This window comes from Cuculus canorus, chromosome Z (assembly GCF_017976375.1).
Source record: "Cuculus canorus isolate bCucCan1 chromosome Z, bCucCan1.pri, whole genome shotgun sequence".
Classification (NCBI taxonomy): Eukaryota; Metazoa; Chordata; class Aves; order Cuculiformes; family Cuculidae; genus Cuculus; species Cuculus canorus.
Genome location: NC_071441.1, coordinates 34149706 through 34293884, shown reverse-complemented (window position 1 = coordinate 34293884; position 144179 = coordinate 34149706). Strand labels below are relative to the sequence as shown.

General features: G+C 38.0%; 1 protein-coding gene across 1 annotated transcript; it reads right to left on the bottom strand.

The window, feature by feature from the left end:
* Positions 1–23820: 23820 nt before the first annotated feature.
* Positions 23821–136890, bottom strand: CHSY3 (chondroitin sulfate synthase 3). Its single transcript, XM_009568153.2, has 3 exons — positions 136181–136890; positions 134521–134804; positions 23821–27930 (listed from the first exon to the last, which is right to left on the bottom strand). Exons 1-3 carry the CDS (start codon positions 136815–136817, stop codon positions 26365–26367), a joined length of 2487 nt encoding a protein of 828 aa, XP_009566448.2. The 5' UTR covers positions 136818–136890; the 3' UTR covers positions 23821–26364.
* Positions 136891–144179: the final 7289 nt, after the last annotated feature.

Here is a 144179-nt window from a genome sequence, read left to right as displayed (position 1 = left end):
TGATAGCCAATGTCCAGTGAGGACCTCATCTGTCTGGTGTTCCTGATCCCGGATCCATGTGTTCCTGAATCCAGTTCCTGAGTCCAGCTCCCTCCTAGCCGCAGACCCATTCTATTGTGTCTGCTCTGCAGCATTTGTAGTGATGTATAGTCATTGAACGGTGGGGTGGGTGCACGATCTCATGTATTTGTACATATTTTTATTACTTTATTATTATTGTTGTTGTTATATTAAAGCTATAGTTTTTGTTTCCAACCCACAAGTCTTCTTCCTCTTGTTTTCCTTTCCTCTTTCCCTGGGGGTGAGGCGAAGGGAGTTGGGGGTCCAACTGCATGGTTTTAGCTGCCAAAGGTAGCTGGGTCAGGGCTAAACCATGATGGATGTAAAGAAGAATTCATACATTTCTACTCTGTTGCAATGTCAATGTAGGCTTCCACTGGGGTTATCAGGAAATTCATGACGATGTAGGTAAACGACATTAATAAATTAATTAGTGCCAGGACAACTGTATGGCTTCAGATGTGTTGTAGGGAAAGAAATTTCCCCTAAACCAAACCCCAAAACAACTGAAAAGAATTTAAGAAAGCAGCAGTCAGACCTGTAGATGGCTTACTTTAACCTCCGAGCAGACTTAAGATAAGAAGGCCACAGAGGAGAGAAATTTGGAGATAAAAAATCACTGAGAAGACTTCCTCCTGCAGTTTGAAACTGTTGAAAGCCCTAAACTATGAGAGGGATAGGGTATTTTATTCCTCTCTTGCTTTACATGTTTTCAGCCCAGACTTTCAGATGGCAAAGGACTCTCGCCCTGTGATAATGTCTGGTGAACATATGTAGAAGAATGTTCTAAGGAAATGTCAAAATGTGATTTATGTTTTTTTAATGCTTCCACTTCCTTGCTTGCCCTGACTTATAGTTTATCGTTATCAGCTTATCGTTATTTTCTCCCAGCTACATCAAATGTTCTCAGATGTAATTTCTGACACTCATTTGGGAAACCTCTGTTACCTATATGTCATGTAGAAGTAGGGACTACAGTGTGAAAGCTTAGATTTGTTTCTGAGGAACTTTATTTACAGCAAAATCGCAGTGTGATGTGAAGGAGAGGAAATGATTGGTTATAAAGAAAAACAAGGCAAAACAAAAGAATTGTTAGCCCAGCTCACTGTGTATTAGACAATTCAGTAGCATTTCTAAACAAACTTCTATTAGTAAACAAATAGAAATAAAAAAGGGTTTTGACATTTTGTACCTTATTTTAACTAAAATCAGACTGCATAGTTCTTTACACTTTGCATTAAAGGTGTGCCAGCTGGCCTCTCTTGTTTGATGAAAGACTGTATAAGCTGGCTGAGAGCAATTCAAGGGTGTTATTGTATTACTCTATGAATTAAATCTCACCACTGCTATTCCCAGAAAATCTGACAATGAAAGCAAGGGGAGCTGCACTGAATTTTCAGTGAAAGAGTGTGTCAAGTTTTGGAGCAGATATTTTCAGAACATTTCTTCAGAACAATTTTAACTCATTGTCAAATCACCAAAAAATAAACGCTGAAAACAAAGACAAGAAAGTTACGATGAAAGATAACAAAGAAACCCAAACCCAATATATTTTAAGACATAGTCCAAAGCAAACACGGTATGCTATGCAGGGTTCCTTTTCATGTTTTCAGACCTCTGCTGTAAACTTGTTGAAATGAGGTTGGAGAAATGAAACTAATTCATGTTTTAATTTACATATTCCAGAACAGTGCAAGGTGGTAAACCAAATAAAGCCATGCTGGAATCAAATATGCTGGTGTGCAGACCTTAAGGCAACTTTTATAGCTACAGTCGAGTCCCTAAGGTAGCTGGGCCACTCAGTGAAATTAAACACAATAAATTAAAGGCACATATAATTGGCTCTCTGTATTTATTTCTCTCTTCCTTTTCAGTGCAGAATTTCTCTATCCTCTTTCTTCTGCCTTCCTGTGAATAAGATATTAGTGATCATCAAAAAACAGATTACAACTAGTACTAAACGATTTATATATGCAAAATGGCTCTTGAGGGGCTCTCAGTTCCCTGTGTTATTTGTTTGCTTCTCTCCACAGGGCTCTTAGAAGATGATGAACTGATTTATATGATCTGAACTGAGTCTCTGTATTCCTTTGTATATGGTTGAGGCAATAACTTTTTCTGGTTTTGTTTGGTTTTTTTACTGCCTGAATAAAATTTGATAATGAAAACAAATATGTACAAATGAAGGCTATCTTTCTCATACTTTGACATTTCTTTGACTTTAATAACTTGCCAAGATCTCTCATCAGTGTCATAATTACAGTAGTAAGTTAGAAGCACATTAGAAGTGCTCCTCTTCCGTTTACCTCCATCTGACACATACGATACAGTGCAACCAGTGCTTCCAGGCAGCACCCAATTATCTCCAAAGTGGCAAGGTATATTTTAACAAATTGACTAAATGTTGGTGCAGCAAGAGCCCAGAAAAAATAAAATACCGTTTTTCACTCTTAGTGTGTTCACAATTGCAGATAATCAAGTGAGACTATGGCCAACCTGCCATCCCAGGAAGAGCTATGCTGTCATGCTCATCTCCTTCCACCATTTCTTGTCCAGCATCAACTCTTCAGCAGCAAACTCAGATGCAAACTAAAGTCCCCAAAATGATCAGCAAGTGTTAGCGTAGAGACACATTTTTCCAACACAAGGAGCTGTTCTGAACTGCAGTGGACACCATTTCACCAGCTGGTGTGCAGGGCGGTGGTGTGAATGCCTTCCCAGGAGCCTGGCTAGCTCCTCAATCCCTTGTTTGTAATTTATACAGAAAGAGAGAGTGAAAGCAAAGTAGTCAGGGCGAGGTTCCTGCATTCTCCTAGATTTCCACAGTTTCTGTGGCCAATCTTAAATCAATTAAAACACAAGAACTTGAAAACTGCTTTGTTGGTTCCGAGGCTGTATAGTAGTGGTGGTAAATGCCGCAGCTCCCCTGTGAGGAAGCATTTTTTAATCTCCAGAAAAGAAAATTCTGTGTCATATCTGCAAAATCACGCTAGTTTGTCATTTGTTGAATACAGCATGGTCAGATGGGATTATATCCTGGAATTTATCATCCAGCTTTATAAACCCAAGACAGGACACTGAACCTTTCACCATGTGAAAGTTCAAAGAATACAGCACCATAACTTCATCTCTGGACAGCTTTGGTTGTGAATAAGAAGAACAGAGCATTCTGTCTTTTACTAATTTCTAATGGGACTGATAAAATACATTGGTTATTCTATATTATCCTGCTTTACTCCCCAAAATCTGCTTCCTTTCCACTGCTTAGCATGCTATGTGGCCAGCTTTGAGTACAAAGTCTACCCTGGCCCTCCTTGCTAATGCCACTGAGCACCACACAAATTCTTTACATTTCAAGGAGAAAAGAAGATCTTTACATCGTTAACGTTGGGCTAATTACTCCAAGCAGCCTCACAAAGAAAGGGAGTTGTCCCATTAGCGAAACAGATAGATTGAGCTGATACCTAAGTGAATCAATCATCATGTAAAAAACATGCAGAAAATAAAAGCATGCATCTAAGGCATTTAAAAGCCTTTTTGTAAACAAGAAGGATCTTAATTATCTCTAACTGAACGGAATATCAAATGTTACCAAAACCACAGTGCTTCTAACAAATAGGTCTAAAGGATTTTTTTCTTTCCTTTCTTTTTTATATTTTTTTCTTAATATGTACTTTGATGTAATTAAAAAAACTGTCTTCTTCCCCACCTACTATAAGGTGGGGAAACCAGAGTAATATAGTTTGCTTCATATACAAAATGAACTGGAGATATGTCAGACATTTCTAAGAACCATAGTACACTGAACAAAACTGAAACTTTTACTAGAAAAGACAAAAAGAAGGGTAAAATAATAATAATAGTAAAAAGAAAATGGCAAGATTATAATTTTACGTATCACAGATTCTTCACTATATTAATCTTACTGCTACATTCCAGCGGCAGCGTTAAAATGCTTAGCTCATGTTTGGATTGAGTTTAACATAGATTTGTCTACCGTGTGCTCAAACTGAGCTGGTACTGTTCTATTTCAGTGCCTAAACCAGCTGATGCAAGGCAAATTAGGTGCTGAGACTCTCATTGAAATCCTATCTCACCCTAGCCACCATGAATTTGCCCATGGGAAATAAATGGCAATACAACATTGAATCTTCTGAGATTCAGAGTGCCCATCTCTCTATGTACTGGAATTGTAGACTTAGAAGTAAGTACTAAGTTTGCTTTTCATAACAAATGATCCCACCAAACATGGCATACAGGCTGCTAGAATGGGAAAAAGTAACTAATACTTTCATTCCAACTTTACAAATATTTTGTTTAGACTATCTAACTGTAGTAATTTACATATTTTTACCTCCTTCTATTTTTGCACATTCAGATTTCTCCTGCTACCATGCATTTTTTTTTAAGTACAAAATGTGGAAGAGGAGGCTTTAAAAATGACTGAAAGTGCATGAAAAGAATGCAGAAATGGCTTCAGTGCTAAAAAAAGTAGCATGTAAGCAAGTCAGGAAGACAGCACTTCAAAGTAGGCACTGTTGCTGAATCAATTACACTGCCAACTTTTATTTTCATAGTTCATAGTTTCCAAGAGATTTATTTAGTAGTCTTTCCAGTATTTTAAAACATAATGAATCGACATAATGAATCGAAGTTACATTTTCAAGTCTGATCTCAGGGCAGAATGCCTCCTGGGCATGCTGCAAAGCTGTGCCCCATCACATCTCTCTTCCAAGGAAAACCATGTACCTTCAGGCTCCTCAATACCTCGAGTTACCAACTAATTCTCCCTTTCTCTTCCTCTTCCTCCTTCTCATTTCTTCAAGAGCTGCTCAGTTAACCTGACAAGATATTTCTCTTATTCCTAGGGAAAAAGGTTCTGGTTTATTTTCATATGAATCTACCAGCCTCACTATTGTACAGGTAATTTGGTGCATTTTCTTCAAAGAAAGAAATTAAGCCAATTTAACTAACTCAGCACATTTTCCCAGAGGAGGACAACAAAGATGTAGAGGAAAAACTCTCTCCTTCACTGTCCTTCTCTGGAAGAAGGGTTTGCTGGAGACAGAGGAAGGCGATATGTAGGTTTAGGGCAGAGACTATAGCTGCATGAACACTTTTTCAACTCACTTGATCCTGGTCTGGGTTAAAGTGCTCAAGCCTTCGCTTCACAATAAAGGACCATATCCAGATTTGTAGAGGACAGTTCCAGTCTGCTAACAGATTAAAGTTGTTTCATAGCTACTGAATAAAGCCACCTCTCATAAAACAACTGTTACTACTTGTTGAAGTCAACACATTAAAAAGAGTGCTTTTTCATGTTGAGAATTGTTGAAAAGGCCAAAGGATGATTCTTTTCATCTGTACTGCAGCACTAAAACCCTCTGAGGTCTGTTTATCCAGTCAGACTTGACTTTCTGTGAATCAACAGTAAAAATGGCATTATTTTCAAGCAATACAAATAAGTTTGTGAAGTTGTATTGTTTTGTTAGATACTCTACTTATTGTCTACTTCTGAACTTTAGTGCTGAAACTAATTTAGGATCTCCTCAGCTCGTGATATAGGTTGTAGTTACAGGATGTTTTGATTGCATCTGATTTTTGCAATGAATTATTGTCTTTGCTTTTACTGTTTGTTCTAAATAATCTCCTTCAGTCTCTGTGAAGTACATCCATTTTCATGTACATGATTTAGTAGAAGTGATTATAATGAAACAGAGCAAGACAACATGAAGCCATAACATTTACTGTCCAAAAATTATAAGTTTTTCAGAATAAAGTGCGTTCTTAGGGAGACTTTCTGACCGGTTTCCCAACCAAAGAACTTCGAGCACTTCACCAAAACTAGTAATACTTTAGAGGTCTTCCCTTCCTTAATCTTTATAAGTAATTCTGCTTTGACAATTTAAGCAGTTCTAGCTAACTAAAAAACCTCACTAAATCCAGGAAGCATGAGGGTTTACAAAATTTTAGCAGTTTTCTAAGGAATGACATGGTACTGCAGATTTCCAGCATGCCTGCAAGATTATTCAACTATCTCAGCAGGGCTTGTCAATAATTATGTTATTGGGCTACATTACCTCTAGTTTATTTTTCTATCAACCATAATAGAGCAAGTGGGTGAATTGCTTGGCTTTTGGCTATGTATAATAAAAATAATAAGTCCTATTGATTTCAAGATCTATGATTTGAAGAAGTTATACATTCACTGGCTTTTTTCTTTAATCTGTTCTTATATGATATTCTTCTGTTAGATTTAGAAATTCAGCTTTTTCTAATGAATTTGTTGTCTTTATGGCCCAAACATGTGCATCCTCAGTTTACAGTCTGAGGCAGAAAAAAAAATGAGAGCTGGAGTACCCCGAAAATTCTAAGACTTCAAGTTGATCCCCTCTAATATCTATACAGCATCTTAGAACAAAGCCACTTTTTTAACACAGTCAAAGCAGAGAACACAATTAGGAAAACAGAAATATGAAAGCAAAATAAAGTGTTGCAAAGGCAACAGATGAAAAGGAAAGCAATGTTAGTCCTTCTACAGGAACTCTCTATTGCATAGCATGCAATAATTCCTGATAATTAAACAATGGGACATATTTTCAAATTATTTTGTAATGAGTTAAATTTTCTCAAATTTTCCTAACATGGTAAAAGTGAAATTAACATGCACAGTCTCTGCTTGCATAATACAAGTCAGACGTTTCTGTTTCTTAGTACTCAGAATTCAAGCCCACTGTAGCAAGCTCCTGCTGGCTTGATGATAAATTCTCCCTATTGCTTTTTTTTTTTTTTGAGCAGACAGAAACGTGACTTGGTTTCCTTTAACTCTCTCACATAACGATTCTCTCCAGGAAAAAGACATAAGGATTGTTGAACACTCAAAACCAGTGATCTCTCATCTATCTATCTTAATTTTCTTACTTGAACTCAATTCAGGGACTATAAGGGTTGTCGGGTTCTTTGATTTTTTTTTTTTTTTTGGTTAATGGAATTGCAAACAAATACAGGTTGTATTATGCTGATTTATCACATTTTTTACATCTGTTTACTAGTTCCTCCAGAATTACTTAAGCTGGCATTAAGTTTCAAGTGTTAAGAGAATGAATATCAATTTTGAATCACATTATTTAGTTCTTTTCCTGTCCTAAAAATGAACCGAGGATCACTCAATTCAGTGAGGCTATGCACTACATATAGGGCAGTGCCAGTCTTCTTTGTTATATTTCATCATCAGAAAATCTAGCACCCTGGCAGTTTAATTTAGTGAAAACCATGAAAACTAAGCTAGGAATATTACTCTAGTCAAAGATATGTGCTGATGAGTAAATGGAGGGCTAATCCTCTTCAAGTCATGTTACAATTAAGAAGGACTGTGGACTCTAAGAAGGGCATCACTGGAAGCACATGTTTCTCTTATTCTTTTTACTTCCCATTCCAAGCTACATGGTTTTTTCCTTCATATGGAAATACTACATTTTTCCCAGGCGTTCTGTTAAGTGGGAACTGCTCTATCACAAAACAATTCTATAGATTTCTTCGCAGCATTCCTGTCAAAGTAGAAGAGAGTGGGAATATATCAGTTTAGTTTAGTTTACAAATGAATACTCTTGACACACTTTCCTGTTTTTATTAACTGGAAAATTACATATTCGAAGTCTCCAATATAATTGCAATTAGATTTCTAAAATGAAAAAAGGTAACTTTAAATTTGTCAGACTGTAAGGATTTGTTGGGACATTCTAAATTTTAGAAAGGCAATTTTGTCTCTATTTTTTCCTTAGTTCTCATTGCAAGGAGCTCTGAACCCTTTCCTCAAGGAAGTCAATTGAGGTCCCATTCTGGAAATGCTACATGCCTGAATTGGTATGGTAACTCCTATTCACTTTGTGAGCAGTAGATGACACAGCATTATCACTTATGAATATACAATTGCACAAGCATAAATAAGTTCAGAATTAGCTACAAAGCAGTCACAGAAAAAGTATGCTGAAAGTATCCCCTCCACCCTTACACCTCGGAGGGCCTGGGTTGTCACTATACCAAGGAGTATCAGACACTGTTAGGCAACTGTCACTGAGATATCGTAACCATATTTCTTTTCAGGAGTCACTTCTTGCAAACAGAAGTTATCACATTGAAAGGGAATATGTGAACACTAAAAATGTTAGCACCGGTTACTATGACAACTCTAAAAATTCTGATGTTAAATTTAGACACTGCGGTTTACATTTCTGCTTTTCTCTGGAGGAAAAATCCAACTTAATAACACCTCATATGTCTTACTTATAATGAAAATAGTTAAACATATATACATTCTTTTTGTAAAAATTTTTAAATCCAAATAGGAATCCCAAACACATAGTGAGACAAATCTGAAAGCTGTGAAAGGGTGTAAATATGGGTGAAAATATTCCACAGATATGTTTACAGATAGATGGAATTGAGTTTGGAAAGTAGACAATAATTATCTTCAACTTATGCTTATCTTACTAATTCCTAAAATGATTTATTTGCAAAATAGAAAATAACACTCTGTGTGAAGAAGTAAAAACCTGTAAAATGTCATCCACTGAAACAAGTAGAGGAATGTCAGGGGTGCACTTAAGAGGTAAAGAACATGTTCTTTGACAGCCTAGAATTAAAAAAATGATTTTAAGAAAGATTTATCTGGGGAAGGGAGGATAAAAATTTAAAATCAAATGGAAGAATGTACATTGAGATTCTCACCTCCATATCAAGACTTAAGCTGAAGCCTTCCATGGCTTAAAATAAAACCCAGAGTTATTCTAATATCGAAGAGGGATGCCAAAATAATAGGATTAGAAAACCTTACAGATTTTAATTTCTAGCCACTTTTGCATAGCTTTTCCCACTGCTTTCTATGAATGCTGACATGAAGACTGATGAAGCATCGACTCCTGCAGGGCAGAGGAGAGGGCACTAGTGCTGCTGCCAGCTGTAACTGTTCTGTTCACAAAGTTGGTAAGGTGACCAGACGAAATAGCAGCCCTGCTCATTTTTTGCTTTCCTCACACACATCACAACTTGAGCTGGTCCCTGGAGGGACCCTCTCAGTTTGCCCCGTTGCTTCCCACACCCAGTGCTAGATGAAGGTGGAAGGAGAACCACTGTGGGTAAAAGTCTTCTTTGCATTGAATTCTGGGAAGGGTCTTGAATGTCCTTCCAGAGCTAGAAATGCTCCAAAGGCCCCCGAGTGCAAGTTGGGTCAGAATCAAACCTAAAATAAATATTGAAGACCACTAACTTCAATAGAAATTAACTTTGCTTCACCTGGTCTAGGTACCTGATTCAAGTCTCAATACTGTACAATTAGCTTTCAAAGATATTTCTCCCCTATGAACGTCTCTTAGTAGGGCCAAAGCGTACGCATATCTTGACAGAGAGTGACAATTTTTGACAAAAAAAGATGAACACAAGAGACAAGAAAAGAGCCCTCTCATTTTTAAGTAGTCACATACTGTTCAGTGAACAGTTACCTTTGGTGCTAAAATGGTGAGGAATTTTATGCTTTGTTCTCTCTAAACTAACCAGCAATCAAATGCAAATACATTTTTATTGTCTTCAAAAATCACGATAAGTGCTCTGTGAAAGCTTGGGAAGGTTACTATTTTTGGGAAGGTTATTATTTTTGTAATGAAAACCCATAAGATTTTTTTGGTTGCATACAGTAGCTGAGAACTACAATACAACAATGATATGCTACACTGCATTGTATACGTAGTTTCTTCACTGTACAAAGCATAGGAAATATGTGGGAGAGGAGACAAAGATGGGACTCCTGACAGAGCAGAGAGCTCTCCCTTCCCCCTTTCACTTTTTCACAGTTGTTAGCTCATCTCAAATTATGGAATTGCTTCTAATCCCCCTTTCTGCATTAGCTTGTCATTGGTTTTACGTTTTGTTCCTTCATCAGTGGTTCTTAATTACTGTAATTTTGTTCTACAGTCTTTGATAAACTCATGTAGTGTCCCTTTTTCTTGTTTTCATCCTATTGAATTGAAGGCAATGACTCCAGCTTTTGCAAATGGAGTTAACACAGGACTAAAATACCACACCACAAGCAAATAATTAGGTACTGACATCACGACTCCTACTTCCATGCAGTTATTTCAAGAGATAAGGCTTTGGCGTGTGTTAAAGAAAGGCCAATGTCTGGCATATGTGAAGGGGAAGGATAACAAAACAGACTTCTTTACGTTTTGTATGTTTGTGGCTTCAGTCCAGTTTCCCGAATGGTTCTGCGCTGCCAGCATCTGAGTAGACATCAGATGTCCCTGTCTGCTTGCCAGTGCCAGCACCTGGCAGGAACAGCTGTGTAACACTTACAGGGATAGACTAGGGGTGATACACTTTGCTCACTCCCAGCTAAAAAACCAAAATGCTGCACACAGTTACAAACACAAACGTTTTCTGAGAATGACTTGCAGCTGACAGTTTCAGAACAGGCATGTTGAAAAGTCAAGTGACCCTATTTAAAGCCAATCTTTATAAGACAACAACTGTAGTTTTGAGTTTGAGTTTGCGGTTTTTACACTGATGCTCGAAGACAAATTCCCTCTTACTGGAGATGTTCCTCTCCTTTTTTTCAGGCAAGAAACACCAAACGCAAAAATGTGTAAAGTTTTTTGTATGACTAAATTAATTGTACTCTTGAGCCTGATCATAGAAGTGCACTTCAAGTGGAAGATCTACAAAAGGGTAAAGCTAACCCTCTGTAAGCAGACACAGCCTGGAACATGCATTTTTTTGCTATAAACTTCTAAGCCTAGAATAATTCAACTGAACTTCGAGTTGTGAGGGTTCTTAGTTGCAGAACTCATTGATCACAATGTGAATTGCATGGCTAGAAATTATATGTTTCTTTGCAATGTATACGTACCTGTTCAGTCATGTTTTGTTATTTTGGTCTTTCCACTGACTGAAGCATTTCTATGTGAAGTAAAGCAGCCACAAGTTTCTATAACAGAAATCTCTGCAATGTTCATGTTCATATTGCTACAATTAGTGTTTCCATACCTTGGAAGAGATTGCATACTATCGTATTGTAGATAAAAACATTATTTCTGCAAAGCTGGCCTCGCAAGATTCTAAGTCAGTATAACATTTATTAAAGGGTAAAGCACAAATACAATAGAAGACAAAAATCACATGAGGCTTTTTTGTTACTGGGGTGCACTGAAGCCCACAAGTGGACATGGTGGCTTATTGTACACAGTACAAACACAAGCCTAGAAGCAGAATGGGCCCCAGAGGCCTACTGGCCATGTGTCAGGTAAGAGAGGAAGAGAGCAAAATCATGTATTAGTCAGCAATGGCAAGCAGAAACAACTTTGGACATTATGTGATATACTTAGATAACAATGGATTTTGGTTGTGGTATCTTATGTTTATGATGAAAGAGAGGTGGTGTGTATGAAGGTGAGTTTACCTCAAGAAGTGCAGAAAAGCAGTATTCGTTTTAGAGAATACAGAAGATGATTGGCCGGCATCATGCTGAGTTCCTTCGATGTTTAATGGAGGTACATAATGAAAAAAATACTGTTGCATACCCTGTTTTGAATTTGCCTGGGTTTCTAATATTTCTTATCCTAACTTTGATTTAAAGGACAATGCCAAATTTTTCCTCTCACAATAAATGCAATTGCCCTTATCAACAATGTACACTTCATGTGAGTTACAATCTTTTTAATAAAACTTCAGCAAACTGCGTTGTGCAAAATGGAGTTTACCAGTCAAATGTTACTTAAGCCCGACAGGTACCTCCACAAACCACTAATGTTAAATGAAACTAATAATGCTGAAACTGGGAGGATTTATAAAAGGCCAATGGTGATGGTGATGGTGATGTTTAATGGCATCCTATTTCTAGGAAATGCATTTTGATCTCATAGGTTTTAGCAGGTTGTCAAATTGTATTGCTCTGATTAAACTTTGAGATGCAAACTGATTGTTTCCATGATCAAAAATATAATAGTTAACAGAGTGAGTCACATTTGATTCCTTTGGCATTTGGTCAAGAACAACTCCCATGACTGGAGAAGTTTTCTACCAGTTTCTGACAGCAAGATCTTCTGAGCCATTTTCCTAGCAGCTCAGGAGGAAGCCATCCCTATGTTCCAGAAAAGGAGCCAGCGGGGGAAAAAGCCAGCTTGGTTGAGCAGGGAGATCTTGAGATGCATCAAAAAGAAGAAGAAGGTCTATGAACTTTGGAGGAAGGGGCAGGCGTCTTACTACAGGGAGGAAGTGAGATCGTGCAGGGAAAAAATCAGGAGGGCTAAGGCCCAACTAGAAATCAAATTGGCTAAGTCTGTGAAAGATAATAAAAAATCTTTCTATAAATACATCAACAAGAAAAGGAGGACTAGGGAGAATATTCAGTCCCTATTGGATGCAGAAGAAACAACAGTGACAGGGGATAAGGACAAGGCTGAGGTACTTAATGCCTTCTTTGCCTCAGTCTTTAATAGCAAGGAAAGTTGTTCCCTCTGTGTACAAACCCAGGAGTTAGAGGAGCAGAATGAGGCTCCCATGATCCAAGAGGACGTGGTTAGAGACTTGCTTGCCCAGCTAGACACCCAGAAGTCTATGGGGCTGGATGAGATCCACCCAAGAGTAATTAAAGGAGCTGGCGGGTGTCCTTTCCAAACCCCTTTCTATCATCTTCCAGCAGTCGTAGCTGACTGGGGAAGTTCCACTAGACTGGAGGCTGGCTGATGTTGTGCCCATCTACAAGAAGGGTTGCAGGGAGGATCCAGGGAACTACAGGCCTGTCAGTCTGACCTCAGTGCCGGGGAAAGTCATGGAACGGGTAATCTTGAGTGCTATCATGAAGCACATGCAAGAGAATTGGGTGATCAGGCCCAGTCAACATGGGTTTACAAAAGGCAGATCTTGCCAAACTAACCTGATCGCCTTCTATGACAAAATGACTCGACTGCTGGATGGGGGAAAGGCTGTGGATGTAGTCTTCTTGGACTTCAATAAAGCCTTTGACCCAGTTTCTCACAGCATTCTGCTGCAGAAACTGTCAGCCTCTGGCCTGGACAGGCGCACACTCTCCTGAGTTGAAAACTGGTTGGATGGCCGGGCCCAGAGAGTGGTGGTCAATGGAGTTAACTCCAGCTGGAGGCCAGTTACAAGTGGGGTTCCTCAGGGCTTGGTACTGCTTCCAGCCCTGTTGAATGTCTTTATCAATGACCTGGATGAAGGCATTGAGTGCACCCTCAGCAAGTTTGCAGATGACACTAAGCTCTGTGGAAGTGTGGATCTGCTGGAGGGTAGGGAGGCTCTGCAAAGGGATCTGAACAGGCTGGACTGCTGGGCTGAGGCCAATGAAATGAGGTTCAACAAGGCCAAATGCCAGGTCCTGCACTTGGGACACAACAACCCTGTGCAGTGTTACAGACTGGGGGAAGAGTGGCTGGAGAGCTGTACAGAGGAGAAGGACCTGGGGGTGCTGGTTGACAGCCGACCGAACATGAGCCAGCAGTGTGCCCAGGTGGCCAAGAAAGCCAATGGCATCTTGGCTTGTATCAGAAATGGTGTGACCAGCAGCTCCAGGGAGGTGATTCTCCCTCTATACTTGGCACTGGTGAGACTGCACCTTGAGTACTGTGTTCAGTTCTGGACCCCTCACCACAAGAAGGATGTTGAGGCTCTGGGGTGTGTCCAGAAAAGAGCAACGAAGCTGGTGAGGGGGCTGGAGAACAAGTCTTACGAGGAGCGTCTGAGAGAGCTGGGGTTGTTTAGCCTGGAGAAGAGGAGGCTGAGGGGAGACCTTATTACTCTCTACAACTACCTGAAAGGAGATTGTGGAGAGGAGGGAGCTGGCCTCTTCTCCCAAGTGACTGAGGACAGGACAAGGGGGAATGGCCTGATGCTCCACCAGGGGAGGTTCAGGTTGGATATCAGAAAAAAATTCTTCACAGAAAGAGTCATCAGGCACTGGAACAGGCTGCCCAGGGAGGTGGTTGAGTCACCTTCCCTGGAGGTGTTTAAGGAACGGGTTGATGAAGTGCTTAGGGACATGGTTTAAGGGAGTGTTAGGAATGGTTGGACTCGATGATCCAGTGGGTCATTTCCAACCTGGTGATTCAATGATTCTATGATTCTATGATTTCAGCTCTCATAGTACAGGATTTCTCAAACAGTTCCTTAGCTACAGAGATGTTTGCATCTCCACCTTTTCCCGTGAACAAGTTAACAACCTGTTTTCCAGGGTAAGCAGTAAATTTCTTTCTGACTTCTCAGTTTTATCTCTCTAAACATTGCATGCAGGGAGTCTGAACACAGACTCCCTGCAGAGGTAGGCACTGTGTGAACTCTATCCTTATGCTTCCCCAGCCACTGGGAATTTAATCTCAAAAATCACCTCATACATTTTCCACTCCCCTTTTTCTCTTGCACCTCCTGAGGTGTAAGCCTGAAAGCGTGACTATCCTGTCTTCACATAGCATTTGACCATATCAAATAATCCTTTTCTTCTCCAGGTAAAGGAAGACGTGGCCATACACCTCCACAGCAGTTATATCTCTCTGCAACCCTGTGTTTCCTCAAGATGTCCTGTATTTCTCTCCAGGCCTAGAAACTCTAGTTGCCTATTTGCAAAGGTAGTGCCCTAGTTGTCTGTGGGATGGCAACAAGTTGTGACTGTATGCTAATCTCATGTGACCCAACCAGTTCTGGCATAAACTACAGCTGGTATAGGGTTGCTGTAACATGTTCCCACCAGCTGTGTGACAAGCATATCAGCCCTTTGTCAGTGTCTTTTTAGGGTTTTGCTAACTCCGTCCCATTCACAAATACTCCCTGAAGATAGACCCTAATGTGCTCTCAAAGGCCCAGTGTGGGATGTTGGCAGCCATTGTTCCTGTTGTCTGGCTGTACAAACACATGCATCCTCACTTGTGTTTTCTCCTTCTCAAAACATTTAAAGTTCCAGCAATGAGGCTTACCTGAGTGGACATCTCCCAGTGTGTTTCTGCTGACAGCTACAGGAATCCTGCTGCCTCCAAACATGCTTAGTTCAATTAACCTCTCTCCCCTTTTCCTGAAGCCAGGTGCAGCCTTTTGTAGCCTCTTACCTGACCCTGGTGTTTTATTAAGAGTAATAGAGGTCATAAAAAAAATTTGTTTAAAATTATTTCAGCTTTCAGTATAATTTTGTCCAGTAACATCAATCCTATGCACTTGTCATTATCTGCTTTCTCCAAGATAATGTTTTGTTCTACCACTTGTTCAAAAGCTTATCTTGCCCTTACTGCAAGAGCAAAGATGCTGCAAATATTCTGAGACAATTTAGGAGTTTCAGTTGATGCCTGGTGTGGCTTTAATCAGCCATATAATGTCATCCAAATGACATTCATCTTTATTCCACTTCCCTGCAGAATTCCATTTTAATAAAAAAAACTCCTTGCAGAAAATATTTAAAATACTCCATTAAAGACTTCTGTAAAGTCTACACATTGTAAAGTCACCTACAAATGGCCCATGAAATAACAGAAATTCCTCCTGTCTTATTCCCAAGGTGAGGGCAGATGAAGAGGCAACTATGATTCAGTCATATGGCTGAATGAGAGTATTAGAGATTTCAAAAATCCTTTATAAAAGTCAATTTATTTTTAAAAGGTTATATTGCATCAAAAAATATAGTTTGTGTGGAATATGTCCTACCACAATCTTATCAGTCTGATTTATGAATCCTATCTGGCTGCAGAAAGCACTTTCTGAACCACTTCACTTTGATATAGTCCTTCTTTGATACAGAAGCTCACTTCTGTGTCAATATAGGATAAACATCTCCTACTCTAAAGGACTGCTTTCAGTTTCTCAGGAAGTGAAGGAGCTTTTAGAAAAGGCAAGTAGTTCAGATAGCTTGTGTCTCCCCGCCTTCCACCAACATCATCCTTTCGAGGTGAATGGGAAAGAACACCCAAACAGTGAGGCCCAAGTCCAGATCCAGGCCAGTCACTAGGTATACCTCAGGGGTTAATACCAGGATTGATACTGTTTAACATCTTCATTAATGACCTGGGCAATAGAATTGAGTGGACCCTCAGCAAGTTTACAGGTGATACAAAGCTAGGAGGAACAATCAATATGTCATTGCTACCATGAGAGATCTTGGCAGGCTGGAGATATGGACAAAAAAAACCCTCATGAAATTCAGCAAAGGTAAGTCCAAAGTTCAACTCATGGGAAGAGATAACCCCAGGCCACAGTAACCACTAGGAGCTGACCAACACTGAAATGCAACTTTGCAGAGAAGAACCTCGGGTCCCAGTGGAACGCACCATGGTCATAAGCCAGCAATGTGTCCATGCAGCAAAGAAGGCCAACAGCCTCCTGCACTGCATCTGCATGAGGAGGACCATTGGCAGTAGGAAGAGGGAAGTTCATTCCCCTCTGCTCAGCACTGATGAGACACCTCTCAGGTTCTGAGTCCAGTTCTCAGAACAGGGAGACATGGACACACTGGAGAGAGTCCACTGAAGGGTCAAAAAGATGGTTAAGGGAGTGAAGCATCTGTCATACAAGGGGTGGCTGAGAAAGTTGGGAGTCTAGAGGAAAGAAAGCTCAGGAGGGTCTTATCCACATGTATAAATATCTCGTCGGGGGGGAATGCAGAATACATGAACTAGTCTCTCCTCAGTAGTGCCTCTTAGGTGTGGCTAAACAGGCAGAGGTTTCCTTCTGAGGCTGTGAAATCTCCAATTGTGGAGATATTCAAAACCCAACAGGACACGGTTGTATGCAACCTGCACTAGATGATTCTACTTTGAGCAGGGGTTTGGACTAGATGATCTCTACTCACATCTTATCCATTCTGTGACTAAGTATGATTCTGTAAAATACGTGCAGCACACAGCATAAGAGCTTTTAGTAAGATGGTTATTAATCTTCAGGGAAAATAACCCCACTGTGGAAGTGGGTGTGCCTTCCACAGGCCTTGCTCTACAAGTACTAACAGAACCAGCCTTGCAGTAGAGATTTATGGGTGCATTCTTCCTCCTTCCTCTCTCAAATACTGCTCCTGACATTTTAATTTACTTCACAAATACTACTGTCAGACAAGACTTAGCAGTTAAGTCTGTAATAAAGCAACACAGTTGTCATGAGCATTTGGAGGCAAAGAGTATTACGAAAGTGTGACTTCACATATCAAAGTCTGATATGTTTCAGGAGCTCTTCAACATAGTCTCTTTGCCTTTTCAAGGGTTCGCTTTTCTGTATCACTGAGCCCTTTAACATTTGCTAAATCGATGAGTCTTCTGAGCTTCAGCCCTAATTTTAGAGATGCATTGTAAAGGCTGGAAAGGTTTTGTGTTCCTATTCCTGCCAAGAAACTCAAGATGTCAGGAGGAGAGACTAAGAGTAATGGTAATAAAGTTCAGGATAGTTTGAAGACAAGTAACAAGCAAATGGAAATGGTTTGCAATGGAGGTGGGAACTAATTAAAAAATGCTGTTCATCATTTTTGTACAGCAGTGATATCACTACAGTGTGTAAATTAATCATATGAATACTATACCTAGGTGTTGAAAAATAATTTTAATTTGAATATATAGTTTTCATTAAATGCATAAGCTTACAACAAAATGTGTGCCCAAAATTTTATTCCTTGCTACACCAATGCTAAAAAGGAGGTAGATTTCTGTAGCCCTCTAAGTTTGTCAGCAGTACCTAAGTACTGAGTACAGCAGAAGATAGAAATTAAGGGTGGAATAGAAATGGAAAGGAAGATGAGACGAGACTGCAGAAGCACCTTCCAAGTGCCGGCTTTTTGTAACTAGAGGACGTTATAATCAGAAAAATACCCCTAAGAAACACTAAACTTCAATTGTTGGTGCTAAAGACAGTTCTCTCATCTTATGTCCTCTCTTCAGAAAACAAAAATATCAGTAACACAGCATTGGACTAGATACTCACCACACCTAGAAGGTGCAAACTAACATGAAAACAAATACAGATATTTTGGGCTGTGATCAAAGCAAACAGAAGTAGGAACACCTTAATGTTAGTTTGGCATTTGCTCCTAAAGCCAGCCAAGTAAAGCAGTCGGACATAATGCTGCGGAAATGTTTCCATAACGTTTCCCATGTTTCTCAAAAAGCACTGCAAAGCATTCTAGGCTCAATGCTTAATGGCTACACCCATGCTAGTCCTTTACTTGTTTTGTTATTGAACCTTTCTAATCTCTTTTCTTTCTGCAGTTTCTTTCATTCTATTTCTTGTGCTATTTTTTCTCATCTACTTTAATGTTATATTTACAGAGTTAATCTGTTTTCTGCACTGCATCTGTATCTTCTCCTTCCTTTCAGATCAGTGTCCTCTGATTTCTCTCTCTCTCTCTCTTTATTGCTGGCTCTTGTCTGTACCATATCAAGATTTACCCACAGACTGAATTTCTATTTCACAAGTGAAAAAAAATCAATTTTTTTGGCTCCTTACCTGATTTCCCATGCACTCTCCTTCCCATTGCCCACCAGTATCTGCTCCTGTCACATTGTGATTGGGTGCATTCAACCCCTTGACTGGACTGGTAGTGATTTGATGCAGGCTCTGGAGGAGGTAAAGGCCTGAGCAGTAGTCAGGTCAAGAAATCCTCTAGTTTCAAGCCATTGTCCGGAAATCCACAAAGGAGTAGAGTGATACAGTGAGCATTGAGGCATATGAGGTTGGAACAGTGGTCATGTGATTAACACATGAATAGCAGGTGGCTTTTCCAAGACTTAATTATCAAAAAACAAAGTTGTGGATACAAGAAGTCTCATGCATATCTTTCCCATCAAATGCAATTCAACTACAAGTCAACAGTTTTATCCAGTACATATAACAGCCTAATCGAGGTCTCTTTGAGCTCTCCTTGCTAGGTGAGTGGCTGTATGGTGGTGATCTCCCCTTGAGCTAGGACACTTCTCAAGGTTGCTTCTTGAATCAGAGGAACCTTTAGCAATGGCAGATCTTTGGTAAGCAACTCATATTGTGCATAATCTTGTAGTATGAAAACTTTGGTTTGTGCCTTGGTAATTTTGATTGCATGTTGAATTGACACTAATGAAACATTAGTGTCCCATATAGCTACTAGTATGAAGCATTCTAAACCTTGCATACATAACCCTGGAGACACGAACTGTCCACTTAGTCTGGACCTAGCTGCTGCGAGACTCCTCTCTGACAAGAAGTTTAGAAAGCAAGAGGGTCCACTCTGAACCCTGTGATTCAAAGGGAGGATCTTCCTTACTGTTTTGTAACCCCAGTCTCCCTGTGTGAATCATTCTGACTGGAGTCTGACTGAGTTTTTTCTTCATCTGTTTCTTTCATGCAGTAATTAAGAGTGAACCTTGGCACTGAATTTTGTGAAGTCGCATTTTTTACAGCAATATATGAAACTCATTTTTGTTACTACCTTTCACAGAGTTTCTTTAAATGATCTAAATTACCCATTTACAACAAATTGGCATAATCAGCAGGATCCTAAATTGGGATTAATGACATACATACGGAGTGTTTACGCTTTCTTTCCACAAGGCTTAATGAATGGGCTTCCTCACGGGGTGCTGAGCTGAACCCAAGCAGATATGATAGCACCTTGCAGCGCACAGCAAGATGTCAAACATTAAGAATAATAAGAAGGGGAATCTTCATTTTGGTTTCTTGCATGCTTCATTCTTTGCCCAACCCCATGTTTCTGACAGATTGGGCTCTATTCTAAGGGTATTATAGGTAAAATCTTGATCTCTCTGGTCTCTTTCATACATAAGGCCAAGAGCTAGTGATTCACCCTCATGTCCTTTCCTTAAACACTCGTCGATCAGTTTCAACTTATATGCTTCTACAAACAACACAAATGTTCTGCTACCAGCAGAACAGTTCTGAAGCAGAAAACACAGCATTTCTCATTCACTTTTACCAGAGACATCTTCCTATAACTTCTTTTGTTAAAAGCACCTACAGTCTCTGGATACCCTCCAGTATCAGTACATGCCATACATAGTGCACAGCTCTACACTTAGTCCCCTTTATCTAAACGAATTTGCTCAGCTTTGTCAGCAAAAAATATTCAGTCATAACTCATTCATACTGGATTTCTCATCAAGCAAAACATTGTATCAATGAAGCAAAAATAGATTAATATAATTATTTCAACCACGTAGCTGTGGTTGTATGTTATACAAGCTGTATACTACTATCAACCAGAAGCTTTTGCTTAAAGAAACTGTCTCATTTAAATAGTGATGTGTCATGTAACAGTGCAATATATGAAGTTACAATGATAAAAATAGAGCATTTTAGGGACAAACAGAATAAAACTGTCAAAGATCTAACTCCCAGTTAAATAACAATACAGTGAATCATGTCTAAAAAGAGAACAGGAAAAAGTCATAATTGCCAGTTAAACTATCGCTTCAGTGAACGTGGGTTTGCTCGTCAGAACAAACCAGGTTTGATATGGCTCTAGATGGTTTCAGCATTTGTCACTGCATGTACAAGTGGACCGCAAAGCAGCACAAAAAGCTTTCAGGAGGAATGGAAAGTGAAGTTCTACTTTAAAACAAGTCTTGTGTTCCACTCACTTAACATAACAGAGACACACCCCCCCTCTCTTGATTTACATCATCTCTATCCATCCTGTCACCCCTGAAACACTTTTTACTGATTTCCTAACTTAACTGCATACCTCATTTTCACTTCAACTGCTGACTTGGACTTGGTGTAGTCCAAGTGTGATCCTCCCAGCAATCACAAACTAGAACCAGGGTGGATCTCTGGATACCATGATGCTTTGTACATACTAAGGCTTGTACTTCTCACGGCTGTCCAAGACAGCTAGGAGAATGTGAAGCAAGGGTGAGAACAAGTCATGAAGGCTTCCCAAATAATCTTTAATAAAAATCTTTATGACTTAGGCAAAAGCACATTTTCTTCATAATTCTTTTTATTATTTCTGTCCTTTTTCTGATGAAATAACCTGAAGGCAATTCACCTGCTATAAGTAAAAGTATTTGGCACTTATGTTAGCTAGGATGTATCTCTTTTAGGAGTACCTACACAGAGCCTCTTGCATTGCTAAGGACTAATTTTAAATGGATGCTTTCAGTGGCTGTGCATTGAAGTTGTGGCAGCAGGTGTATTTGATCTATGTACCTACAATCCAATTATGCCACACCAGAGTCCCTCTGAATGTACCAATCTCTCACATGTTTAGGTAAGCCCAGTAAGTCCCACCTGCTGTAATAAACTCAATGTTATGCCCATAGCTTTACAATCACTTAAAATCGTTGCTAGACATGGTTGATTTGTGAAGAACATTACAGCAATGCAGGCATCCTATGCAGAGCTGAGGAGATCTTCCCATCAGCATTACAAAAGAAACAAAGCTCAGCAGTCTATAGCATACAGCACACCTTTTGATCTCTGCTGGCTTGGTTAAGCTTTCCACTAATGCTAAATAAACACTAAATAAGCAAGGATGCTTTTAATTTATCTTCAAAGTTCCTATAAATGGTAAATATCTGGTGAATAATCAAGTGCCTGGAAAATAAAGATGCAAAATTACAATTTGCATCCTATAGTCTATTTATGTGCTATCTTACATCTTACTAATTATTATTTATTTTATTAAAATTATCGAACTGATGAATATGCTTCTACAATTCTAGATAAAAAAAAAGGCAAAAAAATCCTCAACAAGCAAACAACAGCAAAAAAAAACCAAACCCCCAACAAACAAACAAACCAAAAAACAGATCAAGAAAATCCCGAGATTCTCTTCATTTTCCAAGACCTAAGGATTGGAAAGGTTTTTTATTTCCTTTGCTTGGTGAATTTCTAGTATGAAGGAGACCAGAGGAAGGGATTAAATAATTATATTGAGAATACTTGTAACTTAGAGTGACCCAAAAATGGACAAGTTGAATCAGGACTGGAGACTCATTCAGCAAAATGCCCTAGTTCTGCAGATTTGTAAGGCAGTGATATCATAAAATCATAATAGAAATATGTTAGCTCATAAAGTTTCAAATACTGTCATAATATATACTGGAAATGAGAAGACCCAAGGAAAAGGAAAATAGGAAGAAGAGAGTGGATCATGAAAAGCCAGCTCATTAATGAAGTGAATAAGTGCTGACAGAAGAAAACATAATGCAAATTATTCTAAAAAATGAATGCATTAAAAATGGATTGATTTAACTTTATATGATACTTACAGACTTATGACAGATTATAACTTTCAGTTATTGTATATAATCAGATTTTGTGAAACATCTTATTGTGCTGCAGTTTAGGATCACTGCTACTCTCACATAATAGCTGATTTTTGTGTCCATCTGCTATGGGAATTTTTAGTTTTCTTCTCATGTGATCCTCTGTTAGAAACAGAGCAGAAACACCAAACTTTCCTCCAACCAGGGGCTAACCAATTCTTTGTATTTTTTTACAAAAATTTTAACTAATTTCAGGTTTTAGGAAAATCAGATGTAGACTCTATGTGTTTTTTTTGATTGCGTCTTAAATCTAGCAATGTTCTTTGGAGCAAAATAATCTCTGTGGCAAACTATGAACTAATCACTGCTTCTTAAGAAACCAAAAGAAGTTTAAAGTATTTGTTTGCTCTATTTAAAGAAAGTGGTTGTTAACTTATATTCCTTGGAAGTCTCTACAGTTCCTCAGGATCTACAATATACTCCTATGAGCCATTTAACCGGCATTATAATTTTTGCCAGGGTCTTGAGGCACTCCTAAGCATGCACTGGTATGAAAGCTCCAAAAGGCACTTCTGGTCTTCAGAGAGCGCACAAGGTGCATCTCTCTGTACTGCTTTTTTTTTTACTCTACATGTGCCATCATATGATAGGACTCCATGTGAGTGGTCCAGGCCCACTAGCCCCATTGATTGGAAGGACTGCTGGGTTTGCCCCTTCCTTCACAATGTCACTTGAGAGAAAACAGGGAAGAGATATGGACCAGACTTTCCATCCGTGGACAAGGAAACACAGGATCCGAACACAAAACCCCGCCACTGCAACCAAACAAAATCTTTGCTCAGCAACCTCCTTTCACTCCTCCTAAGCCCTGATTAACATGTCCCTTTTTCTTCCTAAAAGCAGCTGGTGGCAGCAAGCACAGCTCATCTCCTGTTGGCTTGTGCTGCCTGTTTACAGCTCCAAGGAGAGGCATCTGGCAGTGCTGGTTCCGAAAGGAGGTAACATTGGCAGAAGGCACCAGCTCCCATGGCTGACCCTCACACTACCCCTGGCCCTCTGCCTTTCTCCGGCTTCAGAACCACTGCCTTGACGCGGAGCATACTCTGCAAGTCTTAGGAAATGCAACATGATGTTTCTTCTTCGTTTGGAAGACACAAATACCCTCTTAAATTAAGCACCGAGAATGGGGAAAGGTGTCAGGATGAGGGTGGTGTAGGGATTGCTGAGTTTTTTTTAAGACAGGTAGTGTCTGAAAAAACAAAGTGTGAGCAGTTTGCAACTCGCTTCCCAGCAATGAAACCAGGGAATCTATTCCCAGGCTAAGGAGATTTTGGGAAACTATCTTCTATTGTGAATCCCTTAGTTACACATTTACAAAGGGACATCATACACATGGAGATTTCATTTTACAATCAAGATTATGATTCAGACTAGATAAAAGCATACAGCTGACTAGCATGGACATTCCCACCTTAAGGTATACATCCATAACATTACACTAACACTTTTGTGCTTTTTTTCTTTCCTTTTAATATGATGTCCTTAGAGGGCATATTACTCCTTAAACAAATTAACACAAGTTCTCAAGTTATCTCAGGGTGGTTATTTCAAAAGACAATGCAATATTTCATAATAAACATTTATAACCAGGTTTTTAACAAAGTAATTCATCATATAAACAAAGAAATCAGTCAGACACTAAATAAATATTTGTACTGGTAAATACTAGCATTTGTTTATATCATGTAGGACTTGATCCTGCAAGCCCTCTGTATACATTTTTATCCCCACTGAATGATTGATTGAATTCCTTTTTCTAGTCTAGTATGTTACTTTGAGTTGAGCAAATACTTTCTGGCCATTAAGTCAAGCAACTGAAATTAGCACTGGAATATATCCCAGCAGGCAATGATTTCCTTAGATGCTTCTGCAAATCTTTTTTTTTTTTTTTTTATGTTTATGAACATCACAAACATTTATCAACAGGCATTCAGTTTTTGATATTTACATTCTGACTTGCATCGATTAGTCGAGATTGACCAAGTAACTTCTACGTTCCTTGTTCTTGGCTCTTTTATTGAGCAAAGCATGACATTTGCACTCAATTTTAAAAGTGGTTCACAAGAATAATTTCATAGTTATACTAGACTTTACTTTCTCCAGACATTTGAACTAACAATACTGGGATAGGAAGGCAAAGCCTCCAGAAGAATAACAAGCTAGGACCTCTCCTTGGGGAGGGCAGATAAGCATGAATTACCTTTTATCTGTTCTCATTCACCACAATTACTAACTTCTCCAAGGCAAGGAGAATGGCTTTTTTGCAAACGTATAAAAAGCTATGGCCAGCCCTTTAATTCTGAGTTTATTCACTCTTTTTCAGGACTGCCTTTTTGCATGGTAAATCCAGAAGTGACAACCAGAGATAACGCTCGTTAACCGACATATGCACCCTCCTTGTGCCTTTGGACATTTATCAGGATGTCTTTTGCAAATAGATTTGTCAGTAAATTAAAGTCTCTTAGGTATGTTTTGAATGGAAACACTGAAGGAGTTAATTACAGATGAAGAACTTGTAGACTTAAATTACATAATTACTTTCTTTTTCTTACTGAGCTCTATTTGAAATACAGTTTGAAATCAAGGTTACTGAGGTTTTTAAATGTTTTCACTGTATTAAAAGTTTGGCTGATTTCTTATGGTTTCTTGGATGCCTTTGAGCTTTTACTACAGCATACCATGAAACGTTCCAAGAATGTGGCAACAACGATTGTTACAAATCGCTGCATGAAATGAAAAAGAACCATTTTGAAGTGACTCTATCTATACATAGAGATATATACACATGTACACATATACACATGCAAGCATATACGTATACACACACATATATATATCCCTATGTCAAGATACAGAAATAATATACATACAGAAATAGATTTTATTATCTCTTATGCTGGTATCATTTTAAATACTCAGTCTGTGAATCCACAATATGACAACTTCAGATTGTCCAGGAAAGAACTAAATCAGTTTTATAACCTCCACTAATATAAATATATTGGCAAAGAACTTGGACCAGCAATAGTAAATTTTGAAACTTAAATAATCACTCTACAATTATTTTAATTTTAACAAGAAATTGCTACATATTAATGGCAAATGTAAAAAAAGATACAGCTTTAACTTCTAAGATTTTGTATCAAGTGCAGCTTTATGAGAGGATTGTAAAAGAAAAGTATGCATTAGAGGCTCCTACTAATAAAAGAAACTGCAACTTATGCTAGGTGTTTCAAAAAACAAATATTGCATGCCTTCACTTTATCATAAATGTTAAGTCATAGTTTCTTCTTGCCTGCAAATGAAGAACGTTGATTCACAAATCTTCTAAAGTATACATAAGCATTTAATTAAATCCTGTTCATTGTGAAAATAAGGTTCATTTACACTTAAGAGTGAACAACAATGAGGATTTTGTTATTATAACAAGACATTTAAGGACGTTGGTAGCCAGTACCAGTAGTATTTGCAAGTAGCTCCTCAGCTTTTCTTTTTCTTAAAAAATAAAAGTACAGATAGTTATTAATTTACTTTAAAAATTCTAAAGATGAAGAAAAGTAGCATTTATACATATAAGTCCTCATATAAATTATAAAACTCAAGTTTATCTTATAGAGTTCCATCCCCAGAAGAAACATAAAGCACTTTTGTGGTACCTTCACCAGTAAATATTTTTATCACAACAAAGCTGAGAAATGCAACAAAAAACTGCATCCCAAAGCTAAAAGAGAACATTCTTCTGATGCAGTCTCTTGTGACGGATGTTCTCCATGGGATCATATGATTGCCATGACTTGACTGAATTTCAAATATAGGAAATACGAAGGAATTCACCTTACCAGTTCTATAGGTATAAGAAACGTCAGTGAACAGTGAACAGCAAACATCCCATTTAAGGTAAACAGTCTTTGGAAGACAATGAGGAGGGAGGGAGTTTAAAACCACAACAGCAAAATCAAATAATAATAACAATAATGAGGTAAACTCCCCTAAAAAGGCCAAATAGGCAGAGATGTCAGGACAGAGTTCGATTGTACCTGATACCCATATGTTTCTGTAGCCAGAGTTCAGCGAGATGCATGGTAGAGGCAAATGTACTTGCTTTGGACCCTAAGCACATTTTATATTGTTTTGGATCTAAACTGGGGTCACAATGAACTGGATGAAAAATATGGACAACTCCTACTTCTTGACTTCTAAAAGCCTTCAAGCCAGATGTTATCACTTTAGTAAAGAGGTCTACATCCTCAAGTCCCCAGCCTTGAATTGAGGTATCAAATCCACCAGCAGTAAGAAGATCACTTTTGTATATACAGGTAATTCCAAATCCATACTCCCTCCAAAATCCATTTCTTTTTGTGAAAACAAAACTACTGTCAGGTGGTGGGTTGTCTCCGTATATTACTTTTGGATCATATTGGCTAAAGATGATAGGGTAGTAAACCTGTTCTCCCTGAATAGTGTTATCCCTGCATCGCTGGAGGAAGTCTGATGTGAATAGCAAATCAACATCACAGAACAGCAGCAAAGTGCCATTGTCAAATTGAGATGAGGCAATTTGAAGACCTAAACCTCTAGAAAACTTTCTTGCCATTGGAATTAGAGTCATATCTGCTTTAGGATACTTAATGCTGTATTCTTTCAACAGCTCTATGTGTTTGCTGGAGTCTTGGCCTGACTCAGAACTAAAAAGAATTATTGCCAATTTTATATTCTGTCTGGGAATCAGACAAGTCTTCTCAAAGTTATCCATAAATCTTGAGAAAATGTCAAATCTTCCTGTTAGAGGGACAAGAATATGTATTTTCTTGTCACTGCGTCCCTCAATGTCTTTGGTACCTTGGAATGATGAGGAAAAAGTCTTTAAAGAATTTGAAAGAAAAGAGAAAGGTTGAGTGTCAGTGTTGGAATCTTCTAGTAGGCTTCTTACATCCAGCTCCTCTGCTTCTTTGAAGAAAGGCTTGCTAAACAATTGCTGAAGGTAAGCATGGCGTCTCACTGGAACTGTAACTTTCCGTCCTTTGTGCCTTTTGTACAAAAGCAGCAAATCCAGGATGTACTCCACTCCATGCAGCGGGTCCACCCTGCGGTAGCCATACTGTATTTCCTTGAAATCAATGAGCCTTCCTCTAGATCTAGAGTTCTCATTTATCATTTCCATTACTTGCATCACAGTGTCATCCAGCGCAGCCCGCAGGATGTTGCTCAGGCTCTGCCGGGGTGGCTGGTTCTCTACCATAGAGTAAAGAAATTTTCCTGTCAGGAACTCCCAGTCGATGACTTCATCCCTTTCACGTGGCTGGAAATGATTGAAAGACGGCATTATTCCGAGTTGCTGATCTTCCTTATTTACTTCACTGTTACTGAGCTTGCTCATCAGGGCACTTTCTCTATGGAGCTGAATGGTCTGATAGCGCAGTTGAGAAATTTTGCGACTCAGTATGTAATTATGCAGCCTATATTGATAGGCTGGTCTTTTGTTTGGATGAAGGGTTATGGCTGTGTGAATCTTGCTGTTGTGAAGATCTTGAATATAACCCTTGCGGTTGTGTTCATAGTTTTCATGGAACAACTGCTGCATCTGGAGAGAGAGAGGGACAGGGAAAAAAAAAAAAGTGAGACATATTAAGAGATATTAAGTGGAAGCATTTCTACCTACAAAAAGACCCACATAGGTACTATTGCTTATTACCTGTTCCTATACACCATAGCTATTTTTAGGCACAGAACTTTAAAGTATTCCTTAGCAATTATTTACAGTGTCTTGGTCTCAGTTTCACTATTGTCCACAGTAAGCAAATATGGTCCTCTAACTAAACAGAAGGGCAGATATCCTGCATTTAACTTTACATCATCTAACTGCAAACCCAAACAAAACACCTACCTCAAGGTCTCTGAGTTCCTAGATGCAGGCTGAATTCTGCTATGGGTGAAATACTATGTCTTCACCTACATCTAACCCCTTATTAGCAAAGACCCTTACTGAAAGGTTAGCAACACTGATGATGTTTTTTAAGAGGACCTTGATTTTATACCTACAGAGCACAAAGCTGCTTGTGTTTCCTACAGACACTTCCAAACAGGTAGTGCTACTTAACATTCAAAAACTGAATGGACTCTTCAGTCAAACTAATTTGTTTTCTATGCAGGTGAAGAATTCAATGACAGAATATTGAAATATGTGTGTTGGCAGGGATAAACATAACAGAGATTGTCAATTAAGCTATAGGTCATGCCAGTATAACTCACTTTGAGTAATTTCCAGTATATTTCTATGGCAAGTAAAAACATTCTGCTTCAGTCAAATCAGCAATTGTATTATTTCCAAAAGAGTGAAGAGATACGTGTTGTGGCTGAAGCACAGGACTAGGATTTACAATTTTGTCCTTTCTGTGCTAACAGCTAAACTATGATCAAATCATAAAACTTTCTCTGATTCAGTTTCCTTCCTAAAATAAAACTTAGCCCATTATTAATTTAATGTGATAAATATTTATTCTTAAATGGGAAGTCATATGGAGGAGTAAAATATTAACATCATAAATACATTGAAGACCCACCACTCTTTGCTATACTAATACATACTAACACCGGAGAAATAGAATTATCTCCTGTGAGTAGCAGATAAAGGAGAAGAGGCCGCTCTTTCTCATCTGCCAACAGACTGGTCTATAATTAATAAATAAGGAATATGGGCTAATTAGATAGAAAATGTTGTTCAAGGAGGTGTTGTAAGCTTGAGCTAAAATCAGATTTTTTAGTGAGTATGAAAAAACATACATAGTTACAGAATTACTCAAATAATCCTTATTCACAGAACTCCTACCTAAATCTGCCAAAGCATATTTGTTTTGTTCTGGGAAGTGAGTATTTTGCTGATGAGATGAGATGAGATGAGATGAGATGAGATGAGATGAGATGAGATGAGATGAGATGAGATGAGATAGACCAGGCACATGAGGGTTTGGGCGATTTCTTTGCTATCACAGAGAACAAGAACCAACATCATCAGTACTGAGTCAGCATTTAACCAGAAATGCTGGCAAAATTGAAATATGGGTCCCTTGAGACAAGAGATGAACACAGGCAGGTCAGGCAGATTAGAGAGTAGGGAGTGAACTACAGAAAAGTCCCTGGGAAAGGCTAGGTGAGGATATGTGCACTTTGAAAGAATAATTTTCCCTTCTCCCTCTGTAGTTTGTATTTTGAGTTATGGAAAAAGACCAGTTGACCAGGTCAGATTTCCACCTCTCCAGTTTTAAGTCACACTTCCTCCCTGGCTCCCATTATCCAAAGCTGCCTACTGTGTGCTCTGCAAGGTGATCGTGCTTTTGTATTTCCACATTTTCAGGAAAATGTTGAACCATGATTTTCATGTCTAGAATTTCACATTAAAGTCCCTCTATCGAAAAATAAAGAAAAAGAAGATGTATAAGTTGAAAACCAAGAAAGGGAATGGCTGTTTGATGGCTGAAGGGTATTAGCATCTTTCCACAGGTGCCATGACACTCCAGTCTTTCCTAAGACCTCTACTCATAAAGAATTGATTGAATTTTTCTTCACCCACAACAAAGAATGCTATTTGAGTACAACTGACACAACCTTTACACATTTAAGCTACGGTATCTGAATTTTCATGGTAAGCTTCATTTAAAGAAGTATGATGTATTTTATCCAAAAGATTTTTAACAGATGACAAACTATCAGTGTAAAACTAAATGCTATCCTCCTGTTGTAGAAATTCTTCCATAACCCTTGACTTATTACAATGTAAGTTTCACAGTGGATTCTTAGCAGCACTCATTTAAAACAAAAATCCTCTTAACAAAAATAACACATTTTTATTACATTCTAGTTTCAGATGCTTTGGTTTCTTAGATATGCTCCACTGAAATCATAGTGAGATGATGTACTCCATTATAGTAATGATTTTGCTTTTGACAATAAACAACAGATTAACAGCAGCAATGAAAAAAAAATCAACTCTGTAATACATTATCACACATACACAAAATCATACCTATCAAATTTAAATAATGTTACTGAGCACTGTTAATAGATCTCAATACAGAGAACAGAGTTCAGAATGAACACGACACAGAAATCAAACTCTTCCTGAAGGTAGTAGGTTTTAATCTTGGTGCCACGCAGTGATTTGTTTTCAATACTGCAAGACAAAAATATCTTTTGCAACTCAAATGATTAACATCTAGATGAAAGCAATTCAAAGTTAAGTTTTCTTTGAAATTTCTAAGCAAAGTGGTCAAGTCTAGGAGGCAAAGGGAAAGATAATTAGTTTCACAGAGAAAGGATCTTTGCAGGGGCCTCAATCGATGAATGCAATCATAACTGATCTGGAAAAGGAGGTGATCTGGGAGGTGGCAAGGTTTACTGAACATAGATTAAAATTATTCAGTATGATTTAAGCAAACCTGCCTGCAAAAGTTTTCATGATTTTAAATAGATAGGTAATAAAATGCCAGCTTAAATTCTGTGTAGATAAATGCAAAGCACATGTGAAGACGGCAATCCTAAAAATACCTGGAGGGTGTCAAACTATTTGCAAGCTGCTGACACTCTGAACAAAGAATTGAGTTACACGGTGGGCAATTCTGTGCAAATGTCACATCAGTGTTCAATAGCTAGGAAAGGAAAAGCAAAGAGGATGAGGATGAGTCTCGAGCAAATTAGAAACACCATTATATGGCTCTGTCCGCAGTGCACCTGAAACTTGAAGGCTGTATCAATACAGCCTTATGTCATATCTCATCAATATGTCCCATCCAAAACTGATAACATAAGAGGAGAAAGGTGCTAACATAGGCCATAAGATGATCACACATGTAGATTGTTAGATGAATAGATGGCTAGGGCAAAAGGCAGTAATCCAAAGGCCAACCCTGAGATCTACAGTCAGTAGCACCACAAGGGAAATGGATAGGAACAGTCACTGTCTCTTCTCACATGAAGAACTATAGCACATACAATAATGTTCTCAATACTCAAAACCAGAAAATGAAATACTTATGTAAGTCAACCACAGAACTCACTAGGACAGCAAGCTGCTGGTGGTAAAACTTTGCACAGCTTCAAAGTGTAAGCCAACAGCTTTATGGGAGATTTCCATCATTGCTAGGCACGAAGACATGCTTTTTCCAGAACATTGCTGTACTGCAGACTCCTGAAGTCGCAGCTGAGGTTGTATCACAGTATGTCTTTACTGTATTACACCCCTGCCTTGGCTTTTACTGGTTACTGCAGAGAGAGGATGTCTGGTCAAATGAACGTTTAGTATAACACGACACAATCACTCGGTGTTCACTGAAAGCACAGAATGGGAGGAGTTGTCTTCAATTCAATATGAGGAGGCATAATGTTTTGGGTTTTTTTTTTCATATTGCACAACTTTGTGACTTTCCCAAAGAGTCTGCTGTCTTCTGAACAATTATTACAGCACAACTAATGCAAGACTTGGCAAGAACTTCCACTTGCCCCTTTTCATGCCAGCTGAAACTAGTAGTTGGCAAGAAATGTGAACAATCTAATCATTCTCTGAGGAACTCTGACCTGCAAGCAGGAATTAAAAAAATAATAAACAAACTAGAATAAAGGCAATGCTTTACTATTGTGGCAGAGAAATACAATAGCTAATACATAAGCACACTGTAATTTGCATTGGAAGCTCTGAAATCATTGTAATACCTGTGACTTACTGATGTAATAAAAAATGAAAGTTCCTATTACATATACACAAAAGCCCAAACCAGCCTACTATATTACTGCAAGATTATCACATATTAAAAGATTTAATAGAAACATGGCTTTTAAAATTAATACGTTTTTCCCTTGAGCACTGTTTAAGACGTGGACTTCACCCTCTATCCACTCTAGCTCTTCCTAAATCAATAGTAGTATTAAATTGTTAACCATTTTACCTACACTGGACTTAAAATAAATTTAGAAATAAGATGAACAGGAACTATTCCCAGTCTTTCTTCATCACGCTCTTCAGAGTTTAGCTCTGCTAAAAATGAAGGTTTATTTACTATTTCAGATGACTTTGAGGGGTGTTTCATGCATATGAATAACACCTGTAAAATCTACTGTGTTTGAGATGATACTGTTTGGCTGAACAGCCAAAGTAAGATGGGTACCTTAATCAAAGGATGAGTTAAAAAGCCTAAAATTAGGTAACTACAGGCACATTAGAATGTTCTCAATAGTATAATAAAATGCAATAGTATAATAAAATGCAACACTAAGCTACGGGTGATCACAAATTTCTGGATAAGAAGAAAGATTTCAGCAAGTCTTTTTTTCTGATGATATAGTATTTGCTTTTTTTAATAAGAATTAATTATGTATCATTAATTCGTGGCGGACAGCCTTCCTACAAACAGACATTACATTGAAAACGCCTAACATCCTCATTCTATTTGCAGCCTTCTGCTGACAGTTGTTCCTTATGTTTCCACTTAGGGTAACACCTTAAAAACAGCTTTAGATTTATAACAATGCTTGGCGATGTAATAGCTTTTTATAAAACAACTATTTATTGTTTATAATGCATCTGAGTAACCACGTTTTGAAGCATTTTGGCACAAAACCAGAACAGGGATTCATGTTTCACTGTTCAAATTATTACAAAGGATTAAAACCCGTTGTTGTCTTTATATTACATTAAGCCTTTTTGGACCATTACCACTCCACCCCCATTTCTCACATTAGTCAAGACATTGGACTGATATTAGTTCAGCACATTGCAAGCCAGGTGACATCAAGAAAAGCTAAGACAAAGCACTCATGAAATAGTGCTGCTCTGTTAATACTCGTAGAATTTTTTTGTCATCTCATCTCTTTTTAGATTTAAACTAAAAATTCATTCCAAATCTCGAAGTTTTCTTGCAATGTAGGATAGCCAATACAAGAAAGATGTATAAAGTCATGCTGTTTTGTGTATGATTCTCTCTGTCTTCTTGTTATAGGGATACTTCACTAAGCACATATGTTAGAAAAAGAATGATAAGTACTTGAACTTCTGTAATTTAGCCTCTTATAAGACAAATTAAACAGCACTGACATGCAAGTAAAGCAGCCTACATGCAAGACAACAGCAAAACACTTTAAATTACCCTATCACCTAAATGGAAAAATTGTGGAGATGGTTGCATTTCAGAAGTAAACATGTTTAAGGAAACTAGGCTGAGCTTCTTTCAGCTTGCTAGGCTTTGTCTGCCTGGTGTCACTAACCCTTATTTTGTGCCCTTATTTGGCAGAAACCAGCTTTCAGAGTAAGAGTACCACGGGTAGGTGATAAGGAAAGGGTGAAAGATTAAAAATCTGGTAACAGTGACAATGAACAGTAGCCTCCCATTCACTGCCAATCTTCTTTCCACTGGCAGGTGAAAGAGAAAAGGTGAGCTCAGGGGTTTTGATGATGCTGAAGATCTGACTTATTTCCTATTCTGGATGAAAAAGCAGAAGTGATCATGGAGAAAGCATAACTATTTTTCCTAATACAGCTTAAGCTTCATGCAACCCAGTGATCTTCAGACTTGTGATTGCTCCTACATCCTCATATCATTGAGAACCCATGAGAGGAAAGCCCATCCACATTCTCATTTAGTTACACAGTGAGACATTGGCAAGTACAATGGGACCAGCTACATGTTTACAAAATGTGTTTTGGAAACTGAACAGGTCCTCCTCAGCACTAACTAAATATAACTGCAGTCCAGCAGGTAAATCCATCTGCAGCTTTGCCATTCATTTGCCTTGCTACTGAAGGTGATTTGTCACAGTAGCATTGCCTGCTATTGCATCCAGGCGAAAGCCTTAAGCATGCATATCTCACACCTTTTTGAAGATCTTGGTAGGACACAGACACTTCCTTAGGCAACAGGTCCATGAAGAGGCAGTCCACCCTCATGCAAGCCAAACCCTCCTGAGTCCTTGGGGTAAACTGCTAAATTAGATCTCACCCAGGTTCCAGCCAAGCCACAAAGGCTGCTGCAGCTCCCCACACAACCACCTTTCCCCAGGTCCCTGCCGCTTGCTCACTCGTGGTGGCTTTTCTTCAGGTACTTTGGAAGCTCTCCTAGAAATACGGATTCTGATTTTATTCCTGGAGTAAAGAAAGATGTCTAGTATTTGACAGCTGCTATCTGGGTAAAAGATTTAGGAGATTGTTGCTTTAATTTCTAAGTAAACTGTTCCGCTGCTGGGAGAAAGAAGAGCTGATACCTGTTCCCTACTTGTCAGTGATCTCTAAAAAAGATCCAGATCTGGGAGAACTGTGTCAAAGACTTTGACTAACTGTTTGTTCTTTTCTGAGCTTGCTGACAGTTAATGTTTATTCCCAACCAATTTTTTTTTTTAATTTCCCTACAAACAAGACAGCCTTTTGACAGCTTTGTATACAGCTCAGAGAACTTGAAACTGTGTAACTTCCTGCAGCAGTACCTATAAAAATGATTCAGAAAATATAATTCTTTATATACAGAAATTCTATCTTCAGAGTGTAAAAGCTAAGACAATTCTTTTAGGATCAACAAGTAGTACAGTAAAACGATCTCATGCTGAGCCCTTATGTAATTTGCTGTAATCAAAGTGAAGAAAAGAATTTTTTTCTCCAAATATTAAGATTATTTCAATGATTTCACTTATAGATATACTGCATAAGACAGAATCAGAGTTGATTAATAAGAATTATTTCACAAATTTTAAGATATATTTTATAACTGTTATTGAGCATTTTAGGAACATTACAAATTTACTACTACATCATTTGTATTAAGACCTTATAATATTTTATCATGGTATGCTTAATTTCATTACGATGGTTTACTAGTTACCTATAATCTGTATCAACTACACTTTACAAGAAATACTAGCTTTAATGTACTTGTATTATTACTTACAGAATTTGTATTATATTTTTTTAAAAGCACTGCAAAATTTGATCACAAAAGGGATCCATAATTACTTACAGGAAAACAAAAACATATCTTCATTGTAAGTCACTAAACTTCCCACAAGTGTGAATCACACACAACAGTTCATCAGAGCATTTAGAATTATTTCTACCAACAAAACATACTTTTTTTAAATATACAGTAGAGACAAGTGCTTAATTGTTAACTTCAAGAAGCAAAAGAAGGTGAAAATTATTTTACCAGTATCTTACACTTAAGCATAGATAATTTCTGAAGATATTTTACAACTATCACTGAATTATAAAACTTAAAACCAAGTTTTTCTGTTAGTAAAAATAATAAAGTTTTATTATGACTATGGAATTATTCATTAAAATAAGTGAAAGTTACAATTAACTCTGCTACATAATATGCATCTTTTGAAGTGTGTAAGTATTTTACTTCTTGATCTTAAACTGTCCTTTATTCTGTGTGACAGTTTTGGCCATATAAAGGCAAAACCATTAAAATCTGTAAAATTATTAGCCTCCAACACTTGCACCATTAAAAAATAGAAAGTCTTTAAAGCTCACGTATTTAGTCCAAATTCTATCATTTGGAGTATGGAAAAAAGACAAAATGGTGATTTGACAATTGATTATCTTTTCTGAAGAATTTCAGTGTGTCTGGTGCAATGAGTTAGTGTATTTGTTTAATGATAAACTCTACTAAAACATGGAGTAATGCATCTGTGTATCCGATGATAGATCACTGTAATTATTCTTGTAAGTGCACTAAGCACAGATTATATAGAAACTAGAAATGGGTTTTTTTTGTGCTATATGCATAATACCATATTTGGACCTGTAACTATCCCACTTTACAGGATTACCCCAGAAGGAATTTTTACTGACTATTTCCCTTTTGTTACACAGCCAAAGGTCATAGGCAAGTCCATTATTTTCACGACAATCTGTTTTTTTAAAGCTTTTGATTTCCTGATCCTCTGTTTTATCACAGAGAATTAGTTGAACATTTTGTGGCTTGTGACATACAATGTGGATGCTTGTGCATCAAGCAACTAGTATGTGTTTGCCTACCATTGTGGCCAATAATCTGCAATCAATGTATGTTATTCTTTCCACACTCGTGTTCCCAGCAGTACTCATATATTTATATTCAGATCATCCCGACAGCCCTTCCTCCCACAAAAACCCACAGACTTCCAAGAAACCATTCAAATCTTGACAGCACTCTGAACAGTTTTTATCACGGGTATACTCAGTATAGTAAGAAGGCTGAAGTTCTCCATAGTGTTACACCGGAGAGCAGTTTGTTCTATGATTGTACAAAGGTGCACAGGGTAGTACTTCATAAATAATTAGCTACAGCTTCTCCTAACAAAACCGGTCATAATGCATCCTTTCTGTTCTTCACTTGCAGAGACCAACCATTTGGTATGACGTGTTTAAGAGCCTTTGTCCATCCAGTCGTACTTCACGCTAAGCAACTGCAATTGCAACCAGGGAAGTAACATCCTGTAATGGGCCTGAGGCTGTGCTGCCTGGCTGTGCTTCACACCATGACTTCATTCCTATCATACAAGCAGATACAAGGACAGAAGTTCAGCACGTGATCTGGACTCCTGTCACATTGCCTGATGTGGGAAAGTAACTTCCTCCGCTCACAACCCCGACAGCTGCAATGCATGAAATTTCTACAGTTGAATGAGGAATGGGAACATTATCTCCTGTGCCTCAATTTTATGGTGCAACAAAAAAAAAACCCTAATGTTTCTACAGCCTTTATGCTTCAAGTACACCAAGCAGGTGACCTTAATACAGTGGGAGAGAACTACTTTATAAAAGAAATCAGCCTCCTGCATACCCCTGCCCCGGTAACACCACCATCTATAAACAGTGTGAGGCTGCTTTCTCATCTAAAATCCTTACACTTGTAAATCCTTGTAAAAGTGATATTTTACAAGGTACAATACTCTTTACTGGGAGATGAGTGTCTCTGCAAACTACAACAGTCTAACACAAAGAATCTGCAAGCCTGTGCTTTACTTAACCTGTTATCCACTACAGAAAACGTGTGTCTTACAGTGCTCTGCAGGAGCTAAAAAGGTCTTCCTTAGCTGAATCAATCATAAGTGTCCTAACTTTTGAAGTATTTCAGTAATTCAAATGTTGAAGAAAACATTAAGAAAAAGCCATCATGTCTTCTGATTCATCTGAAAAAATATATTTTAAAATTATATCTCAGGGCTACAACCCTGAGATGCAAGATAAATTGCTTCAAAGCAGAAATGATTCTCTGCACTCTAGCTGGTCACATTTCTGGATAAATGAAAGGCTCTAAATGAAAGCAATTATTTGTGTTTAATATTCACATTGTACTTAGCATTACAGCCTACAAAAAAGAAATGCTGTTAAGTGTTATCTATCAGTGCAGCCAATTATTGGTACACAAAAGGTTTTTCCTCATTGCTGGATTTTCAGAGTCTTTGACAATATTACTGTTTGAGACTAAAATTTGAGGCTAAAACAAAAGCAGAAAATGTTTTTTAAGCTGTTCTTATGGCTTTCGACCCTCAGTTTTACCTAATGTTTTGCAGAATCCATTTTGATGCAAAAGACGACAAAATTGAACAGATCTATGCTCCCCAAAGGCCACCACAGTCATTTGGAAACACAACTTCTCTTTCAATAAACACTAAGAGGAATAATAGGAATGTCTGTATTAGAGGATTTTTCTATATAAGCCAGGTACCGAAACAGTTCTCCTTTTAAGATTAGCATCACAATTATTTATTAAGAGCTAATTAATATAAACTGCCCTTGCACAGTCATAGTAATTTTACCACATCATTCTGTCACCCTCCAAACACTTCTTTTCTCAAAAAACATGACTCTGGGGAACTCGTTAAGTAATATTAATCCAGTGCAACCTGATACAACTTTGATCACCAGCCTTGACCTGAACCTGATTGAAGAGCAAGAGACAGGACCAGATTATTGCCAAGGTCACTTTAACTTAAATTATTCTACCACCCTACAATTCTATGTTATTAAGTATTCTGGTATTACAAAACATAATTTGAAAAGAAACATATGGCACAATTTTTTACTGTATTATCAGTATTAGGGAATCTGCAGCTGGCATTCTCCAAAACACTTTCACAAAAATATAAGCTCGGGGAGACTGGAAACACTGGGAATTCAGGTATTTTTAACTTGTTAATACACTACTTACGCTACATGGCACTAACACAGAGGCAGAAGTGTAACTCAATTAAAAATTTTCTGGAGTAACTCCACCTTAGAGAGATGCCGCTTCCTCTGATCATTTATCCTTTTTCCCCTTTATCTTACCCACAGTTAAATTTTTCACCTACTTCTTTTCTTTGGAGTTTCTTTCCCATTTGCAGACTTCTGGAAAGTATTAAGATACAGTAAAAAATAATAATTCACCTGTGCTTAGTTGACACACTTCCAATTGATCTATACATCGGGTATTTGGTTTGGTTGTTTTTTTGGTTTTTTTCCCCTGCAACTTTCAGGCACCTTAAAAAGAGCTGGCTGATATTTTAGTAGCAAGCAGCTGATATCATGAAGACTGCTGTATAATGTGTTGTGAAGAATACGATATTTCCTTTTTGCTAAGATGATTATATGAACATCAAACATATAAATGGCAAATGAGAATACTCAGCTTAATGCTGAATGCTCGATACTTATTTCCTGATCAAAGTAGAACTGTTAAAGTACAGCCTGAGCAGAAAAAGTAGTTTACTAAAGTTCTCTGAACAGCCCAGGAAGTTTAGAATAGATGTTAGTAAGAAAGAGACATTTTAAAATGTTGGAACAAGAACTCAAAAGGCAAAGAATCACAGAAGAATAACAATGGGAGGTCAACCTATATGACAGCACTAACAGTGCTCCACTACTAACAGTGTGCTCCTAATACCACCACAAAGTAAGTCTTGCCTACACCCATCTCCTCCCACCGGGAAATTAAGCTGTACTAGGAATGCTCACACAGCTTGAATTAGGGAATTAAGCTACAGGGGACCATGAGAAATAAGCACTGGGTTCATGAAAAAGGCAGCTTTTCTAATACTGAACAGTTGCTAGACAGATCAGCCCCAAAAGGGGTTTGGAACTGCTAGCCAGAACAGTGCTGGTCCTTGGCTGTAATGCCAAATGATTAAGGTTTGCTATCTCCTGTGGACTGCAAGGGAGTTTGGTGAGTTTCTCAATGAGTTTGTTCAGATCTCTGAAGTGAACAGATTTGCAAGAGGAAACATAATGGAATGCTGCATTTGCCTTTGCTGTTGTTTCTCTGATTATTTCTAGAGATACTTTCTCTTAAGTGTTTTCATATCTAAAAATATATTTATAACTTATAATAACAAATTAGATTAGTAATAAAAAAAACCCCTGAAGCACTGAAATGACAAAAATTGTTTTAAAAGTCATTGATGTCCTCAGGAAAAAAATGCAATCAGCACAAAAAAAAAAAAAAATCCCATAATTGTATCTGTATTTCAGCATGATCATAATTATGCATCTCAAAAAAATGCGATCAGCTCAAAAAAAAAAAATCCCATAATTGTATCTGTATTTCAGCATGATCCATAATTATGCATCTCAAATTTTATGCACAGGCACAAAGCTTGTCTTCTTTTCTACTCTTCACCAACTACAATTTCATTGTTTTTAGTCTTAAGAAATTATTATTCCACTGCAAATAGACTTCAAAAAACTCCCACAGCCCTTTAGAGAGGCTTCTAAAGCCTTTGATTATTAGAAGAATATTCAATAAATGCTTGTGTAGCTAATTAAGTACTGATTTATAATCCAATACTATCAAATAATGGTGAAGAGTATGAAGAGTATGAAGAGTAGCATCCATAACTTCCATAAAGTAAAATCATAAATTCTGTGTTTAAATACTTCATCAATCAAACAAATAAAATGCCTGACTATATTACACATCTGTTTACATTACTGCCTAAGCACCTACAACAAAAACATCATAGGAAAGCACTTGACAGCAAATATATTTGTTTATTTACAATTAGCAGTATTTCAAGAAGAATTAGTTTAAATATTTGAATTCCCCAGTCCATTAGCCTAATTTGAACAGATTTCCCCCTCCCCCCAATAAGGAAAGGACAAGCATTCTAGAAAGACCTATTTAACAAAAAAACTTCAAAGAATAGCATAAAAGTGATATGTGGTTATATCTTCAAAGATGGAGAAAAAGAATTTAATCTGCAGCATCCACGTTAAATAACACTCACCCAGGCAGTATCAGATAAAAAACGCACTGCAATCTTTTATACAGTGCTGGTCTAAGGACAGATGCAGAATGTGAGACAGAGGTAACATATGTTTTTAAAACTGTCATAAAAGAACAAAATAAACATGTTTCTAGGGGAATAAAACTTTTAAGAGACCTAAAAATCTGCCTGGAAGGCTTTTGACCCCTTAGATAGCTGACTAGTTTCCTTGCTTCAGGCCCAGTTTGAATTTCTGTTTTCTGGTAATAAATGCAATACATTGACAAACTCTGAGGTATTAAAAGGGATACAGGATGATGGGAATTGGCAAACTAGAAAGAGAAATAGATCAGGGCTAGTGTGTGCCTGAGACATACAAGGAAGAACATATTACTATTAAAAGAGGCAATCTCATAAAAATCAGCACTTGTAGCACAGCACTGGCTTTGTGTTTAAAATTCTAAGGTCATTAAATTTATTTGATTTGCTTTGAAGCTCACGTGTTTATTCAAACAGATCTGGCATCTTGCAAAAGCTGTTGGGTGGAGTAGGTGTTCAGTTAGGTAGATGCTGTAGCAGAAGATTCCCGAAAGACAGAATTTGAGGGGAAAAAAATCCAACAAAAAAAACATAACAAATTTTTTAATCTGGCAAAAGCTACACACCCTTCTGCTCATATTTGGCTGCGTATGACACCAGAAATGTCATCTCACCTCATGTGATTTCAGTATATCTAGGCTTGACAGACAAATGACAGATGACACAAGCACTGAAGTGTGTTTAACTGTGCCATGACTTTATGCACGTTTCTTTAGAGGTGGTTTAGGAGACTTAGAGCTATGACAAAGGGCAGTCCATAGCAGAAAATACTGTTGGCTAGTAATCTATATCATCTCAATGGATTGAAAAAAAGGAGCACAAACTGTGTGACAATGGCAAGCCACTGAGCAATGCCCCACTTAGGGTGCCACTTTGTATCTTGCATGAGGTAAGCCAGAGGAAATCTTTCTTCTTCCACTGGGCTTTGGCCATGCTATAGGTTTAGCCTGCTGCGTCCAGACCTTTTTTTTACTTTTAGGCTCACTGTTGCGGATGCAGATGTGAATACAGTGTTCTGTGTGATGTGACACCTTATCATCAAGAGAAAGATTTACAGAGCCCTTCTCAGCAAAGGTACGTGTAGATTCCCTTCTTTGCTTATTCAACTAGTGGTGAGGTTTGCGCTCACTTTATGCAGAGGTCTTTTCTGCCTGGGTGCAGGGTCTATCCTTTCCGGGCAGGGGTCAGCAATTGAGTTTGGTGCTGTGATCAGAACCCTGGAGATACTTGCAACTAAAACCTGCTTCCAGCCAGATTTTTATGATGCTAGGAATATTAACTTCACAGAGGAAACATACAGTCATACAGCTACAATAACATGGGAATAATTTACAAATAGTAGATAGTGGAAACCAGATGTGTTTTTTACTAGGACAAAGAAACAGAAAATCACCACATGAAATGGAGAAAACAAAAGGTCTGTGCATGAAGAAGTACAGAAGAGAGTCAGGGTTTCTAAACATTACTGAAGCTCAGAATTTAGCATGAAGCTAAAAGACCTAGATATAAGGATAACAAGAACTTCCAAAACAACATTATAGTGGACAAGAGCAAAGAGAATGCTTGCTGCTCTGGGACAAAAGCAATTTGGTAGCTCAACAGCACTCAACAATGCCAGGTCTCAGCATGAGCTCATTGCAAAGATCAGGCCTACAGAACACAATAACTCTTCCTAGATACACATTTAGTAAAAACCGAGCATTTGACCATTTCAAATACATCACATCACATTAATATACCAAAACCAGGACTTTCAATACCTTTGGACATCAAAACAATAAGCTTGGACTGGTGAAAAAATGAACTTTTATCTTTTTTTAACTTGGTAAAGCACATCCCGGGAACACTTAAATATATTGCAAAGTCTCATTTTCAACTCTCATGTTAAGTAAGAAAATACAAACATCAGTAAACATACCTAGCATGTGTCAAGGCGCTCTATTCTATCTCTGCTGATTAAGTATTCGCTTCTTAAAATAAATATAAACACAAATTTATAGCAACATCTACAAAATTTGGGAATGACTGAAACCTGGTTACAATGGCTGGTAGACCTAGAAGTTCTTTCCCACAAGTTAATACTGGAGAATTAAAGACTGAACCAGAGCACACAAAAAAATCACAATTGTCGCAAGAAACAACAGGCAAAATCAGTATGGTTAGACTTTCTGCTATACTTCTTATTCCCTTAACAAAAAAGCTGCTCAGTAGTCTGCGTATTGATAACCTGCATGACAGGCCAGATTTAATCTCTTTTTGTGTTAATCTTCCTACACTTGCATTATATTGAGTGAATGAGCGACTGAGAAATGGTGTGCTGGAGAGGACCACCAGTACACCACCACAGGGCAAGTGAGGGCGAGTACAAGTGGGGACAGTAAGGATGAAACTGGGTCTGTGGAATTAGTTATTCCAAGGACCAGTCAATCGAGAATGAACTCTCTTCCCTTTACGAGGGCTGACGGTTCATCAGCCCAGCTGAAGTGCTTATACACCAATGCATGCAGCATGGGCAATAAGAAGGAGGAGCTGGAAGCTGTTGTAGGGCAAGGTGACTACGATGTCATTGCCATCACAGAAATGTGGTGGGATGACTCACATAACTGGAGTACAGCTATGTTGGGATATAAACTCTTCAGGCGGGACAGGAAGGGTAAGAAAGGAGGTGGGGTAGCCCTCTATGTTAAAGAGTGCTTTGATACTCTTGAACTGGATTATGGTGAGGATGGGACCGAGTGCCTATGGGTTAAAATCAGAGGAGCCCACAAGAAGGGGGACTTTGCGATAGGAGTCTGTTACAGACCACCCAACCAAGAAGAAGGAACTGATGAGCTCTTCTATAAACAGCTGGGGACAGTCTCTAAATCTCTGCCTCTTGTCCTTGTGGGTGATTTAATTTTCTGTATGTCTGCTGGGAGTACAATACAGCAGAAAGGAAACAGTCTAGGAGGTTCCTGGAGTGCATGGAAGACAAATTCCTTGCACAACTGGTTAGTGAACCAACAAGGGAGGGTGCCTTCCTAGACCTGCTGTTTGTGAATAGAGAAGGTCTTGTTGGGGATTTGATGGCTGGAGGACGCCTGGGACTAAGTGATCATGAGATGATAGGGTTTTCAGTTCTAGGTGGGATAAAGAAGGGGAGTAACAAAACTATCACATTAAACTTCCAGAGGGCAGACTTTGGCCTGTTCAGAAGGATGGTTAGCAAAGTCCCATGGGAAACAGTCCTTCAGGGGAAGGGACCCCTCGAGGGTTGGGCGCTCTTGAAAAATGAAATCCTAGCAGCTCAAGAGCAAGCCTTCCCTGTGTTCCGGAAAAGGAGCCAGCAGGGGGAAAAGCCAGCTTGGTGGAGCAGGGAGATCTCAAGATGTGTCAGTAATAAGAAGAAGCTCTATGTGCTTTGGAGGAAAGGACAGGCATCTTGGGTGGACTACAGGGAGGAAGTGAGATCGTGCAGGGAAAAAATCAGGAGGGCTAAGGCCCAACTAGAAATCAAATTGGCTAAGTCTGTGAAAGATAATAAAAAATCTTTCTATAAATACATTAACAGGAAAAGGAGGATGAGGGAGAATATCCAGTCCCTATTGGATGCAGAAGGAGTAACAGTGACAGGGGATAAGGACAAGGCTGAGGTACTTAATGCCTTCTTTGCCTCAGTCTTTAATAGCAAAGAAAGTTGTTCCCTCTGTTTACAAACCCAAGAGTTAGAGGAGCAGAATGAGGCTCCCGTGATCCAAGAGGAGACGGTTAGAGACTTGCTTGCCCAGCTAGACTCCCACAAGTCTATGGGGCCGGATGGGATCCACTGAAGAGTATTGAAGGAGCTGGCGGATGTCCTTTCCAAACCCCTATCCATCATCTTCCAGCGGTCCTGGCTGACTGGGGAAGTTCCACTAGACTGGAGGCTGGCTGATGTTGTGCCCATCTACAAGAAGGGTTGCAGGGAGGATTGGGGGAACTACAGGCCTGTCAGTCTGACCTCAGTGCCGGGGAAAGTCATGGAACAGGTAATCTTGAGTGCTATCATGAAGCACATGCAAGAGAACCGGGTGATCAGGCCCAGTCAACATGGGTTTATAAAGGGCAGATCTTGTCAAACTAACCTGATCGCCTTCTATGACAAAATGTCTCGACTACTGGATGGGGGAAAGGCTGTGGATGTAGTCTTCTTGGACTTCAGTAAAGCCTTTGACACAGTTTCTCACAGCATTCTGCTGCAGAAACTGTCAGCCTCTGGCCTGGACAGGCGCACACTCTCCTGAGTTGAAAACTGGTTGGATGGCCGGGCCCAGAGAGTGGTGGTCAGTGGAGTTAACTCCAGCTGGAGGCCAGTTACAAGTGGGGTTCCTCAGGGCTCGGTACTGGGTCCAGCTCTGTTCAATGTCTTTATCAATGACCTGGATGAAGGCATTGAGTGCACCCTCAGCAAGTTTGCAGATGACACTAAGCTCTGTGGAAGTGTGGATCTGCTGGAGGGTAGGGAGGCTCTGCAAAGGGATCTGAACAGGCTGGACTGCTGGGCCGAGACCAATGGCATGAGGTTTAACAAGGCCAAATGCCAGGTCCTGCACTTGGGGCACAACAACCCTGTGCAGTGCTACAGACTGGGGGAAGAGTGGCTGGAGAGCTGCACGGAAGAGAAGGACCTGGGGGTGCTGGTTGACAACCGACTGAACATGAGCCAGCAGTGTGCCCAGGTGGCCAAGAAGGCCAACGGCATCTTGGCTTGTATCAGAAATGGTGTGACCAGCAGCTCCAGGGAGGTGATTCTCCCTCTATACTTGGCACTGGTGAGACTGCACCTTGAGTACTGTGTTCAGTTCTGGACCCCTCACCACAAGAAGGATGTTGAGGCTCTGGGGTGTGTCCAGAAAAGAGCAACGAAGCTGGTGAGGGGGCTGGAGAACAAGTCTTACGAGGAGCGTCTGAGAGAGCTGGGGTTGTTTAGCCTGGAGAAGAGGAGGCTGAGGGGAGACCTTATTACTCTCTACAACTACCTGAAAGGAGGTTGTGGAGAGGAGGGAGCTGGGCTGTTCTCCCAAGTGACAGGGGACAGGACAAGGGGGAATGGCCTGATGCTCCACCAGGGGAGGTTCAGGTTGGATATCAGAAAAAAATTCTTCACAGAAAGAGTCATCAGGCACTGGAACAGGCTGCCCAGGGAGGTGGTTGAGTCACCTTCCCTGGAGGTGTTTAAGGAACGGGTTGATGAAGTGCTTAGGGACATGGTTTAAGGGAGTGTTAGGAATGGTTGGACTCGATGATCCAGTGGGTCATTTCCAACCTGGTGATTCAATGATTCTATGATTCTATGATTTCAGCTCTCATAGTACAGGATTTCTCAAACAGTTCCTTAGCTACAGAGATGTTTGCATCTCCACCTTTTCCCGTGAACAAGTTAACAACCTGTTTTCCAGGGTAAGCAGTAAATTTCTTTCTGACTTCTCAGTTTTATCTCTCTAAACATTGCATGCAGGGAGTCTGAACACAGACTCCCTGCAGAGGTAGGCACTGTGTGAACTCTATCCTTATGCTTCCCCAGCCACTGGGAATTTAATCTCAAAAATCACCTCATACATTTTCCACTCCCCTTTTTCTCTTGCACCTCCTGAGGTGTAAGCCTGAAAGCGTGACTATCCTGTCTTCACATAGCATTTGACCATATCAAATAATCCTTTTCTTCTCCAGGTAAAGGAAGACGTGGCCATACACCTCCACAGCAGTTATATCTCTCTGCAACCCTGTGTTTCCTCAAGATGTCCTGTATTTCTCTCCAGGCCTAGAAACTCTAGTTGCCTATTTGCAAAGGTAGTGCCCTAGTTGTCTGTGGGATGGCAACAAGTTGTGACTGTATGCTAATCTCATGTGACCCAACCAGTTCTGGCATAAACTACAGCTGGTATAGGGTTGCTGTAACATGTTCCCACCAGCTGTGTGACAAGCATATCAGCCCTTTGTCAGTGTCTTTTTAGGGTTTTGCTAACTCCGTCCCATTCACAAATACTCCCTGAAGATAGACCCTAATGTGCTCTCAAAGGCCCAGTGTGGGATGTTGGCAGCCATTGTTCCTGTTGTCTGGCTGTACAAACACATGCATCCTCACTTGTGTTTTCTCCTTCTCAAAACATTTAAAGTTCCAGCAATGAGGCTTACCTGAGTGGACATCTCCCAGTGTGTTTCTGCTGACAGCTACAGGAATCCTGCTGCCTCCAAACATGCTTAGTTCAATTAACCTCTCTCCCCTTTTCCTGAAGCCAGGTGCAGCCTTTTGTAGCCTCTTACCTGACCCTGGTGTTTTATTAAGAGTAATAGAGGTCATAAAAAAAATTTGTTTAAAATTATTTCAGCTTTCAGTATAATTTTGTCCAGTAACATCAATCCTATGCACTTGTCATTATCTGCTTTCTCCAAGATAATGTTTTGTTCTACCACTTGTTCAAAAGCTTATCTTGCCCTTACTGCAAGAGCAAAGATGCTGCAAATATTCTGAGACAATTTAGGAGTTTCAGTTGATGCCTGGTGTGGCTTTAATCAGCCATATAATGTCATCCAAATGACATTCATCTTTATTCCACTTCCCTGCAGAATTCCATTTTAATAAAAAAAACTCCTTGCAGAAAATATTTAAAATACTCCATTAAAGACTTCTGTAAAGTCTACACATTGTAAAGTCACCTACAAATGGCCCATGAAATAACAGAAATTCCTCCTGTCTTATTCCCAAGGTGAGGGCAGATGAAGAGGCAACTATGATTCAGTCATATGGCTGAATGAGAGTATTAGAGATTTCAAAAATCCTTTATAAAAGTCAATTTATTTTTAAAAGGTTATATTGCATCAAAAAATATAGTTTGTGTGGAATATGTCCTACCACAATCTTATCAGTCTGATTTATGAATCCTATCTGGCTGCAGAAAGCACTTTCTGAACCACTTCACTTTGATATAGTCCTTCTTTGATACAGAAGCTCACTTCTGTGTCAATATAGGATAAACATCTCCTACTCTAAAGGACTGCTTTCAGTTTCTCAGGAAGTGAAGGAGCTTTTAGAAAAGGCAAGTAGTTCAGATAGCTTGTGTCTCCCCGCCTTCCACCAACATCATCCTTTCGAGGTGAATGGGAAAGAACACCCAAACAGTGAGGCCCAAGTCCAGATCCAGGCCAGTCACTAGGTATACCTCAGGGGTTAATACCAGGATTGATACTGTTTAACATCTTCATTAATGACCTGGGCAATAGAATTGAGTGGACCCTCAGCAAGTTTACAGGTGATACAAAGCTAGGAGGAACAATCAATATGTCATTGCTACCATGAGAGATCTTGGCAGGCTGGAGATATGGACAAAAAAAACCCTCATGAAATTCAGCAAAGGTAAGTCCAAAGTTCAACTCATGGGAAGAGATAACCCCAGGCCACAGTAACCACTAGGAGCTGACCAACACTGAAATGCAACTTTGCAGAGAAGAACCTCGGGTCCCAGTGGAACGCACCATGGTCATAAGCCAGCAATGTGTCCATGCAGCAAAGAAGGCCAACAGCCTCCTGCACTGCATCTGCATGAGGAGGACCATTGGCAGTAGGAAGAGGGAAGTTCATTCCCCTCTGCTCAGCACTGATGAGACACCTCTCAGGTTCTGAGTCCAGTTCTCAGAACAGGGAGACATGGACACACTGGAGAGAGTCCACTGAAGGGTCAAAAAGATGGTTAAGGGAGTGAAGCATCTGTCATACAAGGGGTGGCTGAGAAAGTTGGGAGTCTAGAGGAAAGAAAGCTCAGGAGGGTCTTATCCACATGTATAAATATCTCGTCGGGGGGGAATGCAGAATACATGAACTAGTCTCTCCTTTCCAACCTGGTGATTCTGTGATTCTGTGAATGTTAATTTTCCTACACTGTACTACTCAGCTGAGGAGATGAACTGCATGATCTCTTTGTCAATTTAGTTTTCCCTTCTTGCTTTGTCAGTAAAAGAAAAAAAGGGATGTTCAGAAAAAAAGGGATGTTCAAATTAAGATTTTACTTCTTATGCTGTAATTAAAGAGATGAAATTTGTCTTCATTCTAGCTGATTTTATTAACATTAACGTTCATGATAAATTATGAACCACCCTTGAGCTAAACATCCAATTAAAATAACATAAGCATGGCAGGATGTCTGTAACAATGTTTTTCTTAGTAGCAATACTAATTATATTGCCATTATACGTTTTCAAAGGCATAGCTGTGTTTTCTGACTGGATGGAATGAATTAATTAACATGAACATATTCATACAACATCACTGAGAACTAAATCTGACTAAAAATAAACAAAATCCAAGTTTACTCAGTTATGTGCTTCATGCGGACAGGAGATGTCACATTGAACAGTGACGTTGCTTCCTTCCAGTATTATAAAATAGCTTTATCAAGATAGTTCATTGTTGGACTTCTGAATTGGGAAGTACCACTGAGTAACAGAAAGAAAAAGCCTTCCAGCAACAGAGTGGTAATTTAAAACTAATTTTATACTGCCTCATGTGTCTTTATGCCTAGAAAATATTATCCTTTTAAGACATCTGGAGATTTATCTTCCAGAAAAGCAGTATTACCATCCCAATGGCACTTTGCAATTAAAATCATAGCATTCAAACTAATTTTTTTCCAGGTAGTAAAAGACCTGTGGAGTCATTGGCTCTTCAGTAATAAACTCAACCAATTTTCTTACAAATCAGGAAAAGATGTCTGGATTGGCATAAGAATTTATCTCTACATGCCCTGTCTTGTACAACATTATATCACATCATTCTGCTTTACACCAAATCTGTCATACCTAATCAAATACACAGAGACCAATTCTATGAATGCTTACCATAAAGACTGTGGAATAAAACAAAATAAAACAAACAAAAAAAAAGGACGATGAATGGGGCAGTACATTGGGGTAAAGCAAATTACCACAGTTGACACATTTGGGGAAATACTCAAGGGAAGAAAATTCCTGGTGAAAACAATTCAGAAAATAAAGTAAGGACTTTAGTTTTCATCAGTGCAATTGATCAAAGTAATTCAGAAATGAATTGTACCTTGTTTTTATTACATTGTTGTTTGGCTTTATCTGTGTTTTGAATAGAGGATGTAGGGCAGACGGGAATAGGGAAAGTAGAGAAAAAGTAAAAATAAAAAAAATTGCAGTAGCTCATTTGAATTTTCTTCTGTCTTTCTCTGTTAAACATCTTAATACCTTGAAGACATGAGACCAAATACCTGGGCTTATTTCTGCAGAGTAACATTAAATTTATTTTTAATATGATAAATACTAAGAAAATTATTTCTCTGTCAAGGTAGTCAGTAGCTTTATTTTGTAATGATAGCAACACCATATGGTAAGATAAACACTTTTTCACACAATTTCATTTTATAACAGCTTGAAAAAAACATTACAGAGCTGTTTGGAACCCACCTAACAGGTTATTATGTTTGTTTTCTTGGATGTATGCCTACAGGGAGCTGTTAGTTCTGTTACAACTCTGCCTACCAATTCCTATAAAGAGTAAAACCAAAGAATATTTCTAAAATACCAAACCAAATTGGAGAAATATAACAAAGAACTTTGGAGAGAGATGATAATAGGAATAAGTTAATTCAGAAACATGGCAATAAAATTATTTTTTTTGCACTATGACTGAAGAATAACGTGGAAAGTGGGAATGTAAGCAGTAAGGCACAAAGAGTGTTAACACTCAGTTGCACTGACATAGAGTTTAGAAAGATGGGTTGAAATGTCACTGTATCTGTCCCAAAACCAGGTAGACTTTCCCTCTTGAGAAAAGTATACATGACAATGTGCAAATGACCTCACATATATGGAGTTCAGAAATCAAAAATGAAGAAAGAAATAATGTATTGTGACTTCCTGCTTTGCTAAAATGCACTAGGAATCAGAGACATAATTGGTTACTGTTCTTACCACTATTGTAAATATGCTGAACTGATCAGTTGCAAGCAAGCACAAAATTCGGCTATATTTACTTTGGAAATTAGTTTTGGTCTTTAGTGTCAGCTGGGTTTTTTAACATTTACAACATCTACCACCATATTTTTCTCCCAGGCTAAAATTTATGTTAAAGGAAGACTTGTATTATAAGATACTAATGGAAATGATTTCATATGTGATTCCTTTTCTTCGTATTCCATATTCCATATTCCTTCTATCATATTCCATCTTTCTGTAGGCTAGCAACAAAACTAGTTTAATTGACTGAGTGACTGACAGTTATATTCCTGACTCTGTATAAATAAGATGAGAAATAACACACAAAATGGTTAACATAATGTTATTAGTCTTTTAAAAGATTTTCTATGTGCTTATTGCATCATATGTACAGGCAAAATACCTACTTGCCAGTTCTGCTACATCTAGGTGTACATAGAACATAGATGTTTATTGCTCTTGTTTGAAATAAGCACTATCCAGTTCTTATAAAGGCTCTTGAAGATGTCAGTGAAATGCATGAGTAACTTTCAAATTTAGGATCAGTGAAAACGACCAAGAAGTTATAAGTTCAAAAACAACAGTAAAGGCCATAATTAAACAGATATTCAGAACACTTTAATTTAATTTTCAGAACAATTAACTTTACCTTAACTTTTAAAAAAACAACACTGTAAGCATGTCTACACCCTCAAAACCCTCTCCATAACTTATACATTTACCTTCCGGAGACAGGTTATAAATCCATTAAATTCAAGATCCTTAAGTGAACAAAGGTACAATGAGTGAAAACATGCATAAACATAGTATTTTGAAATACGAGAAGCTAAATTATGCTTTCCCCAGAAAAACTACACAAATTACAACTCAAAGTTACAATAGTTCTGAGTTTTTAAACTAAGATTCAGAAGTTAGGAAACACAGGACCCTTTAGAAACATTTTTAGACCTTTTAGAAACTGGTGGTATTTTAAAATTATTTAAACAAAATTCACTTCTTATATTCTTCAAGCAAAAAGATTACCCACAGCATAGTATCCCACTGGAATAAATGACTTCACCATCTTTCTAATCCTGTCAACTCTTCCTTCCACTCGCTGCAGATATACCTCAGACCTAAGTGATTTCACGTCATGAAGTACAAAATAATTCTTTTAAAGTTGTACTTAATTGGAAATTAATGTTGTGTTGCAGACTTGAAAAGAGCTTGTATGTCCAAATTTTATTTTACCACCTATATCAGGTAGATCTAATAACTAGCATTCTATACGCTTACACTTGTTTTGTCTTACAAGAAAAACAAACTCAAAAGCATTGATGAAAGGAAAGAATTCAGTCTGACCTTCTCCAGCTTCTGAGTGTAAGAGACAATGCTTCTATTTTTTACTAAATTCTGAATGTAATTGTCCTGTTGCTTGCCAATAAACAAAAATTATAACCAAGTACCTTCTATACTATCAATGCAACATAAATATTTGCTCTTGTCCTATTTTTGTCTTCATAAGAAAATTCAGGATCAAAGGTAAGACACATGGCAGCCTAGGGCTGGAAGATTAGAGAGTTGAAAGCACAAAGAATCAAGTCTCGGTCTCTTAGATCCTCAGCACAGGCTTCATTCTTTACATCAATAGAGGTCAACTAGAAAAAAAAACCCCTAGTCTACTTTTAGCTACTGCGAACATAAAGGAGTGTAGCAATGAGAACCGTTGCTATCAGCTCTAAAATGTGCATGCTTTAAATTCTACGCATTCTGTTTGTGCCCTCGTCAGTACCAGTGGTGACTCCTAGAGTTTCCTCTCCAAAACCTCAGTCTTGGCCAGTGCTTCTCTGCCAGCTGCAGTCTACACTTCTTTGTACCTTTCATATTTGAACACTCATGTGATTTTGTGTCTGTCTTCACTCCCTCTCGCCGCACAAGGATGTTTTGTTTCACCCTCTCAAGTCACTGCACTGTCATGCTTTGGTGGGATAATGAGTAACTAGTTTTTCTATTGGGTAGGAACTATTTAGATGGTAAAATATCCTTCCAGTAGATGATATATTTGGAGACCATCATTGTCTTTGGCTTTCCTACACAACTCCATTCAGTGTGGACGTTATGGTAAGTACACATCTCCACCTTGATCATCAGTCTGTTAACTTCCAGTAGCTACCTCAAATGAAAATTTATGAATGTGAAGCAATTTATTAGAAAGAAGGCATTTCTGTTTTCCTTAATATGGGTCAGCAATATAGTTTCCCTAATCTTGTTCTTCAAATAAGAGTAACATTTTTCAAAAAATTTAAATAAATCTGTTCATGGCATAGAAAATTTCAAATCAAACGGATCAAATCTGGCAAAATTACAGGCAAAGAAAATAAAGCCTTTTCCTGCATAAGATTTATGCAGCCCATAATTACCAGCACTACAATTATCCCAGCCTACGCTAAATAATAGCAAATGCCCTGTAGAAGAACAAGGGCAACCTTTGGCTTCTAATGCAAAATTGAGATTTCTTTTTGCTCACCAAAGGAAAAGGCAAATTAACTGTTTGTGGTCAAAAGTCCAGGCATGTTTACCTGATGCATTCCGATTTATCCAAAATTTCGTATCACTTCTATTACTTTAGTATTTATGCTTAATAAATATGCTCAGTTCCTCAGGGTTTGTTGCTAGATTTGCAGCTCTTTTGAGTGGTAATTTTGTTGTGTATTTATTTAAAATATTTTACCTAAGAAATAAAAATACTGGATTTTTTCATTATTTTCCTTATATATTTTTACTTATATATACTCACATACAATCATATTATGTATCTTTTTATATTATTTTCTACCATCTTTTACCCAGTCATAGCAGACCTTCTTCCCCATTAAGAGAAACTATATGGCCTGGTGTTAGCTAAAATTTAGATCAATCTAACGTTCATTTCACATTAGAGATTTTTAAAGGTTTGATAGCAAAACACATGGTTTATTTCCCTCTATCAGAGAAGTTGATTAATTTTGAAGGAAACTGCTGCTGTTTGCATGAGATTAGCCTATACTTTTTATATTTGTGGCTAGAAAAAAATTTGAAGTTTGATAATTGTAACTGCTTCTTCAGATTTCCAGTTGCAGAAAATCTTGCATTTTACCCAAGGCTCTTCAGTATTCTTTCTATTCTTAAAGAACTTTTTTCTCTGGACATGACACTGCGCATAATAGTTACCTAATAAAATCTAGTTCTTTTCAGTTTGGCCAGGCATATTTTGAGAAGATCCATTTTGGGCTCCAGCTGAATTCAAGAGTGCAATGGTTACTTCAGAAATGTGAATATGGAGTATTGTAGATAGATACACGATTGAAGTTCATGGATTTTTCTTGCAAAATATTACCGCAGATTTGAACTATGCTGAAGATGTGGAAAAAACACCCAAAATCTGACAATGAAATAAAAAAAATGGAAGAATACATCTTTGGTTTATGGACCAGATGAGCTTAAGTCCTTTTTATTAATGTATGATTATTACTGTATTTCAATAATTACTATTAAAAATAATAATAAAAAATCAGTAAGGAAAGTAATGCAATAAATTCTTTCACAGAATGAATTCCTACACACCATTTTCTTCAGAAGGCATGATCATGACTGTTTCTATGACCTTCCAGCCAGATGTGACATGGAGACAGAAGCTTGCACAAATAAAAACCTCAAAGCAGAACTGCAGCATGCCTGTGACAAACCTTCGAGGGAAGCACTCCAAATGACACTTATGGGCTCAACAGTGTGTGTATTGTATTTATGGCCTTCCACTCATATGAATGAAATCTTTGCTGATAAAGGCAAACCCACCACCACTTAATGAAATGCTTTGCATAGATGTTTGAAGGCTATGAAAAAATCACAAGTCAAGCTGATTTTATACTTGGTTATATTCTTTTTTTAAACAGATGGGTTTCTTGTTATGGCTTGTAAAGAAAATTTTATATAGAATCATAGAAACATAGAATAGTTAGGACCTTAAAGATCGTCCAGTTCAAACCCCCCTGGCACGGGCAGGTACATCCCACTAAATCAGGCTGCCCAAGGGCCCATCCAACCTGGCCTTGAACACCTCCAGGGATGGGGCATCCACAACCTCCCTGGGCAACCTGTGCCAGTGTCTCACCACTCTCATAGTGAAGAAATTCTTCCTAATGTCCAGTCTAAATCTGCTCCTCTCCAGTTTATATCCGTACCCGGGTCCTATCCCCACAAGCCTTTACGAATAGTCCCTCCCCAGCTTTCCTGTAGCCCCTTCAGGTACTGGAAGGTCGCTATAAGATCTCCTCTGAGCCTTCTCTTCTCCAGGGTGAATAACCCCAACTCTCTCAGCCTGTACTCATAGGGAAGGTGCTCCAGCCCTCCAATCATCTTTGTAATCCTCCTCTGGACCTGTTCCAACAGCTCCATATCCTTCTTACGTTGAGGATTCCAGAACTGGACACGGTATTCCAGATGAGGTCTCACAAGAAAGGAATGGAGGGGCAGAATCACCTCCCTCGACCTGCTGGCCATGCTTCTTTTGATGCAGCCCAGGATACGGTTGCATTTATATTTATATTTATATTTATATTTATATTTATATTTATATTTATATTTAATAATATAATATATTATTTAATTCTCTACATTCTATCTGTGTAGTTTAATTACTGATTTATTTCCATTTTTAGTAAGATATTCATCTCTGTATATTTCATTGCTGTCTGTAATGATTAATGTAAATAATATCATTTCCCTTATGAATGTGTTGATTTATCTTTTAAAGATAGGACAGATAGGACATGTTGTCACAAATAACTAAACAAATATCACAAATAACTAAACAGCAAAGTAAAAACTCTAACTGCAGTTCCCTTTATTAGCTCCTATATCTTATAATCTAATTGTAACAAATTTTTTTTATGAGACAAAATCATATATATATAGTAATTCAATGTCTGTTTCCACCTCATTTTGCATAAAGCTCACTCAGAATTCCAATAGGACTGTCCTTGCAAGCCCATAAGCTCTGTCTCAGGGTCTCTGAAAGAGTCTGTAATTTTTTAATGTAAACATTAAGATACAATTAGTGTAATTTCAAGTTCAAACTTGGACATGCTTATTCTAGTTTTGATGTAATTCTGCACATATGAGAAACTGGCAACACTTCCCATTGAGATTGTGTCTTTATTTTGTAAAGTTATAAAATGTAACATGGGTCCTGTTATAACCATTCTCAAGATTTTAACACAATGCTGTCTAAACAGCACAGATGCTTAAACAGTCATAGGGAAACAGAGTAATAAATAGTAAAAATAGTATGATTGATTCAATTCATGATTCACAGTTGGGAGGTTATATGTGTGAATACATAAATTTAGGAAAATATTGTAGTTAACTCTTTAGAACGGGTCACTCAGATTAGTAAAACTAGCATGTTTGCTTTAAGAGATGAACTATTTTCCGGTACCCTTTTTAAATCCTGGCTTTTCTACAAACGTGATATGTGTCCAACCAAATGGACTGTAAATTATCATAAGAATTATCACTATGGCATATAGGTAATTTCCTTTCCAAGAACAATTAACGAGAAATAACTACACTTCAATGGTGACATTCTAGTACTGTGTCCTGCCTCACTTAAGGACCTTCCAACTAATGATATGAAGCTTTAACAACAGAGATTCTATAGAGATGTAAACAACATAGAGTATGTTAACAAAATAGAGTATGTAAACAAATGTGGTTTCAAGAATATTCTTTTGAAAGCTCTTAAATACACTCTATTTTCATTCAATATGGCCCCCAAATGTCAGCAATCAGCTTCTAGAAATGAAGCAAAGGAAGGTAATAGACTTGGAAACCAAAGTAAAAGTGATAAAGCAACATAAGGAAGAAACAAGTGTCATTACAACTGGCCATGATCTAGGTTTTGCATATTTGAAAAGAGAGTAAACTGTGCAGTGTAATACAGTACAATACTATATTAAATTTATATAAAAGATTTTGAAAGCCTCCTCTATTGTGAATGGCATTGAGCTATCTTAAACAATCCATCTGCCTCACTGCACAAGACAAGATAGAAAACTTCAGCTCCTTGGTGCAGTTGGTAAGTAAAGTACATTGCAGTAGTATTATTAGTATTATATTTTTATTAATGTATGATTATTACAGTATTTCAATAATTGCTCAATCTATGTAATGTATGTATTATGCTTATGTTATGTTACGTTATGTTACATTACATTACGTTATGTTACGTTACGTTATGTTAGCTCAGCTTAGCTTAGCTTAGAGTAGAATAGATTAGAGTAGGTTAGGTTAGTTTAGAGTAGGTTATGTCAGGTGTATATAGTCAACTCACTTAACAATGAAATTGACTAATGATGCTGGGGTCAGAACCACACACTGTTGTTAAACAAAACCACACGCAAAACCAGCAGAAAAGCAGTAATATTGCCACAGGCTAATACCTATATTGATCCAAATTCTGAAAGCCTTTTAAGAATGTTTTTAGCTTTTCAACAGGTTGATACAAATGAGACCAAATTGTACCCTAAAAAAAGTATCTTTTACATTTTGGCAATAGTCACACTGAAGTAACAATAATGATGGAAGAAAGCAAACACTATATGTTACCATTCTTCATAAACAGCAGAGCTGCTGTGAAATATAAGATCTTGCTAACCTGCTTATGACAGCTGAAGTATTTTACTAGAAATAGAAACAACTGAGAAGGTCGTTCCCTAGGAACTAACAGATTACATACATCAAAGTGCACTACTGATCAAGAATGCATGGTTTATGTTAACTAAATTATTTTCTCTTTCGTTGTAAACATCATCAAATAAAAACTTCCAAACTGTACTTTGCTGTGCTTTTTTTTGTCTAAAATTTAAATTACACTTTCATACCAGTTACAATATAGCATTAGAAAGTCTTCCAAAAATAAATCCTTTAAGGAGCGAATTTACCTCATTCATTCCTGTTAACGCTTGGTAGAGGCTTTATTGGTACATTGGTTACATTGGTACAGTTAGCTCAATTTACTATAACTCAATTACTTTCCTTGCATTAGTTTAAGTGAAAGCAGTCATCCTATGAATCAATACTGAAGCCAGCAAGACTGACTGCACTTGCACACTTCTGTAACTCCAGCCTCCACAGCTCCCTTAAATTACTATTCGGTTGTCAGCACTACACGGGTTTTAGAATTCCCTTCCATACTGTGACCTGGGCTGCCTCATGTTTGCTTGAATCACTAGTTAACTCACACCAAGCATTTTTGTACAGAAAATGGGTAACAGGCAAGACTGATGATAGTCCACCTTTGTTATCTTGAGTAATGGGGAGAAAAGAGAAAAAGGATTTCTGCAATGATAGGATAAAACAGATCACACAACATTAAGACAGCAACGGGAATGGACTATTAGTGGTATATTTCTGCATTGGCCTACATGCTGCCTGCTCTGGGTTTATCAGCCCAAGCACTGCACTGCCCAGAAGCAGCTGTACCACCTCTCTACCTGGGTGGGACAGGGCTGTATCTGTGGAGAAGTCTCTGGAGTAAATACACTCTGACTGCCCTAAGCCAGCTGGCCATGGGACCAGCACTGTGCATCTGTCCCTGCCGCACTCAGTTAGCAGGTCAAATAACTATCAAGCTATGATTAATTCAAGTGAGAACCCCACTGGGAGCATGGAAAAGATGACCTCTAAGCCAGCTGCACCACCTATCACACAGACTAAGAACTGCATCAATGGAGTTCCCTTTGTTTGTACAAGCACCCTTTATTGCAGCAATCATTTTACATGTGATTTCTGAAGGATTGTAGACCACTGATCCAAGTCCAAAGGGTATGTCTATATTTATGTATTAAAAGCTGCAGGTATGTTCTTTGTTAATTGCTGCTTAAGCAATGGGAAATGACAAAAATCCACCAGCTGCGAAGTGTGAGTGATAAAAGACATTCAATAAGACAGGATTCACTGAAAACAGACAAATGGAAATACAGTAAATTCCAGCATGAAAAAACAAAGGAGAGAATTTATAATTTCAGAATTTGTATCTTAAGAATTTCTTAAGTCTCAAAATAATAAACAGAAATAGTGTAGTTGATTACCCTATTCTCAGACACTAAGATTTAAGAAATATCCTGCTGTAAAAACATCACCTATGATTATTGCTGCAGGGTTCCATCATAAATACTTGGCATGTCTCGTTGCAGAAATAGAAGAATGTACAGTGGTGAGGTGTAGCTGAGACTAAGTTCTAAAATAACACGAGTCTCTGAAGGTGATTGAGCACAATTATTCTAGACTTTGTTAAGACTGAATCAATAACTAGCCAGAAAAAACCACTGCTTTTATAATTATATCCTGGTAAACCACATGTTCAATTCCCTTTTTTCCCCAAAAAGGGGTGAAAAAAATATGCACTGCATGTCCCACATGAATAACCTGAGACTTACCTGGACAGACTTACCTGGACAGACTTTCAGCTAAATGAGGGACTAGATTTACAAATAACGCAGACAAAATATTACCAAGACTCCCATTAAGTTTATACTAGAAGCTAATTTTTTAAGCTAACATCCAGTAGACTGTAGCTAATCTGGCAGCTTCACAGACTGGTACATAAAACAATGCATTTATCTTTCTTTTTTTTCCACATTCCTAAATATGTAACCTTAAATAATTTCCTGAGTATCCTGCAATTACTGTAGCTTGATCAAAGGTAAGATTAGAAACAAGGAGGAACATGTAAGCATGCATAAAATGACAGAATGAAACCCTACAGAAAGGGAGAAGGAATGGATTGTAACCAGGTCCTGTTTGTTTGTTTATGTGTTTGTTTTGACAAGATCAGTATTTTGTGCTAGCAAATAAAATAAATCAAAGAATCTGAAAGTTTTCCAGTCAGACTAGAAGATAAATATGATGAGATCTGGATAAGATAAAGTTTTAAAGTCACATCGGGGGATACTAACTAGTTATGAATCTTGTCACAAGTTGTCACTTCCCTTGACAGCTACTTTCCCTCTTTGCCTTGACTTGGGCTGTGTACTGTAACTGGGCTGCCTTTTAGACAGTCTTTTCTTTGCTAATCTGTCAGAAACCTTGAAAAGAAAATTGCTTTTTAAGACCTCATTAGAATTGAAGAGGGGGTTTTGTTGTGTGCAACCACAGAATTATTTTGGTTTATTATATGGTCCCTGGTAACAGCAAACCATAACACCAGAGCCGGTAATCTGCTGGAATGGAATGTTCAACATTAAATACAAACAACTGACAATGCTGCAATATATAGTTAAGTCCAGAATCACATACATCAGTATTTATAAATCTCTCCTTCACCTACTGAATCCTTGAAGGAACATCTCAAAATAACACTGCAGGGAAATTAAGTTACTGATTACTTCTACTGTAAAATTGGATGCATAAACTTCAAAAGACTAAGCACTTCTGCACTTCAAAGGGAATACGCTTGATATGATCATGTTAATTTGCAGTAAAGCACAAACACACAAAATAAAGCAGAAAAAGCCTTTGACTGGTGAAAACAGTCAAATTTTAACCAAAACAGAGTCAGCTATTTGAGTCAGGCATATTCAGATATCTTCAGATATTATGGTTAAAATACTGTGTTGTGTTTCACTTAGCTCCCTTGTTATAAATACAATGACTGCATGTTGCTGACAAACATGATTTATTACAAAAGTTTTTTACAATACTTTTGCAGGAGCTTATATCCAGTGGAATTTCCTTAATCTGATAAAAATATGATTTTATTATCACATTTTTCCACCTCCTTATGCTTTTTCCCAGCTTGTGTTTCAGGTTTCTCACACTGTAACAAAAAAAAAATTCTGCAAACTGATTTTTTTTTTGTTTCAGATGGATGAGAGCAACTAATAGTACTATAAAAATATAGCAATCATTATTATTGTATCGCAAAGGTAATAACAATCTTGTAGATTGTATTCACAAAACAATTGTTCTTTAATATCCTTATTTGCAAGCACAAAGTAACACAAATTATTTTGCAAAACTATTTTCCTTGTGTTCTGTAGTCTTTTGCTTCACATATACCATGCTACTCCAAAAATGCTTGTTTTAATGCCAAAGCAAAAAAGAGATGCATTTGTTGTTACATTCATTTTCCTAATTAAAAAGAATGGAAATGGTGACACAAGATTGGAATTCATGTGCTATACTGAAAAAATGATGTAAGGCCTATGCTAAAAATTAATATCTAGTTAACATACCTGTACTGAGTGTTAAGAGTTTGCTATCTTCACTGAGGGATAAGGGTTATTTAGGGGGAAACTAACAGTATTCTGGTTTGAAAATCCAATGCATTCCAAATTTCTAGACTTGTATGGAAGAGTACTTCCTCCTTTGTCTCAATAGTCAGGTATACCTACTGGATGCATTAAAATTAACAGATAAATTGTTCTTCAAGCCTGAAAAGTAATATGGAATAATAAACATTTGCTGTAAACAACCTAGCTATGGACAATTCGTTACAGATATTCACAAAATCTCAGAAGGAACCACGTAAACATGCTGTGAGCTTGTTTCTCTCATATCATAAAATAATTTCAGAGCAATGACAAAATAATAAAAGCTGTTCTTACATCTTCACCGCCAAACATTGTATTTTCCTCTAGCAAACAGGCTGGCTTTGTCCAGCAGTAGCATTAGGGATGAAATCACAAGCAACTTGAAGCATTGGGCAGCAGTGTAGCTAAATGATTCCACAGACAGTCTGTGAACAGTATGCACACTTTCTGCAGCAAAAAAGTCCCAGTTACATATGAGCAATGACAGTCATATAGGAAGCTGTGTCCCACTACTTTCTACCTCACCATCTGTTTTTTTCATGAAACTGTAGTAGTACACTTGTTCCACATGTGAGGTGGAAGGGATGGATTACTCCAGTACTTCTTATGTCATCTGAGTAAAAGACAGGAGTCAAAAGCTTTATGACTTCCAGTTTTCAACACAAAACCAAAGACACATCACTAATTATAACAGAATATAGAAAATAAAAACTGAATAGGAATTAGGAAAATAACTGTAATGATTGCTGATTGCCAATTCAAAGCTATATTTGTGTTGGAAGGGGAGTTTGTTCAGTCTTTCCCGCTAATTTGCTGCGGAACTCTGCTCTCTGACTACATATACCATCAAGACGTGGAACTAGAGTAATATGATGATGGGCTGTTAGACCTCACTGCCAAGACACCTCTAGTGTTCAGGCCTTCTTTTGACCTGCACAGCTGAGGAAAGAGGTTTGTTTGACATCTGTACAGCAGTCCAGAGGCTGACAAGTCTCTCAAGGGTGAAATCAAATGCAGGGTTTATTTTGGACGCAGGCAAAATAACAATGTAGATACTCAGGTGCATTGCTGAGGGGGCAACTTCCCAAAGTTGCAAAAACAGATTTCAATCTGGTGAGATTACAATCTGATACTTTAAACATAGACACGGTCATAAAACCGACAACTTTGATTTAATCCAACACACACACCACAAATACCATTAAAGGAGAGGGGAAAGACAGTAAAATAAGTGAGAGAGAGAGCGGGGGGGAGGGAGCGGAAGAAGAGAGAGAGGAAAAGAAAGTGTGTGTGTGGGTCACCACTCTAATGGGCAGCAGCATTTTCTTGGGAATACTGGTCTATTCAGAAGCAGCTACAGCAGCAGTTCCTCCAGGTCTTCACATGGGCAAATATATTTTTCATTATAATTGAAAACCTAATTTTATTGATCAAAATGCAGAAATACTATTCAGACGAGATTCTCTTATCACTCTTCCCTTCAAATGTGTTAAACAATACTTTGTAAATACTAGCTTTCTTCAGTTGCCAGTATATTTTAATGGACTTCCATCCTTAGGTAAGGAAAGGGGTTATCGCTGTCTGTTATGGTTACTGAACTGAAGATGGGTCTTTTACTATTAAAAATGCAAAATACATAAACCCACACCCATCATCAGGATATCTATTTTAACTGTCATACTTTATTACAGTTCACAAGTGTTCTTTCAACACCGAATAGAATATAAAGCGTTTGTGTACAGTTTCTCAAACATTCTTTAGAATTTGTCTGGAAATCTTTTACCATTAAAGATAGCTACATAGTGTTTTACTATTTCAGTACTGTAAATAAGATTCTTTATTTTCAATAACATTTCTAGCAGGAAAATACATATAAATGATGGGTACTCCCCAACATGCTTATAATAATTTACCTTCTGCTTTTTCAACTCATAGGACCCTAACACTGTCACAAAGGAAATTCTGAAAAATAACTAGTTGTCTAACAGTAACTGCTACTCTTGACATGTCAAAAACATATTTAATAAAGAGCTTCAATAATTCTACAAGAAGAGAAAAGCCCACCACGTTGAGCTTAGAAGAAGTGTTTCACTAGAAAAAGAACACTTCAACTCTTTTCTGCTTTTTAACACAAGACATCTACTTAAGTTTACCTTGTTCTGCAGCTACACTCCTATACATCTGACTTGTGTGCCAAACTTAAGAGCTACCAGCTTTAAGTTTCCACTTTGCAGCCACAGAATGCTTTCCAAATATGAAAGCTTGCTGTTAACATATTTTATCACATTCCCTACTTGTCCCTTGCTTCTTTCATAAAGAGAGTCAGTCACATCTTTCATTTGTTTTAGGCAGCAGATCTGATGGCAAAATCCTTCTGGGTTCACAGAAATGTCTTACTGCAAGATCTATTGTTATAAATTGTTTAATGGATGCATAGTCTTGTCCTTCTTTTTTTTTTTTTTCAAACAGCAAAAAAGTTTGTCTTCAGCATTTTGGAAACTAGATGCATTGACCCCAGAAATGGATGGACAAAATACTTGTAAAAACAGTGACCTTCCTCTTCACCGCACCTCAAATGTTCATTAATCAAAGAAAGTAAGAGTAGATAAATAAAAATTAAAGAAATGGCAGTTTTGTGATTCATCCACTGCATTTTGACAAACTCCTATTCAGTTCCTTATGCCACCACAAATCTACTTGACACTTGAGACAACTTGCTTTGAGTCATGATGAAAAAAATAAGACACTAAAGCAAGAAGGCACTAAACAGAGACTTAAACATTTAGAATCCAGAGCCTTACTAAAATTAGTTTTAAAGCGTAGGCTAACACTTGCACATACCCAAGGCACTACTTGCAGATACTCATCCCAGCCTTGTTGTGCTTGCAGGGAGCAGTGCTGACAGAAAATTATTCAATAAACTGACTAAATAATATCAGTAAAGACAGGCACTGACTGTGAACAGGGATATACCTATAGATGCACCATGGTACTGTTTGGGTGTCACTGGACTGACCCCCAATGATCTGATGAGCTTAAGCTTGTGCAAGAGTGCTTTGCTAAATCCAAACCACCTCCAGGAATCTGAGACTTCTGGTTTTGTACCCTTTTCCTGTGGTCCCCTGTTCTTGTCTTTCCCACTGAACAGGGCCCTTTTTCTTTCTGGACCCTTCCTTGGAAGAGAGAGGAAAGCGATATTCATGGAAGTAAAGTTAAAAAATACATCTCAGTTAAACAAAGTTGCACTCCTATCCACCTCCAAAACTTTCCAAAAGAATGCTAAGAGCAGTTTTTCTCATTAAAAAACAAAACAAAACAAATCTCTGCATTAAAGAAAAAGAAATAAAGGAGACTAAAAAAAGCGAACATTCCTTGAGACTTTGTGTTTCAAAATGAAACACATGAAGCACTTTAATGAAGTGTTTAAAAGGTCTGAGTAGCAATTATTTGACAGATACAAGTCTCTGTATTTGAAACCCCAAACTCTGTATAACTGTTCAGTATTTTTCAGTGAGAGGATCACACTAACACAATTGAATTTCTGAATTCATTTAGTGTACCATAAATAATTAGACACTTGCAGTGAATTAAGGAAAGACTTGCTTGAAAGCATAGGAAATCTGTCAGTTATCACTAGAAATTAATGAGATTTGTCAAATGTGGTAGAAAACTCTGCAAGTCAATGGTTTGAAGCATACTGAACACTCGGACTTGCTTTCACTGTACATATGCAGTGTAAGCCCAAATCGTACATTCTTTCTATGTCCACTTTTCTGACAATATTTAACAAAACAGTCTTTATTGGAACAGTGGATTTGACATTTTCTTATGTGTCCTTCTATGTGTTCGGTTTAATACAAAGTTCCAAGGCCAGCTCTAATAATCTCCCTGAGCATCATGTGATCATGATCACTGTCAATAGATTGGGAATGAAGTGAGAACAACGGAATGCCACAAGTTTTCAAGTCAGATGCTGAAGAGCTGACATGCTGCCACAGGATATCTCTTCAGCAGCTAAGCAGCTACTCCCTGTCCTTGTGTCTAATAGGTTGACAGTTATTAAGGCCAGCAAGCACCATTATAATAAATGACTTTCCAGATTACATATTCTAAAACATTTTATGCTGAAATTCCTGAAATAACCCTATAAATCTGATTAAGTCACATCTTTTGGAAAGAGTGTCAATCTGAAAAGATTTAGAAACAAAACCCTTAAATAATCACTTTATAAATTGTTTCAACAGGCAATTGTCTTAATTATTAAGTACTGTGCCTTGCTTTCTATCTAACTTTGCCTTGTTTATACTTTTGTTTGCTTTCATATCCTGCAATGTCTTTGGGATAGAAAAGTGTTAATCAAACCAAAACATCTTACCTGTAGTAAACTTGCAGAATGAAAATTGATTTGGAATGCCTGAGGAATGTAAAATGGAGATAGATTTGTAGTATTGCAGTGCTTCCACCCTCAATGACTTACACATTTCTGTCTTTTAGCAGATTCTTTATATGTACTTAAAACAATGCAACACTGCTGGACATTTTGAGAGTGGGAAGAAGGACAAATAAATAGGTAAAGGAAGGCAGAAAAGTTATTTCCTCTGCATATCAGAAGTGTTCAACTTTCACTGTTCATAATTGTGGCTTGTGTATTTCTAATTCTCTCTCTCTCATATAACTCACAGCATTTACAGGAGACCTGAGTATACACTATTTAGTAAATTAACTGTTCTTTTGTCTGTCTTTTTTACTATACAGAGTGCATTAAATATAGAGTTGCAGTGCGACACATTTTAAATTTTATTGAAGACCGAGGTTGACTGTTGATTCAGCCAATATTTTGGTCTTTGGTGTTTTATCATCTTCCAAAGTCATGTAAGGAAAGAAGCCTCCATGATTTCAAACCAGATAAAAATGGATAAATTTTGATCATTATAAAAACCCCTCAACTGTTCCTAGATCTCATGAAATCTTTCATCAAACCCTACACATTGCTAAATATCAAAGGTATCTACAAAACACTGTCTCAGACCTCAAAACTAGGTTAACCAATAGCACTCAAATTACAGGAGACTATAATCAAATTCAATCACTGGCTTCTAAAATTAGCATTATTTGCCTGAGTTTTGACAGACAACATGCAAGGCCTGGTACCTCATCTAAACGGAAGAAAGGCAATGTCAATGAGAAGGGCACTGGCAGCATTCCACACAAAGGAAGCAAAGAAAGGGAAAGAAGGGGAGTAAGGGAAGAAAGACAGACATCTGGAACAGATATTGAAAAAATAGTTAAATGTTTGCTATTCTCAATTGTGCAGAGAAAATAGGCTCAAAAGAAGGATAATCAAATGCAGGAGGACAACAGCAATGGATGAAACTGTAAACATACTTCAGAGCATTCAGAAGAATTCATGAATCCACTCCCAGAAAACAGAGTAAGCTGTAAAAACCTGCAAAATCACCTCGATTTTACTAGATAAGACGACAAGTGTTTTCTCTTCAGAATATAGCAGGGCTTGATATCTATTTTGTTTTACACTTTGTAGTTGTCTTTCAAATATGAATAGCAAAAAAGCAAAATGCCCTATTTTTAGATTTTATCATTGTATAGACAGATTAGAAGCTCTAAACACATCAGCAATATAATCTCTCTATATAAAGTATATTTAAGCTTTTAGAGTAACTGCCTTTCAAGAAGTTCATATATATTTCTCTCTAAGATGCTGGTGTAAGAAATGTTAACTGACTATTGTTCTATTCTTCCTTAGAAACTAATTGTTTTTTCTTCTTAGCATCTTAAGATTCATAGAATAACACAATATGTGAATATTATTACAAACAGTATAGACCAGAATAAAAAAATTCAACTTACAGAGAAGTAACTAGATTATGGAAAACTTTAAGATATTTACAGTTTTGATTGTTATTCCTTGCCAAGACAACACTGGAAGAAATAACACAATCTGAAAGTCTTAAGTAGCTAGTATTTTTCGATCATTAGTCTCCCTAGGAATCTCTACTTTTAAAAGGCCAAAAAAACCTCAATGTGACAAACTTGGCAATCAGTCTAATAACCTGTAATCAGCTTCACAAGTGATATCTAAAAAGTAAATACTTTTTGACATTCAAGTAGCCTAAACCTAGAACTGATATTTCATTTCAATAGTCCATACAACTTAGTATCTTTCCATATATAGTACCTTCAGCATCAAGTTTTCCATTACAATATATAACTAACTAAGAAAGATGTCAAAATTTGACTTGCCAGCATCTATGAGCCTGATTATAGTTAGGTTTTTCATCGCTGAAATGAAAGAACAGCTTTAGCCCTTGTTGCCTCGATTTCATAACAAAAAAGTTAGAGATGTTTGTGTTATTGTCCTGAATGAGATTTTTCTGGATTCTCAGTCATTGAGATAACGAGAAAATCAAATTGTCTCTTCTTGGAATTTTGTGTTTAGAAAGATTAGATTACCACAGCAAGGCATTTCTGTGTCTTCTGCCTTTAACTCGAGGCACTTGGATATTCTGAATCTTTAGTAAATACATAATTTCTTTCATATTTTTAAACTGTAATTTAGACCAGCAGGTGTTAATGCAAAATACTTTAGCGTTACACATTGTCAACAAAACCTGCTTCTTTTACTCCACCCTGTGTTTGTTCCTTAATTCAAAAGATACCAATTTACCTATTCCTGTCTTTAAAGAAAAAACTATAAAACCCCCATAAACTTTTAAGGCACAGAATAGGAAATTGCAGAGTGAATAAGAGAAGCAAATGAAAGAATTCATACACATAAAATTCTTTGTGTATTTTATAAAGATAATTTGCCTTATTTTATAAAATTGTATATACAATAGCATATACATAATATATGGTACATAAAAGTTCTTAGCATGGTTAGTGAAAGCATACCTACCGGAAACCTAATTTCTCTAGAAATCCAATCCCAGTGCCTAAACACTCCAAAGCACCACTTAAAGTAACAGCAAATATGAGCCTGCTTAAGTAAAACACACATGCATTGGTGACCAATTGCAGATCTGCACAGATAAATAAACCACAGAAATTCTCACTTTCAGACATATTTAAGATGACATTTTTCTCTCTTCAAGTGGTAAGAAAACCAATTAAGAACTCTTGAGATTAAATGAAGTCATTATGAAAATCTGGCAATTGGGGGTGGATGACTTCCCTATTTTCCATACTGGTTTTGAGAAAGGGAGGAACGGAGTCTTCACATGGCTTAATGAATATAGTATCTTCATCTTATTTTGTGCTTAATGAATATAGTAACTTCTTCTTAATCTGACATCATCTACTGTATATTTTCTGAACTGTAGATCATTTGGACCTAAGAATGGTAATAAGCTTTTCAACCAAAAAATGATGCTGCGATAAATGAAGCAATCTCATGAATTCAACTCGTTATGTCAGTTAGAAATGCACTGGTTTGCAACAATCCGCTCTTAAAAAACCTAAGGTCTGTTTTTTTAGGCTGTTGGGGATTGGGGCTTTTTAATGATTGAAAACATTATTGCCACTCAGGGTCTAGTTTTCTCATTTACTGTGTGCCTCTCATATTCCTATGAGTGCTCATAGGAATAGTTTGAACAGCTCCAGACTGTACCTAGAACAGATAGGCTGAACTCTATCTATTCCATTTTTAATTTTTTTTTTTTTTTTTACTGTCTTTTAACCCTGTTGCTCACTGCACCTTCACATTCTCTCCTAAGTACTTTGTAGCTCAGACTGTAAACAGTGATATCAGATGCCATCCCTAAACCCAGGGCAACACATCTAAAGGAAATTCAGGAACAAAACTGGATTTACCGCTGCAACTTAAGAACTCTGCACTGTGTTATTGCTGCCTTTTTGGGTCACCACAGCCACATACAGGACTGAAAGGACAAAGTTTTCTCTTATGTGTCATCTCATCTGTTTGGGTCTGTCACGCTAAACAGGTGAGATTATGACAGGTGGCTAAGGAGGCCCTCCCATTGAGTCTCGAGATTTGAAATCTCATACTTGGTCAACAGTTTATGACTAAAGTGTCATGTGGGTGTGCTTATACATTTTTTTGCCACAAGTCAGAATCCAGTTACCTGTGAGAGTCTCCTTAGAGACTTAGGGTTAACATGTGCGGTTCACAGCCCAAACAGGACAGCCAGCAGCCACTTGCAACAATGCCCGTCAGAGAGACAATCTCACAATACTGGAGGCAACAAGTAGTTTAATTCAAATGTCAGATTAAAACAAATTCAGGATTGCCTGGATAAATTCATTGCTGCATTAGCACTTAAACACTTCTAACCAGTGAACAACTAGATATAGAGCAGTAAAAACTCGGGCTAGTTATTCTCCCAGGGAAACATCTGACAGAGTAAGAGGTGCAATCCTTGCCAAGACTGTGGACCTATTCATCAGGCAAGGTTACTTTTTCTTGCCCAAAGAAAAGAGTTTTCAGGTTTTAAATTTTATAACTTTTGAAAACCTTTTGGTGCCTCTTGGTGAGGCGGGGACTAAGTCAATTAGTGTGTGTTGATTGGCCCTTGTCCAGGCCACTTGTGTCATCAGAAGCAGAGACTCAGCTGTCTACCACGCCTTCGAGGTGGGGAGCCCAGACCATGCTTTTTGGGGTATCTTTATCTGAAGCAACATAAGGCTAATATGCATACCAAACCACCACCCAATCCACCTGCTTTATCAGTTGCAGTTGTCTGTTGCTGGCCAGTCCCTCTGCCAACCACTCTCTTTCGCTAAAACTAAGCTTATTTCACCCTTAGCAGGGGCTAATAAATCTATTAAACCACTTTGTCTCATTTCTAAAGTCTCAGATCTCTCCATGCCTTATTTGCTTTATTATGATCAAGCAACAGATACCTTGTGTTTCAAGTATGTTTCAATCTGTTATTTTTTTCTCCTTTGTGCTGACAGCTTTCAACCTTTGTTTGGTTTTATTTACCTTCTGTTATTATTTTAGCCCACTGGGAAATTACAGTAATGCAGCTCAGTTGTTTAATATGCTCCTTCAGTTGTTACAATTATTACCCTGTTTACTTCTATTAGCAAAAATAGTAGCCATCTCCACTTTCTTTTAATCATTGCTCCCTAGGACTCAGTCTACTTCTGAAAGATCTTTCCTTTACAAGATGACCAACTTCCCCATCACTGAGGAGGCGATTCACCCTTGTCGTACCACTACATGCCTTCTTTCTGTCTCCTCTGCCTTCATTTGTGGAGTCATTGTGCCCTTGCCATTTTCTCCATTTCGCTGTAGGAAGACATTAGAAATGCAATTTGACTAGATAACACATCCAAAAGCAGCCTAGAAGCAAGTAAGCCCAAAAAGCACATTCATTTTCATGGACTAATAGACAGACTAACAGAACAGAATATCCTTTAGAGTGCACAGTCAAGCTTACAGACCACAAACACTTACATACCTTCTAGTTAAGCCTGTTATTAAATTCTAAATATTACCTTTGGCAAAGAAGTAGCTTTCCAAAACGCATGCCCTGATTTGAAGGCGTTGAAGGGAAGAGTATCTGCTGTGTGCCTCAACCGTTGATCCAGGAATTAAACACATTCTGTTTAACATGGTAAAATTTTCAGTTTGAGTTTGTCTGCTTGCACCTTTCAGCATTTTCTTTTTGTTTTGTTTACTTCAACAAGAAAAAGAACCATTTAGTACTAGTAATTTTTTCACTTCTGTGTTCCTGTAATCCAGTTATGTCTCTATATCTTTCCTATAAGTTAAACAGCTGCAACTCCTGTGTTCACTGGCACTGACATTTTCTCTAACTCCTGGACAGTTTTCTGGTTCAGGTGACATTCACAACTTTTCTTGGCAGAAGTAAACACACTTCCTTTGTATTTACCTCTTCCTCGTTTTTGAAGATTTTGCTAAATCTGGCAGCCAAACTGTGAGCTCAGGTTCAGCGTTTTCTGCTTTGACCCCTTAATTCTGTATGCAGCTGTTTTCAGGGACAAAAAGCCACACATTGCATTTTATAGGAACAGTTTCTTTCCCTTTTCCTGAAGCAGTTGCTCTTCATTTACCTTGGTTAAAAGATGCACTGTTCAAATTCATAATCACTCTCCTCTCTTTTAACGTATCACTCAACTATGCCTTTCACCATCTGTGTTATGTCTAGCAGAAAATGCAACTCCTAGAAAAAAGAGCTAATGATCTCTCCCAGCTGACAAATATTTTTAATGATGTGACATGTTGTTAATTAATGGCTTTAACATGCACTTTCTACATAGCATACTATGCTGTTAAGAAAAATTATGCCATGTGGTACTAGACAGTTAACAAAAATCATTACTACTACATGATTTACCTTTATTACGCAAACTGGAATCTCTGAATTGGATGCAACTGAATCTGGCTACCAGTTTTTACTTTCCACATAACAGTTCTGATTAACGCTAACCACAGCCTTCACTTTTAACTTTAATGAATTTTTCTTCTAAAAATCACAATAGCGTAAAGACGTTAATCTACATTCACAGAAACAACTTATGGAAGAAATATAATTCACACTGAAGGAGCAAACAGGGACTTTGAGCTTCTAATGTGTGGGCTTGCAGAATCGCTCTGAAACAAGAGTACTAAACTCAAGCCACTTTTGCTGTGTTACTGCACTTTGAAATCAGTGTGATCTGAAAAGGTGACAGGGCACATGATTCCCTAGTGTCATCCCACAACACAAGGACAAAGTGAGACAGTTTTTCTATGGACATGGAGAGAGGAAATCACCAGCAACATACAAGAAAGTTATACGGTGATTGCAAAACAGCTGTCTTGGTCTATGGGAGACATCATATGACCTAAGGCAGTAAAATATTTCATAAAGTTATTAATTAAAAATAATAAATAAGATCTTACAATTTCAATTGATGCCTAATGGCTTCTTTTTTTCTTTCTTTCTTTCTTCCCTCTTTTTTTTTTTTTTTTAAAAGACAGAGACATGAAAGTCCTGATAATAAAATTCAAACAAAAATCACTCTGTGTTGTCTCAGCCAAAGCTTCTCCCTCTTCTCCCTCTCCTTATCCCCCTTAAGTACAAAATCCACCTACAAGGTTACAGGAAATACCAAGACCATCAAGCTGGTCTCAAGCATACTAATCTCCTTGTTTCTGCTGAAGAACTATGACAAAATATCCAGGTCAGGGTATTATAAAGATTAAGAGCAAACAGAATGGTCACAACCTGAGAGAAGATAATATGCATTTTGTGAACTGCAACTGTGAAACCTCTCAAGTGAACAAAGTTTCTTCTGTCTGAATATAAACGGCTGAGGCCAGCAGCCAAAATAATCAAATAGTCTAACTGCACTTTTACTGTAAATGACATCATTTTGCAGTTGTAGATCCTTTTACCAGATGACATCGTATTTTTTAGCTAACGCTTGAAACTCCTGGCTGAAATCTACCATTGTAACCATACGGTTAAGAAGTTTGTAGCTAAAGTTACACTGTGAATTCTTATTCTACGTTTTACAGTTCATTATTAAATGACCAGAATACTATAAAATAGTAAAATATAATAATACAAAAGCTCATTTTTACTCAGAAAATGAAGTATTAGAGTCAGTTACATGCTACCTAGAAAATAAAAAGAAACAAATCACCATAAATGGTTTAAACACAGCTAGTACTTGCTGCACGTCAGCTGCAAGAGGACAGAAAAGGCAACTTGTTTTAATAAATTGTACTATACTTACCAAGAAACAGGAATATAATCATGGGATGCATGGAACATTATAATCAGATAATATGTTATCAGGAAAGTGTGATTCAAAAGATAATCTTCAGACATACAAGCAGTCCATGACAGATCACACAAAGTGATCACAAGAACAGACTAACATTCTAGCTGCTTCTTCTAAAAAAGGAAATTTAGTGTTTGAGCAACACATGTAGTATCAGAGGAACCATTTCTGTGGATAAGTACACTACATACAGCATTCTCTGGAAGTCATGAAAATTAAATGTACCACAAACTTCCACCAGTGGCTATAATACAGGGATCACAACTGGCTGAATTTAGGAAACTAAGCTTGATATGGGGGTATTTGTTTCTACGCATTTTAAAGTATACAACTGATTCACCTACAAACTTATACGTTATAATTTTTTGGCTTTGACTTGATGCTTAAAAATATAGGTGAAGAACACTTTAGATTCTGAGAATTTGAAATGAGGAAAGATTGGAGGAATTGAACAAGTAAATATATTAAAGAAAAAAAGGGGTCAAGGAAAAAATAATATAGCATTAAGAAAAGGGCTTACAAGAGGGTACAATACTGCTTAGCCAGATTAAAATCTACTGCAGATTATGTAAACATCTCTGAATAATATAAACCCATACATGTTACAGTAAAGAAGGTATTAAAGTCTTAAGCTGGTATACAACAGTCTTCACAGCAAAATAAACAGTCTCACTAAAAATATATTCTGGCAAAAGGGGAAAAGATGTCATGTTATTCAGCTTATTTCCACTTACAAGACAGTTATTAAGATTGAAGGTAAATCCATCGTTCTTGGTTTACCCTATTCATAAATAGAACGAGTATTCAGGACAACATCTGCCTTAATTTACTGCCAAATGTCCTTTCTAGCCACAATTTGTAAATAAATCTCCTTGGGTTTAAAAATTAAGATAACTGATCTCCTCTGCATCAAACTTCCAAGTTGGTTTCAGTACTAAACAAGGATAAGGGCATGAATGTACACTAAGACACAGTATTTTTTTTCTTTTTCAAAGACCGTGGTAACAAATAAATAAATAAATGCTGTTTATAATAATAAGTGCAGTGCTTACATTACTTTTTCATACTGATTACCTTTCAATTCCATTAAAAATGGTCATTAGTTCAACTGTTTAATCCAGATTTGTTTAAGGGAATCTAATCTTTACATAATCAGATGCTTTTCTGCATTGGTTAGTTTTCAGACTCTAAAAGACTGGGTTATATCCTAATCCCTTCACCTTTCTAATCTTTTCACCTTACCACACAATCCAAGTCTACTAAAAGTGTTTGACTATAACAATATAGCTAATGTAGTAAGAAAGCACAAAGAAAGAGTTGTTGACTTTACAGTAGTATCATTAAACAAGAGATTCAGATCTCAAAGAGAAAAAAATAAATGACCTTCTTTTACATTGTTCCTTTTCCAGAAACAGAAGCTTTGCAATCACAGTACTTTAGCTATAAAATTACAATACCTATATATAACATCACTGTAAGAGAAACATGATAAATTCTATGCGTTCTTTTTTTTCTCATCTCAAATCCATTGATAGTCACATCTTCTTTGATGTTAAAAACACATGAGAAGCATCATTCACATAACTTATGCAAAAATATATTATTTCACAAGTAGATGATCTAAGAAAACTGAAGTTTCATAAACACAGAAACTGCACAATATTTGTGGCATATACAGTTGTCCTAGACAATTCCTTATGCAACAGATAAATAGCAGTTTATTCCCTATTTTTTATGTCCCTATTCTCAGCTACAAAGTAGTTGGTTTCAGAGCAAGGAGTGGAAATTTGCATGGATCACTCAAGTGGCTTAAAGAGTATGTAAGATCCTCCCACCCGACACACTGTGTATCTATGACATTAAATATATGTGCCAACTGCATGTCACAGGATAGGACTGGCTTAGTTAAGCTCCTGTAATCCTACTGTTATGCTGCTTTTTCAAGCATCTGCCACTCACAACTCTCCTTCCTCATAATTTCATTCATCTTGGCAGGCAGCACTACAGGAATGACCAGCAGCTGCTGTATCTTCAGATCCTGGCAACAGATGACAACATCCTTTAAGAATACATGCCAGAGATACAAGCACTGCCCATTTCAGTGAACTCTCTACAGGCTTCTCAGCCAAAAAAACAATCAGTAATCGGAAGTTTCGGTTATTTAAATGAATAAAATAACAAACTAGAGACAAAATGAGGTCTTGCTCTGCCTTCCAGAAGAGGCAAAGGCCTTTCAGTGCCAACTAAAGGTCCAACTCATTTAGAAGAGTCCACTCAATAAGCCAGGTTGCACTTATTAACACAATTAGTATAAGCTACTAAAAAGACCTTAGAAGAATCTTACTAAATAGGTTACAGAGTGCCTTATAGAGAGTAAAGAGCCTTAATAGGATTACTAGCAATGATATTGGTGGAGAAAATCCTAATAATACCCAACTCACTGCTAGTAGTATGTCCACAACTGTAAACAGATTTACATGAAGAAAGTGTGAAATAGTCTAGATCAATTTACAACCTGTACATCGAGGCGAAAGAAGAATTTATTTTTGCTCAGTTTTTAAGCACATAATCAAGCACATCATCATAAACAGAAAAGGTTTTCCTCTCTCACACATAAAAGCTGCATAAACTTACATTGTGCTATAAAAGAAACCTAAAAGGAAATTCCACTCAGTGAGCAGTCTTCTTCCCACTATAAACTCACAAGGTGAGAATATCACCATTTCTCCATGCTCTGTCCAGTAGCTAGCCATTTATTTGTTACCTTTGACTTCACCAAGTGAAAAAGTAAAATATTATTGGAGGAGGTAATATTTACATTTGGAGTGTTGCATCAAGTGGTTACGTTGCATCAAAAGGTACCTTCCAGCTTCTGCAGCACTTGGATTATAAACAACATAGCAGACTCCAAGTTCTGGGTGTAGGGCATGTCCCTCTCCCAGTCTTGACAGGAAGGGAACAGCATGGTGCCATTTGCCCATCACGGCCAGTTACAACTGGTTCCAGTTAGCTCCAAAAAAACCCAATACAGGACACAGCTAAACCATCAGCCATGTTGGTGGTGCCTCAGTGAAAGCATAATTAAGAAAAGACAAAACATGCTGGACAGAGAGAGGGAAGAGAGAACATCAAGGTCAGAGAAGAAAGAGAAGGACCTGTCATTTTAACTGACAACAAATTAAACTATTTTTCCCCAAACGGAATCTGCTTTGCCCATGATGACAACTGCTAAATTATCTCCCTTTCTTGACCCTTTCTCCTCCCAGCAAGTGAGGCGGGGGAGTGAGCAAGAAGCTGCACAGTAGTTTGGTCCTTAGCCAAGATTAACCCACTGCACTAAGTCAAATGCTTACCGAGCAGCTTCCAGTTTTACAAGGGCAACTACCAGAACAAGCGTTCAAACACTTTTTTGGCATGAAAATATTCTACATTCCAGACACAACAATACTTTCCAGCACAAAGCCTGATCATGACCTAATAATTTAATTTTGTCTGGAGAGAGCTGCCAGGATACGTATCGCCAAGAACACCAAGCCAGTAAGCTGAAAGCAAGCTTGCATCCAGAATTCCGAACTGCACCAGCACAAAACTCATTCTGAATGTACTCTAGGTTTAGTTTACATACTTAAGACCATGACCGATACTTAGACCTGAGCAAAGATTTAAATTTCTCCCAATGTAATTAAAACAAAGTAAAACCCACTTTGTACCTCACTCATACAATATGCTAAGTGGACAAATGATAATGCAATACTTATTTTAGGATGAAAGAATAAACTGAATCCCAGTTAGTAAAACATGTAACATATTTTCTGTCTACATCTTTTCAATTTTTCTGATAATACTGCTTTCCTACAAATCTTTCAAAAGCTTAAATGAAAATTTCTACAGAAAACACCATCAGAAATCCAAGTTGGGACACAATTCTTAAATTTACTTTCCACTACTTTAGAAATATTGAGGAGAAACGTGCTGTTTAATGCAAAGAGATGCTCCTTGTCTCCATAGTGGACTGGGCAAGTACTAATATTCAACTGTGGCATGACAGAGAAAGGGAGGAAAAAGGTAATAGAAGAACCTAGGTTAATACTGAGATAATTCCCTAATGAGGTGATGGGATGCCTCTCACAGGAAGTTTCCAAAAAGAAACAAGCAATTTAAATTTTTTAAGCAAAAATTTAGCTGGATTAACATGGGAATTGATCCTACAAGCATGAACTAAGTGATCTTGTGATCTTCTGCACAAGCCTGAATTTTCCAAGAGTTAATGTTAAGAGCTTCCTCTATCAAGGCCAATAGCCCATCACCTGAATACAGGTGATGACAGGCTCTCATAGAAGCAGGGGCTATAGACAGATAGCATCCTAGCTGCTTATTGAAGAAAAGCACAAGAGAAAAGTCAGTATTTTTTAATTTAGTGAATTAATCGCCTAAGATGCTATTGCTTTTACAGATGCAGCTTTTAAGAGACAGACAACATGTGGCAAGCTTACCATGAAGTTTAAATGCAGCTAAAGAGATCTAACAAAAAACCTATCCTGAAACATATTCTGCATGGTGACACCTTACTTTGAATATTATCTTCAGGTTCAGGCATAATCTTTTAATGAAGATTTAATTTGCAGCAGGTTGTTTTGCTTGCGCTTTAGAAAAAGGCCTTTTAGCTATGCATACAGCAGAAAAATCATGTGACATCATTAAATATGCCATGTTAGACTATCCTGCCTCAGAGACTTTTAAGAACACATTTCAATGTTCTTAAATTTATATAAGAGGTCGTCTAAGTAGAATTAAGCAAGCCTCAGCAAATTGAATTATTTCAGGTTAGATAACCTTCATGCACTTATATTTCTGTGTGTCTAAATATCCCTGAAAAACTTACACACACATGTTAAATTCAGAAATTAAAAAAAATTATGAACCTATATGAGAAGGAACAAGCCAGAAATCAAATATATTTTAACAGTGAATCAGGTTAAAAAAATTATCCTTCGTAAAAATCTGAGGATTAATGAAATAAGGATTTATAAATAGAAACATCTACTTCTAAATTTTAAATAGTATCAGCAATAATTCAAAACAAAACAAACTAAAGAAATACCCTCAAACCTGTGAATGATTGGTATAAGGTCTAAGTAAGACCATCAGTATCTGAAAAAACACCATATTCTTTCTGGAGGACTTCCAGTGACCTTGGAGATGTCTAAAATGATCAAACCTAATACTCAGCAATAAAAAATCAGTCCTAACTCAAAGGCTACACACTGAGTACAACAAACAAAGCTAGGTCAAAACATTCTTGGTTTCCTTAGAGGAATGCCTTTCATGTACTAAGTGAGAAGTGCTGTGTCTACTCTAGAAATAAGCAAAGTTTTTATATATATCAATCTCTCTCCTTAAAATTTGTACTCCTGAAGATCACTACAAAACCCTCGCTCAGAGTCAATACAGTTTATTTTATAACTGTCATTACTTTTTTTTTTGCTCCTGTTTGGTTACTGATTTGTGAAGAGGATAAATCTTCTTTTCAAAATGTTTCCAAGGACAGATAACGTGGCAACTCATTCATAATCAAATGGTAAAAGGCTGTAACAATACATCGCCTAGAAGAGCTCATGCTCTCCAATATGTAGGGAGCAGCCATATGTTTGAACACATTACTGCCGGTAAGACATCAGAGGTCTGAATAGAATCAACATGATACCAAGGACAAGCACCAGCCTTCCAGGGAATGAGATTACACCACATCAGAGACATCTGAAGCTCCTGTTCACAGAGGTACTGTTAAATTCATCTTGGGTGGAGGAAAATATCTCCATTTGAACAGATATACTTGGAATATATATATACAGATATACTTCCTGTCTGTGAAGTCAGCCCTATTATCTCCCCATTTCATTAATTTTCCCACTCTTCTTCAATAGCACTAACTCAGGCTTCATAAAAGCACACTGTTCTGTGTCTCTTCCATTCTGTTCTTTTATAAACAGATTGTCAATCAGCCATTCTACCCACATTTTCAAGGTGATGTGAAAATGTTATAATGTGACTGTTTCTGCTCAAGGAACGCACAATATTAAAATCCTACAGAAAAGAGCCTTTATGTGCTTTGTTGTGTTCCAAATCAATGACCAGCAACTACAAACAAGATCTTGGCATTTTAATAGGTACTCTAACAAAACTTTCGGCTCGGTACTAGGTTGTCATCGAACGTAACAGACAGAATTTCAGGAACTAAAAGGACATAAATAGAGGAAGCAGAAACTGTCAATATCCTACTCTTTTAGTCTTTCACTAGTTATAAATTTAGAAAAGGAGATAGCAGAACAGAAGGGAAGTGGATACAGAAATTAGAGGTAGGAAGGGAGGAGTTAAAGAAGAAAAATAGTTAAAAGGAAAGTGAACTAAAAAAACATGGGAAAAAAGTGGAAAAAAGTCCCATAGGAATTACTGGAAGAGGATTCTGCTATTCGTAACTAAAATGCATTTGGCTTAAGACACCTAGAAGAAACTGGATCCCAAAGGCAAGGATATTATAGTGCCTTTATGAAAACTCAGGTAGGCAAAGCCAAACCTTCCATGATGATGAGAAAAGTGAAATGAAATTCCTTGACTATAAATAAGAACGTAGATTTTAAATACCGAATAAAAACAAACCACATGAAAAAAAATCTCAGTGACTTTATTCATATATAATGGCTGAAGACTGAAGACCAATTTTGGAATAAAAGAAAATATAGAAGATATTTTGAGAAAAACTATGCCTTATTCCTAGTATATCTGTAAGCTTTTTTAACACTTATTATTCACTAATATCATATGAAGTTGAGTAAAAAATGCTGAAGTTACTGCTTTCATATGACTACTCATTAGTCCTGCTCTCTCTTTTTTTGAATGCAAGGTTGGTCACTGTCCTGCTTATTTCTCATTGAAATCTGTACTTTCATCTTTTCTACCTTTCCTTCATCTCATAACTCTATTTGCTGCCTCACTACTCTTTATCACAAACCATCATTCCCTTCTGTCTATACATACAGGTGCAGCATGCCATTCAGCATATGAAAGGTAATACAGCCATCAATCAGGAAAGAAAAGTTGAAATTGTGAGTAGCATCCACATGATTATTGGTCAGCTAACACATAAAAGGATAAGAGTTTCCCCCTTACACAAAAGTTTATGCTCAGTTCAGTTAATGCTTATCAAAAAGATGCATATGTGGCACTTAGGGACATGGTTTAGTGGCGGACAGCACTGCCAGGCGAACATTTGGACTTGATGATCTTCAAGATCTTTTCCAGCCTAAACAATTCTGATGCTATCAGTCTGGGCTCGGCCATTAATTTTGAATCACACTAGCAACTGCAAATTTGAAGAACATAAGAGGTGGGGTTGACTACTCATCTGAAGAACTACTCATATAAAGGTCCTGTTGTCTGATCTAAACACAAGGCAGGAACCCAGCTAGCATGTGGGCATTCAGCATGCTAGCTCAGCAGATGGGCAGTAAGGAGAGTCTGACAGGAGAACATTTATGATGTGTGCTCTCTGAGTTGGTTTTGAGCACAAATTCTTGACTATGCTTTTTAACTAATATTTCTGTATTGAATGCACAGCTTCCTACCCATGCTGCAAACTCTACAATCAGGAAAGCTTGTTTCCTGGTGTCTCTGTGGGGTGAAATACATTGTAGGGGGCAATATCCCTATACTGACACGCTCGAACACAGAAATATACTATTTGAGTGCTTTAAGGAGGGCTCTGTCTCAGATATGTCTTTAACTTGTTAATTTTTAACTATATATATATGCACACTTCTGTGGTCAATGTGACCTACAGCCCCGTAGGCAGAACCTGGATTTATACCTAACCTACTTTTATCACTAAGTTGGTTACTGTCAAAGGGCACCTCTCTTTGGCTCATTCACCTGACACGGGAATGAGCTTGGACTGCATTATACACACTCCACTCTTAAAGAAGCAGCTGCTTTCTCTAGAAGTCAATTTTAACAGTTTGGCTAAAAGTATTACTTTGAAGTGCTAAAAACACTGACAGGAATTCAGCCTACCCACATAGATGCCTTATTAACAAAACCTGAATGAAACTGAACTGCACTACGACCAAATTGAATATTTGTAAAGGAACTTCCATGAGCTTAACTTCAGTTGGTTCAATCAACTTAAATCACTTTAACTACCAATACAACAGGATTCAGATTTTTTACCCTCTCATTATTTCAGCATGTTCTGAAAGTATACAAACACAGAACTTTGGCAGCAATTCAGCTCTGCACCACGCAAGTAAGAGTGACAGCTACAGAAAAGGGCTATGTTCTACCAAGACGCCAGATCTTGCCTTTCTTTAGGTCTGAGAGAAACTTTGTGCAACAGCAGTAAGAAATGTTGCCATTATTTCCATATTTTTCTAACGCGGTATGGTTTTGAAACAAGTTAAATGGCATTTTGCCATCTTTGTACTGTGAATTTGCAGATCTTGTTACCTAGATCTATATAGAACCCTTTTATGAGTACAAACCTCTACATGAGCATTCTCCAACTACTTTCGGAAAAACGTGGTTCCTTTTAATTAGACGGTATTTAAAAAATCTCTTATAAGGTCGTATGTGTGACAGTATAATGCAAGTGCCGTCGGAGGCCCCACAGATATGGGATGTCAGTACCGCAAAGCCTATCTGTGCCAAGCCCTTGCTCTGACAAGTTTCTAGGCTGAAATGAGAGGTGGCAGATGCAGTGGCAGTTAGAAGGGACAATACAGACCTGTCATAATCCCCAACATGCCACCAGCATATAATTCCAACAGATACCAGACAGATTGTAACTTTTATAGTGGGTAGAACAGGAGTGGAAGGAGGGGGGAAAAGCATCTGTCTCTGGAAGACAAAGATTTGAATTACCTAAATGACAAACCTAATTTAGCCTCCCTCCTACCTTAAAAAAGACGGAGGCATCACTTTCCACTCAGTGTAGAAAGAGTCCAAGAAGATGAAATCATGAAGGTGATACGCAGTAAGCTGATATGTAGACTCACAAGTAGGTGACCACAAAATTCCCATATGCACCATTCCATTTTTGAATGTGTTATCCTTTGCTTATTAAGCCTACCATTCTGCACTTTGAACAAAATGAACACACACTGTTGTTTTCAAGCGCTCATCTAAAAGTTCACACTACTTAAAACTTGGACTGCACCATAATCATCCTGATTTATTTGGTCCCCAGTATCAACTCACTTTTAAACTTCACGGCTAAATATGATATGCGTAATAAAACAAGAGACAAATATTTGGACACTAGTAGGTAGCTAGCATGTAATAGTTAAAGATGTCATAGTTAAAATGTCATATCTTAACTAGAAATAAGCTACCATGAAGACCTTGAATATTGAAAGCAATTAAATATTGATTTAAAATTAATAGGAATGGAAAGCTATTAATGACAATGAGATTCACAAGATCACATATGAAGACACTAAAAATTGTTCTGGAACTGTTCACAGGCAAATACAGCTGTCTGATAACAGTATAATTTTAGTGTGTTCGCTATAGTTCAATGTATGTCTCTTCCCAGCTATCAAGCACCTGGAGGATTTAACTTACAGGTAAAGAAATGTGGAGAATGTATAATCCCAAATTTATCTGTTTCTCTGTCTATATATATGTATATGGATATATGTATATTTAATGCTAAAATCAATAAATACTTCCTTCTCCTCCATCATATAATATCCAGCTACAATTCCTGTTGCTATTACCCTTCTGGCTCAGCAGAAAGTGATATTTCTTTCATTTAAAAGTCATTAATAAATAAACACATGCAAATAGATAACAGTAATAATAATAATAAAAATATGCAGGCCTTTCATGACATCAGCATATTTTGCTAACTAATCAGTTGTAAGTAGGTGCCCCAGAAAAAGTAAGTTTTATGAATGTGTATAAAAGAGAACAGATGTACTGATTTGGCAGGACATGTTAGGAAGATGGTGTAGGAGAAAATTTTGCAAAGAAAATATATTTAAGACACCAGATTTCCTGTGCCCAATGAACCAAAAACATTGGTTTACTGAAAACTGAAAATTAAACAGGCCAATGAGTATGACAACATAAAAAATTACTAGGATAAAATAGATATAGCTTTAAAAGATTTTTTTTTTGCTATTTTCCACTTTATTTCACTAATAAAAGAATTTTCACTCTTCTTTGTGTATCGCAACATGCAATTTACCACATAAAAAATGAAAGATTAAAGTTTTTTTTAAAATGGAATATTATTATGCAAGATATTTTTCAAAGAAACACTGTTGTAAACCAATCTGATCCCAGCACATTCTATTGAAGAAGAAAGGACTATGCACTATATATTGTAACAACTTATAGTTACAAAAGCCATTTGAAATTCTTCCGAGCACATACTTTTCAGGCCTTGCTCCACCCCCCTACAGTCATTACAGCAATGCACTTAAAGATGCTATTAATAAATCATTAGTGAATTTTTACGGTTCCACTCTAACACAATAAGACTGAAAAGTAGCCTTTATCTGGGGCAATCTAGGTAAGGCTGCTATGACTGTGTTGTCTTAGAATAATTTCACAAGCCATTGCTGCCTGAACTTTTAAAGGAATTAATTCAAAATTATTTTTCTAAGTGATTGTAAATCCTCTGACCTTTACAGCAAGCTTTGTCTTCCTTCCTACATTACCATAAGCTTCAAACTTGCTCGGCCTGAATGTAATAATAACAGATCCTACTTTCCATATTTAGGATCAAACAAAGCTAAAATGAAACCAATGACCATCACTCTGGTGTTAGCACAACTTTTTTTTTAATTACCCGCTGGATGCCTTGCCAGTGAAATGCTTCCAAGACTGGCATTTCATTTCAAAACTTTTTCATACCTTCCTTCTGGAGGGCAAAAGGTTTTAGCTTTTTTTTTTTTTCTTTTTAGGAAAGAAAGTCTAACTTATTTCTTTGAAACAATCACAGAGTACTGTACCTTCTGATTGATATGTTACCAGAATTCAGCAGATTATAGAGGGGGGAAAAAAAAAGAAAGAAAAAGCAATTAAAGAATTAAAAAAAAATAATAGTTATAATTCATGAACACAAGGTATTTTGTAGATGATCATCTTCTAAAATACATCAGTATTTTTGGAAAAGGAGAAATACTGTTTAGTAGATGAAGATTTACAGGAAAATATAATGTTGTAGTTTAATGTTTAGTAGTGATATGTCAACTAGACCTGTTAGTTATACTCATTTTTCCCGACAGTAAAAATTAAATCTGAATATTTTGAATCTAGAAATCTGTTGAACTGTACTACTTGTGTGAAAATCAACAGGACTTATTCAGAAGGATAACAAACAGTGGTCTAATAAGATAATTTCTGTTCCAGTCTGTGGGCAATCCTGTTATTCAAAGAGCTGCCCTTTTGTGTCTATGATAGGCACAGAGAGCAGTCACACTTCTTTGGTCTGCTGCTACTTGGCTTTCACACAGTTGAGAAATGTCTAAGAGCAGGCTTAGTGCTCTGTTCAAGCCACTGAACCTATTCCGCTGCCAGCTCTCTCATTCTGCACCACAACTACAGCAGTGTATTGCTGTCTCTGTGCTTTGCTTCTGGCTGCAGCATTATACCATCCAAATTCAAACAAGTTTTTTAGCAGGCAAACTGATGCTATGGAACCACTAAGCGTAACTTAACTCTCCTTTTTTTCCAAGCTTTCAGTCAGAGGGAGAGCTTGCAGCAATGGCACAGAGCTATCCAACTGAAAATTACATAAAGTTTTGTATTGGCTCTGTGCTACAGGCAATATATTAAACTTACAGGCTTGTTAAACCTAAAAAATAATATGCCATGATTTGTCCTGATAAATAAAATGCCGTCAGAAAAAGAAGAAATGGAAGTTCACGCTAAGTTCAAAAGTTCAGACTGTCACCTCAGGGTGACAAGCATTCACAGGCAAAAGTGTGTACCCACAACTTTTGTAAGGATGACTAATGAGTGAGGGCAGTAATTACCACAAAATGTATAACGAGACAAAACTGTTTTAAACGTACCAGATATTTCAAAGCTAGATATTCATATAAAGCCATGTACTTTGCGAAACACAAATCACTAACAAATTAAGAGGCCACAGTTAAAATCAGTCAATAGACTGATGATGCAGTAAGATGATGCAGTAAGATCTACAACTGGAAGAGCACACCTTTCTCACAATTAAAATGCTAACTGGTAGAATGGGTGTGTGTTTTAAAATGCCAAAAATCAGTGTTTTGCTCTTAATCATAGACATGTAATCAAGACTTGTGACTATGGGAGAGTTTCCCCAGCGTTTTAAGCTTAATGTAGGTTTTCCATGGCTTTCTCATACACCAAGACATATATTTAAATTTGATCTATTGCACATACTAAAGAAACTTAGACCTATTTAACTATAACTTTCATGCTATCATAGTTCAGAAGTGCTAAACAAAAGACAAGATAAGAACAACAACGTAAGCTCTGTGTGCTTTTTCAGTTTGGAAGAATTACTTTTGAATCTCTAAATTTAATAAACACAAGGATTCCCTCAAAGAGGGGACAAAATGCTATATTAGTAAATACTTACAACGCAGTCAGTTGGTAAAGTCAAATTCTCATATATTTTGCTATCAGAAGACTAGTTTCTCAGTCTCACAGATTTGTAGCTTAAACACGCATATTGTTGTAACACAAAATCTCTAAACAAGGAAATGTTATTAACTGTCTAAAAGGAGTTAAATGTAAGCCAGTGATATAGAGCACTCTCACTGGACATAAAATTGGTACATGTGTATTTACATATCTCCTTGTACTGAACTTGTGCAGAAGAAAGTCATACAGAGAAAATACGACCAGAACCAAAGAAAAAAGTGAGTTTGAAGGTAACTTATTTTCAGACTGCAAATAGGATTTAAGAAATCATTTTTTTTCTTTAATGGATACACAATTTACAGGCATCTTAGAACTATTACAAGTGAGCAAAATGTAACAAAGAGTAAGCTATCACAATACTCCTGGAAACTGGGAAATGTATGAGGGAGCTGTAGGGATTACCATACAGAAGTATAACCATCATTGTACCATTAGCATCACGGCTTGTTTTCACTTAAAAACAGAACAGTGTGAAGATTAATTCCTCTTTAATTGTAAGCATTTACATTAAGAAGCCCTAATACACAAGGTTCAATATCTAGTGAATGGTGACAGCATTTATTAATAGATAGAAATAGACAGTTTTAAGAGATAAAGTAAGCAAATTTCAGTGTACTGTCTGCTTATATAGGGAGATATTATGTATAAATCTAATAATAAATATTCTTCCTCTTAATGTTTCAAAGGCTCTATTTATTAGATAGTAATAGTACAATCCATTTTGTTCCAACTGTAATGTATACTATATTTTTAGCATTTTAAATACTGTTGAGAAAGTATTCTCTGAAAAGGTTTTGGACAACTTAAAAATTAATCTAAAACTAGAGAAGATATTTCTGCTTCAACAACTTTAGTATGCTGTAATCTATTAAGGCAAGTCCAAAGGCCACTCCAGGAAAATCAGTAAGATATAACAACTAAAAGACAACATAGCACTAGAATTAAGATGCCAAAAGTGTCACAGCATAATCATGGCTTTAAGCAAATGAAGCATTTCAAGCAATCAGCTAGTGATGTAAGGCCTTGCTTTGAGATAAAATAAACATTTGGTTATAATGAACAATGGTGAATTAAATAACTGATTTTGAACACTACACAAATAAGACAGCACAGAATTCTAATTATATTTCTGCTATCATAACTTACTGTAAATCTCAGCTATCTATGGTCGCACAATTTAGTTCAGTTCTTGTAGGACAAGTTCTTAGTTCATTAGACTTTTAAACTTTAAAATCCATGTGGCAGCTTTCGTTAGATATACCACATTTCAAAAACTTGTAGTACTGTATTTCAAATTCACTGACACCCACTGTTGTATTTCAGCCAGCTTGATAGCTATTCAAGTAGAGTTATCAACAGTTGAAAACATTCTACACTAAAAATTTGATTAAAAAACAGAACACTGTGGGACTGCAGCAGAAGAAAGTTATAAATGCATATAATTGCATAAAGCATATTTGCAGATGCAGTTTTGGGTTGCAGAAGCAATACTAATCACTATCTGTGCAACCAATTTGCTTTAAAACAGGACATGTTTACTTATAATGTGAAATAAAATTCATATCCTTACTGTATGATTATATATATATTTTATTTTTACAGTTATTCAGATATAATTGTTGTGGTTTTTTTTAAAGTAGTCACAGGGAAAAAAGGGAAGTCACTTCTTCAAAACTGAAGAATTTTTATTCAGAGAGAAAATCTATTGAAATAATTTCTAGAGTTTAAAGCATGTGTTTGGGGACAATTATACCCAGATGAGCCTTTCAAAGCGCATAGATGAAACAAGACAAATTAATCTCAAAAGAAGTGTCTAAAAATCTGAAAAATGTGCATACGTACTACACTAGAAGAGTATGTGATACTACTAGTATCCTTTGGAAAAAGACTTTTGTTACTGGGTGCAATAAGTTTGCATTATAATGGGAGAAGTTTCCTTTTGAACTGCTATTTTTACGGCATATCCACATGTGTAACTACACCTGACAGCAAATGCGTTCAACAAAGTGCTTCAAAATGAACTGCTAGTATCCTTTCTAAATACTGAGGTTTTTAGCATTATTCCTATTTAAACTTATTTTATTTTATAGTATTAATTTTATCTTTTTATATTATTATTTTATATTATTAATAACATTAGTATTTTTTAAAGGAGCAGAAAGTTTTGCTATTAAATTGTCATGAGAAATGTAAGAATCAAACCCTATGAAGCTGAAGCACTACAGCAGAATATTCTCTCCTTAAATCAACTACTTGTCCTGTGATACATTTCTGCCTAGTGGTGACTAACCTATCAAAGTGATCACATTTATTCTTTTTATAATATACTTAGCATAATTAAAGTTAAAAATCTCATCAGAATAGATGTGCTCAAACATAAAACCACTACGTTTTGAGAGCAATTGAACCTCCTTCAAGAAACTCCATGGCAATAAACCATAGCCAGAAAAAGACAAATTTTGATGCAAGATATTTTTAATAAATAAATAGATAGCAAAGATATTTAACTTATTCCTCATCATATTTTGAAAAGAATTTTAATTTATACATATATGGCAATGAGCAAATTGTTCATTCAAAGAAAAAAAAAGAAAAAACCCAAACCTTCCTTGATTTATTTATGTACATACTTCCGCAGTAGTAAATTATAGCAAATAGAGTATTTGATTAGTACCAAAATAGTCTAGGTTTGCAGTCTGGTGTTTTCTTTTCCCGTGTGCAAAGACTGTGATTTACAGAGGCAGATAAATTTGATTAATTGATTGAAAATACTCTTACAGAGTGAGAAAATAATTTTAAAAGCGAAAGCCAGGTGTATTAGAAGTCTCTTTTATTATTAATGTAATCTGTTCAAATCTTACAGTCTAAGCATAATATAAAGACATAGTACAGTCCTTTAATGTATGAAATCTACTTTTTCCCACTGTGAATCAAAGGAAAATGTAATTGGTTCCAAATTTGTCTTAGAAAAAAGATCTGAACTAACAATAAATTATAGCAGTAAGCATACAGAAATCACAAGATGAAAACTTGACTTCTGCTGATTTGAAGTTACTAATCCTATTAAGCACTTTCAAACTAAATACATTATTATCTCCTAGAGGAGGCTACCACATTACTAATGGCACTCCTACTGTTCCAAGTCAGAGCGTCACTCGTATTGTATAAGACGTGTACAGACTCATATATAAGAATTTCTGAAAGAACTTTTCTTCCAACACTTGAGTTCTGGCCTTCCAAAAAAAGTGTCAGAATTCTCAACTCCCTCCTATGCCCAAACAATGGAGGATAACTTATAAAGCAAAAACCCTCTTTTCAACAAAGCCCACAACCCTCACTCACGTAACACTTAGTACTGTAAAGCAAACCTATAGGAAGACAGACCACTTAAACCCATCCTCCTCCATATGTGACCTTACGAGTTTTCCAAAGTTCAGCTCATCTTAACCTTTTACCCACAGCTTTCTCTGTCTTTGCATCCCTTTCTCATCTAGCTATTCAGAATTGTTTCCAATAGCACACAGAAAATGTCTATGGATTGTATGTATACAAATGATTTTGTTAGAGATCATACTCACACATTTAACAACCTAAGGACAGGGAGACTGCTCTTTCAGTAAATTCTACCAAATCTCATTTTCTTCATTAACTGGAGCTCATAATTGCTATCTGCTTCATTCTTCCAATATTTCACCTTTATTATCAGTAGATTAAGATATATATGTGCACATATATAATCTATTTGTCACTTCAAACCATAGAATATTGAATTTAGTGAAGAGAAACCTAGTTGCATTTGTATTTTCCTGCTCATTTTTCACTCTCTTCATAAGAATGAAAAATTCTATTAAATGCAGATTTAAATTAAAAAGGAGTCAACATTTTTCAGTAGGAAGCAGTACTCTTCCTATATCCATAATAACTGCTGAATGTCTTCTCACAGTTTTATCAGAGGAAAAAATAAATACATCATAGAACACTTTTTTCACTAAAGCAGGTTCCACTTGAATCCCTATGATTACAGTTGAAATCATCAGATCAAGCTTCTGCAGCTTTACATAATGGAAATGCTTGTTTGATTTTCCACGCAGTATGAGGTATTCTTATAAAGGATTATCGAAGTTACAACTATATTCAATGATAAATGGCACAAGCTAAGGCCAAAGTTTGGAATGGTCAGATTGTCCATCTTTCTTATCTTTTCTGGATATTCTTTATCCTATAGTAGCAGAATCATAGGATTCTATATTCTCTCCTAAGGTGATAATATTGGCAGGTTGTAAACAGTGAATAATCTGAAATGAAAGGAAGGGGAAAATTTAAACTGCTACAGTAGCAACTGTAAGGACAGTAGAACTGAGACTTCTTACATTTGCTAAGGATCCATTGCAACTATAAACATCACTGGGTTGTGCAGTGGATTTGCAGCTGAAATCTAAGGCAGATTTTGTTTGTCTGGTTGGTTGGTTTTTGAACAGTGTGTTTCAAATAAAGTTCTTTCAGTGTTCCTGTTGACCATCTGATAGCAGAAACAAATTACTTACATGAATGAAACCACAGACTCTCTCTGATGCTGTTTCACGTATGGTTTCCACAAACACATATCTTAAAAATTTTTAGTAGGTAGCATTGAAAAAAACCAGGTGAATGGTCATCAGCTGAATTCATGAAAGGTAGATATCTAACCCTAAATATCATAAATTTGTTATATTTAATGTTTCAATAAATTATTTTTTATCTGCACTTCTCCCTCCACATTCCCACTGATTTTCACATAGTAGTGAAAGGTGAGGAAACACTCTCAGGGTCTATGCAAACATACAGCTGTCTAGCTGTACTAAATAGTACTCTGAAGTTGAAATAACATACAGCTATCTAGTTGTACTTCAGAGTACTATTTAGTGGTCAAAAATCCAAGGTTTTTAGAAAATAGCACCCAAAAATATTTTAATATATTACATTTGTATTTATTCTTTGTGCTGATGGAAGCTCTCTAATTAAACTTAAGACACTAGGAGGTTGCACATGGAGATACCTACAAAACTGATTTCAGAAGCCGTATTCAAGATAATGTAATTCAGCTGTGGTTCTTTGAACATCTGAGTGGATGGAGGTATAATACTCAGTAGATGAGGATTCAGAAAAGCTAACAGTTCAGTCAATGGCATGCCAAGCCCAACACCCTAAAAAACAATCTGCCAACCCCCGTCATATGTTCTGAAGCAACGCAAAGTTTATCGACCTTATAAAGGTCCTTTTGCTCAAAATACAAGATCGGTATTTTATCTGTTCCTTATATACATAAAGCTGATTTCTGCATATCAAACAGCTTCAGGTGGGATCTTATGAATACAGGTTAACAAAGACACAGTAGGACTCCTAACTTCCTTCTTTAAAAGCTTTTGAAAAATTCCAGTAACAGTTTGAAGCGTATTAAAGCATTTCACAGATTTTTTTTAAAATTCTTCTCCTGAATTCCATTGTTTTTATCACAACTGAGTGTCAAAATTCCTATAGTCTTTTAATCTGTCCTAAATACACTCTGCACTGCAGAGACCTCTACAGTAATGCTGAAAACATACAAAAGGATGACTTGAAGAACAGATCAGGCTATACCGTCCACACAAATAAAATATTACATTTAGGAAATAGCATTTAACTGCCTAAGAATTGGTATTAGATAGACATTATACTGGACACAGATTAATTTTATTACATAGGAGCAATCACATACAGCCCTGCTTCATAAAGAATAACAGTAGCTATTATAATTCCTTATAAGTAATTGCCACATAAGCATTAATATATATTCAGCCTCTTCATACATGTAAGTTCATTTAAGGTGGATTTTGTGCAACAGAAAGCTGTAACACCATGATAAGTAATTCTTCTTGTAAAAGGAATCAGAAATATTAGCAGAACAGGAAACATACAAGCACAAACATAAAACTAGTAACTTAATTTCTTCCCATGTATTACACAGAGTATTTTTTTCACACGCTCATTTCTCAAAATTAAAAACCCAAAGAAAAATATTCAAAAGAAGATGTAACAAGAAAATTACAGAGATAGTGTAACAACTCAGAATTCACAGACATTCAGTAAAGCTCTCAGTTTTATAAACAAAATAATGCAAGATAGAAGAAAAGCAATTCTACTTTCAAAGATGCTATACATTTACATTTCTTATAGATGAAAAACCCTGCCAATGTAGTTCCACAATAAGTGTCTTTAACTTGCTTATAAATTAATCCGCTATTGCCTTTGGTAGTACCTTGTATCCTTACTCATCTCAGCTGTCTCTTCCTATCACTGTTTTGACTTTAGAAGTTATCAGCCATATGTTGTCTCTCATCAGCCTACACGATTCTTCATAAAAGATATCTTTGCTTGTAGTGATGCTCACAAATGAAAAGGAAGAAAAGAAGTGACACAACCGCTCTGCAGGTCTCAATTGAGAACTGCTGCTATAATATAAATAATATTTTACAGCCTTTAAGACTGGTGATGAGAAGTTCAGATATACTAGATGCATGTGATAGCCTAAAAATCAATGTACCAAGTTCTTGCAAGATTTTTCAATTTATCCATTAATTAAATCTGATCTTTTGTTTAATTTTAAATTAGCTGTTTCCCTCTCCAAATTAACATATGGCGATGTCATATTAATGGCACATTTTCATTGGAATGCTCTAAGTATAGTATAGCGACAAGTTAAGGTTCACCTGAAGGGTTATCACAGACAGTAAATTACCTGTAAAATTGTTTGCCACCCTTACTGGAGCTTTTCTGTGCACTATGTTAAAAAGCGTAGTCTACAAGATCCTAATGTTTAAAGGTACCATCTTACACAGAGAGTACGTTATCCAAATCAGAATACAGTTCCAGCATTATTTATTTTTCTGTGTAATGTGCTGCTTATTTGCTTTTGAAACCTCTCCCCTATGTTCACGTGTTTTTTTTAACACTATACTTATCCAAATATCATCAAAATAAAATTTAGAAGCATACATGTGAAATAAGGGTGAAGTAAGATTACTGTAGGAATTTTGGCAAAGATTTTTAAATTATTCAACAGCTAAACTTCACAGAATTCACTTCCAGAAGTCAAAATTTAGTCATTCCTTCCATGGAATAATGATTTAGTGGAAGTTAGAGCAACATCAATAATATCAACATTCCTTGCTAAACAGTGATGTAAATGAGATATTCCTTTCCAGAGATTTTATGAACATGCATAACTTATAAAAATTAAGTTTTGCAAGAAAAAGGAATGTAACTAAGCAAGAAAGAATTGTGATGTGAGAGGTACCCAAAACTGACATCTGAAGCCAACTTATCCTATGTGTGTGGATGTAGCATGGCTTTGATGTTAAGCTTAGGCATCGTACATCATATTTTCAGTTTAAGGACAAAATGGTTCAGGAAACAACAACTAGAATGAATGGCTCTGCAACTGGCAAATATCATTAGCATTCCTTATAAATATTAGCACAGAAAATAGGGAGAAGACTTAATTACTTTGGATTCAAATAAAATATTTTTCCACTAACTTTAACTACATACATACCAAGGTGAGAGAAAAAATGCAGAACGAATGCAACATCTTTCATTGTTCAATTTTGTCACTGTTTTCAAGATTTATTTCATTTATTATCGTACCCTCTCAAACAATTTGTGTTTCATTTACTACTACAAATTCATCTTCGTAAGTAGAATACTGCAAATAAAATAATTGTACAAACAACAGACATAATATAAACCCCTTTCTTAGCCTTTTTAGCCAATGGCTGAATAGTTTGTGGTTCACAAACAAATAACATCAATTTGCTTAATGCAAAAAATAATTTCAAGGAAGAACACATTTATTCTGAGGAATGCACATACATGGCTTTCAGCCATATACTGAATCTGTGCTAACCAAAAAAAGTTGCACAAGTCAACTTATATTTACAACACCTAGTTAAAAAAAAATCAATCAAGAAAGAAAAACTTGGAATAGCATGTCTGTCTAACGCTCCCTGCTTTATGAGAAATGAAGGGAATATACATGCTTATTTACATGACCAACTAATAAAGTATCTTTTGCTGCCTACAATTGCTTAGACTGTCAGGTCTGTAAATAAGCAAAACTTCAAGAAGAGTCATTATTATTACAAAACCATTTGCCAATCTGCACAGTAAAAGCACAGGCACTTATATTGATTTCATTCTAACAACACATTTTCATATATTTCCATTATACAAGAATCACCATAAAAATAAAATCCAAACCCACTGGATGAAAATCAAGATTTTTTCGTAAGAGTTTAATTGGCATTTTTCAACGTGACTCATAATATTCTTAAAACAAAGACCTAATCAACTGCAGCCCTGGAGCTCTTATTGTTTTTTTCACACTAACATTAAGAAATGAAAAATAAATACTAAACCTGTGATGTGTCTGACCCTCATCTTTTTCACTCTTCTTTTCTTTCTACATAAAGTCAACTCAGAACTATCCATAATGGTGTAAGAGTATGGAGTATTATCTTTACAAGAGATTATCATTATTAATATTTTCAAATAGGCATTAACAGGTGTTAATGGAGTACACGTACTACTTTTAAATTCTTCCTAATTTAAAAAAAAATTACAGGTTTACAATTAAAATTAGATTTTTAATTTTATTTGCAGTTATTTTATATAACTATTTTCTCAAAGTCCCAGGTAAAAGTAAATTCACAGGTCTACCCTAATGGGAAAGGCATTTGATTCAAGCTGTTTTTTTCAAAACATCATAGAAATATTATACAAGGTTAAGTTAATGATACAAGATTACCAGGGCCATAGTGATGAACTATGTATCAAAACCAGATATTAAATATGTTGGCCAATTTTAAGAATATTTCAAGATTAATCATCTTCTTCATCACTAGAGAGGGACTGTTCACAAAGGCTTGTAGTGATAGGTCGAGGGGCAATGGCCATAAACTGGAGAGGGGCAGATTTAGACTAGACATAAGGAAGAATTTCCTGACCATGAGAGTGGTGAGACACTGGCACAGGTTGCCCAAGCAGGCTGTGGCTGCCCCATCCCTGGAGGTGTTCAAGGCCCTGTTGGATGGGGCCTTGGGCAGCCTGATCTAGTGGGATATCCCTGTCCATGGCAGGGGGGTTGGAACTGGATCATCTTTAAGGTCCCTTCGAACCCTACCTATTCCATGATTCTATGATTCTATGATTCATCCACCCAGACATGAAAATCTACTCAACTTATGCCCTTTATGTTCCAAATTTGCAGTTTACCCATCAAGAGGGTAAGCCAGCTTTTACAATAGAGATGCTAACAAACACTGATTTCTGTCAGTGTTTTGGTTAATTACTGGTTAACACACCAAGTTAAAAAACAGCAAGGATATCACATTTATGAAGAAAGTAGTAACTGAGTGGTTCATGAAGACACTGGCTGCAATTCATTTTGCTATTTCTTTAAATGCTTTATTACTTTTAAATTAAAAAGCCGTTTCATTACATAACTTCTGTATCGAAACTCTAGAGCCTTTGAAATACCACTGTTAAACAAAACCAGAGTTTTTCTAATTGCTTTTATTAAAACTAACTCGGCTTCTTTAATTTCTCTTAGAATTGATGGTGACTATGAAAACATTTATGAACAGAACTCAGTTTGTGAAGTTATTTCCTAAAATTGAACCACCTCATCAGAGCACTGTCTGCTAGAATAACTATAGCTCTGTACTGAAGCATTCAGGGATTTTTACTGAATTAGACTGCTTGTAAGACTTTAAATGTAAGAATAAAACATACTGGAGAAGGATCTGCACACTGTCTGCAAAAGAACAGAGGAAGGCAATGACAGAAATTTTGAGATCCATAATTGTAATTTTATTAACGACATTCAAAACTGCATTTTTGGTGTTTGGAAATAAAAGCAATATAGACTATTCTGAACAAAGCAGGAGAGAAATAACATAAAAACCAAACATTTTTTCACTTCTTATAAATGCCATGCTATAAAGCCAATTACTTAAGAAAAATTGGATATTGCTGATACTGACCAGATCCTCTTCAATGAGCAAGCAATTCTCAGTTTAGGACAGTGTATCATATATTGAAGCCCGGACACAGACATCTATTGAATCAAATATAATTTTAAAACTATGACATGTTCTAACTTTACTTTTATATACTGGTACGCATATACATATGTTTATTTATATATACACATACACACACACACGCACACACACACATATGAACAGTACCCTCATTTCAACAGAAATACTTTGGGACTAAATTAAACCAGTGCAAAATAAATACAGACACACAAAACCATCAGGAGTTAATTAAGGGGATTTCTCCATACAGATATGCTCTTGAAATATATTTTACATCCATATATCAGAATTCATAGACATTTATGATCAGAATTACCATTCAAATGAATTGTCAAATACAATAAACGTACTGGACTACATTCAAGCTGACAGTTGCTCATGATTATATTACATGGAGACTTTCTATACTTTGAGAACTAAGCAAAGAGATGCATAAGTACCTTTGTAATATTAACAAATAAATCCTAATTTATACTTACGGCAAAAAAAAAACCCTACCTACTACTCACAGAAAACTAGCTTCATTGCAAGCAGGGACTTAACTTATCAAGTGTCCTGCTTCTTGTTTCCTTCTTGTTTCCATCTTGTTCATTTTTGAAGTTGTCTCACAGCTCCTGGCTAAGAAAGAAGACTACAGTTGCTTCTATATTTAAAATGTTTAGCTAGCTAGCTCCAGAAGGGCCAGCTTTCATAGAGACCTGTTTGTGAATGAGAAACTGCAAGTTATGTGTAAGGTCTCTCCACAAAAATTATTCAATGCTACAGTCCACAAAAGTGTTGACAGGCTAAATGAGCTTTAGGAGAGTCTCAAAATCTCCTCTTCATCTGCTCTAACTTGAGCAAATTAGCAGCTACAAAATCACCAGCTTCTAGGAAGCACAAACTTTTAATACTTATACATTGTGGAGCAAAAAGAAAATCAGTATCTGCTAAGCAGTTTAATCCTGTAAAACAGGGTAATTAACTGTATCCATTTCTTGTCCTTTTTATGTCAAGTATTTAGTGACTGATAAAGCTAACAGGCAACTTAGAGCTTGACCACAGATTGCCTTTACAGGTAGCTATTCCAGCTGACATGACAGCAACGCCACTTCAAATTGTCCGTCACTGCCAGAGACTTCTGACGCCTTTATTTATCAGTCAGGGTAATTATGTATGCAGTTCATTTTCATTAAAATAGGACAGGGTCCATTTCCAGGGACAACAGTCACAGAGAGAAGTGGGCCTCCCTAAAATAAAGTGGCAACAAGGAGTGATAGCCATCGGCCTGCATATTTGTAAAAATTTCAACTTTCCTTTTACACCTAGTATGTTCCAATCTCAAACAAGCCGCACAGAAAGAAACGTTGACAAACATAAGAATGCTAAAAGCTGCACTATCGTGCACTCCTTTTATTACATATTCTGGCTTACCCATTTCTTTCCATTACCTTACTGCAATAACCAATTTTTTGCTGGGGAATAAATGTTAACATTAATTACTTAGGCTTTTTGTTACACCAAACTGAGTTACATTCCAATAAGATTTCAAGACCATCCACCAGAACAGCGGTGCACTGCTGGTGTATGGTGCTCTTCTTTCAGGCAGTCGAGGGAGGAATCCAGGGCCCAGCATAATCAGGACAACTGGTGGTTCAGCCATTGTGCTGCAACTTGCTCTTGCCACAGGAAGAAGGTATGGTGTACCCAGGAGGTTTAAACAATTTAAACAATTTCAGAGACAATGTGTTGCTTAAAGTGTCAGTAGTCAGAAATTCCACATACACCAAGAAAAAAAGAAAAAAAAAAAGGGTGGTGTACAGTGCATGTTAGGGCAAGATATGGCAACTATGCCTTCAGATCCTGAATTTAGTTACCCCACCACCATGTCTACCTCTCCTCAGGGCAACCCTGCACACTTGCCACATACATGGATAATGTATATCCATATTCATTTCCCAAAGACACTTGATATAATCATCCTTACCTAACTTACCATTCTTCCACGTACATTTTTGGTTAGCAGGACAAAGTCCAGGTCTGAAATGCTAAACAAGGTCAGAAAAAGTAAGTGCAGGTAAGAAAATGTGGTGTCTAGTTTCAGAAGTATGAGTTAGAGAAAAGGAGCTTCTCTCTTCCATTGAAAGTGAAACTATTGATTTTCATTTATCTGGAGATCTGTCAAATCCAACTTAAAATTACAAAATTTAAAGTTTATTAACTGTTGGACTGAGAGATGACTAAATACATGTCAGCTAATCTCTAAAGTAGTACTCTATCAAGGAAAAAACCTAAAATATCAAAAGTATATGTAAATTAAGCATTTAGAGTTTCCTTTTTTAGCTTTTAATTTACAGAAAGCTCAGCAGAAAATACTGCCATCGGTGTGCCCATGCCCGATTCTAAAACAATTAGGGATAGTTTTTTAGTGAGCTAATATATTTTTACAGAAATGGAAGCAGATAAGAGTACCAATAGCTAGTGAGATCAAGGTAGGTTAATACACAATATATTTCTATATAACTACTCTAGTACTACTATCGTTCTTATCTGATTCTTTCTGCTCATTTCTTACTGCATTGCTTTTCTAAGATTTCATTAGCAGATGAACTATCTTCCATCACCTTTTAGGTTTTTACAAATGCAGTCAATTAGAAGTCATATCTTTGTTCCCAAATTAAACTGGCAAAACCATCAGAGTATTATGCAGAGAAACTGTTTAAACTCACACTCAATATTCTGCAGAATAAAGGGTTCAAGCACAATTCACACGCAAAACATGCAGTCAGACTGCTAATGGAACTTAATTAAAGATACTATTTCAGAGATAATGTTCTGAAATTCCACCCACACTGAAAAAAAAAAAAAACAAACAAAACCAAATTCAATGACCCTCACTTTCCAAAGAAACCCAGGAACATTTTGAAGGTATAATATAATTCAATAAACGCGACTATACAATTTATGCAACTGTCAGTGTAAAGAGTCTGCTGAGTTGATATGGACTGATCAGAACAGAGGTCAGGAGGCCAACTGTAATTATGATGGAGAAAAAAAATCCAGACAAGCAAATAAATAATTACATACTAAAAAAAAAAAAAATCTGTTATACATTTTCTGACACACTATTTGGAAGCAATAAGGTTAAAGTGGCTCTTCAACTCTAAGATTACATACCCTGCTCAAGTAGTTAGTAGCCAGCAGCTGCCTCTTCCCTTTGGGCCACAGTGTCCAGAGTTCCAACTCTGATCTATGAAATTCACACATTTTCTTTGAGAAAATGAAAATGCAAATTTTTACTTTACTGTATCTTCCACACAGTTAACATGAAGGACTAAGCTACCACCACCCAAAACAAAATTAAGCTAGCAGTATCGTTGAATAGGAGCTTTGTGTTATACAGTCAAAATGTTTTTATACATACTTCTTTTTTATGGATAGTGAGACAATAATTAGAAAGCTTCACATGGAGAAACTTCTTACTTGTTGATACCCCTGATATGATGTGAGATTCCTCCAAGTCAGCATTCTTTTCTCATTAACAGTACAGCAACATTGATAAAGAGGGCATCTACATTTAACAGTTTTTTGCTCTATCCCAGCCTTTTAAACAGAATTGTTCAATAACGCAATGTTTTACGTCTGCAAAACCATACACCTATTTTTAAGTTAACAATGAAATGATGATGGTATTAAGACAGAAAGAACACTTATTTACTGAGGATATTTCCGGTGGAAAGTAGCAATATGGAGCTAGCATTAAGCTGCTCAGGGTCACTGACATGGTATTCAATAAGGTGTCAGAGTGAATCAGGTCACGAGCTTGTAATCTTCTTTTAAGTAACTGCCTGACCAAATTAGTGGGCTGCATCTGAAAAATAGTTACAGAACTCTTAATACGCATTTTAGAGGTAATTTCACATACTAGAGGTGAAGAAAGATTTCAGATTTCACCAGGTGCCAAAACCAGCAGATGTGACAATGGAAACCAAAGCGAAGTTGACTGTAACCAAAATAAACTATCTGATATGAATTAGAAAGGGAAAATATATCCTTATCTGGGTAATTATTAACTTTAAAAAATATTAAGAGTATAACTGTAATAATTATTTAAAAAGTAAAGGGTATACTTGTCCTGATATTCTTCTAAGAAGTCTATTTAAATTGAAGCTCTAAAACTTTTTCAAAGCACGAACCACCACTTAAGAGAAGTATTTACTTGCTCTGAATCAAACCCATGTATGTCTGGTCTTAAACTGATCAGAACCAAGCAATAACAGATATTTGAGTGCTTTATAAATTGCTTTTTATTTAACACAAGACAAAATAACAGATTATATGAAAAAGAAGTATTGTGAAGGCATTTTTTTTCTAATATTGTTAATTTAATTTGGATCTGACCAACAGAAGGTCAATGTATCTTAACCGTTTTACTCGATTTTTAATCTGCCTCTGAATATTCTGTCCTTCAATCGATCCTGTGCATGCGCTCATTTATACTACCTATGTGGAAATGAGGAATAGCAGAAACCCTAAATATCTGTGTGCCTTGTCATACTTGACCAATGGCCCATGCACTAAACACTGCATCCCTAAAGAGAACACCAAAATAACATCGGTAGCACTAGCTTTTGATTTTATACCTTAAATGAGTACAGACACAAAACAAGAGTTTTTTAATAGCAATCACAGCTATACAACTTTTAGAAAACTTTTGATTTCCTGAAAGGATTTACTTCCTCCAAACTAATTCTAAATAATAAAATATATATCATTTTGAAACTGTAATACAAAGCAGAAATAGTTCTATAGCTAACCATCAACAAATAAAGCATCTACTAGTAAATGCAGCTTCCCCGCTGCTCTTACAGTTCAAAAAGGGACCACAGAATCTTCAAGCACCGCAAATTTTAGAATAAGTACAGATAAAAATGTTGTCATGTATTTTTCAGAAGACTCTTCATAGAAAGAGTTCACTAATTTTACCTTGAGCATAAACTTTCTGAAGATTTAGAACCATATCAGATGATTAACTGCAGCTATTCTGTGGCACCTCTTCCTAGCTTAGAGGCTTGCTCTCACAATTTTTGAAGTGAATTACACACTGTTTAAGGAAAATTCCGAGCAGGCAACTCCCTTGACAGTGTTTACCTATCTGAATAACATGGTGCTTGTTTTATAACTGACCCTCATGCATGCCACCTCACACCTCATAGCTGCCAACTAAACTGCTCTAGGGTAAACATACAAAATAACCAAATAGTCAAACATACAGGGAGGAAAATATAAATCTAGCTGTATCTTAACATCCAGCAATGAAAATTAGGTAAAAATCTGACTTTCACTCAACACAACAAAGTTACATTTCTGTAAAGTGCATGTAGAAAGTAAGCTCTAAAAAAATTCTTCTCTGAAATACATTCTATAATACTTTTTTCCATTTAATAAAAGCCTACAACTTGAGGCTATTGGCAATTAGAAAAAAAAAAAGCACAAACAGTTAAAACCCACTTGTTTTTAAAAAAAACCTTTTCAAAAGTGTTTAAAAACCTTTTATAATATTAAGCTTTCACTAAATTCTGTTAAATTTAACATTTAAACAACATTTCAGTGGTACATGTGAGGGTTTAACACCTTTCAAATTAAAGACATCTTAAGCATATCTTTGTAATTTTGATTCTTTTTTCTACATAATACTTGAGCAATGTAATGCTATATTGTGCATTTCATTAACTAACAAAACATTTCAGCAATGCAAACCTGCTGGAGAGAATAGGAGAGGAAACAATAGGAAACTTTTGATTTTTGCTCACATCCACAAAATTTTAGGCAGTACTGATTTCCTACAGTTCTCTAGAATCACTGTCGACAACTTATTCGAATATTTAGAAACTACTCTTAAAAAACCATGACTTTCCTGTCGTGTGTTGCTCAGACTGTCAAGCTCTATCAGAGCTCCTTTAAAATCCTCAGAAAGGGTCCTGTTCGACAAGCATCTGGATAACAAGCTTCCAATCTAATCTTTATTAAATTTCTTGCCTAGTTGCTCTCACTTTAGCTGGTTGGGGAGAACGCGAGTCTGACTAAGCCATTGGAAGAAAAACTGCAAACATTTCTGTGATTCAGTTCCCATAAGTTGCAGTTTACTGGAGTAGATTAAAGGGACAGCTCAGAAGAAGGGATGGAATGGAATGCTAATGTGGCAGCCTACAGAACAAATCACTCTGTCTCTCACATATGCACAGCACTATGAATAGTCTCATAGCTACTTTTTCAAAGAAACAGCCAGCCAGATGATAATTTTCTGATGAGTCAGAGCTAAGACTAAAAAAACTAAAAACACCACCAACCCAAACCACCTAAACAGCTACAGTGTGAACTGCAGGGATTTTTCTTCTTTTTTTTTAAATCAAAATATATTTTGGGTAAAAATATCCTTTAATTGTAATTTACACTTTTGTTTAAAAAGACACTTTACAGATGGTATGATAGTGCTTGTGCGCAACAGCAATAATCACCTCAAGGGATGCAGCAAAAGAAAAATATTCAACATTTGGAATTACTATTATGTATGCAGCGTAGCTAAAGTAACACCCCCCCAAAAAAAAAACCAAAACCCAAAATGAAGCAGCCCTGCAACAACCCACTACAGAGCCTTAACTGAAATTCCAGTTCTTGTTGGAACAAGCATATGAATAAATGACCAGTCATTAGAATTTGGGTTCAAACAGGTAATCAAACCTCATTCATTAAGTATTAAAGATTCACAAGAGAAGTGTGAAAAATCTACGAACGCTTCCTAATCCATTAACTTAATGCAAGAAGTATTACTAGAGTGGATGAAACAGAGAAGCAGATCTAGCTGAAAGCTTATTCTCTCAGAAGATAAAAAAAATAAAAAGAATAACGTCTTCCTAGATACAGTAATTCAGAAAAGCACTTAATGCACACATTAAGAGATAGCTGTCAAAGAGAAACACACGTCCTTTGCAGGATGTAACAGATGGAAAACAAAATCACCCCTAATTCCAGAAAGGACTTTGATTACTTCATCAATGCAAGGAATCATATGGAGAAATAAGGACCCTGAGAGAAACATAAAGAAAATCATATTCTTAACAAGTAATATGAAGTGAACTGGAAGAAGACTGTACACAGGACTTAGGAAATCATGGAAGAAAAATAGTCTAAGAATATATGTCATTTCAGTCAGCAGAGAGAATGAGAAATGTGCTAAACAGCTTTAGAAACACTTCCCTTTTTATGAAATGGGGAGGTAAAAGAAAGATAAGGAAAAAAATCACAGACAGAAAAGGTATATCTTTTATTTTTGCTCCCCAGCTCAGAACTGGAGGTGGATGTATATGGGCACCATCAGAGGAGACTCACACCTTCTAGAATGTGAATTGAACAGTGAAGAATTCGCCTTCAAAAAACAAGATCCAGGAAAAGAATTCTTTTCTCCAAATAATAATAATAAAAAAGTTAGTTTTTACATAGGAGAAAGCAGCAATGGATAAAAACAATCCATTGTTGTAAAAAAAAAAAAAAAAAGGAAACATTATAATCTAGAGATAGGAAGTATGACTTGATGAACACTGAGTGTGAAAAACAGGGCAGGGGGGATATAATGTCTCAAAGTAACCCACAAAACTAGAATGTAAAGGAGGATATATTGAGAACCTGGACACCTCCAAATAATGTTCAAGTACAGAAGAATAGCATCAGAAGTCAGAAAAGAACAGATATGGTCATTATACAGAAGTTCAACACAGACTATAAAAGAAAAGGTTAGAAAATAATACTAGGTAAGAGAAACACACTTAGCTTAAGTGACAGAAAGGATGAAGACAGCACATATGCTACAGAAACAGAAATCATGGTCACTCTCTTGGACATAAATGTTAATAAAAGAGCAGATTGAAAAAAACATAACACAGAAAAGAATATGAAAGTAGCTTAAAAAGAGAAAGCATTATCAGTTGAATTAGATTACCTACTGTTTCAACTGAACAGCAAGTACCTATAATCAGAATAATGAAACTGCAAACCCACCACAATTCTGTGTCTATGAATACAGCTAAATAGCAATTGTAAGAACAAAACACAATGGAAATTATTTATAAAAACTAAAAAGTTTCATTTTTTCCCCTGTGGCACGTGACATCCCATGGTGATGAAATTAAAGGCATAATATATGCTTCTATAGATGATATGGGAAACTGCATTACCAAGAAACTCGATGCTAAAAGTGAACTGCAATGTAATTGCCATAATTATTTCATATACAACTTCATTTTTCTCCAAGGGAATGCTCAAATATTCAGGTTTAAAAGTCCATATTATGTTCTGAACTTGCATGGTCACTTGGTCATTTCAAATTACTCTTCCATTATCTTATCTTGCAGGAAAACATGCGCAAGAGTCTTTTGTCTCATATCTTGCAGAAGGCTATTACACTGTTTCCTACCTTGTTTTCCTTCTCTCTCCTGGGCTTTAGGACTTGCATTCCAACACCAGAACATGTCACCTTTGTGTTCGAAAAACAGGTAGACATGGCACTCTGTGACATGGCTTAGTAGGCATGGTGGTGTTGGGCTGGTGGTTGGACTTGATGATCTTAAAGGTCTTTTCCAACCCTAACATCTCTATGATTCTATCTCAGTGATCCCTTACCCTTGGACAACACAGCCGTGCAGACATCAGTGCCAACTAAAAAAGTACACAAGAAGGACAAGTACTTGGGGGAATTGTTTTCACATCAGGTTTCAGTCATCAGGTTTCCAGAAACACACTTTTAGAACCAGATACAAAAAAGAACATTAACATATGATGATGCTCAGATTAGCTCTTGGGCTTCTGCCATGCAATGCAAGTTTCCCCAAATTATCTGCTTAAGTTCCCTGCACAATTCAACCAAAGGTCACAGAGGTAAAGAAAAAAAAAAAAATTAAAAACTGCAACTTCTAAAATATCCTTGCAGCCTTCCTGCCTCAATATGATGATTAATTCAGCCAAATGATGCAACTAAGAGAGTGACAGGCCTGAAATCGTATGCTTTCCCAAGACTTTGGGCTGCAAGTGAGGCATCACAGGAAAGAAAAAAAAAAAAAGGAACAGAAAACTGAGGAGAACAGAAAGTGATCACAGCTGTGGTGAAGATATCTACTTGAGTAGATAGAGTTGGCTTTAACTGCACTTCTGTCATGGGTTTGGCACTAAACTAAATGTAAAATTTGCAGTGTTAAAAACACACTACTAAATCCAAACAGTCTCAGACATGAATGGCATCTGCTGAAGTCTGCCAAAATAAAAGTTTCTGGACATGAAAAACAATAAAGCACCAGGTGCTTACAATGTTCTACTGACCTAGGAGGATAGGTGAGAAAGCACATCTGTCTTCAGCATCTAAATTCACTCCACATAGAATTTTGAGCTTAGTTTTATTTGCTGAAAGTCAAAGAGTCAGTCTTTAATGTTGAGTTATCCGAGAAAGGAACCAACAACTGTGAAATATCTGTTGTCAGACAAGCCTTGAATAACTGTAGAAGGCCAAGGATTTCAAAATATAAACATAGGGGTTTTTGTCCTGGGTAGAGATCACCAGAACAAAATCTCTACAACATGTGTAGAAATTCTGTTTCTATCAAAAGCTGTGTTCTAAGAAAGAATATTGCATAGTATAATACTACATATATGCAAGAAAAACATAAAATTCACATCAAGGGAAAAACAAATACAAACATTTTGGAATTAACACTTAAACAGCAATTGTGGTTTGACAAGCTACCAAGAATCACATGACTAGTTGATTACATATTTTCTCCCTACTTTAGTTCATACATTTGCTTAACTCAGGACTTAATGTTTCAAAATACTGGCCTCTTATTATTCTAAATAATGATATCAAAGATAAATCTTGCAGTTAAAAAAATGAGGTTGAGTTGAGATTACTACACCTCATATACTCATTCAGTAAACTGACCTGTGACACAGCTTGAACAGGAGGAACAGCAAGCGCTAACTGAAATTTTTGGATTAAGGTACAGTGACTTCCAGTTTTCCCTATGATTTGACTAACCCTGTGTTTTAAGGCACATATTATCTGTAAGATACAGCATAACTTCATAAAAGCCCACAGAAAACCAATATATGACTTGGTTCCCAAAGGAATGATAGTGAAGCAGTAACTTCTAAAGATGTCTTTGACAGTGTAAGTGGCTAACTGTCACAGTGCATCTGCACTTAAAAGATAATAAGTGTCGTAAGGATGATTCACACAATTGATACTGTGCTTTCCTCAGTGATCCATGGACATTTAAAATCTTTCATTGATGCTTTTCCTGAATATACTCAAATTATGTAAGGGATAAGACAATTCTGCTTCCTGGATTACAATGGATTTACAATTGTTTTACAGATCAGCGAGCACAGATGATTCCAGCTAAGCACAAGAAAGCTTGTGGCTGATAGGAATGTAAGGGGGAAAGCCCCAAGCTTTCAAAAGCAAACTGTAAGCTTGAAACTTAATCATACTAAAATCAATCTAAAATTTCAACAACATACCTGCTTCCATCTCTCTCTACAATCTCAAGGTTTTACAAATCCTATCTTGTGGCAACTGCTTTCTCTCACCCTGCCAAATCAAAGAGTCAGTAACCAGTAACTGGAGTTGCTTCAAAGAAGTAATAGTAAAACTAAGTTTGGAAGTGCTCGCCTAAAGGCACAGAAGCAAATCACTAACCATCAGTCAGAGTAAAGTTAGGCGTTACTTGATAGATCAGGCATTTGCTCAATTTTCCAACAATTATTAGAGGCTATCACTTCAAGGTTGTCAGAACAGAACTCTAGAGTTAGAAACATTTTCAGTATTTTTTAAGTATGTTACAGTGACCACTTATTTAATGTCTGAGTATTAGCTTCATATAGTATATCTGCTCATTAAAGTGAGTAGAACAGAGATTATAAAAATTCAGATATAAATGACTAATCATAAAATTTATCTTTGTAGGAGCTCCTCAGAATCTTACAAGCATAACTGTTTTAATCTGACTAGCTTATTTTCACACACAAAAAACTGGAATATTTTCCTGCCATCTTAGTTAGAGTAACCAGATCCCTTGGCACCCAACACAGCTACATCCTCTTCAAAGATGTCACCATTACTCCCTCTGAAGCCAGTCATTAGTTACGGGCAGTAAACTATAACTTACGTTTGTGCTTTTTACCATTTAAAGCCCTGTTAGTCAAGATCAGCATACTTTAACATGCTCATTTCCCTTCTCTCCAAGAAACCACCTTTTGTCATTAGCTCTGAAAGTAGTTTACTTTACTTTGCTTTAATTTAATCGCTGCAGGTGACAAGGCAGTGACTGTGCCTTACAACTCAGCAATAAAGCATTAATACGTACCAGTTCCTTTACCTTTGATTTCTATTTAGAGATTTAGTTTTATCTTGATCCTCTTGCTAAAAAACAAAGTAGCACTAAACAATGGACAATAACCACAGATACACAAAATACAGATTTGCTGAGAAACGTTGAAGGGGTAAGCTAGTCTCCTTAGAGTGGGCAAAGTTTACAAATACTTACAGAGATTAATTTATTCCTATACAGGATTCATTTATTCCTATACAGTCAGTAGCAAAAGGTAAATTTTCTGTCAAGGATAACACAGAGCAGGCACGTCTGTTTAGCTACACAGGATAAACTTTCTGCTTAACACCGGTGCTTGCAAATAAAGTGCCTGCCTTAGTTTCACGTTGTTGTGTAGTACAACAAGCACTTAACTGCTCCGAGTGTGAAGTTACAGGGCCTCTGACCAAAACACCAATACTGTGAAATAAATTCTCTGCAAGCTGTTCCAGAAACGAGATTGTAAAGTAGGGTGGGGTTTGTTAGCAGTTGTTTCTAAAGGTAAATTTAAATCCCTGAAGATCCAGACCCCCTTCCCCTCTCCTACAGGCATACAGTTCAACAAATTCCCAGACCTTACATAAATCACCTTTTCAGAGCACTGCATACTCATAAAAGTTACAACTGCTTTTCCCAGTGCAGAACGCCATATACTCAACCTGATGATGCTGGCACTGAGAGAAAGGTAGTGTATACCACTATCAGTTTTTAGATAAGGAACAATTATTTCCATAGGATCAAACACACTATATTCTAAACACACAGCACCTACCTTATTATTAGAGAGAAGAAGCGAAGCAAAGCTGGAGCAAAAGCCCTTAAAAGCTCAGGGAAATTCAAATACACTGGAAGATCTGACGAGTCAGTATAATAGTCTAGCTATTAGAAATGAGAAAAGTTGAGCTAGGAAAAGATATTTCCGCCTTCACAAGGATATGTTCTTGTATTATCTAAACTATATAAATTTCCCCGTTACGGTAGCAAAATATGGCTAAAGAGTTAAAAATAACTTTGTATAAGCTCTGTGTTCTTGCAAAAATTTTAAAAAGGAAATAACAGCCTAATTTGTATATACTTTAACTGTCAAAATCAATATCAGAAGAATATTAGAAATATTCCTTTGTTCCACTGTGACAAACACAACACCAAGAGACTGTCTCGTATTTTGTATTTTGAGCGTTTTAACTCTAGTTTTCACCCTGATATTGCTGAATAAAACCACTGGATTCTCCAGATATATCAAGGGTAAAACATACTCTGCTTTTTGGTATGGGAATGTCTAAATTTATTGCAAAAGCCTGAAACGTTAACTCACCTCTCTTGGTCAACAAAACCAACCCTGCAACCTTTCTTTGAACAACTGTGCAAGCAATTATAGCTTAGAGTAAACGTTATGTGTTTCACTTCACTTCTTTATTTGGGATAGGAAGCACATGTTTTATTGTGGCTGGCTTTGGGATTTTTGAGGATTACGTTTTTATTTCTCATCTTTCACTGCTTTAAATTAACTTCCTTTATAAAACATGGCTCTACAAAGCTTTCTGTCAAGTTGTAGAAGGTTTGACAGGGCACACTTTCATATGCTACAAACACCAGCAAGTTAACTTGACTATTATTAGTATCACACAGCAGATTAAAAGCTTCCAACCATTTATTAGCACCTAAGCAAAGCACTAAGCATTCACACAGAAATGCTAAGAAAGAATGGAAAGGACCACAGAAGGAAAAAATCAAGTGTCCTCACTTCAGGGAGCAGCTTTTGGGGGCTTCAAAGAATATTTGCACTCGTGCTTTCGGAAATACTTTCATTAAAACTTCTTTTTTGTACGTTTCAACTTTAAATGTGAAATGCAAAGAAGGAACAAAATCTAGAATCTGTATTTACAGTTCTAACACAGTTTCAGACATTCTCTGTTTAGTATTGTGGTCTACTTTATATCACATCTCCTTCAGTCTTTCCTCAAGCACATTGTACGGGAAAGCATTAATATGTTAAGACCTTAAGGAAGCATATTTTTTTAGTACTTGCAATCAATAAGAAACTACCGTTGCCCCCCGCTTTAGATCTTTCATCCGTCTCTCCTCCCGTCATAACATCTGAAGTTTTGAGTCTCCCAAGAGATTGTAGAGTGTGGTGATAACTATCACTCAATTCCTCCTGCACAAACAGCCTTTAAACACTGGGTTCCTTCTAGTTGAATGCCTATTAATCTAATTTTTCACTGATTTTATTAGTAGGTTGTTGAAAATACACCATTTGTGGGTTTTTTTCAAAAAGCATGCAGTCAAAACCAAGTTTAGCTATATAAACATGGCAAGTGCAAAATAGAAAACTTCTCATAAAGGATGTGGTTAACAAAGCACAGCATGCTGATTGACACATCTTCATAAAATGTGCAATTATATCCTGAACTGCATGCCTTTACAACACAGTAACATATTACAGTATCACTCACAGTGGCACTTTTTAACAGCCTCGCAGAATCATTTAAAACTTGAGTAGGATTTAACAGTAAGAGGGATCTCTCCTTTTGTCGGATCTTATTCACCCTGAACCCTTATTTGCAGCTTTACAGTTATCAGAAGCCTCCAAAAAAAGATTTTAAGATTAATCACTTGACAACAGACTAAATTAAGGGATTCCAAGTATGAATGACAATTTTGGCTGTGACCCTTCAGGGCTTTATGGTAGCAAATTCTAAATATTCAGTTTAATTAAGATCTGTCAAAGAAAAAGTGCCTAAGGACAAAACCAGCTGTCAAAACAGCTGTGATTCTACCTTTATATTTGCCCAGTACCCATTGCTGGGCCTTTGTGCTTGAGGCATCAGTTCTTTGTCACAGCCTCAGACAGGCCTGAGCTTAAAACCTGCCTGCCAGGACACAAGAAGGTCACAAACATCGAGCAGAGCAGGCTCTCCCCCTTTGAGGTGTCTGCCTGTCTGGTTGGGTGGCCATTGGGAGCAGACCCTGACACTGCTGTAATGTCACCAGGGAGAGGCTGTGACAGCCCCCAACTTCGCTGCTTGTCACCAGCCACAGCCTCTGTGTCTTCATATTTTGTCTGAGCCTCCCATGGGTGTACAGACAAGGCAGGCAGCCTCCATCAGGACCTTCAGCTTGCTTTGCCAGCCTGGGCATGAAGGTGAGGAGCAGGCTTGGGCCCTTTGCACAGGCAGCCTTTGCCAGTGCTCCTCTCCCCTCTGCCTGGCTGTGGGGTACTGAGAATCTCACCAGTGCCTGTCCCAGTGTCATGGCATGAGGTGCATGCCAGGGACATCAGCAATGGTGAAGACTCCCAGCAAGTTCCTCATGCTGGCCACAGCACCAGCTGCACAGTCAAATGCTGATTTGCATGCATGAGGTCTCTCTTCCAGCTTGCACCTTTTGCTCTAATTGGTAAAAGAGAGGGAAGGATAACCTGAACACCAGTCTCTTTCAATTGCACCTCCAGAACTTTGTAGTCGTGTTTGATTCTGCCCAAGTCCTGCTTGCACTGTCACTCGCGCCCACATGAAATAACAGAGTATAGCAATCACCACTTATAACAAGTTATGGCATCCTCTCAGTGACATCCTGGGCTTAGCACCAGGAATGCAGGAAACCTCACGTGACTACCTCTCACAAGGGAGGCCTGCGAATGGGTGCCTCGGTGCCCCTTAGTCATCCACTATTTTTGTGGTTTCTACCATGCACTACAGGTACCATTTCTCCCTGTGTACTTGGCTCGTGGATGTCTTCACGTGCTGAGACCTCATCTCTGTTCCTGGTTCTTCTGCAAGAGGGTGGAGAGCGAAGCAGAGCCCTGCTACTGTGGGTCACCATATGCCTCACGCTGAGTAGCATCAATCATACCAGACTGGTTGTGAAACCCCTCATCTAGCTCTTCTTCAGCCCCTCTTATAGCACACAGCCTTCTCCCCGTCTCTTGTAAATCGCCATCTGGCGTGACAGACCCCCCATCTCCCTGCACCTCCAGCAGGCACTTGCTTGTGCCTCAGGGGGAGAGCCTTGACACTCACTGCAACCTGAGGGCTGCGCTACAATCTCCTTCCTTAGCACTTCTCTCTCGGTGGGAACCGCAGAACCCCCAGCTTTTGCTTAGGTGAGCGACCACTGCTGTGCTGAAGCAGGCAAATGGATCTGACCCACACCAGTAAGACAAGGCGGCGCACTCACCGGCCCAGTCAGAGCACCAGCTCCTGGTTGCCTGCCAAGGCCATCCCCAGCCGCTGCCTTTTATCCTGATCAATTAATCATTACATTCACTAAGATCGTTTAGAACTTGCCAGAGAAAATAATGTATAAATCCTTCAAAGATGAGGAGAACAAAGAAAGTGATAGTCCTGATGCTAAGTATGTCTGTTGTGGGATTCATTTGCTCCTGTGTCTGCAACACCAAAGGCAGCAACAAGGATATCAGCTACTTGGATTTGCTGAAATGGCCATGTGTTTTATACTTCCTACAAGGCAAACAGGGATTTGATGGGACTGAGAGGGTCACTCCTCAGATGGCTTTTCTCTACCCACCACTGCGTTCTTCTCTGGGTAATCAAGTCAGAGGCATCCTGAGCTGCTGGAACCCTCCTTGTGAAGTTACTCCATATTCATTAGTCTGCTTTGTTAAGCTGGCTAGCTACTGTCAGCCACAGCAAGGTCTATTTTGTAATAGATCACTCATGCCATCCAACATATTAGATCACACAAAAAGCATGGGGCCACGTGCCACCTGCTGGAACCTGGTGATGCCACCACAGGCACACCTCTACATGCTGAACTCATTAACCTTTTTAAAAGATTTCTTATCCTATGCATTACCTTCTACTCTGGAACTCACTGTTTACTGTCATATAGTTCTGCTCAGCTAAGCTGTACTGCTGCTGTAAAAATTACATCTAGAGTATTTTGTTTTCTTACCATAAAGCCTTTTTCCAGTGCCACACTATTTTTGAAAACAGTACCCGTGGGGCTGCAGTATTACAGTACTGCATCAGCAGTAAGTTTTTAAATAATGGAGTATCAAACTTTGTATGGCAAATAGTCCCACTGAAATGACTCATGCCACATTTTGCCTCTCCTTCTATTCCCTTATTCCCCTTATTAAAGTTGCACTAAGAATAATTCAAGGACTTTCCAAATAAATCTTACGAGAAAGTTCAGGTCACAACATGGTGTAGGGGGGAAGAAATGCACCCAATCATTCAACTAAAAAACTATGCCAAGTACACTGTCAAATTGGTATGGATCTCTAATTTTACACACATGCTGAAATGGGAGTACAAAAGCACCTTATGCATTATTTGCTCTTTTGTGTATGAAACGTAAACCAGAGTACATAGTTATGTTATTAATGCCTGGGTTTATAGGCTACAAAACACATTCATAAGCATTAGGAATATGCATTAGAAAGAAATATCCATTATTCATCATGCTACCCCATTTATAGGATTGAAGTCATTTCTGATGGGATGTGTATTAGATGAGAGATGAGGAATAATGATCTGTCACCTTAACAAGGTCACTACACGCTCCTGTACAGTATTGAATGCTCCACCTGTTTATGATTTGTGGAAAATGCTTTGAAGCAAAATTTTACATTTATCCACTGAAAGCGTGCCTACATACAAGTCTGTAATTAGAAATTCTATTTTAACTCAGGCAAGACACATTTAAATTGCATCCTGGTGCCTCAAGTTTTAAGTGCTTGACAAAGCTACCTTAATGCTTTTAAACAGATGAGATTTGTTTGCTTTGTATATATGCTTTTAATTCACTGCCAAATGGAAAATCATTTTAGAAAGAAAACAAATTCAGCGGCTTCCAGAAACAAGTTGCATTGCAGTTTTAGAAAGACGTCCAGTTAAGTACACTCAGTTGTTTCCTTTCACTCTATTAACAGTAACTTAAAAATATATCATGATAACTGATTCTAGTGCAGAGCTTAAAAAAAAAAAAAAAACCAAACAAAAAAACCACACCAGAAAACAAAATGAAACACCACATAACATCACAAGCCTTGTCACACAGATTTGTTTGGTAGAGATCTAACACCACCATGGAAGCCATCTCTGTCAGCAGGCGACTGAAATATCTAGCCCTGAGCAGGATCATGGTGGTAAGATTTATCACATCTTTAATTCTGAGTTCCTGTTATAATATACTACACAGTCTCTTCATGCCCCTTCGAGTCATATCACCCTATTACTCTTCTAGACCAAATAAAGTGACATAGAATAGACTTCTTTAAAGGTGAACTAGAGTTTTCTAAACAGGATACTTAAGGACATCTCTCCCATAAAAAGGTTCCAGATTTTATTATAAAATACACAAATGCAAAACCAAGCTATACACATTTTTTAAACTTCAGGACTTTGGCAGCAGCCAAGGATGGCCACCATCTCACTGCATGGTGGCCTAACAGGTGAGCATCTTTGTTCATACAAGTCCCAGGCAGCTAATTGGTCATCAAAGGACAACAGTGGATGCTGTAAAGGTTTATAAAAAGCTAGATAATTCACAAAAGAGAAGATATTATCCAAAGCATTCAATAACTTCAGAAAATTTCCTTTGGTGAAGAAATTGGATCACTCATCTGTACTCAAAAGGCAACAGATTAAATTTGCAATATCCACCCGGGGCATATATTGATGTCTGTATCAGATAAGAATTTCCAAGCAATTCAAGAGGGGTTTAGCTCTAAAAAAGATAAACATAATTTGGTGTGATTCTTGCAAAAGCATCAAGAATAAGCTTTTTCAGTACTCTGATTCCAACTAATTAGTATTTTCTAGCAAAATCATGACTGCGCACAACTCATATTTTCAGTAAACTTGCTGTTTTCTGTATTTAAAGCCCTTCTTAGTCTTTGCTTCTTCAGACTAATTTGTAAAACACATAAATAAATTTAAGTAACACAGAAAGTTCCATAAAAAAGGCAATCTGACTCATCTACAGCTTTTGCTTCTATTAGCTTCTGCTCTGATTTTGCAGATGTATAATGAGGCTGCAATTCTTTTTTGTTAGAAGGAGCAAATATAAATACAGGCCTGCACTTTTCAATCCATCTCATGGTCACTCCTTCCTTTAGAGGCTGACTACTTTAGATACTATGCAAGCAGAACTGGCTCAAAGACCACTATATTCCACTTCAGAGCCACCTTAAGAGTGCACTGTGTTACAGCCTCAGACCAAAAGTGAGTTTTGCTGACATCTCACCATTATCCAAGATGTCCCATTTCTTCTCCATTCTTCAGAGCATCCTCTTTTCACAGACATGTTGAAGGATTTAGGGGATCACCCAGTCCAGCTTCTGACTTGAAGCACAGTGTCCAGACCTTCCCCCATGTAGATTTCACAACCCCTGGGAAACCCATCTGGCTATTGCCCTGCCCTTCTCATGGAAAAGTTCCTAACGTGCAGCATGAACACACCAAGCCACAGCTGGTAACAACTGCCCCCTTCTTATACTGACTAGACCCACTAATAGCTCAGCTCTATCATCTTTGTACCCGTCCTTCTAGTATTTCTACAAGGGCACTATTACATTTCCCTCAGAATTGAGCATAATCCTTCCAGGAGGGAACAGAGGGTAAAAAATCTTCTCTTTGTCTACTGACCATGCTCATCCTAACGCAGACCAACATGTGGCTTGCTTTATTTGCAATGTGAGCATACTTTTGGCTCAACTTGGCATCCACTGGAAACCTCAAGTCTTTTTTGGCATGTCTGCTCCTCAGCCAGACCCTTCCCGGAAGGAACAGAGCATAGGCCTATTTCACCCCACCCACAGACCTTTGAAATAGTTCTTGTTTATCTCATAAGGTTTATGAAGGCCCACTCCTCCAGTTTCTCAAGGTCCCTCGGCACTACACCTCATCTCTTCCATCTGTGTCACTCGTCTACTTTAATGTTCTCTGCACACTTGCTGAGGGTACAGTCTTCCTTTCCATCTCAGCAGCCAGGCTCCTGATAGAGATACTGAACAATACTGCACCCAGAACTGGACCCCAAGGGTACACCCTTTTTCAGCTTAGAAATGAGAATAACATCGGAGCATCAAAATCTTCTAAAGTGAAAGTATACTCAATCCAACAACATCAACTCTTCTTCATTAACTCTTCTTCATTAACTTCTTTCCCTTTGTATGTTTTCCTTGCTACTTACCCATTGAAGGGAACGTACTGCAGTCATCCCTAGAGACGTGAGCTGTCTGAGTAGTGTGTAACACCTGCTCATCCCAACACAATCGGAGAACTTCCTGCTGTGCACGCCTTGGTAAATTCAGTCATTTCCCCTTTTTGGCACCTTTTCCATTTAGCACACCTGAACCAAGTGCATATGTAGAGACTACTCAAAGCCACAAGAAACTCCTTAAGACTAAAGGAAAAGAAAAAGAACTCCTCTAGGGAAAGATTTCAGGATCACTTCCAAAACCAGTAATAATTTGTCAATAAGATATAGAGTATAAAAGTTAAAGATTTTGACTAGAATGGCGCTGATCTTAGTCTAGGCTCATTACAATGGCATTTTCATTAGCAGATGTCTGAGCTACCAATGCCATTTAAACGAGGCACGCAAATAATTAAATAAATAAATAAATAAACCCAAATGACAAGAATAAATTTGAAAAGGAGAGAAATTAATAGGAAATTAGAAATGTGTTTTAGTTAAAATGCTTTCTTTTTCATAACTCAAACTAGGAAAGCAGTTTTTGCAGTCTGCATTAGGACTACCTGAAACCATTTTACCACTGGGAGAAAACATACAACACACAGATTGTCTTTTTTTTCATAGAACCATAGAATGGTTTGGGTTGGAAGGGACCTTAAAGATCACCTAGTTTCAACCCCCATGCCAGAGCCAGAGACACTTTCCACTTGATTAGGCTGCTCAAAGCCTCATCTAGCCTGGCCTTCAACACCTAGGGATGGGGTTCCACAGCTTCTTCTTGAATGTATGTACCCCCTACATACTAGCCAAAAGATTAGGTTAATTCACTGACAAGATGAAGACTTGAAACTCAGTGTTCTTCCTCCAGCGAAGCTAAAAAAGTGATTCAGGGACTTCTATAATACTGTATTGGCTACACAGTGCTTTTAGTCAACTGATCTCTATTTTTATTTTCATCACAAATTTTATCCCTCATTTATAATCAAGTGAAAAAACCTATGCATGTAGACATACATGCATGTATGTAAACCACTACACAATATATTAACTTCCATGATTTTTATTCAAGGCAATTAATTGGGTTTGTTCATCCCCAGAGTGTGTATATCCGCCTAAAGCCTTAAAATAAAGTTTTTAATTTTTTTTCTGTAACTACATTTCACTAACACTTTACAATACTGTTATAGAAACTCTGCAGCCAACCCAATGACATGCAATAGCAGTTCACAATTCAAACAACCCGTGCAGCTCTGCATACCACAGCTTACCTAAACTGCTCACTGAGCACAGGCATAGTGAAAGAAAAGTCACCTGCATGAACATCATAAACCATCTGAACACTGAAAGATTTTTATAATTGCTTGTGTTGTGTAGTAGTTCAAGGACTTCAGTTCTTCTATAGGGCTAAAATTCATCTAGCTAAATAATGAACATTAATGAATTGTCTAATAACATGTGGCAATACTATAACATTTTGCAAAGAAATTCATGCAGGCTGACCATAAAAACCCAAAAGCCAAGCAAAGGCTGTCAAGCAAATTTAAATGGCATCTTTTTGGGTCATGAGTTGCCAGGACCACAACTTGATATCTTTTATAGAGACAGCATTATTTCACAGATTCATAGAACAGTTAGGGTTGGAAGGGACCTTAAAGACCATCTAGTTCCAAATCTCTTGCCATCAGCAGGGACATCCCACTAAATCAGGCTGCCCAACGCCCTATCCAACCTGGCCTTGAACACCTCTAGGGATGGGGCATCCACAACCTCCCTGGGCGACCTGTGCCAGTGTCTCACCATTCTCATAGTGAAGAAATTCTTCCTAATGTCTAGTCTAAATCTGTCCCTCTCCAGTTTATACCCGTTCCCCCTGGTCCCATCTCCACAAGCCTTTATGAATAGCCCCTCTCCAGCTTTCCTGTAGGCCCCCTTCAGGTACTGGAAGGTTGCTATAAGATCTTCTCTGAGCCTTCTCTTCTCCAGGCTGAACAGGCCCAACTGTCTCAGCCTGTTCTCACAGGGAAGGTGCTCCAGCCCTCCAATCATCTTTGTAGCCCTCCTCTGGACCCATTCCAAGAGCTCCACAGCCTTCTTACATTGAGGATTCCAGAACTGGACACAGTTCCAGATGAGGTCTCACAAGAGAGGAATGGAGGGGCGAGGGTCTCGCCCCCTCCTCTACTGTTGGGGAGGGTCTACACCTCTGGTCACCATCTTGCTGTCCCATGACCCAGGAGGGGTGAGGAGAGCAGTTATCGGTGAAGACTGAGGCAAAAAAGTTGTTAAGTACCTCAGCCTTCTCCTTCTCCATTGATACACGATCCTCATTTCCAATGATCAGCAGGAGTACATTCTTTCTGACCTTCCTCTTTTGATTGACATACCTGTAAAAGCCCTTCTTGTTAGTCTTTACTTCCCTTGCCAAGTTCAGCTCCAACTGCACCTTGGCCTTCGTGACTTCATCCCTACACAACTGGGCAGCATCTCTATACATGCCCCAGGTTACCTGTCCCTGCTTGCACTGCCTGTGCAGTTTCCTCTCCTTTTTTGATTTAACCAGCAGGTCTCGACTCAGCCATGCTGGTCTCTTCCCTTTCCTGCCTGATTATCTACATATGGGGACTGAGCGCTTTTGTGCTTTATGGAAAACTTCCTTAAATTTTATTTTCCAGCTCTGTTCCACTCCCTTGTCTCAGAGGACCATGTCCCAGGGCGTCCTACCAAGTAATTCCTTGAAGAGCTGGAAGTCTGCTTTCCTGAAATTTAGTGTCCTGACTATATTCCTCACCTGTCCCACATCCCTCTGGACCTTGAACTCCACCAGTGCATGATCACTGCAGCCCAGGCTGCCTCCAATCCTAACGTCACTGATGAGTACGCTTGTATTGGTGACCGTAAAGTCCAGTATTGCATCTCCTTGGGTTGGGGTCTCTATCAGCTGGACTAAGACATTGTCCTCAATGCACTCCAGGAGTCTCCAGGAATGCCTACAGCTTGCCATGCTACTTTTCCAGAATATATGAGGGTGGTTGAAGTCCCCAAGTAGGATGAGAGCTTGCAAGTGCAAAGCCTCCTGTAGCTGGAGGAAGAAGGCTTCATCAGTTGTCTCTCCTTGATTGGATGGCCTGTAGTATACACCAGCCACAAGGTTCTCATTGGTTCTTCGGTCTTTAATTTTTACCCACAAGCTTTCAACCTGTTGGTGGCTACTCTTCAACAACAGCTCTTCAAATTCTATCCCTTTCCTGAGATACAGGGCAACATATCCACCCCTCCTTCCTGGTCTGTCTCTCCTGAACAGCCTGTAGCCATTGATAGCCACATTCCAGTCATAGGACTCATCCCCCCACATTTCTATGATGGCAACTAGATCATAGCTTTCAAGTAACACTTATTTCATAAGTCTCCCATCCAAATAATGTTGAGAACCACAACTAACTGATTAAATCTGAAAGATTTACAACACACAGAGCACCTGAAGGCATTCAAGGACAAACTCTGAGAAAACATACATTACCATTTTTACTAATCGGTGATTTCATCATCTAAAGAACACAATGGTATTAATGTGTATGAAATCATTAAAACACTAGAAACGCTTCCCAAAAGCTATTCCTTCCCTCAGCTTAGACAAAATCTTGGAAGTGTTTGCTCATGATGATCACATTCTTCAGTATTTGAAAATGCATCACAAAGAATTCTATATATTGTGATATTTAATAGCTTAAGAACTTTTGATGAGTGAACAGAGAGGGTGTGTATAAACAATGTGGTCTCATGAGTTCGGCAGGAGCTTGTATGACTTTGTGCAATGGCACAACTGTACAAAAGATAAACAAATAATAAAACATCCAAGATATAGAGGTGCACAGGAAGCCCTAATAAAGCTTGACTTTATCTTAAAATACATCTGGTGTCAAAGCAACACTTTAGGCAATGGCCCTCAGCTGCTCAGCACTATAGGGTCACAGAGAAGCAAGCACTAACTTCAATTCCTTCATCACTGTGTGAGTAACAAATCTAGTCCCCTGCGCTCTTCCATCCCAGAATGCAGTGCACCACAAATCAAAACACCAGTAGCCTGTTCCCCACTCAGCCTCAGAGGTTTACATCCCAATCGTTACTCTCCTACAACAGTAAAACTAAAAACCTTTTAAAAGACTTGATTTAGAAACGTAAGACTATAGAAGCTACATTCTCAGGAAAATGTGCATATTGATTAAAAAAAGCTTTTTCAACCAAAGATTTCATAAAGAGGATGTAGCTGAGAGGTATCTATGCACATATTTCTTGATTTAAGCAAGCAGAGGAAAACAGGCTACTTTTCTGGGATTTCAGGAAAAAAAAAAAAGTTCAAAGATAAGTAGGAAAAATGTACTTCCTCCTCAATAACCTCCAGAAGTGATTAATGTTTCATACACTGAAAATGGCATGTCCTTTTTCTAGTTGTGTTCAAACCACTGAATGAAACTTTAGCAGCCCACATAATTCCTCTAATACGTTTGCCTTGCACATCTGTTTCATTTACAAGATTGTAACTTTTTATCAAAACATCTTCATTCCCACAGTAACACAGAACAATTCTTTATGGTTCTATGGGCTTTCTGGTCACTTCCAGAGCAGAGACAAGAGCCAGAGCAAAAATTTTGCTGTGAAAGAGAAAAGGTGGCAAAGGACCACGAAGAGCAAAGCCACAGAAACAGACAGAGGGTGGCAGGAGGCCAAGTCCTGAGCAAGGACGCAATTTCATGGCAGAAATTAAGCCCCTAAATTCAGTATGTGACAGATATGTAATGGAAAAGACTTCCCATGAAGTAGGCTAAGAGATATCAGATACAGGAATGAATACTGTTCTCTCTATAACTACAGACAACCCACACAGTAAGATAGAACAGGAGATAAAACTTTCCCTGGGTGAGGACTGACTGCACTTAACCAAACCCTTTGGTGAAGCTTCCTGCTACCACTTGGTTTTCTGCTAGTCACAGCCAGTGCCATATTCAAGGGCAGCATATATCCTGCAAGCCAAAGATTTCCCAATGCAGCTACAAGAAAAGGATATAAAAAGACAGGGATTTTGATCCGAACAAAGGGAGAAGGTAGACAGATTCCAGCTCAGCTCATAAAGCTACTGTCCATGACAGGTGGTAACTCAAAGAGTTTTATGGCTCTTTTCACCATATGGTGCCCCCCAAAGGGTACCAAAACCAGATTTTTCATACCTAAAGATGTAGCAGCCTATAATACACAGTTCTCTGCAAGGAGACTGGAGAGGCAACTGTTTATGTCTACAGCTTGCATTAATTTATTTACTTAGGAAAAGCTGAGTTCTGCAAAAATTGACATATCACTTCTAAGAAAGCTTCCAGAGCTGGCAGAAGCATACTCCTTGTACACTGCAAAGACTGAGCTGTTTGTTTCATATTAGTTGCAGGACAAGTGCCAACCTCAAGTCACACATATGATCTAGACTACTCAAGAAATATAGGGACACACGAGGTTTAAGCCACATTTATTCGCTCCTTATTACTGAAGTTGAAAATCTCTGTAACACAATAATGAACTCTTTCCTGAAGTGAAATCTGATGTAAGTGTCAGACTGACTCTCTCTTTCCGTGAGTATTCTTTCTGTGCTAGATCGCACCACCTATAAAATGGTATATAATTTATTTGCTCTTCAAAAAAAGTCCACCTTAGAGACAATGGCTGATGTATTGCACATATGCACGTTAGTATATTTATTAAGTACATATTTTAATTAATTTAACAAAACTAATTTAAAAGTCTGTTGCTAAACTTGAAAATGAGGATTTATATTACACTTGTAACTAGTTACTCATCCACCATCAGCTGAAAAAATTATCCATACTATGACATAAACAATGACATTTGACCTTACTGATGTTTAAGAAAACAATAATTCTGCTTTTGGTGTACAGAACTCAGCATTGATTCAAAGATCACCTGAATATAACAGACTTCCCTGCATGCCCTTCTGCTTAGTTTCATTTAGCTGGGAAAAAAGATCACTGTTTTAACAATCAAAGCTACTACCAATTACAATATCAAGTCTCCCCACACACAGAAGCTAAGACCAGCCCTCTCAAACCAGCAAACACTTAAAGCTGGTAGCTCTGCCATCTAAGAAAAACAGGGAAGGGAAACAAGAAAAGACAAGGATTCATCGCAACAAAACAGCAATAATACTACATAAACACAAAGCACTCTTTCCTCCCTGTGCACTCATTTCCATGCAGGTCATAGCTATGAAAATACACCTTCCCTTTTGATGATGTGATGAGTGCATCAGTATCTGCAACCCAGAAGAGCAAGCGATCATCCGCTATTTTAAGTAAAATACAGTGAAAAGGTTTCCAAGAAAGCCTTGAAATAGCAACAATGGATAATGTCCTCAAAGTGGTGCTCAATTTGAAGATTAACATTCAAACATGTCAGATTCAATGCCAGTAACACATCAACAAGTTAAAAAAAGATGTTTTCTACTACATAACAGGTATTTCTCCTGATGTAGCTTTTCCTGTAACATTTGTTTACTGTGAGCTACAACTAAAGCAATCTGAGAAGTATTCCGCAGTCACTACCATGCAGCAGTGAGTAAAAACCTTCTCAGAGCAACGCTCGGGTATTTTTTCCTGCTCCTCCTTTCCTGAACCCTCTAAGTTTCCCACTGCCTTCTCATAGCCAAACTCTACACTTCACACTGTGAACATAGGCAAGAAACACATGCATACAAGAATTGCCCACAAGGTTTCCAGCTGCCAGCAAAAAAGCCCTAGTCCACAAGTTCTGGTACTGCGTGCCAGATGACTTCTGCAATTAAAGTTAAATCAGACTTCTAATGAAATAGGTGTGGAAGGACTTAGAAAACCCAGCATACAATGTCAGCTCAAGGTGTATGGAGGACAGACGCAAAGGCTCATGCTAACCAAAGCATGTTATGAGTAGCACGTTCCTTGTTAATTCGTGGCTTTTATCTGTGTCTTAGCATTCCTCCCTCTTGTTTTTATTAGCAAGCAAAACCAAAACACAACAAAGAAACAAAATTAAAGAAACAAAGCAAAACCAATGTAACTTTTATAGTGCTTTGCATACACAGAGGTGGAAAACTTTCAGTATGCTTCTATGCTTGTGAACTAGCTAGAAGGCTCCAAGCACCTCAGCGGGCAGAGACACGGTCTCCTCCTCCGAACAGTAATTAACGACAGATATAGAATAGAATAGTTTGGGTTGGAAGGGACCTTAAAGATCATCTAGTATATGAGGGCATGTAGTTAAATCACTTGCATAGGTGATGCTAATGCTATTGCAGAAGCCTCTTAAGAGAATGTCCAGGGAAAAAAAAATCATGACCTCAGATAAAAAAGCCTTAGCTTTTTTATCTTTGGATCTTTTTATCTTTGGAAATCACTGTCATCTCCCAATAGTTACTGGTCTCTTGCAGGTTGACTTTTTAGCAAGCCTCCTCATAACACTCATTCAACCTACCACTGAAAAGGAAGCAATCAGACAAGGCTGCTAGCTTTATAAAGAGAAACCTGAAATCTTGAAGAACATATCCACCCAGCAACAGAATTTTTCATTTTGCATTTTAGTTTAGCCATCCAATCTGCATGATGCACTAATATCTTTCCTAAATTACGCCTTTTCAGGAGGTAATTTCCACCGTACGTGTACTATTTTCTCTTGAGAGAACTTAATCTCTTCAAACCAGTGCATTTATGCAAGCCTTGTTTTCTTGGGAACACATTTTCTGAGGAATCTAAAAAATTATTCAAAAAGCTGAATTTTATTGCAGATAATTCAAGGAAATGAACTCAAACAGTCAGATTAAAACATACTGGTATGCTTTTTTACCATACACTTATACATAGACACTTCTTCAAGGATAAGTTCTGTTAACAACCAATTGGAGTCTTCCACTTCAATTCTTCATTAATTAAAGCACTCCTGAATAGTACATTCAAGGGTTTGGTGTTTTCCCCCCCCTCCCCCCCCAAAAAAAAGTATGAAATCATAGCATAAAAGATCTGCACTATAATGTCAACATACTTCAACCAGAAACATTAACTCTCCCAGACGACTCCAGTATTCATTCAGTATTTGTCCCGACTGCAATGGCTGCAGAGGAAACCTGTTTACTGCATGTTTGTCTTCAACAGATGTTCAGCTTTGGATCCAAGTAACCAAATTGAAAATGGAAGTCCAGTGTACAAAGATAGTCCTTTAAGCTCCTCTAGGGGTTTCTGATAATTTACATGTTTATTTGGAATAATTCACAATGAACAACATGAAGAAAGCAACAGATCACAGAACTTAAAAGTTGAAAGACCAAAAAGCAACTTTCCTCTAAGATGCACTAAATTGCTTTGTACAGTTAAAATGAAAGCCTTCAACAATTAACGTCATATGTGATTTAGCTCTTTGTGAGGCAAAAATCGTTCTTATTTGCTAATCATTTCCATGCTACGATGTACAAGGAGACTTGGAAGAAAGGCTGGAATTCTCCACAGGGGATGCGATCTTACAATAGAGCACATTCCATCTCCCACTACCAATGCATCTGTCCTTGCTGTGGCAGTTACTGTGCTAATCAGGCAATCTTTACCAGATACTGCACCATCACGTTTAGGACAGTTCTCCAAAAGCACAGAATTAAAAATGTGACTATTATACTAGTAAATCTTAAAACAAGTGAACTATCCTGTCAGTCAGAAGCTCAATAGGTGAAAATGGTCAAAGATCATATTGACAAGCAGTACTAACCAATTCCAAAATCACGATGAAGCCTTGAAACCTGCAGATGTAATCTGGCTGCAGTAATGAACTTGAACATTGAGCACCACTGTAGAAGTTAAAGAGGATTCCCATGCATAGAATCATAGAATAGTTGGGGTTGGAGGGCACCTTAAAGATCATCCAGTTTCAACCCCCCTGCCATGGGCAGGGATGCCTTCCACTAGAGCAGCCTACTCAAAGCCTTATCTAGTCTAGCCTTGAACACTTCGAGCAATGGGATATTCATGACTTCTCTGGGCAGCCTGCTCCAGTGCCTCATCAACCCCACAGGAAAGAATATCTTCTTAATATCTAATCTAAATCAGCTTTTTTTCAGCTTCTAACTGTTACCCCTCATCCTATCACTACACTCCATGAAAAAGAGTCTCTCCCCAGCTTTCCCCTAGGCCCCCTCTCCCAAAGCATTCCCCTCTGTAGGCAAACAACAACTCTCTTAGCCTGCCCCTCTACGGGAGGTGTTCCAGCCCTCTGATCATCTTCATGGCCCTCCTCAGGACTCGCTCTAACAGATCAATGTCCTTCCTTTGCTGAGGACTCCAAAATTGAATGCAGTATTCCAGGTTGGGTCTCATAAGGGCAGAGTAGAGTGGGAGAATCCCCTTCCTCGACCGTCCAATCACAATTTCTCTGATACAGCCCAGGATTCAGTTGGCTTTATGAGCTGCAAGTGCACATTGTTAGGTCATGTTGAGCTTCTCATCTACCAGCACCCCAAAGTCCTTCTCTTCATCCTTAGTGTCTGAATGAATTCAAATACTGCATTATTAAATGCAGTAGTGTTGCTGATTCAGTACCTGTACTGAGGAATAGATGCCAAAACTCTACTGGATGTCTCTCACTACGTATAGATCCCCAGTGAAGAAATAATAATAATTATACTATAAAACACGTAAGAATTTTCCTGAAACTGTTTCAAAAATAACAGTGCAACACTGTATGATTCTATCCTTTTATTAGTCATCAAACCTTCTCTTCCCGTAAAACAACATATTTAATCCAGCACTTATTTTTGTTACTTACCTATATGATCATAATGGATGTGATAAGGATGAAAATTTACTTCATCTGTACAAGGTGCTACCTAGTCTGCAGACAAAGACTTATTTTGAGCAAGCTGATTACTATAATTATGGCTAAACAGAAACAACTAAATAAAAATCAACAAGAAGAACACAAATCTCTTCCTCCTCCATCCCAGTGTACCAGATTTTACTTTCTTTGAAGTTTCAAAAAACACAAAGTGTACCTACATTGATGGTAACAAGGATATTAAAAGTGGGGAAACCGTCAGCTGGTTTATTTTCATTGGCCACTCCACAGATTTATGGCAGAACCTCCAAATAAAACTTTTCAAAGTCCATTTCCAAGGAAAGTAGTAGGCCTCCAAACGCTGCTTAGCAATGGAAAATTAACAGTAAATTTATTTACTAAAATTATGAGTTTAGTACTAAACCAAGCATTCCAATTAGCAACAGCAAGTTCTTTTAAACCGAGATGAGTTCTGGGCTTACCTGCAGGAATGCTACTACTGAGGCATATTGTGATACCTTCTTTAGCATCTCAAAAATGTTCAGAATTATAAAAATACTGAACGCTTTTGTTTAATCACATCAGTAACTAGCCTACACTCAGGAACATATTTTAACACAGTTGTTCCAATGGCCTCTTTCCCCTCCTCCGCTAGTGAACTTTTATCAGCATTTTATTGACAGCATACACAGCTGATGGAAATTGTATTCAGATCAGCCTGGGAGCCTTAAGTGCTTTCAGACCTCTCAGTACCCTATCAAAACACAGTCAATAGGTGAATACTATAGAAGGTAACTAGTGTGTTTAAAACAAACAAAGTAACATTGTAACACTGGATGCTCACACAGCCCTGACGTTCCTACAGTTCCAGTAAGGTCTAGGCAAGGATTGCTATAATCATCAGCCTCCAAAAATAGCTAGTAACAAGCTAAAAGACATAACTTTTACAGTCTTTATGATTGTTCAGGGCCCAAAGTCAAGCAAAAAGGCAAATGACAATACACTGCACTACTCTTAAAAATATACATACACCCTCAACCATGCATATATATATATAGATACATACCTCTACGTGCACATACACACAGAGAACATCAGCACCACATCCTTTTTAAGGCAAAAACTCATGGAAGAAGTCTTACTTGTGAGGATGCAACTCCCACGCATGAGCAGCTGATTCGTAGTAGTTGTTGTCTAACAACTTAACCAGCTAACAACTAACTTAGCTATGCTAAACCACATGAAGAACAGGAAGGTGATTAATGGCAGCCAGCATGGCTTCACCAGGGGCAAGTCCTGTATGACCAACTTGGTGACTTTCTATGATGGGGTAACTGCAGCAGTGGACATGGGTAAACCGACAGATGTGATCTATCTAGACTTCCGTAAAGCCTTTGACATGGTCCCCCACAACATCCTTCTCTCTAAATTGGAGAGATATGGATTAGATGAGTGGACGGTAAGGTGGATAAGAAACCGGTTGGATGGTCGTATTCAAAGAGTAGTGGTCAATGGCTCAAAGTCCAGATGGAGATCCATAACAAGTGGTGTCCACCAGGGGTTCGTACTGGGACCGGTGCTGTTCAATATCTTTATCAATGATATTGACAGCAAGATTGAGCGCACCCTCAGCAAGTTTGCGGATGACACCAAGCTCCTTAAGAATTTCCTTCAAGTATATCTCTAGTTTAAGACGTTCTTTGTTTCTTAAAGCATATGTATGCTTTAAAAGAATTCTTAGAAGTAGGCTAAAAATCTTTTCTTAGTGTGATACCCAGGAAGAATATTGCAGTCAGGGTGGAATTCCAAATTTACTTGCCACCCAGTTCCAAATATGTACTAAAGAGTAACCAAATTGTGCACTCATCTTGAGCTTAAACCACTAGCCAGAGCTGGCCAGATGGAATGAACTCCTCATAGCATAGCAGTTCTAGCCACACTTCAAACAATGTATGTATTCTTCGACTATTTCATGTCACATAATGAAATAAAATAACTAAATAAATAATATTACAGCAGCATATAATGACAATGACTTATAAAATATCTTCTCAGAAAAGAACTAAAAATAGGTGGAAACCAGTTTGGTAACGAGAACCAGAAAACAAACTTCCAGCTTCTGCCTTTGTGAGCATTTTCTGTTTCAGTAGAAGTTCATCTTTTGATCTCATCAAAAGATATGAAGTTGGAAAGGGGAAGGCATAAAACCAGTTCTCTCTGGGCTATTTTCTAAGTCCAGACAAGAGGAGACAGAAAGAAGGGTCCAGAAAAAAAAAAAAGTAAAAAGAACCATCAGCTCTGAGGGTTGGAAGAGAGCAGGAGGAAACAACCTGTGGACTACCAGTGTATTTGACAAGACCATACACACTCTCAGCAACTCTATACTATTTGATTTACCTGGTAATCTGCAACAAACACTTCATCTTTAAAAAGGCGGAAGCAGGGCAGTTTAACAAAATGCTTTGTCAAAGTATGACCAAATAATCATGATAAAATCTCTATGTGTGAAAGGGAAATGTATTTCAGCACGCCTAGGAAAGACAAAAGGTTGAAATGAAACATAATTCTGGGAATAGCAGTAGAAACTAATGCTTCCACTGTGGTTTGGTTTACTTGCCTTTGAGGTAAAGGACAAAATCCCTGAAACATCAGGATTTCATTATGCTTTATTTCATTGATTCACTTAAAGCACTGAATCCACCACTGACCATAAAGCAGACAAGTTCTTCATCTATAAGTCTCTTCTTAAAAAACAGGCTTATTCCTTCCATAGTGCGAGAGGCACTAGCAAGAGTGATGATGGGACTGGTTTAAATGAGAGGACACTGAGTTGTGCTACAATTGTGTCACCTCATGTTAACACACCTGAAAAAGCTAGCTTTCTGCACCAGAGTTCAATGGAAATGCTACCTCCACTATACCAATTGCACAAAAGTCCTGAGAAAGCATTTCCAATAAAATGAGAGCAAACATGAGGCAAATTTGAGTATGTCTCGGTCTACATTTCCATAGATGGTTCAAGATACCCATATGCAGAACTAAAGACACAGTTTTAATCATTTAAGAACTTGTCCTCGTGGTTTTCTTTTCCTTGTCAGTGGGATGTTTTGGTAACTCAAATGAGCTTATTCTTAAACATAGTCTGGCACATTGATAGCTCCTTGCATATCAGAAGAAGACACATTAAAAGGAAAGTGTATCCACACTTTCTTCACATCATGGAGATGGAACCACACCCCCAGAGTTTTCCAGCACCTTTGTAACTCAGCACCAAGAGCCAGAATTACATAGCTGCCAAGCTTCATAAAAGGCACAAGCAATATTTCCTCTTGGGGCACAGCAGGAAAGACAGAACAGCCAATTAACAAGACAGAAAAACAAGACGAGCTAACTCACAACAAGGGCTGCAAAACAGCCCCCTTAGCTCTTGGCTCTACAGCTAAGACACCATTGTACTATTGACTCCCTGGCCACAGGCTTGTGTGTGCTGGTGCAAACCTTTGTGGTAGCTGTAGGAACACCATCGGAATCCTTCACAATAAAAGCCCCCCAGAAAGGTACATCCAACCCTTGCATACCTGCTGAGCCACACAGAGAAATGCTTAGATGCCTCAACAACATACAAGTACCAGGGATGACTTTGCTTTCTCTCTGCGAACTTCACCAACACCTAACCAAGCTGATCTTTCCAGGATCAACAAGAGGCAAAAAGACAGCCAGCACAGGGTACACGAAACCAAGGGAGACAGCACCCTCGAGCATTCTCCCCTAATTCTCCCAGTAAAAGAGTAAATGAACAACAGCAGGCAGCTCAGATGAGGACCAGAGCCACACCGGACAAAAGTAATGACCCAACAATAACCCCACTTACCACAACAGGATATGCATTTAATTATTTGGTCTTGAGTACACAAAGAAACTCGACACCACAGTTGTATGGAAATATAACTCAATTTTATAACAAGGTGAGAACCACAATAAAGCAAAAAGTTTGTTGACTACCTTTAACATTGTTGCTAATTATTTACAAACAGTTAAGAGCACACACACAATCCTGTATCTTTAATTGGCCGTTTGTGTAAACAGCTCTGAGGCCTCTGTGATCGTCCCATTCCTCTTCATATACCCTCAGAGACCCCAGCTACAGATTTAATTATCGACTCTTCTCTGCATTTCTAGTCTAGGACCCCTGATAGCTTGCTCTACGCTTTTTTAAAATGGTTGCCGCATTTATGTTCACTACCTAATGAAGTTGCCTAAACCCAACATCTTATGTGGGGGTGAGTACTGCTGCTTCTAGATTATCATTCCAGTACCCAAATGAGCAATATACCACGTTACAGTCATCAAAGGCAAATACACCTCTAATGCTTCTGTTTGGTGCAGTGTTCAACTCAAAGCTGACTTGGGATCCACAAACACCTTCACCAAAGCGAGAGACAAAGCCTCAAATTAAAACTTCAAATATCTCACGAAGGAAGACTGACATTAAAAAGAAATATTTTTAAAGGAAGCCAGGAATAGCTTACAAAGGTTCCGGCACTTCTGGAGACAGTCACAATACCAGTGCACTGTTAAGAGAACCTTTCTAAGCATGCAGTTTGATCCAAATGGGCATTTTCCCAAGATATTTACACTAATGGTTAGTGTAACAACTGCAAATCAACAACAAATACAATACTAGAGAGCTATATTATTAAAGAAGAGGTTATAGTAATAAAACTGTATTTTATGGTTGTCATAGAACTCTAAAAGGGAAGAAAACAATGGGAAAACAGATACAAATATTAATGCGGACTGCTTATCTGTTCAATGTTTTCTTTCACTATCAACGTACACGCTACCAAAAACCCAAAAGTATACAATGTGTTTTATATGAATGTAGTTTTTAAGTTTAAAATTAATGTAGTAGCTGTTGGACTTGATGATCCTTATGGGTCCCTTCTAACTTCACATATTCTATGATAATTTCTCCCACAGAAAGGAAAAAAAAGGGTACAAAAAGAAAAGTGTTGCAAACTTAACATTAGAATGAATGTTCCAAATAAACTGATGACTGGTCTTTAAACCTTTTCAATCAGAATTTGTCATCTTTCATGTTCTGAAAAAAACCCTTTTTTTATATTTTTACCCTTACAATGTTGGATTCCTGCTTGAATTTTTACAGCCACTTAACTCAAGTGCTGCACTTTAGTTTGTTGCTCTGTTATAAACTTAGGTTACAAATTACAAAATGGTCTTCTGAAACCAGAAACATAATTTAAAAAAAAAATAGAAGGGGACGGAATGAAGCAATCAGCCTTTTCTTCCAAATGGTCCTCAATAGTCCTATACCATAATGCAAGCATCTCAGATTTTAACTATAGTTTAATTTCCAAGGAATAAAACAAGTATGAGTCACTAAAGTCAAGCTAATCCCTTCATTCACTTACAGAAAAACATTTAAAGGCTTGAGAATTAGATATTTAAATATCGATTCTGAAAGCACAAAAGCCAAAGGTCCTTTTAACTGTTATTTTACTGTTATTGATTTGGGCTAGAAGAAGTTCTAATGTATAACAAAAACAGAAAATCTTTTTACAGAGGTATTAAGACACATTTGTCAGGTATATTACACCTTAATCATTACAAGTATCATCAAAACTGTAAGATAAATTAAGATATAGTTGAAAAACTTATCAAGACAAGACTGGATCATCAGTAGAAAGAAAATGATCCATTCAAAATATAGCAAATACTTCTCCATGTAGCAAGGAAATGTACCAGATTTAGGCTGCAGTTCAACAGTTGCTTCCAGCCAATTCAAACATAAGCTGCTCCCAAAAAGGACAGTTTGACACTCTCCTGCCCCTGCATTTCTCGCTGGCCACGATCATCTCTTCTTTCTGTGATGACAGCGTTCAGCAAAGCTTTGCTTCAAGTACTGCTTCAGCTGAAGAAAATGAGGTGGGTCAGGTTCAGGTTAAGTGGAGCCTGCCCGCTGCTCCAGCTCACCACAGCGCTACACCAAAAAGCGCTGGTTGCTGCAGAACAGGACAGCAACCAAAAGGAGCAACCACTCTTCAGTGTAGACCCAGGCATATGCAGGCTTAGAGCAACTGTCAACTTGCAGCTCAAGGGCAGGTTTTACCTGCTCCATTCGGCACAAGTGCCCTAAAACCCCTGTTACTTGAGTCACTTTCTCAGCAATCCAATGATTAATTCTTTATGTGAAGTGCAAGAGGTTCATCAGCAGAGGCATTCAAATCTGGCTTCAAAGATTTAAACTCTAGAACAAGCGTGGCTTATTGCAGGCTTGTACACCCTTTCATTTCTTATTCATTCTGACAAAAATAAATATTCACAAAAAGAGGTTAAAGTTGGAATCCTCTACTTACCAGCAAGTGTATTACACATATAAGCTACCACAGCTTACTAGTTAACTCTGAACAACAGCAGAATAAACTCCTGCAGGCAGGCTATTGCACCTATGCCAGCTGAGCCACCCAGCAAAGATCAAGCATTTCAGATTTTCTTTTGAACTCTTTGATTTCTTTTACCCCTGCCAAAAAAAGACTTCCCAATTCAGTTCTTAGAAATGAAAGCTAGTTAAAAATGATGAAACAGTGATTCAACTTTTCTCAAGCTTTTCTGCTTCTATGAATTTTAATGGAATTATCTCCAGTTTCTATGAGTCTTCAGCAACACCTACTAAATACAAGTTGTGCAACTTCCCAAAAGGAACAGTGTTCATAAAAATCTTGCAGTTCAACAGGATTCAGTTTAATACTTAGATAAAACAAGAGGACTTCAGGACAAAAGTGATCCAATGGGTCCTTTCCAACCTTGTGATTCTGTGATTCTGTGAATATGCAGAAAGTCCTGGCTTAGGGTTTGCACACACATACCTGCGGGAATAATTCCCCTTCTAGAAAACCAAGAGTGCTGCTGATCTGAGGCAGGAATGAAAAAGTAAACAGCAACACTTTCAGTGCCCTAGAAATAAAGTCAACCTAGTCAGTCATTCCTGCAACCAACTAATATATCAACCTGCAACACGCCAATTGGTTCAACTGCAATATCAGACCGCTTGAAACAACCTGCTACACAACACAAACTATGCCGAAGCAACAATGCAACTTGTCTCTCTCCAGACACCCTCTTTCATTCCTTCCTTTCCATATAGATTTAATGCTAAGCAGTGTTGTCTTAATAATCTGCATCTCCTAGAGCACCTCCCATACTGGCAACAGAGTCAAAAATTCTTCTAACAGATGGAAACACCGGTCAGAAGGGAGCAGCTGCTATGCCTAACATATTTTTTCTTGTTCCATTCCTTATTATATAGATTTAGGGCCTTCAAGAGCAACTGACAGTCAAAAATCATGTCACTCTATTTCAGATCCCACAGAATCACAGAATCATAGAATCACTAGGTTGGAAGGGACCCACTGGGTCATTGAGTCCAACCATTCCTAACACTCCCTAAACCACACTCCTCAGCACCTCGTCCACTCGTCCTTTAAACACCTCCAGGGAAGGTGACTTGACCACTTCCCTGGGCAGCTTATTCCAGTGCCCAATGACCCCTTCCGCAAAAATTTTTTTCCTGATGTCAAGCCTGAACCTCTCCTGGCGGAGCTTGAGGCCATTCCCCCTTGTCCTGTCCCCTGTCACTTGGGAGAAGAGGCCAGCTCCCTCCTCTCCACAACCTCCTTTCAGGTAGTTGCAGAGAGTAATAAGGTCTCCCCTCAGCCTCCTCTTCTCCAGGCTAAACAACCCCAGATCTCTCAGCCGCTCCTCATAAGACTTGTTCTCCAGCCCCCTCACCAGCTTCGTTGCTTTTCTGTGTTTTTCTTTACCACGTGGGTTTTTTTTTCCACGAAGTTTCTCTTTCCAGGGCACAATCCTGCTCTCAAAAGCTGAGCTTCTGCTTGGTCATATAACTTGGTCTCCAAAACTGAAGAAAGTAAACGTATTTTTTTGCTCAATCTCACTTACAGCCAGTGCCTGGAGCCAACATTTTCCAACATTCAGCATCAAAATAAATTACAGCCATAGGGACAATGTTACCTATTATCAGTTCTCTTCCCTTTCCTAGATTTGTTCCTAAGAAGACAAACCAGAAAAATAAACCCTGAACTCCTTCCAAGATACGACTGTCAAGGCAGAATCATAGTTCTGCTACCTGATATGGATCAGCAGGCATCACATGCCTATAAGGATTTGAAAACAGCCTCGTACAGACACAGTGCCAGCACATCAGCATGCAAGATTAAGCTGCCAATGCAGCACCTAGTTTGGAAGTCTGATTAAAACCCAATAGTCTTACAATGACGTCTAGCTGCACAACGAATGCCTTCCCGGCTTCACCAGTGCAATAAGTGTATATTTCACATCAGCATTTACAACGTTTATTGAAATAGTCTCTGAAAGCACCCTTCTATTGTGAAGTAAAGGATAAGATTTCCACCTCTAAGATTTCTACCTAGTTACTATCAAATATTCAAAATCTTTCTTTCACCTGTCACATGCACTGTAGCCTGGCAAACCCGTTTTTCAAACAGCCAGATTTCTCCAGGCCATTCAGAAAATTACTTATCTGCAAAACTAATTTTTATTCCTGTCTTTTTGTCATTAATAGCAGATAACCTCTTTCAGTGGCCCACTTACTTAATGATTTTTCTTGCTTAACAAGGGAGTGTCACAAAAGCAAGCGTACATCAGTATTAAAGAACCAGACAAAATAACTAGAATCATCATATTTGCTGTCACTCTTTACCCTTTCTGGCAGTTGCGCACTTAGTCTGGTTTTATTTATGAATATAGTCTTGCTTCTAATCACAGTATTTCCAGAGAAGTAGGCCTGAATTTTAGTCACAGCACTGCAAGCAAATTTTTTGTGTACCATAAGGAAATACCGCTATGGAGCTAAGTCATCTGCTCATGAAATGTCTTCAGTATGGGAAGATTTACTACACTGTGTGTCCTTAATAGCCTATAACACTGTTTTACCCCCAAGAAAAACACTGTCAAAAGCGTATCACAGACACAGGCAGTGTAACAAAGTTCATTTCTGTACAAGAAAAAAAAAAAAAACAGGCAACCCCTATCTCTGCTTTTTCCAGTAGTGAATTCCATTAAAATATATATGAGTAACTAAGACAATACAGGCATTTCTTCTTCAAATGCCACAACATATAATAACTCAAGAGGCAGAACAATCAGATATGCTGCATGATTATTGAAAACCAAGTTCTTAAAAAGGTCTTGGTCATACTCTAATACAGCAGAGTCCTGTATTAGAAACCCTCAGGGTTTAGCAACTTATAGCATAGCAATACTTACAACATGGCTGCAGGAATTGTCACCAGTGAAAACTGAAAGACACAAGTAGACACAAATATGCTTGCAGCAACGTGCCATGAACGTTTTCCTCTCTTTTTTCCTTACAGTCTACAGTACACATTCTGGTGCATGCACTAAAACATAGTTACGGTGGAAAGAGATTGTGGATACAGCTACTTACATTGCAAGAGGTACAACTCTGTAAACAAGCAGCAACATTGTAATTTATGCTATCACTTACCTCATATGACCAAACACACTGAGTTCCTCCAAACCTTCGGACACACCTGCCCACCTCCACATCCTCATGAGTCGTGTACATTTCTCGAAGGCATTCACCTATATGTGGTACCATCCTCCTGAGAACCTCCCGGCTGAAGATCATTCCCGGCCCTCCCATGCAGAAATTCTCTCCAGGCTCCAGTCCAAGTTTTCCGAGTTCTTCAATATTACCCAGACCAGTCTGGCCCAAATACAGAGGCTTACTGCTGTTCAGTGAGCGAAGAAACTCTTCCAATTTTTCACCTGAAAAAGAGAAAACATTACTGTAATTTCTCTGCCTCCTCTGCCAGCCATCTCTTTTCCTGTACCTCGAGCTTTTTTAGAAACACAACAGGCCCTCGAGACTGTCACAGGAAACCACTTCCAAAGCAGTATCTGATACCTAATTGAAAATATCCTTGGACAAGTTTACTGTTCACAGACTTCTTTTTTTTGTCTCATTAATTAACATTACAATGATGTTTCCATTCAGCTGAAAGTCAGAATATGATCCAAACTTAAGTTTACCAGTAAACTTTGTTCTGTTCAACCTACACTGATTGAAAGCATTCCCTTACTAGTTTGAAACTCTCTCTGAAGTAGGACAATTTTCCAAGGCAGGGGAGGAAGGGGAAGGGAGAGGAAGTGAAAGGTATTGTTTTAATAAGATGAGTTTTTGGAAAAAGACCAGAGCAAATATCCATCAACGAAGACAAATACATTTGATTACAGAGTAAATATCAGACCAAGGTAAAATTCAGGCACCTTCCAAAGTATTATATTTCCAGTGACACAATGTCTACACGCTTGTCTTTCAACCCCCTTTACCTACTTCTTCTAAGAAATTGTGATTTCATATTCACTTGAAATTAAAAGTTTCTGGACAGCCTTTAACGCAGAACCCCGGGACAAATTGAAGGCATGTTCATTACAATTCCAAAACGAGCCCAAAGAAAACAGTGGCAACTTTTACACCTGCAAACAGATCCATACACATGCACGTGTGGTATTAGTTCACAGATGAATGACAGCTGACAAGTATGCAACGCCAGAAACAAAACCAAGTGTCAGACAGGGACAACCAACCTCCAGCTTTGAACGGTGCTTTCAAGCAACCACGCTCACAACCTAGGCTCACACTTACTAATTTAAGCTTCCCATTCTCTCCTAAGAGCAGGACACGGAACGACTAGCTGCGGCAGAAAGAGCAGACCGACAGGAAGCGGGCTGCAAACTCTTCTAACAGTGCCAGAACACCCGCGCGGAAACGGGACCGGAGCTGTTCAACGACAGCAGAACGACAGCGGCACCAGCAGCCTCCAAAGGCTTCATCTGCTCAGCCGAAACGCCGCTGAGCCAGCGGGGTGCGGAATACATCGTTCCCGAGTAGCGCGGAGCAGCAGCCGAGCTCCCCGCCCCAGCCCCTCTCCGCCGCCCGCGGAGCGCGGGGACCGCATCCCCGACCGGGACCGCATCCCCGACCGGGACCTCCCGGCTCCTCGGGGCTCCCACGGGGCTGGACTGAGGCGGGGCATTCGGCTTCCGTTCTGCGCTCCTCGGGACCGGCAAAAGCCAACTCTCCGCACTCGCGAGCCTCCCAGAACGCGGCTCGCCCCCTCCTACCTCCTCCCTCCCGTTACCTTTAATGTAGACGTCGTCGTCCGCCCGCATGAACCACTCGTACTTGTCCAGGTAGTGGTCGTGCATGTACTTGAGCATCATGAAGGACTTCTTCTGCGGCGGGTAGGAGTCGTCCACGCCGGGCAGGGCGACCAGGGGCAGCGGGGGCAGCCCGGGGGGCGCGGCGGAGCCCTGGCTGGAGAAGAACTCGACGCGACCGGGCACCGAGGGCGCCCAGGTGCGCTGCGCCGCCACCGCCCGGCTGCCCAGGTACTTTTGCGCCGTCATCACCCCCACGTAGAGGAAATCGCGGGGCCGGGCGCAGCCCCCCCAGTCGCCGCTGCCGTTGCGGCCGCCTCCCCGCTTCTCGCCGCCCTCCTCCTCTTCCTCCTCCGGCTCCCCTTCCCCGCCGGCCGTGCCCTCCTCCGCCGCGGGCGGCAGCTCTCGGCGCCCGCTCCTGAATCCGGCGCCGCCCGGCGCCACCTCCGCTCGCCCGACCCCGCCCGGGCGCCCGGGGAAGGCGCAGAGCCCCGCGCCGCGCCGCCTCTTCTCGCCGAGCTCGGCCACCCTGGGGGCGATGAGCCAGGAGGCGGCGGCGAAGCCCAGCACCAGCCCCAGCGCCACGCTCAGCCAGGGTCTGCGGGACCGCGCGGCCATCGCGCTGCCGGGGCGGCTCCCGGGGCGGCGGAGCGAGCCGCGCTCCCGGGGCTCCGCCGGCACCTTGTGGCTGCGGCGGCTGGTCCCTCCCCGCCCCTCCCACCGCTCAGCCTCCCCCGCGCCGCTCGGCCCGCGGCTGCCGAGCGCCTCACGCCGGAGGGCGCCGCCGCCCGGGCCGCTCCGGGAGGGAGCGCTCGGCCTTGGTGCGGAGGTGCCCAGGGAGCCCCCGTCCGGATGGGTCCCTCGCGCGGAGCGTGCGGGCGGGAAGGCGCGGCGGGGGTGCGCTATCGGGAGGAGGGATGCCGGCTGCTCTGCCCCTGCTCCAGCCTCCGATCCCCTGCCCGCAACAACTTTCCGTCCCTCCCGGGCGGCGTTTCCTCTCATGCCGTGGATCCTGAGTGTGTCGTTATGGTCACCGCCTCCCAGATGTTGCAGAGCATCCTCAGGACCTCCCGACGGGCTGCACTGTCCGCAGCCCGGGGTGACTGACGACAGGAATTAAGCGTTCCAGCCACCGTGTCCGTAGAGAGAGTTTTCGTTCTGAAGATCAATATGTTCCTCCTATCTCCCTTATTTATACGCATCCCTAATTTTATCACGCGAGATGCTCATCTCCAGCAAAAGCCGTACATTGTTCCTCACACCCTTTGTCGTTTCACTGAACCACATCCAAGTTTCTGAAGATCCAAGTAGCATGCATTTGGCAGCAAACTCACCCTTTTTTCCTAGCTAGATCTATGGAATGGTCTGCCACTTCTCGTGACTTTATCAATTGCCAGACACATGTGTCAAGCGGAAAGGAGGAGTGTGGAAGCTGGCATTATGTGATGCAAGAAAAAGTAATGGAATAGTCATAAGAGAAAAAAAAAATTAAGCCTTCTGAAACAACAGAAATTACTTCACCCACCTATTGAAGAAGAAAGCCTGCTCTGCACAGTCTTTAGCTGTGAAGAGGTCACCTACTGAAACAATTTTGAGTTTTCCTTCTGCCTCTGCCACATGCAGTGAGTAGGCTGTGTGCTTTTTATGGTTTTGAGCTGTGTGAGCGTCAGGCTCAGGAAACATCCCTTCTAGCTTTCCCAGCACTCAGCATCCTTTCCAAAGGAGTCCATCATTCATTTCCTTTCTACATGCACACAGGCTGGAGCATTTGTAGCAAGACTCCAGGTACCAGGTGCATAGACATATTCACTTCACTTTCACCATGAAAACCAGCCCAATCAATGTGTCCAGGCACATAAATATCACCCGAGATGTTCTGTAAGCAACAGAGTGACAGATCCTGTATCTGCTTTCACCAGGCTATTAAGAAGCAACAAGCTAAGGGGCAAGGCTGTCCCTCAGAAAGCCTTCACAGCGGCATTAGGGATTACCACTATCAGGAGTGTCTCAGCTTCCCATATCACGTGTTTCTAATTATAATCTCAGGGAAATCTAATTTTTGGCTTTTCTTTTGTAAAAAAAAAAAAAAAAAAAAAAGTGGAAAAGGCAATCTCCATTTTCACCCCATAGTTTTACAGCCTCTAATCAAACTTTTTACACACAGGACTTTTGATGAAGGAACTATAGAAACATGGGGGTATCATTCTCCCTAGCAATACTTTTAAACTAAAAGAATATTTTTTTAACTCTAGTGGCTGTTCTTTCTTCCACAATGAAACCAGCAGAAGCCACAGTTCAAGTGGTTGGGTATCAAGTTCTCACTCTTGCTTTACTTGTCTGAAATTATTTCTGGCCACACAAAACCCATCCATTGTTTTCAACGGGCACAAAGCCCCGGACTGAAGGGGTGCTCTACACACCTACGACGTCAGAGAGGAACACACCTACGACATCAGAGAGGAACAGAGTTGTTTTTTCCCAAACTTTTTCTCCTCTTCCTCGTTAGTAGTCTTGGTACTTTTCCTTCTCAGGTGCAAGTCCAAAGCCACCAGTGATAGATGGTGAAAAATTACTAGTAGCCTTCAAATTCAACACCAGACAGCAAAGAAAGTTGCTATAGAGTTAAATATCTAGTGCATTCTTGGATGTTTTCACTCAGCTAGCTTGTTGAGATGTCTGAATATGATACCGACACTTGAGCTGCAATTTGCAGATCACAGCTACTGTGTAAAGCACTCCTAAAACAACATGGCCTGAACAGCTTTCACAGTCTCTTCTCAGCAGCCATAGGTGAAATGTACTGACTAAAGCTAGCTGCACTTTAAGCGACGCTAAGGGTAAGTTCTGAAACTCTGTCTCTGGGCGCAGTCTTTTATCCTGCTGGTCCCATGTCCTGTGTCAGTCATCTTGAGGAACAAGGCTTTAAACAGTACAGGTTGATCAGCTGAAGCACATACAGAACCAGAGCAGGTTAGAGCTGAACAGGGAAGAAAAAGCATAAGATCTAATTCCACCATCAGAAAGGAGTTCACCAAAGTAAGTTCTATTCAGTTCCAGAAATCCTACATAAACCAACAGGTCTGTTAGAGCAACAGGATTTATTTTCCACATTAGGAAGCAGTGGCTAAAACTTAAAACGTGCCAGCTGTAAAAGAAAACTGAAGTGAGGTTGTAAGGAGAAATTAATTGCTCCAGTTGCATTAAAGCTGTTACTTCAGATAGAACTCCTGACCCTTAACTGTGCTGAGTCTTGCTTTGAAGAGAGCTTTATGGCATAGTAAGATTAAATACATTTTTATGTATTTATATATATTTATAGACACACATATCAAGGATCAAGAAGTTGTTAATGTTATTTGTTGATAAAGCAGGTAATTGCCATTCCAGCTAAAAGGCCATTTACTTGGGATTGTTGGCACAGTGAGCGTTTCAGCTTTGCACATGAGTTTTGTTTGAATGTGTCTTGGTATGAAAGTCAGATGATGTATGGTTCCTTCAAGGCAGACCAAAATCCACTTTAACATTCAGTTAGGCTTTTTCTTTAGGTTTTGAAGTATTAAGGATAGGTTTAGAGAATTTCAGGGCTGGAGAACTACTTCATACATCTATTTTGTGGCGCATTGTACTTCAAAAAGCAGCCTTTGGGATGGCTTCAATTTATGCTCTAGCAGCCACTATAATAAACTCTGTTAGGCACTTAAGAAAGACTGACAGCAATGAAAGCCATTTTCAAAATGCACCAAAAATGCCTAACAAAATGGTAACAAATGTATCTGCTGATGCAAGAAATGAGGAACTTAATACCGATATACTCATTATTGAAAGGATTGGAGCTGTTAGTATCAATAATCAGATACAGGTTAGTATCAATAATCAGATAATGAGATACAGGTCTCAACATTTTGTGGTATGGTCTCAGTATTTGAAGCCAAACCAAAACTTTTTTCACTGTTTTTTCACTTTCATCACAGTACCACGATGAAACAGTGAATATCTCCCTTTTAGGTTCATGAAGTTACAAAATATTTATAGCATTTGGCTCTAAGTGATAGACCATAATGTGCCCATCCCACAAAAATGGCTTGCTTCAGAGTTAGCATGGCCATCTGCAAAAGACGTTTCAATTGCCTTGGAGAGCAGACTTCTGAAAATTTTAAGCTTGAAATTCCCCTTGGGCATTCAGTATTATTGTGGAGGCATGTACATGTCACTTACAGAGCAGAAGTTGTCACTGCCATCTACCCTTTAGCATTTTTATAAGTATATAAAATTGTATGCATTTATTCATTGATACATCTGAGTAATTGTATGCATTATTGGTATATTAACTATGAAATAGTTTAACTTTACTTATTCTTATTCTTATGTTCTAAAACTCCATGGAGTTTATGCTGAACTTATGTGGTGCCTGCATCACTGCAGTATCAGACTCTATATCCATTTGCTTTTCTATCTATGGTTTGATTTTGCAAATTATTGGTCCAGGTTATTAACCCTCACAGCCATCCCACTGAATTTGGTTAAGGCCTTTTCTGTTGATTTTACCGGGCACTGGACTCAGCCAGATCTTGAGTAAATACAGTCCTTTCTTTCAAGAGAGATAAGGTCCTTGTGTACATTCAGCCATACTCACACACTTGTGGTCTTACCACCATTTCCTTGTAGAGCAACAACAGCTACTGGAGCAGAAATTCAGCTGCAGTATCTTTCTCCTTTACTGCTGTCAACAAAGCCACTTCTGAAGCTCCACGTCCTCAGTTCTGTTCCAGACTGAGATCAGTGAAGTGCAACAGGCATTACTGAGAGAAAAACATTTATGTCTTCCAGAATTACTCACAGTTCTGGAAATCCAGGAACAACTTGAGTTTTAGACTCAAGATGAATTTGCAATGTCAGCTATTACAAAACCCATCTTTTACTTGTGAAACAAACATACTTTATCTGCAGTTTAATGGAAGATAAATGTGGAACTCCATACTCCTGTACTTTATTTTTGGATTAAAGCTAGGCTGTGAAATGCATACTTATGAAAATCCTTCCAGATTTAATGTTTGCAACATTTATTTATGAAGTATCATGACACAATTTTTCATTGGCAATTTATATGCAAATTTTATTTTACCTGTTTTACCTTTCTCCTTTTTCAAAGTGTTTTTTTTTTCTTCTCTTTTTGTAGTTTTCCCTCTTAGGACACAAATAAATGAGTCTCGATCACTCTCTCTTATGAACAGAAAACATCCATACACAGCTCCCACCTATATGTGGGATTCATTAAATGGTCCTATGTAGTGGACAGTAGTATTGGCTTCCTTCCTCCACAATAGCTGTGGATTTGTAAGGCAGGCATAGTCTCCAGTGGTTTCAATGGTTTTGGGCAATTATATGCAGTTCATTCACAGGAAATATTCAGATAAGTTAGGAAAGCTGCATCTTTCCCAGCTGGCAGGTCTATTTCACTCTCATGCTGTCTAACCTGTAACGCTTTTATGTTTTGTAACACACTGCGCTGGCTTTGATCCTAGCACCAGATGAGGCATGTGGCTGGAGACCACTGTGGCAACCTTTCAGTCCACAAGCACTATGTTTTCTCCTTTGAAGCAACAGGATGAGACAGTACAGTGCATGGACATCTCTCGTGGCAACAGAGCTGCTCTCAGCTTGAAGCAGGGAAGCACTCTCTGAAGCCACAGCATGCATGCACCAGCAGAAGCTGTAAGCAAAAAGACTTTTCCAAAATCCTGCAAAACCTGGAGGCTTCCAAATTCAGAGCATGTTCTGCAACTGACGTTCCACAAAAGTATTCTTTGACCTTACCTGGGTCACCTGGGCTAATGGTCCTGAAAGAATCCCAGGAATCTGGAAAACATTTCTGTTTCTAATAGCTTCTCACACATTTCTGATATTAAAGAATGCTGTCTCCTCTATTAACACTTCTGTCGCACATTAATGCCTACTATTCCAGTGACAGATATAAGGGTTTAGCAGAGTAATTTCTGCTGTTTGGGGAAAAGTTGGCAATATGCTGCATCTCTCCCTGTGCATGAGATAAGCAGAAAGCGATGTAAGTCAGTCCTGGTAAAGAAGTAGCTACAATCATAAGGAGCACAACAGAAAATCAAAGACCTCAGCAGAAACATTTGGTTCTCAATGGACTCTGAGCATTGACTGTATAGAGAAGGATTTAAGACTAAAAGCAAAAGCCTTTCTTGCTAAACATAACTTCCATAAAATATCTACAGTAGGATAAGAACCTGTGTAGTGCTTTCTTCCAAGATTTTAAAATACGTTCTTAAGGCAGAAAAAGGTTTTGTTGTAGCACCTTTTATTCATGTTTGTTATACCAAAGGTAACACTACCATTTGATCAGCCTGGCCACAGGAAGCCTTGTTTTTTCTTGGAAACAAAAGAAAAGAAAGAAGGTGAAGTACAAAATTAATTTCTAGTAGCAATAGTTCTGATCCTAAATATTTTTCTTCTTAATTTGAAGGCTGAAGCAAGTCACATGAGGAAACTATGTGCTGTATGCTTTATTGTGCTGTTTTGTGAAGGAAGAGGGCACTGCTTGAGAAGTGGATGCCAATCAAAATCTAAAAGTTGTTCAAGCCATTTGAAAAGAAAAATCTGGGAGATGAAATAAAAATATTAAACTAAATTAAGAACAAACAAAGAAACAACTCTCCCCCAAGCCCCCCCCAAAAACCCCAAAACACAACACTAAGAAGAAAAATCTAGAAAGAAAACAGCAGGAAGGGGTGAGCAGCTTTTGCTTCCAGAGGAAGAACTGAATAGTTAGTTGTCTTCCACTACAAATCAGCCAAAACAAAAATGACAATAAGCACATACACCCACCTTCCTCCAACATTCACTGTCACCAAAATGCGTGACATCTTAAAGGGAAAATTTAAAAGGAGAGAACTGTAAGCCCAGAAGTCTTTGCAATGTACTTTCTTCTGATCCTAGGCGTGTCGGTTTGGTGAGTTTCCTCCAATGTTTTCATTTATGCGGTGCTTTTTAAAGAATTGTTGGCGAGGACATTAACATTTTGAGAACAAACTGAACCTTTTTTCCATTAATATCCTTCTAGTCAGCAAGCTGAATGAAATGCCTGAATGAAGGACAAATTATACTAAAATTCCTCACTCTTCGCATGAAGCATTACAATAACATTACTTGGAAATTGTTATAAAATCTAGAAAAAAGTAACTTTACTTTACATATTATGCGACTTTTCCCTCATGATTCTGGAGACTAATTTTCAAAGTTTGAATTAAGCATATGTGGTATTGTACTGAAACATTGAGAGAGGAAAATATCAATAATTCTAATTAGAATCCGCTTCTGCAAATGGTAAGTACTTTGAATTTAGTTAGAAGTAGTCTCATTGAATTTGGTGGCTTATGGGTGTGTCAGCTCTGCTTCTAGTTCTTTTTACTAGCTGAGTTTATTAGTAGCCATACTAAGATTTCTAAAAAGTCAGACAACAGCTAAACATTATGAGCTTATTTTTCCTGAGAAGTTTAATGTATTGTCTGCTCTCGCTTATCACATGCAGGGTTAGATAGCCTGGCAGGAGAGCTTTTAAAGCGCATTGGAAAACAAAAGAACTGTAACTTTAAATCCCTCTCCCCCTCCACCGAACATTTTCTGTAAAACATGTAATCTAGATACTCCAAATAATGAAAAATATGCTTCATCTTCTGCAAATCAGCTCCTGGTGGTGCTTGCTGAGACATGGCTGCATCCCATCCACATGCACTGGTGGAATCAGAAACTCGCATGACTTAATTCTGTGCCAAACAGGGGGAGGTAAATTCCTCACTTGAAAGCAGATATCAATTGGATTATTCTGCTAGGTCTCAGGTAGCCTTTTGACTAAGAAGAAGATTTTAACAGAAGTAGCAGATTGCAAGTCAAGTTCGTATCTAGATGCCTATTTCAAAGGGAGTTGTTCAAAGTTGAATTGATGAGCTGAGGGAATTT

Bases quoted from the DNA above. Each gene is read 5' to 3' on its own strand.
- CHSY3 (XM_009568153.2), bottom strand. From the start codon at position 136,817: ATGGCCGCGCGGTCCCGCAGACCCTGGCTGAGCGTGGCGCTGGGGCTG. The intron at 134,805-136,180 runs GTAACGGGAGGG...TCTCTTTTTCAG, and splicing joins CGACGACGTCTACATTAAAG to GTGAAAAATTGGAAGAGTTT. The intron at 27,931-134,520 runs GTAAGTGATAGC...CTCTCTCTCCAG, and splicing joins AGTGTGTTTGGTCATATGAG to ATGCAGCAGTTGTTCCATGA.